General features: G+C 35.3%; 4 protein-coding genes across 12 annotated transcripts in view; 3 read left to right on the plus strand and 1 right to left on the minus strand.

The window, feature by feature from the left end:
* Nucleotides 1-14,637: 14,637 nt before the first annotated feature.
* On the minus strand, nt 14,638-18,717 carry LOC124987115 (sperm-associated acrosin inhibitor-like). 2 transcript variants are annotated; one of them, XR_007109139.1, is made up of 5 exons: nt 18,567-18,717; nt 17,878-17,990; nt 16,960-16,997; nt 15,846-15,974; nt 14,638-14,993 (listed from the first exon to the last, which is right to left on the minus strand). XR_007109139.1 is itself a non-coding variant. In XM_047556091.1 (5 exons), exons 2-5 carry the CDS (start codon nt 17,942-17,944, stop codon nt 14,948-14,950), a joined length of 267 nt encoding a protein of 88 aa, XP_047412047.1. In that variant the 5' UTR covers nt 17,945-17,990; nt 18,567-18,717; the 3' UTR covers nt 14,638-14,947. The 2 variants fall into 2 exon arrangements, 1 of the variants encoding a protein (XP_047412047.1); XM_047556091.1 differs by having other exon boundaries at nt 15,859-15,974.
* A 250-nt stretch (nt 18,718-18,967) lies between these two features.
* Nucleotides 18,968-79,706, plus strand: LOC124987114 (serine protease inhibitor Kazal-type 6-like). Of its 4 annotated transcripts, none has more exons than XM_047556089.1 (6): nt 18,968-19,293; nt 70,053-70,153; nt 70,655-70,738; nt 71,617-71,654; nt 78,625-78,740; nt 79,299-79,698. In XM_047556089.1, the coding sequence occupies exons 1-6, from the start codon at nt 19,256-19,258 to the stop codon at nt 79,342-79,344; spliced, it is 423 nt and encodes a 140-aa protein (XP_047412045.1). In that variant the 5' UTR covers nt 18,968-19,255; the 3' UTR covers nt 79,345-79,698. The 4 variants fall into 4 exon arrangements, 3 of the variants coding, with proteins under 3 accessions (XP_047412045.1, XP_047412044.1, XP_047412046.1); XM_047556088.1 differs by lacking the exon at nt 18,968-19,293 and adding an exon at nt 60,286-60,379 and having other exon boundaries at nt 79,299-79,706; XM_047556090.1 differs by lacking the exons at nt 18,968-19,293; nt 78,625-78,740; nt 79,299-79,698 and adding exons at nt 60,286-60,379; nt 71,784-73,590.
* A 13,261-nt stretch (nt 79,707-92,967) lies between these two features.
* Nucleotides 92,968-113,260, plus strand: Spink13 (serine peptidase inhibitor Kazal type 13). 5 transcript variants are annotated; one of them, XM_047556943.1, is made up of 5 exons: nt 92,968-93,083; nt 93,632-93,733; nt 102,824-102,861; nt 103,684-103,811; nt 106,701-108,853. In XM_047556943.1, the coding sequence occupies exons 2-5, from the start codon at nt 93,655-93,657 to the stop codon at nt 106,747-106,749; spliced, it is 294 nt and encodes a 97-aa protein (XP_047412899.1). In that variant the 5' UTR covers nt 92,968-93,083; nt 93,632-93,654; the 3' UTR covers nt 106,750-108,853. The 5 variants fall into 5 exon arrangements, with proteins under 5 accessions (XP_047412899.1, XP_047412897.1, XP_047412900.1 ...); XM_047556941.1 differs by having other exon boundaries at nt 93,011-93,092; XM_047556944.1 differs by lacking the exon at nt 106,701-108,853 and adding an exon at nt 112,785-113,260 and having other exon boundaries at nt 93,072-93,163.
* A 27,406-nt stretch (nt 113,261-140,666) lies between these two features.
* Nucleotides 140,667-144,179, plus strand: part of Spink7 (serine peptidase inhibitor Kazal type 7) — a 4,163-nt gene continuing 650 nt past the window's right edge. Inside the window, exons 1-3 of the mRNA XM_047556972.1 lie at nt 140,667-140,798; nt 141,622-141,647; nt 142,485-142,609. Coding sequence (XP_047412928.1) covers nt 140,738-140,798; nt 141,622-141,647; nt 142,485-142,609 — 212 coding nt within the window. The 5' untranslated portion in view covers nt 140,667-140,737. The remainder of the gene's footprint in view (nt 140,799-141,621; nt 141,648-142,484; nt 142,610-144,179) is intronic.

Below are 144,179 nucleotides of genomic sequence, written 5' to 3' on the forward strand. Positions count from 1 at the left end.
GAAGAAATCACTTTTCTCATGCTTTATGTGGAAAAAAGTTTGAGGTTTTTTTCAGAGAACCCAAGTCGACAGCCCATTCTAACCCACCACTCTGTCTGTATTGGGGACATGAGAACAGCAGTTGACAGTTCATCGATGCAGTTTTGCATACATTTGTAACACACCCTGTTTTAGTTTGCCAGTGAGATATACAAACCCAACATAATCAGTCCCTCTGTTCCTAAGTGGCAGTCATTTCCTGCCCTTCCTAGGATATATGAAGTGTTTCACCCAAGATTGGAAAATTTACTCACCAGAATAAGGAAGAAAAGTTAAAAATATGATGAAAATAGCTTTAATTCATGATGAGAAGAAAAAAATATTACATGTGTGAATAAAAACATCCTAATGGTTTATATAACTCAAGAAACAGACAAAATCCAGGACCATGGAGGGAAGAAGTTTTTTACTGGTCTGAGAACTTTTCTACCCCATAACTGGATGAGTTCCCTTTTCCTTTGCCCATCCCTCAGATTCAACAAGAACTCTAACGTACAAACAAGTCTCCTCCGAAATATGAGAAAAAGTTTAGGTGAAATTCTTTTTCACACATAAGAAATTGCTGGCTTTGGCAACCTTTGGGGTTAGGAACTGGATTACATTATATTTTTTAAGAAACCACACGAACATTTGAATCAAAACTTTTCCTTGGAGAGTAGGAATAGTTGTTCTGGAAGGCCTGACCTAGAGCAGACCTCCCAGCAAGGGCACACAAGAGCTGTCTCCTCCAGGCATGTACTTGACCTGCTTCACAAGGAAAAGAAGACAATGGCTCTGGCCCAGATAAGACATGACATTTCCTGTGTCCTCCCTGGAGACTGTAAAGTAGGTCACAAGAGGTGCCTCCCAAGTATTTCTCAATAGATTTTCCATCAGTAGGAGGTACGGGGACAATTTGATCTGATGAACACAGAAGTATGGGGAAGGAAAGATGACAAAATTGATTATAGAACCTAAAATAAAAAAAAGAAATATGAAAACTTCTGAGTAATTGAGTTGGCAGGAACAAGAGGATTGAAGCAAGCAAAGAGAACTTTTGTTAACTGTAATTAGACATATGCCATGTCCTCAGTAGTTTTCAGTGCAATGAGTGCCCCATACCCAGTTGCATACCTTTTTAAAAATTTAATTATTTTGTATTTTGTAGGTTTACAGTTGTAATAAAAAATATAGAAAGATTCTGTTTGACTGGTTTTGTCTTGTGAGACTGTGGTTCAATATTAAGACCAGGACTTGACATTAGCTAGTGACCTCCCTATGAGTGCCCAGTCTCACCACCAGGACTATGAAACAATTCTTTGCAGATGAAACGAACATATAAAAATATAAAAAACCCTGGTATATTTTTAAAGCTCCTAGTTGAGTCTCAGGACCAGTCATCCTTGGGGAATTCTGGGCCTGAGCACAATATGTGATTTTTTTGGAATAAAAGACAGAAGGATGAGGAATTAAGTTGAAATCAGGTGAGAACATGGTATGAATTGTTATGTTAAGTATTTAATCTCATCGCATAGATACTGAAGGACTTTTTTAAGTAAAGGAGATATTCAGTCAGATTATGTTTTCATATCATTCTGTTTCACTGACTTAGCAGAAAGAGTGTTAGCATTTAAAGATATGTCTGAATACAACCTCCCATTCCTTACTAAGCTTGCTATAATGTTTAGTCTTAATTATTCTTCTTTCAAATGTGAGAATAATGATTTCTATTATGATTATATTTTACTTTAAATAGCATAGATAAGATATTGAGACTACTCTAATTGTGTATTTGGCAGATATTTGTCATCTTAATTTTACCCTTCCCTCCCCACAACCCTTTGGGAGAAGAAACCCAGGATTTAAAAAGAAACCTTTGGGATTAGTAATTTCCATGCTCAGTGAATTACACTTAAGTCTGTGCAAAAAAAGTTCCTTTATTTAAAAAAGTTCCTTTATTAAAGTGACTATTATGTTTACAGTAACTCAATTATTTATATAAATTGTCAGAGATTTTTGTGGTAGGCCTACCAAACTAAATAAAAGTTGCTGAGAAGCCACTTATGTTCCATGCTCTGAACTTCTCTTATGTTTTCATTAACAGAGATTAAGACAGGAGAGGCAACATATGACCTGATACAAAAGTGAATATAAACCTTTTGAAATTTTTGATAAAAGACTATGAATTTTTGAAATTTGCCATAAAAAGCAATGTTAGGTATATGGATTAGTAAGTACAGTTTAATGAATAAAAAAATTCACGCAGTATTCAAATTTTGTCATGAAAGTAATGTTGACAGAAACTTTAAAAGACAGACAATAGGTATCTGGAGCATGCTCCAGTCCTCCCAGTCACTGCCTCCATTAGTGGTTGGCAAAGAATTCGACCATTCAGAGCAGTAACTGAGATGAGCTACCTGGTTTGAACCTAATCATGCAAAATGCCAACTGAGATGCATAGTGGGCCTGTCCAAGGGTACTGCATAGTACAAGTTGTTGTTCTGTTTTGTCTTTAGAGATCACATAATATTTAAAACTAAATTATAAGTTGAAGTTTAATAAATATGACTGAATTCTTCTAATGTACCTCATGTCTTAGAGAGACCTAAGTGATTTGGTGACATTAAACTGGGATCATGGACAATTCTTAGTAGAACCTGTTTCTAAATATTGGGGTGTGATGCTCAATCTTTTCTTATGGGAAGAAAGGTGGGTGCTGAATAGTTCTGCAGATAGAGGAAGAATACTGAGGTGGATAACCAACTCCTGCTGGGGAATTTCTGTATTGAGAGGCTTGCTGGAATGTTCCACACCAACTGGGCATGGATTGATTGTATTCCACAGGAGAATAAAAAGAAAAGATGATCCCACACTCTATGAAAAGATAAAATGTATTGGGCATAGAAAAAAATGGAAGGGAAAGGGCCTATGGACTGCAAAGGAAAGCTCTTGTTGTAGTCCATAGATTAGGTTTGGAGAAATCAGGTTCCGTATTTGTTAAAAATAAAGCATGAGTAGAAATAATTTCTTCCAATTCTGGCATTCCTTGATAGTCTTAGTTGATGTTTGCCTCCCCTGAGTCCTCAAAAGTCAGGATCTTGTGTAAGGGAGTTGCTCATTGATAGCCCTAGCATCTAGTTATTTTCCTTACATTTATGGTATCTCTTAAATTTCAGAATTAAATCATTTGTAAGGAATTGACTAGAAGTCCAAAATTAGAGCAGATAATTGATTAATTAGGCACTGATTAATTTATCATATTTAAATGATTCATGCAAAGTAGTGTGTTCTTTGACTAAGACCTCAACTATAAAAGTGAAAAAGCAAGATAGTGGGTATTATTCAGAAGCAATCCATGAAATTATTTTTTACAAGTTGATTGTAATTTGGGAAAAAAGTTTTAAACAATAAATGGTATGCTAGAAAGGAGAGAAAATAGAATAACATAAAAGACAATTAAAATCTTAAAAGGTAGTAAAAGAAAGAAAGAAAACACGAGGTAGATAGTAATTCAAGTGTATCACATACAATGCTCTAAACATGTCAATTAAAAAGAAGAGGTTAATAGAGTCAATCAAAAAACAAGACAGGCATTATGAAAGCAGAAGGAATATTCTTACAGGAGGAAGGATGTCAGAAGGAAGTAGGAGAGGAGGGTAAGGGTAGGTATTGGGGAGTGAAATTGATCTCATTACATTATACAAATATGCAAATATGTCACAATGAAACCCACTATTCTATACAATTAATATGCACCAATAATTTTTAAAGAAATAAAGGTAATTAGACAATGTACAAAAAGATCCAAGTATTTGTTGTTTACTTTTTTTTTTAATTTAAAAAAATTTTTTTTAGTTGTAGGTGGACACAATACCTTTATTTTATTTATTTATTTTTTTATGCAGTGCTGAGGATTGAACCCAGTGCCTCACATTTGCTAGGCAAGAGCTCTACCAATGAGCCACAACCCCAGGCCTGTTGTCTACTTTAAAAACATAGGTAGTTTAAAAGTAAATGGATCAAAACACATACTTCGCTAGCACTAATCAAAAGAAAGTAAAAGTAGCTAAGTTGATGTCAGACAGAGCAAACTTCAGAGCAAGGAAAGTTACCAGAGATTCATAGGGGCATTACATAATGATAAATGGGTCAATACTACAAGAAGAAATAACTATCCTTTACATATATTTTCCCAACAATTAACATGTCGAAGTATGTGAGGCACAATTCAATAGAACTGCAAAGAAAAATTAGATAAATCCAGTATTATAATTGGAAACCTCGACACATCTCTATCAGAATGGACAAATTCAGAAGGCAGAAAATCAGTAAGAACATTGTTGGACTTAACAGCACTATTACTCAATAATGTTGACATCTGTTGATTACTTCTCAACAAAAGAAGAGACATTCTTCTCAAGCTCAAGGAGAACATTCACCAAGAGAGACCACATACTTGGTCATAAAACACACCTCAACAAATCTAAAGGAATAGAAACCATACAATATCTATTCTTATACCACAATGAAATTGAATTGGTAATCAGTAACTTAAGATAGCTGGAGAATCTCTGAATACTTAGAGATTGAATGATACACTTCTAAATACCATACAAGGATCAAAGAAAAAATAAAATACTTGATAAATGCTTTGATTCAATCAAAGAAGAAATACCAGGAGAAATTTTGAAATATTTTGGGCAAGATGAACACATAACCTTTCAAAAATTTATGGGTTTAAATAAAAACAGTGCTTAGAGAAATTTATAGCACTGAATGCATATGTTAGAAAAGTAAGAGATTTTTAAATGAATAATCTAGGTTTCTAGCTTAGGAAAACAGAAACAAGAAATTATACAGAAAATCTGTGAAACCAAAAGCTGATTCTTAGCAAAAATCAATAAAAGTAGATAAGCCTCTATGCAGGCTAACTAGGAAAAAAAAGAGAACACAAAAAACATTAATATCAGAAATGAAAGATGAAATATCACTTCAGAACCCATAGACAGTACAAGAATAATCAAGGAATATTATGAATAACAGTATACCCATAATTTTGATAATCTAGATAAGATGGACCAATTCCTTAAAAGACACAATGTACCAATACTCACACAAGAAGATATAGACAATCTAAATGTCTTTTATCTTTAAAGAAATTGAATCAATAATTAATAACCATCCTAAACAAAAATAATCAGGTCTAGATTGTTTTACTGGTGAATTCTCCCGAACTTTCAAAGAAGAGATTTTATCAACTCATTGGTTCATAAACCAATCAGTTCTCTCCAGAAGAAAGAACAGGAAATCCTCCCTAACTTATTTTATTAGACCAGTGTCATTCTACCAGAAAAATACAAGAAAAGACAACTACAGCTAGAATTGGTGGCACATGCCTGCAATCCCAGCTACTCAGAAAGTTGAAGCAGTAGAATCACAAGTTCAAGTCTAGCCTGGGGAACTTTATGAGACCCATTTCTTCAATACTTCTATAAGAAATCAGAGCAACAGTATTTTGATGTGGAACAATACATCAAGTTAAAAGATGACCTTGCTATGGCTAAAGAATCCCTAATTGTGTGCATTGTTCTCTCTACTTGAGAATGCAAGTAAAGGAACTCAACAAAATGAATTATTGTGTGTTAGCATCCTAATAATGGTCGGGAGGGAAGATCAGATGTTCATTGGATTAGACAAAGGGGAAAGAAGGGAAGGGAGAGGGATAGGAATGGGAAAGACAGTGAAATGAATCTGATATAACTTTCCCATGTTTATAGATGACTACATAATCAGTATTACTCCACACCATGTACAACCACCAGAATGGGAAATTATACTCCATATATGTATAATATGTCAAAATATATTTTACTGTCATGTGTAGCTAAAAAGAACAAATAAATTTTTTTAAAAAAGAATTAACCTTACATTTTTAAACATTATTTTATTTTCCATTATGTATTGGGTGTTTTTGAGTCTCATGGTTCATCTCAATTTTATTGACTGACTCTTAGTTAATAAGTTCATATTAAAATCAAATTAATTACATGATCATATCAATATTTTCAGGGAAAGGATTTTGGAAAATCCAATTTATCTATTCATGATAAAAACTCTCATTAAACTAGGAACCAGGGGTAATTTCCACAACTTCATAAAGAATATCTGCCCCAAAATTCCTTGTAGCTAACATCATACTTAGTGGGGAGAAATTAGAAGCTCTGCCACGATAAGGACGCCCCTCTCGCTACTCCTTTTCAGTATGAAACCGGAAGTTTTAACTAATGCTGTAAGACAAGAAAAGTTAATAGATGTATACTGATTGGGAAGGAAAAAAAAATCTGTCCTCAGATGATAGGTATGTCTATATAGAAAATCCAAAATAATTGTCCCCAAAAGTCATGAAATTAATAAGCAATTATAAAAAGGTTACAAGATACAAACAACATACACAATTCAATCCCTTTCCTATGTGCCTTCAAAGAATGAATGGAATTTGAAATTTAAAAATACCACCATCAGTACTCACCAAATTAAATACTTAGGAGTAATTCTCACAAAATATGTACAAAATCTACTTGAGGGAAACTATAAAACTCCAATGAAAAAAGTAAAATAGGAACTAAATAAAATGGAGAGATATTCCAGTTCCTTAGATAAGAAGGCTAAATATTGTCACAATGTCAGTTCTTTTCAAACTGACTTATATGTTCACTGCAATCCCAGTGAAAATGACAGTAAGTCATTTGTGAGAGACCAACAAATTGATGCTAATGTATATTCTGGAAAGGTAAAAGACCCAGAATAGAAACATGGTATTGAAGGAAAAGAGCAATTGAATGCCTAACACTACCCCACTTCAAGACTTACTATAAAACTACAGTAATCAAGGCAATTGTGATATTAGAAATAATAGATAGATCAATGGAGTAGAATATAGATCCGAGAATAGATCCACATAAATATCAGCAACTGGTCTTTGACAAGGAAACAAAGGCAGTACCATGGAGGAAAAAAGTCTCAGTCATATGCAAAAAAAGGAAAAAAAAATAACCTAGATGCAGATCTTACATCCTTCATAAAAAATCATTCAAATTTCATCACAAGGCTAAATATAAAATGCAGAAATGTAAAACTCTTGAGAAAGAACAAGAGAAAATATAGTTGTCTTTGGGTTTGGCAATCACTTTTTATTTACAGTACCAAAGGCATAATCCATGAAAGAAAGAACTAATAAATTGAGATTCATTAAAATCAAAATATTTACTCTACAAAGGATAATGTCCAGAGAATGAGAAGAGAACTCAAAGATGGGTGAAAGTATTTTTAAAATACTTATTTTAATATGTAATAAGAAAGCAATTTGATTAAAAAATAGGCCAAGGAGTTTAATAGACACCTTACAAAGATGTACAGAAGGTAAATAAGCATATGAAATGTATTTTATATCATATGTTTCTGGGGAAATTAAAATTAAAACAATTCCTTACTATTTCATATCTGTTAGAATGACCAAAACACAGAACAATGATAAAACCAAATTTTGGTGAGAATGTGCAGTAACCCAAAAGCTTACTCTTTACTGATCGAAATGTAGAATAACATAGCCATTTTCAGGGCAGTTTGGTGGTTTTTACAAGTCTAAATGAATTTTCCCTATATTACCCAGAAATTACTATCTTTGGTATTAATCCAAGAAAACTGAAAACTTATGTCCAAACTTATACATGGATATTTATAGCAACTTTCTTCTTAATTGCTGAAACTGGAAGTTACCAAGATATTATTCAGTAGACAAATGGATGTTTTAATTAATTTAGGCTGCTATAAAAACAACCGTAGACTAGGTGGCTTATAAACAATAAAAATTTATTTCTCACCATTCTGAAGTCTGAGCAATCCAAGACCAAAGTGTCAGCCTAAATTGTGACTGGGGAGAGTTCATCTTCTGGTTCTTTGATTGCTGTGTTCTTCCTGTAGCCTCAGATGGTAAAAGGCACACAGTAATCTCTGGGGTCTTTTATAAAGTCATAATCCTATTATGAGGGCTCTATCCTAATCATCTAATCAGTTCCCAAAGGCCCACTTTGAAATACCATTACATTGGAGATTAGGTTTTGATTTATTAATTTAGAAGCAATACAAACATTCAGTCTATGGCAAATAGATAAATATCTGTAATATATCCAGACAATGGAATATAATAGAGTGCTAAAAATAAATGAGCTACCAGGTCATGAAAAATGTGGAGAAAACATAGGCATGTGACCAAGTGAAAGAAGCTTTTGGGAAAGCTGCATGCTACATACTTCTAACTGTCTGACATTCTGGAAAAGGTAAAAGTAAAAAGAGTAAAAATGATCTGTGGGTGCCAGGGCTGAGGAGAAATAGGTGGAGCACCAAGAATTCTAAGGGCAGTGAAATTTTTCTGTATTATAATCTAAAGGTGAATACATTTCATTGCATATTTATCCAAATCCCTACAATAGACAACACCAAGAATCAACCCTCAGGTAAACAAACTATGGAATTTGGGTGATAATAATGTGTCCATGAAGATTTATCAACTGCAACAAATGCTTCCCTGGGAGAATGTTGATAATGGGGGAGTGATGTGTTTGTGGAGTACAGAGGTACATAGAGAAACTCTGCACCTTTTGTTTAAAGTTGCTGTGAACCTAAATCTGCTCTAAAAAATTAAGACTGCTTTTTTTTTTTTTTTTTTTTTTTGTAGTGCTGGGGATTGAACCCAGGGCTTTGTGCATGCAAGGTAACCACTCTGCCACTGAGCTATACCCCAAGTCCATGACTGCTTTGTAAATCAGTAGTTAACTTAGGTTACAGAAATTTCAGAACAGGCATTTTACAAATGATCAAAACAAAAAAAAAGTTTCCTATCAAGTGGATGTAAACAAAGGAACACTTTTAAGAATAAAAGGAATCTTATTTGTTGTTTGTATTTTGAGCAGAGTTTCACTGTTGCTGGTCTTGAACTTCCTGGCTCAAGTGATCCTTCAGCCTCAACCTTCTGAGCAATTGAGACTATAGGCACATGCCAGTGCACCTGGTTAAAAGGAAATTTATTTATGTATGTAAATGAGCTGAGATTGTACATTAGAACTATTGCATAACAAGTCCATTATAGGTGATTTTATAATAACATAGATATCAAAAAGTTAAGCAACTATTTAAACTTTCTTTTGGATTCCAGTTTTATTTTCTTGTAAAGATACTGCACCCTGATTTTTTTTTTCAAAGTCCTCAATAAGAAAAAAAAAAAAAAAATGCAAACACCTCTTCCTAGGTCAGTTGATCCACATTTTGGCCACATTCTAATTGAGAACAAGGAAATGAATTACCTCCAATTTGCTTTTATCTCCCAGTAGAGCTATAGACAGAAGAGAGAGCAGAGGAACCAACAGGTGATACTAACGGCAACCAAGACATTATAGAGACTTAATACTGAATTCTTCCGTATAGAACGTGCAAAATCTAGTCATAGCATATGTGGACTATGCTTACCTCTGTCACAGACTTAAATATAAAGGTCAACACTCCTTCCTTCTATTTAATTTTCCTTTCTTTTTCTCTTTCTTTCTTTTTTTTTTTTTTTTTTTTTTTTTTGTCTCAGCTTAACCACTGAACCGTACTCTCAGCCATTTTTATTTTTTACTTTGAGACAAGGTCTTGCTAAGTTGCTTGGGGCATCACTAAATTGCTAAGGCTGACTTTGAACTTGTGATCCTCCTGCCTTGCTGGGATTATAGGCATGTGCCATCATGCCTGGCTTCTATTTCATTTTTTAAACAAACATTTCTTAGACATCATGGGATTGCCACTTAATGCCACAGAAATAAATGAATACTAAAAATATGAAGAAGTTAAAATTAGGAGAGAGAGAAGCTGGTACAGTAAAGGTTCAAATTTTTTCTCATATTAAATTTGAAGTATCCTTTAGACATTCAAAAGGATATATTATAAATAGGTGAATATATTAGTCTAATATCTCTGAGTTAGAGATTTAAATGTGTTTTCTTTGAATATATAATAATTAAAATTACTATAGACATGGATGAAATCACTATCAATATACTACAAAATGAGATTCAAATGATCTAGGAAAGAAATTTACTATGTGAGAAGAGACAATGTGATTTGGAAGTTGAAAACATTTAAAATACTAAAGAGGGTGAAACATTCAAAATAGGAACAAGATCATGAACCAAAATAAAAATAAGTTGATTTTTGGAAAAATAAATAAATAATGAATTGCAAAGATCTTTAAAATTCACTGGAGTTAAGAATGAGACATTTGTGTTTATTTGTCATATTTTGGGGTGGAGTGAAAAGATTGATGAACTGAGGACTAGACACTCACTCTTTTTGGGTGACATATACATTTCTTTTATTCTATGTGTGATGAATCACCAAACCAAACCAAAAGTATAAATGAATGTACGAAATACAGCCTATATTTCACAGAAAATAAAATTAACCCAGGGAAGTATTTTATCAGATTCATAATTACATAGCTAACCCAGTTTTTAAATATGTTTTCATGCATTATTCAAGCAATAGATAAATATCTTCACTTTTGATAAATCAAACAAAAATCCAAAGACAAAATGTTTGGCAGTGATATTGGTGCAAAAGAGAAAACAGAAAATAGATTAGATTTAAAAATATATGCTAGAGGTAGGCTCACACATAATAAAGTAGTGTCATTAATGAAAAACATGCCACATGAAATATTCTTAATTTTTAAACAAATGCATAGTACCAGAAACTATGAGAAAAGAAATTGAAACATAAATCCACATAACAAAGTCATCTAATCTTTGACAAGAGTGTCATATTACATATGATTTATGAAAATGTACAAATTCATTCTGCTGACATGTACAAATAAATAATTAGAACAAATTTTAAAAAATTAAAAAGTGTCAAAAATATACACTGGGAAAAGACTTCAATAAATCATGTTGGGAGACCTGGATATCTATACACAAAAGAATGAAATTGGACCCTTATCTTATACCTTATACAAAAATCAACTTAAAATGGATTGAAGACTGAATCCTTAAGACATGACACCATAAAATTTATAAAAGAAAAAATAAGAAAAATTTCTTAACAATGGTTTTGTAACTGATTTCTTGAATACTAAAACCACAACCAAAGCAGAAATAAATAAGTAGGATGACATCAAACTTAAAAGCTTCCACACGGCAAAGGAAGCAATCAGCAAAATGGTAAGTAAGTCAACCTATGAAATGGGAGAAAATATTTACCAACCATGTACTTGATAAGGAGTTAATATGCAGAATATATAAGGAGTGCACATAACTCAACAGCAAAAAAAATTAATCATTATTCAATACATACATAGCTATCACGTTGTACAACTTGAGTATATTCAATGGTCATTTAAAAAATTTTTAGAGTCATGATTAAGGGAATGCCCCTAGGATCCAGAATGCCTAGGTTGAATCCAAGTCCCAAATTTCTCACCTGTGTGACCACTTCAGTTACTTCATCTATTGATGAAAAAATATCCATAACAGTTATCCATCCCATGTTATTGTTATGAGAATTGAAGCAATTAAAACATAGAAAGAGCTTAAATACCTGACAAACAAAAGAACTTGATATTTGTCAGGTATGGCTAGATCTTACGATAGTTTCACTATATACTTATTGAGCAATTATCAGCATGATTTATAAAAGAGGTTTACCTTTTCTTATGTGTATTCTTGATACTCTTTTCAAAGATAAGTTGATCATATATGTGGGTTTAAATTTCTTTTACATATATAGTTTCCATTACTGTGTACTTTTTCATTTTCTTTTCAGTCCTGACCTCTCCTATGTATTTTGAAAGCTTCTGAGAGCAGAAATGTTTGTTTATACTGATCTTATTATTCAATGAGGACAAAATAAAATAATAGATTGCATGGGATAGATTCAATACAACACTGTCAACACTGTAAAAGCTCCGTGATAGGTAGTTTCCTTTCCCTGTACCAGGGAAAGTAGGAAGTATTTCTAGATATTGCTCTTTGAGCATTTTTGGAAGACAGCAAATGAATATTGATTTCTCCTATATTACAGGCATTATCATTAGATATAAGCATTATAATCCAAAATATTACCTCTATTTTATAGAAATGTGGTTTGATGAAATTATTTCTTTTTCATTTTTTTAACATAACAAGACTGTCTCCAAGTTTTTTGACCTATTTCATTCTGGAACACTAAGTTGTATACTTTTTGAATACTTTTTAAGTCAGAAAACAAATAAAAAGAAATAGAACTGGAATAAGTTGATGTCTGTGTAGAGGAAAATAAGTAGAACCTTTACCATACTAAACCAAAAACAAAAATGAATTTGAGCTAAAAAGCATATGTAAATATGGTACCAAAATGAACAAGTTCTCAAGGAAACAATAATACATTTGTTCCCTTGGGGTTGGTTAGATATGAATTGCAAAGCAAGCTAAGAAATTACATGATACAGTGTCATAAGAAAATTGCATAGCATAGTGTCTGACACATAGCAGACCCTTATGTAGTACGTAAGATAGAAAAGAAAGATCTAGGGCTGGGGTGTGGCTCAGTAGTAGTGTGCTTGCCTAGCACCAGTGAGGCCCTGGGTTCCATCGTCAGTACCACATAAAAATAAAATAAAGGTATTATGTCCAACTACAACTAAAAAAAAAAAATTTAAAAAGAAAGAAAAGGAATATCTAAATAAATGTCAGTATTCACTGATGTAAATTTTAAATTATTTTTTTATTTTTACAGACAGCATTTTGATTCATTGTACACAAATGAGGTACATCTTTTTGTTTCTATGGTTATGCATGATGTAGATTCATACTATTCCTGTAATCAGACATGTACATAGGGTAATGATGAATGTTTCATTCCACCATTTTTCATACCCCACTCCTCCCACTCATTTCCCTCTATGTGATCTAAAGTTCCTCCATTCTTCTCTCACTACCCACCCTCCACCCCCATTATATATCATCATCTATTCATCAGGGAAACATTTAGTCTTTGGTTTTGGGGATTGGTTTATTTCACTTAGTATGATATTCTCTAATTCCATCCATTTATCTGCAAATGCCAGATAAATTATTATGGATGAATAATATTCCATTGTATATATATACCACAGTTTCTTTATCCATACTGATGTAATTTTTATGCAAGTCTTCAGTATAAAAGGCCATATGACTGGCTGAATAATTTTTTTATGATGTAGCTCTATGAATTAGTATTTTAATGGATATATTTTTAAAAATTGTTTTACACCAATATAGAAATAAAAGGGGATGGGGAGGAAATCCATGAAAATAGAAGGGAGACCAGTGGAGCAGAGGAAGAAGATTGAAAGGGAGGGAGGAGGATTGGGAATAGAAAAGAACATGAACCAAATCATGCTGTGTGATATATAAATACGCCATGTGAATTTCACCTTTATGTATATCTATAAAGCATTAATTTTAAAAAGTATAAAGAGAAGAAATACCAGTAGACTAGAGGAAGGAGAACCACGGGTGGAAGAAGGGGAGGGAAAAAGGATGGATTGGAGACTGAAGTGGAGAAAATTATATTCCATGCATGTATGATAATGTCAAAATGAATTTCAATATTATATATAGATATAATGTACTAATAAAACGTTAAAAATGTAAAGAAAATACTGGAATTGTTTCATGACATTGCCATCACACTGTTCACCCTTTAGGTGTGAAAATATTTATTGAGAAGGTGATCCTGTGTGGCATAACATATGTCACAAATTTTAGTCTTCAAATAGTTACTGTATATTTCTGTCATTAAGTTCAAGTTTTGAATGGGCCTTTGAACTCTCCTGTTTCTTGTGCTGAGTAATGGAGAGAAATGGTTTTCATGCTTGAACACCATCATAGAAGCCCTAAGTGAAGGAAGATATTGTTGACTATTATCCAGGTCACACCACTACATCTCACTAACTTGTAAGCACAAGATGGAAACATGATAAATGTCTCCCAAGCCTCATTAACCTTGCATTGCTTTTGTACTGATCATACAATCTGTTCAACCCTAGGCATATTCTAGAACTTACAGTCTTAGTACTGCTTAAATTTGTGATTATAACATTATCTGGATGCTTCTTAGAAATTTAAGTTTCCAGACTCGACAAAGAAAAGATTCTCATTCTTTTTCTTTGAATTTTTTGTTCTAATTGTACATGACAGTAGAATGCATTTTATACATTTTGATAGGTCATATATAAATGGAGTATAATCTCTCATTTTCTGATTATACATATATAGGATCACATCGGTCATGCAGTCATACGTGTACATGAGGTAATAATGTCTGTTTCACTCTGCTCTCATTCCTTCCCCCTTCCCCTCCCTTCACTCCCTTCTACCTAATATAAAGTGACTCTATTCTTTCCTATTCCCTCCCCCTGTTACTGTCACAGAAAAGATATCAGACAGTTCTGTTCTTTACAAATAAGACAACGCTTGAAAATAAACGTTTTGCTTCAAAATTCTTCTATATAGAAGAATGCATTTATGTTAACCCACTATACAAAGGAACAAAGAACATTTTCATAAAGATAATTTAATATTTTATTAAGCAAAATAGGGTGTTAATTACATTAGGTTACAAGTTATCAAACATAATATTAGCTTGAAAATTAATATTTAAATAGTTGAACAGAAAGGATAAAATTCTGAAATCCCAGAATCTTAGAATTGGAAAAAATGTTGAATGTCCAGTATTCCATCAGTTGTTCTACAGGAAGATTCAACTGATCTTCTAGGAGCATAAGATCCTAATTGCAAAAATTCAAATTGCTTGTAGAATTCACTGCAAAATTGGGATCACAATAAAATCCATGGGACTATGTAGCTCTTCTAAAAATTCAACATTTACCATAATGTGCCAAACTAAATTTGCGGCCACTGTTTCTGTAGAGAAAGAAAGAGTCAGAGAGAGAGAGAGAGAGAGAGAGAGACAGAGAGAGAGAGAGGAGAGGGTAAAAAGAAATGATTAAAAGAACACATCCATTTTTGTCAGAAGTACACCAAGAGCTTCTTAATGGGAAAATCTGGGACTTGGGACATGATGGAGAGGCTGCGTTCTGCTTCTACAAGGGGTTGAACACCCGCTGCTCCCAGTCCCTGCATGTCTCCAACTATGGGGACTCCTAACACTTTCTACTTCCTCAGCTCTGCCTCAGCCTTGGAATCTGGCCAGACCTGAGAAAGCAGAGAATAAGGGATAATGTTATTGGTCCCTGAGAAAGACATGGCAATTGAGGGATTATAAATACAAAGACTTTATGATGTAAAACACCTGAAGAAAACACTGTGAATGAGATAGGAAATTTGAGCAAGGCCATCACCCCATTAAGTTCTTTAGGAGAAGGGAAGAGGGTTGAGATTTTGAGTAGAGGTTCCCTAGAATATCCAATGGTCTGAGGAAGGTTTGGAAACTTCAAGTTCGAGGGACAAATTTGACCATTGGGGGAGTCCCATTCTTGCACAAATGGGTTCATTTCACAGATTTCAATGTACAGCAGAGATCTGGTTAGCCTCAGGGCTTTGGAATCATTTATTGGTCACTAGTTTGCCACTATTCTAATTGATTTATATCATTTCAGAATACACAGTGGCTATATTCTTAGGACTCAAATACAAAATCACTTTCAGAAACAACAATTTCAAAGATAGGTACAAGTGTTTCTTTGTCTTTTACAACACATTAGTTTGTTTTTTTCTGTGTGTTCTGCACATTACTTAGAAAGAACCTATAATTACCATATGTTCTTACTTGTAGGCCATGCAGAAAATGCATTTGTTGCAATAAGTGTGGCCATCTGTTCCACAGACTGGAATATATTCTTTGGTGCAAATGTTTAAAAACTGATTATACAAATTACAGATCGTCTGTAAAACATACAGAGACAACATAAGCTTATCAGAAAACGGGTCATTGAAGAAAATGTCGTTCATTCTTAATATGTATCTCATACATCCAAAATGGAGTAAATATATTCTATACATCAGTATAAAGGCAAACACTTGAGTAATATAATAAACAGTAAAATAATAGTTATCCATTTTCTATAGTGCATAAGCCCTTTATAAAGAACGAGCCATAAAACTGGCTAAACATGATCCTAAAATGTTGTCAACCCACACCCATGACCTTCCTCTACAGATTATATCTTCCTTCCCTCCCCTCTGAGAGGAAATCACCTAACTGAATTTTCTGTTTATCAATTCCTGTATAATTTCCTTGCATATCAATGCATGTATTCATTACATACGTATAAGTTCTTACACCTCATCTTTATGAATGTATTTATTAATACAGACTTGTTCAGTTTTAGATATTTTGTTAATTTACACAAAGAAAACAAAGTTATATGTGTTCTCATCTATGATTTCCTTTTTATGCATCCTTGTGACCCATGCACAAACTAATATTTACAGCTGTAGTTCATTTACTTTCATCTTTAGGTAGCGATTCACTATATGAATATATAGAAGCCATTTTTAACAGTAAAATAGTAATTTGATGTACAGTCTTTCATTTGTTTTATTAGAATAAATAATACTACTCTAAATAGCATTTTCTCTCTCAGAGGCATATTAACAACAGCATCTCACTGCCAATGACTGGAACTTGCGGGGGAAGGATATTCATTATATCATCCTGTGTAGATAATAACAAATGGTTTTATACCGTTGGATGTATTCTATTTCTCTAACTTAGTGTAATGAAATTACACATTTTTATTTGCAAAAACTCGTTCTGTGTACATTCTCTTTGGTAAACTTTAGGCTAAAATATTCAATATTTTATTCAATATACAAAATAGTTAAGATTTTACTTTTTCAACTTCCACATCAATTAGTAATAACTTACCGGATACCTGTAAATTGCTGATTTTATGAAGAGAGTTTCTGAAAACAAAGGAGAGATGAGAAATTAAAATATCAACAAAGAATATAGTTTCTGGTGAGAAGTACCCACATCTATTTATAGTAGAAATTGATGCAAATTGAACACTACTATAAATAAGGTGTGAGAATTTTGTGACAGTATTAAAAAATTAACTTAAAATAAAGCAAATCTAGACAATTTTGATCTAAACTGATCCAACTCTACATATAAAAATATTATTTTATGTTTTTTAAATGACCCTTAATGCAATGCCTGAATTTTTCAATGAGTCATTCTGATTTTAAGGTTGAAAATATCTTGTATATGTTCACCTATATAGGAAAAAAAAAAGATCAATATTCTTTTCTACTTTCAAGATTCTATCTAATGTATCACAATTCCTTTATTCAGAAATTCACAGCCAAACTTGAGCCTTCAGGAAGATAAATTGCCCACTAAAATATCAATGAGTTCTCCTCTTATACCATGCTTTGACTTGGAGGACTTTGAGCTGGTAAACAACAAATCAGATTCACAAGGAGTGTCAGACTTACAAGATACTCTTTCTCCTAGCACATTGCATTCAGCTATAATGGAATTTGAGCTCCCAAAAGAAAAACAAATTTAAAGTTCTTGAGTTATAGGTAAGCAAAGACTTAAAATCTACAAGCCCATTCTAATCCACAACTCTTTCAACTTCTCTAATGAGACAAAAGAGAATAGGCAACCCACTAAGGTGATTTGAAAGAGGCCCCTATAAAACGCACTGTTTTGTCTCACCAGTTGGAGGATTCTATCCTTCAATTAAACAAACTCATTCATTTCTGGATTACAGCAGTTGTTTCTAGAATTTTCCAGGATATTTGAGGTGTTTCTCCCAGGATTGGAAAATTTACTCACCAGAATAAAGAGGAAATGTCAAGACAATGATGAAAATGACTTTGATTCTTGATGAGAAGAGAGGCATTTTATCAGGTCTATGAAAGAACTCTTTGGAATGTTAACAATGATACCTGGCATGTCAAGTAAAAAGAAAGAAACAAGGCCCAATTTTATAATGTTCTTATTTCTAGAGAAACTGCTATGATCTCTTAGTAGGGAGAACTATTCCCTTTGAACCTCTCCCCCCAAACTGTGATTAAAGAGGTCATAGAATGTCATCATGGGCCTGGTGTGGTGGTGCACTCCTTGGGATGCTGAGGCAGGAGGACCCCAAGTTCAAGGCCGCCTCAGCAACTTAGTGAGACCCTGTCTCAAAATAAAAAAATAAAAAGGGCTGGGAACATTGCTCAGAGGTTAAGCACCTCTTGAGTTTAATCCCCGGTACAAAACAAATAAACAAACAACAAACTTTCAACGTATCCTTTTTTTTAAAACGTCATCATGGAAAACACCTAAAGATATACAAAAAAGTACAGGAAAATAACTATTGATGAAAGAGAAGGAGCTACTCAGGACTCACTCTCCCAACCTTTCAATCAGCATAGAAAGAGGCTGGTTGCATTTTAAAAAAGGGAGGGAAAAAAAGGTACATTCAAATCCCAGTTATTTTCCTCAGAAAGTAATGAGTTATTTCAGGAAGGCCTGACCTGGAGCAGTCCTCACAGCAATGATGCACAAGCCTGTCTCCCCAGGTGCACACTTGACCTGCTTCACACAAAGAGAAGATGTTAGGACAACAGCTCTCGAGGCTATGGCTATCCTGTCACTTTTCATCCTCAACAAACACCTTCTATCTAAGTCTCTTTTATTGACCCGTGAGTGAGGAGCTCAATGGGGGTAAGACAGATGATCCAGATAAGACAACAAAGGTATTCTGTGTCTTTTCTGGAGGAGGTAAAGTAGGTCAGGAGAAGTGCCTCCCCAATACTTCTCAAAAGATTTTCACTCAGCAGGAGGCATGGGGACAATTAGATCTCCTGAACCCAAAAGTACAAGGAAGAAGAAGTAATGAAAACAGGTTATAGATCCTAAGATAAAGAAGGTATGTGAAAGCTTTCCAAGCTATTGTGGAAAAGGGACAAGAGAATCAATCAGGAAAACAAAGTTTGGGAATGGCATTTAGATCTGGATCTTAGTTCTTTGTGTTTATGAGAACTATATGCATGTGAGAGTCATGTGAAGAACTTGCTGAGACTTTGGAAGCATCAGCCTGTAGTCAAAACAGTGGATCAATGTTTAGAAGAAGACACCTGAGCATTAGCCTGGTGTGAGAGGTCCCAGATGAATCTCATGTGCAGCCAAGTTTGGGGAAGCATCTCCAGGAGACAGGGTACAAATGCTTGGAGCAAGAGAAGTGAAGACGGGTGAGACCAGGTGGGGCATTGCCTTAAAATATGGTAAAAATGTGTTCTTTACTTCAGCAGAACTAAGGGGACAATGAAAGATTTTAAAGGAGACTGCTTTAAAGTTGTTTTCTTTGTGATTAATGTTCCTTACAGTCTGTCTCAGTGAAAAGAACATCAGCAGATGAAAGATCTTGGTACAAATCTCATCCTTTCCTGAGTAACTCAATATTTAAATTCTGTGATTCAATATTTAAACTCTCTAATCCATAGGTCTCTTGTAAATATGACAATTAAAATATCTATCCTATTATTTGTGGTAAATGTAAGAAACAAAATATTTAGATTGCATTTAAGTTGTGTGTTTGGTGGGCACCTTAATCCTACCTGCTGATTTTTGCAACATAGAAGATCAGGATTTATAAAGAAACTTTGATATGAGTGATGTTCCATGCCAATTTATTGGAAAACCCAAATCTAATACGTGTAGAAAATCCTCCATTATTATAGTGAAGCAAATTTTATACCTACCCTAGCAACTTTCAACTGTCTAGCTGGGCATCATCAGAGATACCCATGCCAAATGTTCCTGATACAGAATATTTGCTGGAAAAGGTCTCTTGGAAAGGAGGTGTGTATTAAATAGGGAAACAAAAAATTTGTGGACATGATTACAAGAGTGCATAACTTCTACATAAACTAAACTTCCTCCATTCTTTAAATTATGTAGAAGGAAATGAGAGGGAGGTGGGGTATGAAAAACGGTGGAATGAGACAGACATCATCACCCTATGTACATGTATGATTACGCGAATGGTTTAATTCTACATCGTGCACTACCATAGAAATGAAATGATGTACCCCATTTGTGTACAATGAACCAAAATGCAGTTTGTAAAAAATAAAAATAATAAATAAATAATTTTTAAAAAAGAGTACTTAACTACTTTTTCTGGGACATTCCTGAATAGAAGAGGCTTGTTGTAGCGGCCTGTATTATCATGTGAGGATGTTTGAGAGGAAAGTAAAAAGGCTTATTTACTTCTCTACTGAAAAAGATATACAGTGAAGTGCACAGAGATTAGTTGAAGAGAAAACCTCTGGACTACAGAGGAAAGATCTCATTGATGAACAGGATTTATCTACAAATCAGATAAGACTATGTCAGCAAGATCAAAAGTCCAGAAGAAAGCGTGCCCATTCTCATGTCAAATTCACACAAATAGACTGATTAATTCACAAAGTCATACTCCTTTTCAATCCAGATACTCAAGTACCAGACAAAGAGCTAACATTTGGGCCTCTGAGGAATTTATGATCCGAATAAAAAGGATGAAGGAAGGTCAATCAAAAGTTTAGATCTGCCAGGCATGGAGGTAGTGCTCCTGTTATCCCTGTGTCTTGGAAAGTTATAGCAGGAGGATCTCAGACTCAAAGCCAGCCTCAGCAAGGTAGCAAAACCATGTCTCATGATAAAAAACGCAAAAGGCTGCAGATGAAGATCAGTGCCCCTGTATTCAATCTAAAAAAAAGCCAAACATTCATTCAATTACAAAGTACTGTATTTCCTCACCAAATGACAATTTTTAGATATTTTTAAACTTGTGGTGTTTTACTTTATTTTAGCTAAAAAATGGAGCTAATATGTACCTAATAAGATCTTCATAGAACTAAGTTAAATTAGCATGTGGGATGTGGCAAGCTGACTCACAGCTTGTGTGGGAGCCATAGTGGTAGATTTTTATTCATTAATGAATACTAACTTTCACCAGCACACTGGGCACACCTACAGGTCAGTGATGATATCTGCTTTTACTTACAGAATTTCCCTGAACATTATATGTAGGGTCTGATGCATAGTAGGAGTTTAAGAAGAATCTTGAATAAAAGTAAAAAGAATATATGTGTGAACTGTCTAACATTCATTGAATAATGTTTTGATGTATGTCCTATATAATAAAGAATATGAAACCGAATGAATACACTTTTAAAATGTGCCTTGAAAAGTGGATATTCTAATGGACACTTTGACTACAAATAATTACTGAGATGTAAATGAATATATCATTCTTTTAGAGTCTAAATTTTTTTACTGAAAAGGAAAGCAGGCCTGACATGGTATATATGGCAGATTGTAGTCATCTTCCAGTATTTGATTCATCTCTGACTTTCACCCAATATTTAAATGAATGTTTGACAACTCAGTAAAGCTGCTTCTTTTTGGTTGTGAGACAAGAAGTGGAAACACATCAATCCTGGCTGACAAATGGATGTCCTAGATTGACTAAATGAGTTGCCTGACATTCCAGGGTCACCAATCTCTTTCTTAACAAATTTGTGAGACAGAAAGAAAATATAAATTGTTTATTTCACTCTGAGAAATCTCACAGTATATTTGAATCTATTATGCAATGCATTCAATTATAAAAATGTCCTATGCCTTAGTAGTTAAGTCTGTATTTCCTAACATTTTCTAATCCTAAAATTCTAATATTAACCAGAGATTACTTGCGAATTCCAGTTCCTAGATACCTCTCCTAGAGGTCTGGATTATTTACGATAAAGAATATTCCAGGTACATATTTTTGATAAACACTTGTATAATCATCTTTTAAAATGTTTAGTGACAGTTAACCATAAGTATTCATGTATCTTTACCCACTGCCCAACAAAGAAAGATTTTTAATTAAGATGAATTTATTTAATAGTTGAGTAAAATACCTGTAATTGTAAATTTCACTAGATTTTATATTATCAAACACAAAATTAAAATAATAGTTTTTCAAACTATCACTGAATAACTGAACACAAGGAATAAAAATCCTTCAATCATAGGTTTACAGGTTGGAAAAAATTCTTCAATATCCTGTGTTCCATCTGTGTACCATAGAAGAAATAACTGGTTGTCTTAGAATTGAAGGCCCTGGTTGAGAGGATTCCATTTGATTGTAGGATCCACCACAAAATGGGGTTACCATGGAAGCCACATGAATGTACAGTTCAGGCAAAGTTCAACACACATCACAATGATAAAACTTTAAATGTCCTTTACTTTCTCTGTAAATAAAAACAGAAGAAAAATAAGTTATTGAAAGAACATTTTAAATTCCCTGAATATTGCATAAAATGCTTCTTAATGAGGAGGACATGAACTCAGAGCAGTTTGGAGAATCTCCACTCCTCTTCTGCAGGCAGCTGGGCCCTACCCAATGCCTAGCCTTGCAGGAGTCCCATTCCTGATCTGGGTCACTGGACTCTTTCTACATGCCCAGTCCTGACTCAGTCTTGGGACTGGCACAGGCTCAAAGAAGGAGAAAGTTAGAGATCCAGTAGTTCTCTAGAAGAAGAAGCCAATTTGGGGACTGAATGTATAATTCTATGGAAGGAAACACTTGTGAGAGAAAATGTGGAGGGCAGCAGGTGGGCTGGTTGCATCTTTAAAATGCAAACTCCCTCTGAGTGAAGGAGCAGGAAGGAAGACTGGGTGAGGTGTCCTAGACTGCACTGTACTCAAGGAGGATGTGTAGGCTGTCACCACATTTTAGGAGACAAATGGATCCTCAGAGAAAGACCTGCAGAGTATTAGACCCAATTGTGATGAATTTCAGAGTTCTGTAGTTAGGTTTCTTATTTAATTATGGTCCCTGTGTCTTCGAGCTACTTCATGGAAATTATAATTCAGCATCTGGACTTTGTAATTACATTATATTGGTCACCAGTGTGCCATTAGTAATTCATGATGATTAAATTAAAGTAAATTAATTGATTTTTACATTTGCAGAATATCTAGTAGAGTTATGCAGAGAGGTCATATACAAAGAGGCTTTTATAAATGAGAACTTCAAGGAAAGGTACAACTGTGTTCCTGTGGCTTTTACAGAGATAGTTATTTTCTGTATATGTTATGCCAGTGTCATCAGAAATATGGGTTTTCCTGTCATTTTTTTGATGGTTTCTTCATCACATTGGAAGAGCCAATATTTAACCTATTGTTCTTTTGTTTTTTCATTGCATAAAACACACGTATTTCTGTGAGTCTGGCCATCAGTTCCACAGATTGGCAGTGTTTCTCTGCTGCACATTATGTACACACTTTGCATACACACCACAGTCTGGTCGTTAAATATAAAGAGAACATAGAAGCTATTGGATAATCATCTTTTCAAAAATAGCTCTTATTCTTCATACAAATGTCACATACAAAAATGGAATAAATATATTCAATATTAATATTTAAAAATATACATTGAGGTACATACAACCCAATTAAATATGAATTATTATTGGCATATTTTTACGTACTCAATATTATTTTTAGAAACCATACAAATGAATGAGTATATTTTTATAATTGAGCTATCCTATCCCAACATCTCTTCACATTCAGGTCAATTCACATGCATTATTTTATACTATAAGGAATTATAAATCTAATTTTTAAATTTGTATTCTCCTTTCTCAATAATTTCAATACACAAGTACTTATCTACATATGTATTTCTGCATATATGAGGCATATATAGGTACAACTACAAATACAATTTTTTAGTGTTGATCATGTTGATAATTTACAAAAATAAACAATATTGTATATTCTGCTGAACCCGCTTTTTGAAATTCTTTGTGACCTTTATCTACTTAGTTACTTAACACTATGGTTCATTTTCTTCACCTCTCTATAATATTACATTGCATTAATCTATGGAGATTATTTAATACACTCTTAAATGTATAACTGGTTGGGGTTATTTAGACCTTCTTTCTTTATTAGAATAAAAAAATTTCCACTTTAAATATCCCTTAAGATATATTTGATGATTGTATATAATAAGGCAATACCCATTAATAGAATTTTTGAATAATGAGATATTTGTACCTTTTATATGGTTGGGAAGGCTATATTTCATGGCCTTTGTGTACTAATAATTCAGGGTTTCGTGATGCTTTTGTTTTGTTTTTTTACTTTTGGGAGGGTCATCCTAGCACACATTTTGTTTAATTAAATTTGCCTTTAAAACTTACAATACGAGAAAGACCTTTTTAAACTTCCACATTCATCAATATGAACTTACCTCATTGAAAAGCCTTGGAAGTGCAATAGAGAATTTTTCAACCTGCACACCAAAGAAAATAAAAAATAAGAAGAGGTAAGAAAGCATCACATTGTCTATGGTGGGAAGCACCCACATTTCCTAGTAGCATAAGACTATGCTGAAAATCACTTATTATGCCATATATGAAATGAATAATACCAAGAAGCTAATTAGGATTCAATTAATTACTATTAAGCACTAATATTTTGACTCTACCCAATATCTCATAGTTACTTTATTCTGAAACTGATGAGCTACCTTGAGCTTTAAGTAACATAAGTTGTCAATGGAAGGATCAATGGGTTCTCTCATTGTGCAAGGCCTTGGCTTAGAGGACTTAGAGTTGGAAAATGACAAATGAAATTGTCAAGGAATATCATATCTAGAAGACATCATTACTACCCATTCTTTGCATTTAACAACTATGGAATCTGACCTCCGAAATGGAAAAATAAAAAAAAAGAGCTAATATCTTTATCAAACAATAAAAAAAATATCAAATGTATTCTGCCTATGATTTTACTTATTTATTTCTTTTAAGGAGCAGAATCTTGCTGTGTTGCCCAAGCTGTCCTTGAACTCCTAGGCTCAAGGAATCCTCCCACCTTAGGCTCCTGAATAGTTGAGACTATGGACACACAGCACTGCACTTTTCAAAGATGTGAAATCAGAAAAGGCAACTCACTGATGTGATTTTACAAAAGCATTTGTAACATGCCTGGTTTGTCTCACCAGCTTATGGTTTACAAATGCAATTAAACCAACTTGTCCATCCTGAATTGCAATAGCTGCCTTCTGCATTTCCTGCTTCACCCAAGATTGAAAAATTCACTCACCAGAATAAAAAGGAAATGCCAAGGTAATAACGAAAATATCTTTGATCCATGATGATAAGAAAGACATTTTATCAAGTCTATGGAAAAAACCTTCAGGAATGAATGTTAGTAACACATTTCCAAATGAAAGTAATGGTAAAGGAACTATTCCACATCCCTCCCATAATTAGATTCTTAATTATAGTGGATTCTTTTTTCCTTTTTTCTTCCCCAAACCTCAGGATCAGCATGGCATAACATAAAACAGAAGACCTCCAAGAGCCATGAGGGAAACTCCAAGAAAGTCTTTTTCACACATTTAAGAAGGAGCTGTTTATTCTACCCACTCTTGGCTCAGTCCAGAAGGAGCCTGGCTGCATTTGAGGAATTATCCACATCAGAATCTCAAAACATGAACAGCCGTTTCAGGAAAGAAGGATTTGGACAAGTCCTTATACTGAGACTGACTCCAGGATACTCATCCAGAATCCCTTGTTCACCTACCTGACGCAGAGAACACAAAGGACAGAAGTCAACAGCTCTGAAAACTATGACTCTTCCGTTACCCTCTCTATCTCAGCCACCTCCATCCAGTTGAGAAGTCTCCCTTGTTGATCTGTTGGTGAAGTGCTTGATGGAGATAAGACACATGGCCCAGCATGATAAGACACATGCATTTTGTGTTCCCGTTCTAGGCTGTAGAGTAGCTCATGAGACATACATACTTCTCATTAGTTCCCTCAGCAAGAGATTTAGAACATTTTGATCTTATGTATTCAGAAATACAGGAATGGAGAGAGAAGAAAATGAGTACTTAGAGATCCTAGGATGAAGAGATATGAAAGTTTTCCAAGCTACTGAGATAGAAAGAGTAAATGAACAAAATAAGAAATAGAAAAATGAATTTTGAGAATTATAATTGGACATAGGCCTAGGTCTTTACTATTCTGCAATATCAGAAAGGCATTAGACTTAACTGGAAATTTGTTTATTTTTTTCTTTTTATTGCTTTTTAATATGCATTATAGTTATACATGATATTGGGGTTCATTTTGACATAAACATATCAAAATGCATTCTACTGTAATGTATAACTAATTAGAACAAATTTTTTAAAATCTGCACTTAAATAATGTGCTATAGTTACATTCCTCACCCTAATCTATCCTGCCTTTCATAGAGAGAATAAGGCTATGATTTAGAAACAATCTTCAAGTTGAAAATGTTCCATGAAAATACAGTGGACATGACATTTGAGAGAAAATTTAAATAAATCCTACCTGGAAATCATCATTAATCCTTTTATTCCATACATTGGCCTTTTCTGTTTACATATATTCATAAGCAGAAAGCAAAAGCAAAAAAAGACCATCATAATTTTCAACAGGTCACATGTGTCTTACATTATGCATACTTTTTTTATTTTTAAATTTATTTTTAATAGATACATAAAATATCAAAATTATATACGTATATATAAATGGGGTAGTATGATGTTTTGATACGTGCATATAAAACATTTCCCAGTTTCTTATGGTGCAAAATTAGGAATCATTCTTGCTTTGTGAAATACATAGTATGCGGGTGCTATTTTTATCACCCTATTCAGGAACAGAACAACAGACCTTCTTATTCCTTTCTAATCGTAACTTAGTACCTATTGATCAATCTCTGCATCCCTGCTTTATCCCTATAGATTACTACTATTTTAAGTAAAACATGATAATGAGATATATATATATATATATATATCACTGCATTCTACTATATATATATATATACACTAAGAGTAAAGTGCAACATGTGTATAGACAGAGATAAAATGTGTAATGATTAGATCAGGATAATTAGCATATCTATCACTTCAGAATTTTATCACTTATTTGTGTTGGGACATTCAAAATTCTCTCTACTAGCTCTTTTGAAATATTTGATTAATTACTGTCAGTCATAGCCATCCTGCTGTGCTATATAACATTAGAAGTTTTTCCTACTCTACAACTGCTCCCCTGTACCACTTAGGTATCTTCTCTCCAGTCTCCCCACCCATCTGCCCTCGCCCACACCCGTACACTTCCAAGGCACTAGTAACCACTATTCTGTTCTGTTACTTTGGGATCCACTTTGGCCTGGTTTGTAGGAATGGGTCCAGTAAGATGTGTGGGGAAGTGCTTGTCTGCTTCATGGAAACCTAAGAGGATGTTTTACAGTGGGCTACTCCAGCAGCAAGTGCTTTGGATGTCTATTGTCTGAATGCTGATTCCCAGGGACCTCCTACTTATGCTTTCCTTACAAGGTCCCTCTTGTTTCATAGTTGATCTCGCCTTGCTTTGTGCTTGATTTCCTCTTTATAAGGCCATCGTGTATCTTCTTGCTCTGCGAAATCTCTGCCACTTCCTCACTGCACTCCTGTGTTCTGCCTCAAACACTCCAGTGAAATTGCTGCTGTTCTTTGGTGTGGTCATCTTGTTGTAGAGAGAAGCATTCCAGGCATCTCTAACCAGCTAGCATCACCAGAATAATATCATCCACATATTATTAAAGCTCTTTTTCTATGATTTAAATCCAATCCAGACTTGTGTTAGAGTGATCATCATCTAAAAGGTAGATAATAACCAATGTTGGTGAGAATGTGGAGGGAACTGGAACCCTCGTATGACCCTACTAGGAAGGTAAGGTGGTTCAGCTGCTGTGATGGCTAATTCTGGTGTTCAACTTGACTGAATTGAGGGATTCCTAGCCAGGTGGTAAAGCATACTTCTAGGTGTGTTTGTGAGAGGTTTCAGGGAAGACTGACTTGTCAGTCAGTGAAATGAGTGAGAAATACCCATCCTGAATGTGGACAGCCCACCTGATAGGCTAGGGTCCCTGATGGAATGCAAAACTAGAAAAAGGGGGATGCTAAATCTCAATTGCATTCTTTATTTCTGTGGAGGTACATTTTTTTGCTGCTGTTACCCATAAATATCAGATTAAAAGTTGTTCAGCTTTTGAATGCAAACTCTGGCATGTAATGCAGACTAAATTGGTTAACAAAAATAATAAAATGTTCAGTTTTCTATTCAAATTCCCTTTTATCACCAAAACGTCAGATTTTAAATATCTTTAAATTTCCTGTATCTCTTTTTCAGTAGGTCTAAAAAAAGAGCTAAAGTCTACCTAACAAGATCATTATAAGAACTAACTTAATGTGTTGAATGTTGTTCACAGAGCTTTATTGAGAACACTAATAATATAAAGGGGAAATTTCACTCATTTAAATAAATGAATAATAACTTCAATCTGTACATTGAAGTTCCTAGAGAAGAGTGACTATCTTTATTTTGATTACCATTTTATCCCTAGTATTTGACCTAGAGTCTGGCATATGGTAAGCCTTTATTTAAAGTTTACTGCTAAGAAAAAATGCATACATGAATAACCTAGAGTTCACTAAAGGATTTTTATACAAGTCATCTGCAAAATAATTTAAAAGGTAATGCAATTGGCTGTATGCATTTTTGTAATGTCACTTTACAAATTAACATTCTAATGAATATTTTCCTTAAAAGGGATATTAAAGACTTTAAATCTTTAAATAATTATATAGTGACCCCCCCACTATTACTCTTTACATGTAAAAATATGAATTGAAAACAGCATTCTTGGTGTAGCACATATTACAGAATTCTATCTGTCTTCCAATAGTCAACCCACACTTCTGTAATTACATTAAAGGTTTAAATGAACCTTTGGAAATATAGCTAAATCTTGTTCCTAGTGGCTAAAAGATGGAGACAACTGAAGAAAGATCTTTGGCTGGCATGAGCCCAAGAATGAAATCCTAGGTTAATGAAGCCATTGCTACCTGTCATCCCATGATCCCTCATCTACCTTTCAATGGATTTGGGACAAAAAGTAATTTTTTACTTTACCAAACCTCATACATCTTATTTTATCTTTCTACAGATTCTGCAACTCATTCAATTTTGGATATATCATAAATCATAGAATCTAAATCAGTATTGCCTAAGGTTCACAATCATAATGCTAACCTGAGATACTTCTTAGATTTTCAATGGCCCAGAACCTCTCCTGGAAGTTCTGAATCTTTAGAACAAAGTATCTGTGTTTTATATAAATACTCAAATAATATAATATTTGGTCATGTTTGGGATATAGTTATATGACTATAGATACCAAAAAGTTCATATGCCCTAAGCTATACCCCATTTGTATAAATTTTAATAAATAAAATAACACCATTTAACATTTTATGGAGCAAAACATTTAGGGATTTAAATCACACTTTTGTGTTATGAAGCATAAAATTGGGAAATCGGTTTTTCAAAGTGTCATTTTATTATTGAACATAGAAAATAAAGGCCTTGAAATTTAAATTATACAAGCTTTGAGTTGGAAAGAACATAGACTGTCCTATGTTCCATCTGGTTCATATAGGAGAATTCCCCTGGTCTTCTGTGAATGGAAGTCTTTGAGCATTAAACTCTTACTGTTTGCAGAATCCATTGTGAAATGGTATCCAATAAAACCCATAGGAATATGTAACTCTAGGAAAATGTTACTATCTGCCATATGAGCAAACTCAAATTTGTCATTGCATTTTCTGTTGAATTAGATGAAAAAGAAAAAAAGAGAATCATTAAAATAATACATTAGATTCCCTGGGGTAATTTATTTGCTTCTAAATCAGGAGAATTGAACCTGAGGATGATGGGGAAGCTGTGCTCCACTTCTTCAGGAGAAAGGCCACCTGCTCCTTAACCCCACAGATGTTTTCTTTCCAATGTGGAGATACTCAACCCTGGCTACTCACTCAGTCATTACTTGGGCTTCTGATGATACCTAAGATGGGTGGCATTATGAAGTGGTTTATTCCAGGTCTTACAAGAGGCAGACTTAATTTTGGAAGAAACTTGGCAAAGATTTCATAATAGGAAACACCTATGTAAGAAAATGGGGCATAAGATAGAGAAGATTGGTAAACCTTTAATGACCAACTGGTTCAGGGTGAAGGAGAGAGCACAGAGAGTCCAGGCTGGAGATACCCTGCATTCTCAGTATGGTCTGGAAGGACATCACAGTTTCCAGAGACAAAGTTGACAATAACATGAGTTCCTTTCTAGCATCAAGGACCGATTGCCCATGGTAGACTTTAGGAATGCAGAGTCATTCTCATTCTTGCTCAGTTATGCTGCCTTTGCTGGAAGTCTTCAAGATTGACTCTCATGGAATCACAGAGATCTGTTCAGCATCATGGCTTTAGAAATATAGCACACCAGCTACTGAGTCTGCTGTTAGTATTAAATTAATTGGTTTATACATTTACAGAACATCCAGCATGGCTATGTTGATAATTCAAATACTATGTTCAGGAATAATCATTTCAAGGGAAGGTAGAAGTGTGTACCCTTGGTTTATACAAAACTATTAGAAGTATTTTCATGATATGCTGTGCCAAGATTATCAGAAATATGAATTTTCCTATTATTTTGTGATGATTTCTTTATTACTTTAGAACAGATATTTACTATTATGCTCTTACTTCAATGCAGTGCAGGAAATACATGTATTGCAATAAGTCATTAGTTGCACAGATTGGAAAATATTCTTTTGTACAAATATTTGAAAAATGATCATACCCACTGCAGTCTGACTTTAAAATAGATGAAGAAAAAGTTTATTAGATAGTGAACATTTGGCTACAATCTTCTTAAATCTTAATAGGCTATGCCATACATCCAAACTGAGAAAGACATAATTTATATTTAGGCTTAAAGACCTATATTTATGGGCCCATAGTCCAATAAATAATAAAATATTTTCAATATTTTTATAAATGCCTTTTATTAAGAATGGTCATACAACTGGCTTTATGTGGTTTTATAATGTAGTCAGCACCTCCAATCATCTATGACCTTCCCTTCTCAGCTCACCACTCCTTCACTCCCACCACACCAACAGGAAATCACCAAACTGGATGCTATGTTTATAGTCCCTGCCTCCCTTTTAAATTTCTCTCATAACAATGCATACTTTAACTCTATCTTTCATGGATTTGTATCTTGCTAATTCACACACAAAAAACATATAGCTGTATGTATTCTTGTATGACTTGTTTTTTTATAAATTCTCATGGCAAATCTATCTATCTATCTATCTATCTATCTAAAATATAATATAGATAGATATTTAGAGCCAAAGCACATTTATTTTCACCTACATTTAGTGTTCAACTATGTGAATATACAGAAATAATTAACATTTTCATCCTAAAAATTGATAATATGGGAGGTACTTTCTTTCCTTTTGCTTTGCTGGGATGAACAATTCTACTTTCAGTATACCTTTACATATCTCAGTGTTGTAGACAACAGCAAAAAACCGTCAACAATTGGAATTTTGTATAGAACAAATTCATTGTAACTCCATGCAGACAATGTCAATCTGTTTTCCTAATGCTTGTTATATGGGTTACTTGATCTTGACGTACACATATTTTTAGTTTTTGAAGAATAGATCTTTAATTTTTTGTTTGGCCAATTTTGCTGTGTTTGGAACACTGAAAATGGTTTCAAAGTTTACATTTTTCAAATTTCAAATGAACTAGTAATAACATACCCAATTCTTGTGTGGTTTTAAAATAGCAGTTTTTGCAATCAAAGAACCATTTTAAAAAGAAGAGTTCCATACATACAATGATTGAAGAAATTCATGCAATTCACCTACTCAAGAAACTGCTACCAAAAAGATGATAATTTATGCCAGTAGCAAAAATTAAAATTCTCAAATACATCCAAATCTTAAAGTTAATACCCGAATTAGTATGACTATGAAAAATAGTGCCATGTATTATTTTCAATAATTTCTACCCTTCTATATAAAGGTACTCATTCTTTTTTTTTCTTTTTTTTTTTTATTATTGTAAACAAATGGGATACATGTTGTTTCTCTGTTTGTACATGGCGTAAAGGCATACCATTTGTGTAATCATAAATTTACATAGGGTAATGTTGTTTGATTCATTCTGTTATTTTTCCCCTTCCCCCCACCCCTCCCACCCCTCTTTTCCCTCTATAGAGTCCTTCCTTCCTCCATTCTTGCCCTCCTCCCTAACCCTAACTCTAACCCTAACACTAACCCCTTCCACCCCCCATTAAGTGTCATCATCCACTTATTAGCGATATCATTCGTCCTTTGGTTTTTTGAGATTGGCTTATCTCACTTAGCATGATATTCTCCAGTTTCATCCATTTGCCTGCGAATGCCATAATTTTATCATTCTTTATGGCTGAGTAATATTCCATTGTATATATATACCACATTTTCTTTATCCATTCATCAATTGAAGGACATCTAGGTTGGTTCCACAATCTGGCTATTGTGAACTGAGCAGCTATGAATTGATGTGGCTGTATCTCTGTAATATGCTGATTTTAAGTCCTTTGGGTATTCATTCTTAAGAGATTTAGAGAAGAGACACTTTTCTGGGATGGAAGAAAATGACCTTTATGAAGTTATTTAAATGTGAACCAATTCTGCTCTAATATCAGGATATTGTTCAATATCTAACTTCTGCTATATTCTGAAATTCATGAACTGCCTTGAGCTTTAAGATAAAAGTATGAGGGAGTCAGATGCGGTGGTGTGTGCCTATAATCCCAGCAGCTCAGGAGACTGAGGCAGGGGGATTGTAAGTTCAAAGCCAGCCTCAGCAATTTAGTGACACCCTAAGAAAATAGTGAGACCCTGTCTCAAATTAAAAAAAAAAATTTTAAAGGGGGTTTAGGGATGTGGCTCAAGAGCTTCTCCTGGAGAGAGAGGGCGGGGGAGAGAGAGAGAGAGAAAGAAAGAAAGAAAGAAAGAGGGAAGGGAGGGAGGGAGGGAGGGAAGAAGGAAGGGAAAGAAAGAAAGAGTTCTTTCCTTACATAAGGCCTTGAATTCACAGACTCAGAATTGATAGCTAAGAAATAACTGTAAAATTGGAAACTCCAGCAATACCATATATAGAAGAGATTATCCTGCACTTTGTGTTTAACAAACTTTTAATCCAATCTCAAAAAAACACCAAAAGTAAAAAGTTAGTTGAAGTCCTATAGTACAGCAATGAACAAAGAACTAATTCTACTGCTCACTGTAAACCAGCATTCTGTCTCTACTTCTCTAACATGGAAAATAAGAAGAGATTCATGGATGCAATATTTTAAAAGAATTTATAACATTCTGTTATTTCATAGTTTAAGAACTTCGAACCCAATTGTTTTTATTACTTATTTTTTTTTATTTTATACAGACTGCATTTTGATTCATTGTACAAAAATGGGTACATCATTTCATTTCTTTGGTTGTGCATGATGTAGATTCATACCATTTGTGTAATCATACATGTACATAGGGTAATGATGTCTGTCTCATTCCACCACTTTTCATACTCCTGCTCCCTCTTATTTCCCTCTATATAATCTAAAGCTCCTCCATTCTTCTCTCATCCCTCACCCCCATCCCCCTACCCCCATTATATATCATCATCTAGAACTCAATTTTTTTTAAGAAAGCACTCCATTCCTAAGGGATATATGATATATTCCAACCAGGACTGGAAAATTTACTCACCAGAATAAAGAGCACATGCCAACTTGATGAAAGTAGATTTGATCCATAATGAGAATAAAGACACTTGATTAAGTCTCTGGAAGAAATCCTTCAGAACATTTGGTACAATGGCACAGGGGCACATTGCCCATTTCCGAAGGACAGGCAAATGGAATCCAGGGCCCAAATTTTGGAAGTTTCTTACTTGTAAATAAACTCCAATCCCCCAGATTCCTAGCCAAAGTAACTGATTTCCTCTCTTTCTGCAAAGACCTTACTAGAGATGTGATAGAAAGCCCAAGGCAATCCTCTGTGAAAACATGAGAAAGAGCTTATGACTCCCTCAAATCTTTGGATAGGCCCACAAAGAGCCTGACTGCATTTCCATTTGAAATTGTGTCTTCTTTAGGAAAATAGGAATCATTATTTCTTTTTTTTTTAATAATTTAAATGTTATTTTAATGATATTTTAAATAATATTCTGATTCATTGTAAGCAAATGGGGTACAACTCGTTTCTCTGGTTGTACATGAAGTAGAGTCATACCATTTGTGTAATCATACATTTACAAAGGGAAATGATGTTTGTCTCATTCTGTTATTTTTCCTTCCCCGCATCCCTCCCACTCCTCTTTTTCCTCTATACAATCCATTCTTCCTCAATTCTTGCCTCCCTCCACCACCCATTGTGTATCAACATGCGCTCATCAGAGAGATCATTCGGCCTTTGTTTTTATGATTGGCTTATTTCACTTAGCATGATATTCTCTAATTTCATCCATTTACCTGCAAATGCCATAATTTTATTTTTATGGAGTAATATTCAAATGTGTATATATACCACAGTTTCTTTATCCATTCATCATTTGAAGGGCATCTAGGCTGGTTCCATTATCTAGCTATTGTGAATTGAGCAACTATGAACATTGATGTGGCTGCACCACTGTAGTATGCTGATTTTAAGTCCTTTGGGTATAGGCCAAGGAGTGGGATAGCTGGGTCAAATGGTGGTTCCATTCCAAGTTTTCAAAGGAATCTCACACTGCTTTCCAGAGTGGTTGCACTAATTTGCAACCCTACAAGCAATGTATGAGTGTACCTTTTTCCCCACACATCCTTGCTAACATCCTTGCTATTGTTGCTTGTATTCTTGATATTCGCCATTGTAATTGGAGTGAGATGAAATCTTAGGATAGTTTTGATTTGCATTTCTCTTGTTACTAGAGATGTTGAACATTTTTTCATATATCTGTTGATCGCTTGTAGATCTTCTTCTGTGCATTGTCTGCTCATTTCCTTTGCCCATTTGTTGATTGGGTTATTTGTATTCTTGGTGTAAAATTTTTTTTAGTTCTTTATAGATTCTGGGGATTGGTGCTCTACCTGAAGTATGTGTGACAAAGATTTTCTCCCACTCTGTAGGCTCTCTCTTCACATTGCTGATAGTTTCCTTTGCTGAGAAAAACCTTTTTAGTTTGAATCTATCCCAATTATTGATTCCTGCTTTTATACCTTGTGCTTTGGGAGTCATGTTAAGGAACTCTGGTCTTAAGTTGACATGATGAAGATTTGGATCTACTTTTTATTCTATAAGATGCAGGGTCTCTGGTCTGATTCCAAGGTCCTTGATCCATTTTGAGTTGAGTTTTGTGCAGGGTGAGAGATAGGGGTTTAGTTTCATTTTGCTGCATATGGATTTCCAAAAACACCCAGCACCATTTGTTGAACAGGCTATCTTTTCTCAAAAACAGGTATGTTTTTGGCAACTCTGTCTAGTATGAGGAAACTGTATTTGGGATTGTCTCTGTGTCCTCTATTCTGTACCATTGATCTACCTGTCTATTTTGGTGACAGTATCATGCCATTTTTGTTACTGTTGTCTGTAGTATAGTTGATGTTCTGGTATTTGTGATACCTCCTGCTTCACTCTTCCTGCTAAGGATTTCTTTAACTTTTCTGGGTCTCTTGTTCTTCCAAATGAATTTCATGATTGCTTCCTCTGTTTCTATGAGGTACATCATTCAAATTTTAATTGGAATTGCATTGAATTTGTATAGCACTTTTGGTAATATGTCCATTTTGACAATATTAATTCTGCCTATCCAAGGACATGGGAGATCTTTCCATCTTCTAAGGTTTTCTTTAATTTCTTTCTTCAGTGTTCTGTAGTTCACATTGTAGAGATCTTTCACCTCTTTTGTTAGATTGATTCCCAAGTTTTTTTTTTTTTTTTGAAGCTATTGTCAATGGGGTAGTTTTCCTAAATTTTCTTTCAGAGGATTCATCCCTTATGAATAAAAATGCATTAGATCTATGAGCATTGATTTTATATCCTGCTACTTTACTGAATTCATTTATGAGTCCTAGAAGTTTTCTGGTGGAATTTTTCAGCTCCTGTAAATATAGAATCATGTCATCGGAAAATAGGGATAGTTTAAGTTCTTTTCCTATTCGTATCCCTTTAATTTCTTTAATCTGTCTAATTGCTCTGGCTAGAGTTTCAAGAATAATGTTGAATAAAAGTGGTGAAAGAGGGCATCCTTGTCTTGTTCCAGTTTTTAGGAGGGATGCTTTCAGTTTTTCTCCATTTAGAATGACGTTGGCCAAGGGCTTAGCATAGATAGCATTTACAATGTCAAGGAATGTTCCTACTATCCCTATTTTTTCTAGTGTTTTGAGCATGAAGGGTGCTGTATTTTTTCAAATGCTTTTTCTGCATCTTTTGAAATAATCATGTGATTCTTAAATTTAAGTCTGTTGATATGGTGAATTTATTGATTTCCAGATGTTGAACCAACCTTGCATCCCTGGGATAAAACCCACTTGATCGTGGTGCACTATCTTTTAATATATATTTGTATGCGATTTGCTAAAATTTTGTTGAGAATTTTTGCGTCGATGTTCATTAAGGATATTGGTCTGAAATTTTCTTTCCTCGATGAGTCTCTGTCTGGTTTAGGTATCAGGGTGATATTGGCTTCATAGAACAAGTTTGGGAGGGTTCCCTCCTCGTCTATTTCATGGAATAGGTTGAGGAGTATTGGAATGAGGTCTTCTTTAAAGATTTTGTAGAACTCGGCTGAGAACCCATCTGGTCCTGGACTTTTCTTTGTTGGTAGGCTTTTGATGACCTCTTCTATTTCATTGCTTGAAATTGGTTTATTTAAGTTGTGTATTGTCCTCCTCGTTCAGTTTGGGTAATTCATATGTCTCTAGAAATTTGTTGATGTCTTTGAGATTTTCTATTTTTTTTGGAGTATAGATTTTCAAAATAGCTTCTAATTATGTTTTGTATTTCAATGTCTGTCATGATATTTCCTTTTTCATTCTGAATTTTAGTAATGTGAGTTTTTTCTCTCCTCTTTGTTAGTGTGGCTAAGGGTTTATCAATTTTGTTTACAAGGAATCGTTATTTCTGACAGGAGCAATCTGGAAAAACACTCATAGGAAAGCTACACACTAGGGTTTCCTAGATTCTCCATTTGACCTACCTCACACAAAGGGATAATGGATTTAAGGACAATAGCTCTGGAAGATGTGACTATCTTGTTCACTTTTCCTCAACCATCACCTCCTGGCTATGTCTTTTATTGATCTGTGAGTGAGGAGCTTGATGGGGGTAAGACAGATGGCTCAGGGCAAATAAAATACAGAGATATTTTGTGTTCATCCTGGAGGCTGTAAAGTAGGCCATGAGAGGTGACTCCTAAATGTTTCCCGTAGATCTTCACTCTACAGGAGACATGGGGACAAGTTGATATTATGATCTCATGAGGAGAGAGGGTAATAAGTGTAGCTACAGATCCTAAGACAGATATGTGAACTCTTTCCAAGCAGATGAATTGGAATGGACTGACAAAGTCAAGCAGGAAAAAGAAAAAAGAGTAGAAATTTTAATTCAATAAATATCAATACCTTTAGTAGTTTTAAAAACTAAATACATATGAGAATTATTTGGAGAAAAGTTAGTTTGTTTTATGATATCCATCATCAAAACTGACTCAATTGTTAATAAATGAATTTTGATCGTTGGTATGTTTTTAGAATTTCTGGAAAAGATCTAGGTGCAAGACAGGTGTAGTGGAACATATCTGTAATCTCAGCAGCCTAGGAGCCTGAGGCAGGAGGAAAACAATTCAAAGTCAGCCTCAGCAATTTAGCGAGGCCATAAGCAACTCAGTGAGACACTGTCTCAAAATAAAAAAATAAAAAGGTCTGGGGATGTGGCCCAGTGGTTAAGTTTCCCTGGGTCAATTCCTGGCACAAAAAAATATATAAAAGTAAGTAAAGATTTGGGTGCAGCCAGATGTGGGAAACTCTGGAAAACAGAAAGAATAAGCTGTGAATTCTTGGGATAGGAGATAAAGAAGGATGGGGATTGAAGTGCATACCACATCAAGGGGGAATAGTCTTAAATTTTATGTTAAATAATTTAACACTTATCACACTTCAAGTGAATCTCAGGTCACTGCTAAACCTCCTCCAAGCATTCAGTTCCTAGAATGTGGGTGTCACTAAGAAAGACACTTGCCATTCTTTCTGTATGTGCTGTCACTCAAAAGGTAGGTATCACTTGAGAAAGATGCTTGCCATGGTCATCATGCGTAGGACCAAAGAACTATCTGAGATCCTGCCTTCAAGGAGAAGCAGGTCATTAAACAGCTGTTGAACTTTTCTCTAAGGAATTGAATTCATTCACAACAATTTATTAATAAGTTTAAACCCACAGCCCTCTCAGAAATAGCAGTTGTTGTGAATGGAATTGGGAAAAGATTCATAGATCTAAAGAAGATAAAGTCTAGATTCAGGTCACTAGTTTGAGGAAAAGAACTCAGATAATAGTGCTGGGAGGAGCTCTCTTGTGGAAAAATAAAATACCAAACACTGACCTCAGAAACTATTCCATACAAGGTGATTCAGTTCCAATAAATTAACTTGTAAAGAAATTGATATCCCAAGACATAGTTGTAGACAATTGAACAATTTTCTGATGATTAGTGAAACTTAACAGGCAATTGTATTCAGAGAAAAAGTGGGAGAGCCCAAACTGTACTGCTGTCATTCATTCAAGGTGACTCTACGCATACCCAAAGTTGTGTCTCCTTCAAATGCAACAGCAGAGACTTGACATCACTGGGGGAAATGGGAGTAAACAGTGCTAAAATCACCCAGTTAGTCAGTAAATAAAGCAACAACCAAACAAATGAAAATAAATCTCCTGGAGAGTGGGGCAGTAACTAAATTTGTTCCAAAGTTCCTTCTATTTATTTTCTAGACTATCCAATTACCATTAGAAAAAAAAAAAAAAACAGGAAATTACGATTCATACACTGGGGGAAAAGTAGGCAATAGCAACTCCTATGCAAGACATCAGATGCTGGATTTAAAAGGAAAAAACTTCAAAGCAGTTGTTATTTTGTTCACAGACCAACAGGAAAGTTTGGTTAAAATGGTGACAGAAGACATCCATCTCTATTGGATGATATCACATCCAATAGAGAATGTCAATAAAGAGATAGGATTTTTCTCCTAAAAAGGTAAATAGAAATTCTGCAATTGAAAAGCACAATAATACCTGAAAGTTAAAAAAAAAAAAATTATCAGAGGAGATAATAGTGACATGGCTCCCCTAGAGCAGCACATGTTTCCCTTTTGCTTGGCAGGAGTTCTTTTTCTGTTCTTCAATAAATCTTACCATTACACTAATTCATCCTGGTCTGTGGATTGGTCTGTGAAGTCCATTCTTTTAATGCATGAGACAAGAATCCAGAAAGAAGAAGAAACTGAAGATGCACTGCTGGGTTCTTCTGCAACACTGGAGGGCATGGTCCGCCATGAAGAGCTGCAACACTTCTCCGCTTGCAGAAGCAGTGAATCGAGTGAAACTCTAGTTTCAATAGCAAATTTGAAATGAAGGAAGAATTAGTGACTTTACTAAGAGATTCATAGAAATTATGCAAGTCAAAGAACAGGAGAAGAAAAGAATGAAGGAAAACAAGCCCTCAGAGAAATATAGGACAACTTTTAAAAACATTAGCCTATATGTAATGGTAGTCCCACAGGAGAAATTTCAGTGGGAAAAGAACAAAAGAAAGAGGAAAGAGGGAGAAAAAATGTATTTTAAAATATCATATCTGAAATATTCCCAAGCTTATTTTCCCCATGTTCATAAGTCAAAATATTTTTAGTAAAAAAAGACACTAGTTCATGTGCTACAGAATGGGATGGCTTCTAGATTAAAGAACTAAGCAATGGAGTGTAAGGGTGACCTCAGCTAGCTGTAGGGAAGTGGTGGTTAGGAGACATGGATTTCTGGGCAGTGACCACTGGAGAAGTGCATAGTTATGGCAGTATTGAGATAGAGGTGACAAGAAAGGACAAAGGACGATGTGGGACATTTTTGAGGCAAAAACAAAGACTTTTTCCCACATGCTTTAAGCTGAATGAAAAAAATAACATTTGAAAGTTAAAGCTGCAAACACTGGAGTTTCAAAAGATGAATAGTCAGTGTCATGGAAATGGGATTCCTGATAATGTCTGCAAAACATAGCCCTGTCATTAGAAAATATGGTAAGAACTTTGATATTAAGTACCATATAAGGTGGGTCCAGAAACAAGTCAGAAGAATGAGTTATTAAAATTAAGAGCCACAGTCACATTAGGAGAATCTGAAATTCTGTCTAATATAGAATCAATGAAATAGGACCTAGCACTTTTTCAAGATCTGTAACTAGCAACAAACTGTGGCCTGTAGCCTGAAGTAGAGCTAAACTTCATTGAGGTTCAATTACTTAGCTGTGGGGAGAAAGCAAAGCAAGAATGACCAGCAGAATATGTTCAGATAGGAAAGCCTGGGCATTAGGCATATAGTCTATTTCTGTGGGTGGTCAAAGTAGCCACAAATCTATCGTGGGATACTAGAGGTTACTGGCACCAATGGCAGAAGGGGAGGAGAATGTTTTGGAGATTAGACTGATGAGTTTTATTTGAAAGCTATTGGTTTGAGTTGACAGTGGAAAATCCAAGTAGATGGGACTTGTAATTTTAATGGGATATCAGGACCTTCTGGGAATCAAACCTTAGTGTTTGATTCTTTTCTCAGGGTGATGTTTATGTGTGTTTTGTTTTTGTAAAAATTCTTTGATATATTATGCATTTTGCTATATTTATGCTAAACATTTATGGTATTTAAAAATCCTAGACATATTCCAGGTATGGTTGTGCACACTTGTAATCCCAGCAGCTTGGGAGGCTTAGGCAGGAGGATAGCAGGCTTGAAACCAGCCTCAGCAACTTAGTGAGGCAGGGAGTCTCTAAGCAACCTATTAAGACCCTATCTCAAAAATTTTAAAAAAGAAAAAAAGAACTGGGGTTGTTGGTCAGTGATTGAGGGCCCTTAGGTTCAATCCCTGATACCAGAAAAAGAAAAAAAATCCTAGAACTACAGAAAGACAACAGGGGAAAACTGGCATAATTCACACTACATTGAATAGTGAATAAATAGGCATTATTTGAAATATGAATGAGCGATTACTTATTACAAAGTGTCACTATAATTTATCATATTTAATAGGTAAAGGGAAAGTAACTATATATAAATAATAGGTATTTTAAATTAATTTAATAAAATCTCCATATTTCAATGCCCTCTGCAATAAGAAAATTGTCAAAGACAAAAAGAATAGCTTTGCAAATTTTTCAATTTGCTGGTAAATTCAGAAATTTGCAAGATTATGGAGAGTTCATCATTTTCATCATAAAATTATTTCCATAAATACAAGTCAATTCATAACAGGAATTTCTGTGATACTGCAAAATGAAACTCACACCATCAAGGGTTAGTTGGATTTTGACTTATTTATGAAGGAAAAATTCATGGCCATTACAGACAACATTATAAAATAGTATTTATTGACATGAAAATATTTCACCATGTACTATGTGACAAATGATTTTGCACATTATAGTATAGTATAAATTTTAATATAACATGTAAGAGAAATAATTTAAGACAGAATGTATGGGAAATAATTTTACATATAATTAAATGAAAAAATGCAAAACATTTCAAATTAATGATGCTTGCTAGTTCTTGGGACTATGTTTAATTTTTAAATGTCTTGATTTTCTACTTTTTGTGTTTACTTTTTTTTTTGCTGTCAGCAAAAACTCTCATATAATATCTAGAGTATGCTTGCCATCATCTGTTTTCTACTGTTAGAGAAGTAAGGAGGAAGACAGACATGAAGAAAGCTCTTATGAACAGAAGTAAAGGCCAAGACTTTTGGTGTCTTTACCAAGGAGTCGATGCTCAGCCTCTTGCAGTCAAAAGGAATGGACTGGCCCTGGAGGTGGATGGTAGTTAGTAAATGATAGGGCAGTCCTGTTCCCACCTGGATGAGACTGCTTCAAAAATACCACAGGAGCCTCCTTTGTTAACTTCCTGCAACCACTGATGACACTTTAGATTTATTTCATTAGAAAGGGAAATTGGGAAGGTTAGAGAGAAGATGTAATTTTAAATGGAAGATTAAGGTGGCCAGCAATTATTTAGAGGGAGAGTAGGAGGTGAAGTTCAGGAGAGCAATCGGATTACAGTGCAGTGTTTCAAGGAAGAAATGTATCCAGATGTGAGGCGTGAGGGGGATGTAGGACACTGGCTTCTTGATATATTTTGAGGGAAGTGCTGACATGGTTTACTCTCTGATAAATGTGCCACCTTTCTTCTTAGGGTCCTCAGAAGCCAGACCGCAGCTGACTGAGAAGAGTCAGTAGATGATAAAGGTATAAAGGCAACGGTGGTAGAAAAGAAATGGAGCATCAGATGGAACTGAAAACAATGTTATACATTCATCATTCCACTGTATTTATTAAACAAGTAAAACTAACCTCATTCTTAAGAGCTCAGTCAATATATGCTTAGAAAGTAGTACTTTTAAATTATATCCTACCCAGAAAAATATTAGTTAAAAGACACAGTGAGGTAAAGGAACACTTTTACCTACCACTAGCAGCAATCAGCCTGGGGAGTCCAGGTGGCCCAAATCACAATGCCACCTGGAAGCCCAAGAGAACCAATATCTCATCAATATCCCTGAAAATGAAGGTTAATAATTTATTAAATGATTGCAGTCATATTCTGTTTCTAAACCATGAAAATCAATTGTGACAGCCTAGGGACAACAGCGTCCACAGATTACCTTAGGACAAAAGCTCTACTTCGGCTAGGAGTCAACACAAATAGGTGTGAGTAGGTTGTTTTCCATTGGATATTGCTGTAACTCCTTCAAATTAGAACAAAATCCCCTTTAAAATATTGACTATACTTGCTGTCTAGTATCATTTCCTCCCAAACCAATTCTAATCAAATTTCATGTTTATGCCTCTGCTGAAGTCTACATAGTTAAATATGAAAGTGGATACTGATATACCTTTTTTGCTATCTACCTACAGCATTTGATATGATTTATTTACTCCTTTCTTCTTGAGGCACTTTCAGAAACTTGGCTCCATGTTATCAAATTTCCTTGGTTTTACCCTTATATCACCTCTAGCTCCTTATCAGTATCCTTTACTTTTTCTAAGTTACTTCTCTGCCAATACTCAGCATGCAGTCCTCTTCTCTTTTCCTAAGTGATTGCATATAGTCTCATGAATTTTGTTTCCACTTATATGTCAATGACTTAAAATGTATATCTCCAATCATTGTTTCTGAATTACAAGTTCTTGATATCCTCACTTCAATGTTGTAATGCATCTGTACTCTGCTCGTGTCCTTTGGTCTTGCAGATCAGTTCCTAGGGTACAACATCTCTCTGCTAGCATCTGCATTTCTTTGCCCGTGGGCTTTCTCTGAATATCCTGTCCATATTCAAGAGTATCAAAAGCAGTAGAAATTCTATGCTACCTGTGAGAATTTCTCAGCATGATTGATGAGAGTTGGTATATTAATATGCTAACTTCCTTACCTTAAATCTGACATTTATGTTACACACTGCCTCCTAAAGCCCACTGTAGAAGTAAGATTCATTTTTTCACCATGATAATCCACTTGATAATACACTGATCATTAGCTTCCTTCATTTTCCTGCCTTACTTCCCCAATTTCCTACAGATTCGTACTATATTTACCTCCCAAATAAATTACCTGGTGCTCAAATCTTTGCTGCTGAATCTTTCTTTTTTTGGAGGATTTAAACTAAAACAAATGTTTAACAAATAGGTCAAACCTAACACATGAAGACCAAACTTTTTATTACCCAAGACAGTGGACAACAGGGAAAAAAGAAGACAAAACTGTACACTGCTCTGTTAGTCAAATTGTACATGTAGATGTGGTCGTGTAAGGTTCAGTATGGCAATGGTAGTAACAATACTGTCTGTATACTTGTAATTAGCTAATAAGATAGATTTTAAATTAGATCTTTCTACACACTTTACACATACACACTTGCAATGGTAACTATAGTAAAGTATGTTAATTAGATTATTGTAATAGCTAACCCACAATACATATTAAATCAAATATCAAGTTGTACAACTTAAATACTTAGAATTTTATATGTTGATGATGTTTTGATAAACTGTTAAAGTGATTACATTTTAATATATATTTCATTGTTATTTAAATTAGATATTTCATTTTTATCAGGAAAAACTTGCATCATTACCTCTAGAAATGCTATTGTTCCCACAAATTCTGAAATTAGTTTTTAACTTTTAATGATGATTTTGAGTCCTTCAAACTTCCAGTAAATTCTCATTTTGCTTTTAAAAAAATGCATACTCCTCCAAACAAAGCTTAGCCCTATAAACATTACAAGGGATCTCAGTCCTTCCAGGGAGCTATTCTCTGTAACCCCAATGGATGGATTTCCTGGGGCAGATTTTGACAAACTGATCTTTACTGAAACTAGTCATTATTTTACTGAATTAAATGACATGGGACCAATTGGGGAGGGCAACTATATTTTCTGTGACTGCACCAAGCCCTCACTTAGTTATAAAGATGACTTTAAATAATCCTTAGCCTTATACTCACCATATGATTATAAATTATAGTAGCAATTAAGGAATAATTATCATAATTACTATAATTTTGTATAATAATTATAACTCAGTTAGTAGAATGCCTGCCTTGCATGCACAAGGCCCTGGGTTCAAACGCCAGCACCAAAAAGAAAAAAAAGAAACAACCGTAATTACCGTAATTATTATTGCACTCTATCTATAGATGCTGAAAACTCTAGAGACTTGTAGTAGCATCTTCTATAATCAGAAAAATTACCAGGGCAGAAGAATATAGAACATGGATTCATCTTCCATATGTCTATTGTATAGCTGATTCTATATATCTAATACTAGTAAATCTCTAATTACCTAAAAGAAAATTGACATAATACAAATCTTTCTGGACTAATGATATTTTTAATTAAGCTACCATGCTGTACAATTTCAAAAAGTGAGTTCTTACATAAATCCTAATTTTATCTGATTTCATTATTGTTACTGTGATGGCAGTGGTAAATAAACACCACAACCCAACTATAAAAAATTTAATCTGTACTTACTCCATTTTTTTACTTCAATTATTAATCTCTGCCAAAGAAAACTTAATAGAATTCTTCAGAAAAGAGTTAAGAGGTTCCCCATCCATAGGAGGGGTATGGGCACACTCCATTGAATTGGTATCCACTGTAGTGTGGGCATACCCCACCTATGGATGGAGAACCTCTTAACTGCTGGCACCACCCTTGGAGTCTTACTTTCATTCAAAAGACCTTAGTGGTTGACATTTTACTAGTTTATTTCATGAAGACTCACAAGAGATACCATAAAAAAAAAAAAAATTCTTTTCTGGTGTATATTGAGTCATTAGGACATGGAAAGAAGGCCAGGAAATTGTATCAATTGTCACCTTTCTCCCTTATCTTCCAGATTCAATCTGATTTTATCTCTGGATTCACAAGGTATTTAGCAGACAATTACCTCTGATTTTTAATATTTCCATGACAACAGTGGGCCAACACACTGACATACGTAGTATTTGTCTAACCTGATAGACTAGTTTCAATTACACTCTGATTCTTTCAATACATGAATTTTGTCAGGAAGTCTGAGCTCACCAGTAAAATTTTCTCTTCATCATGTCTTCCAATGAATCACGGATTAAATACCATGCAGAAAGATTAAAGTGGTTTAGAATCCACTTTTTTTGTTTGTTCGTTTTTGTTTTGGGTACAGGGAATTGAACCCAGGGGCCCTCAACCACTGAGCCACATGCCCAACCTTGATAAGTTGCTGAGGCTGGCTTTGAACTTGCCATCTTCCTGCCTCAGCCTCAGCCTCCTGAGCTGCTGGGATTACAGGTGTATGCCACCACACCTGGCGATCCACTGTTTAGCACAACTTGTCATGCAAAACATCTAACTCCCTTGGATCTTCATTTCCAGTACCACTAATCTTTGAAGCATCAAAAGGCATAATATCAATAAAAATGGAACAATCAAAAAAAAAAGGTATAATATCAAGGGGAAGGGATTCTGAAGCACCTCTCACTATGATTGAGATGTCTTGACTCCCCTTCCACTTACAACTGCTGGCCTGAATTACTCACCTGACCCCCTGCAAGCACAATCTGGCCATGTAGTGAAGTACTCCCTATGTCCTTCCATCAGTGTGCTGTACTCCTTGCTCTGATCTTTAGTCAGATACAGTCTGTCACTGCCTTGAAGTTCAAAATTTAGAGACAGTAATCTTGTGTAAACATAACTGTGTGTAACAGACTCTTCTTTTCCATTCCTAGCGGGAGAGACTTACTATTCTTTGGGGGATGGAGGACAAAAGGGAACTGATTTATCTGAGATTTCTGTTCATATTGCATTTTTGTTAATGTTTACTGCTAGGTTAGATGCTCAGGATAAAATTGGCCAACTTAAGATTTCCTAGGCTCTGGCAAGTTCTTGTGAAACCTTGGAGGCTCATGTTTTATATGGAATTAAGTCTGCATAAACAAATTAGATAATGGGAGTTACTAGAGCTGTGATTCTTGATTCGGGATATAAAATGAATATATGTACAGATAACAAATGTGTTTGGTTTCTATTACACAACAGAAAATTTAGAAAAATAGCAGAATTTTACTAGAGTAAGAAAATAAATTATCTCATGAAAAATTGATAACTGACTTTAGAAATTTATAACTACCTTCACAGATGCCAGTAATTGATTGTGGATCTCACAGGACAAAATAATGAAATGTATGGGTGTATATAAACTAAAAATAATCAAAATAAAATTTAATTTTTTGTAATGCCAATAGAGAGAGACTTCAGTGCCCTTAGAGCATTTACTTTAAAAAAACTTGTAATTGTGAATTTTTTCTCTGCTCATTAGACATGTGTATAAATCATTTTAAAGATAATCCTTTAACCAACTTTTACAACGTGAGATCTCTCTGAGTTGTAAACCTCCAGGAAGATAGCACTCAGTGTAAGTCAGCTTTGAATTACTACAACAAACAACTGAGTTAATCAACTTAAAAAGAAAAAAAAGGTTTATTTTGGCTCCTAGTTTTGGAGGTTTCAGCCTGTCACCATTAGTCCCCCTTGCTTAGAGCATGTGGTGACACATCATAGTGGGAATGCCTGGCAGAGCAAAGCCTCTCACTGCATGGCTAGAAAGTGAAAAAGCAGAAGAAGGGGCTGAGGTCCCACTGTCTCATTCAAGAGCACACCCCCTGACTGTAAGACCTCCCATCGGGCTCCCCCTGCTCAAAGGTTCCACCCCTCACACTACTGCCATGCTGGGGACCAAATTACCACACGGACTTTTAGGGGGAAACACACTCAAATAGCACACCTCTTTTTCCGCATCTCCATGGGAATTTAACTTAGATGTTTGGTTCCAAATTCTAACTACTTACATGTTATAAGATATGAGAAATTTTACTGTTATTTGGATAAGGGTAAATAGTAAAAATGGATGACCACTATGGTTACCAGATGAATTTAGGATGAATTACAATGTGTGACAAGTAGAATTTAATTAAGTCCTGGTGCTTGAGAAGTAGCTTTTTATTATCTCAAGAAAAGGAATGGCATAGTTGGAACTGCATGGCTATGTGAAAAGGTAAGGTGTTCTTCTGATCTTTAAATCTCTTCAGCAGCTAGCCTGTGCACATTAAATTCTGATTTAATGCTTATTCAATAATAAACCTGTTTTCTTTCTCTTTTGCTTTTTTTTTTTTTTTTTGGTGGGGGGATACGAGGAATTGAACTCAGGGGCACTCAACACTGATCCACATCCCCAGCCCTATTTTGCATTTTATTTAGAGAAAGGGTCTCACTGAGTTGCTTAGCACCTTGCTGTTGCTGAGGCTGACTTTGAACTTGTGATCCTCCTGCCTCAGCCTCCTGAGCTACTGGGATTACAGTTATGCACCATTGCACCCGGCTCTCTTCTTTTATGGAAATTTCTCTGCGTTGTATAGGGAAGACAGAAGGGAAAAGAGAGACACCAGTCAATGGGCACAATGCTTTAGTTTCATAGAAGGAATAAGCGATGGTGTTCTATGGCATAGCAGAGTGAATATCAGGAAAAATTGCATTATATATCTCAAAATAGTCAGAAGATAGGAATTTTTTTTTAATTGTATACAAATGGAGTATAATTATCGTTTCTCTGGTTGTACATTGATTCATGCCATTTATGTATTCATACATGTACAGAGGGTAATGATGTTTGTCTTATTCTATTATCTTTCCTTTCCCCATCTCCCCTCATTTCTGTCTACACAATTCATCAGAAGACAAGGATTTGAATGTATTCACCATAAATTATAAAAGTCTAAGGTAATAGATATGCTAATTACCCTGAGTTGATTACTACAAAGCATATACATGAATCAAAACATCACATCACACTTCATAAACATGTATAAATACTGTCAGACATATATTAAAAATTTAATATTTTTTTCTTAAAGAAAAAATTCTTTCCCTGTTGAAAATAAGAGAAGAGAACTTTCCCCTCCTTTCTTATAGCATTCACTTTAGGAAACTTGTAAGATACATCAGTGTTTCTTTGAATACATAAATTTAAAAAAAAAAAAAAAAAAAAAAACTAAATAGTCCTCCTGCCAGCTTTGAGTCCAAACAATGTCTTTCTCCAGGACTCTTTGACATGTAATCAAGGAGGATAATACTTCTATCTCCTGGTTTCTGTGGATGGCAGGAGTCTAACTTTGGCTGGTGCCTCACTCTCAATTCACCTTTTGTCATAAAGATATGAGGATTATTTTTCCTACGGATTAAACTAAAAGGCTAACACAGATTGTCACCCCAATTACCAAGTAAGTTTAAGATGAACTATGTGTAACAAATGATAACGTTCTCTTGCTTGAGGACTCATCTTTTCTTTTAAGGACATATATGTAACCTCTGTTTTTACAATCTCTTAGCAGATTGTCTATGATGCATAACACATTCTGCTTTAATGTTCATTCACTAATAAAACTGTTTTCTTTTACTTCTACCATTGTGGAGAATTTTTTCTGGGTTGGTAGGGGATTATATTTTTAATTGTATTTCCCAAACATTTGACTGAATATTTCTGCCTTTTTATGGGGTTCTTTGAGAAATAGGGCAAGTAGGGTACATACAAATGTATTTTAAAACATTTATTATGAGGGATTGACTTATGTGGCGATGGAAGCCCAGAAGATCCACAGTCTCCATTCTGCAAGCTGGAGACCAGGAAAGGTGGTGATGCAAGTCTATCTGCATCTCAGGGCCAGAGAGCCAGGGGCAGTGACGTGAAAGCAGAGGAAAATGGATGTCCTAGCTCAAGTAGAGAATGACTTTACCTTTCCTGTGCCATTTTGCCCTATTTAGACCCTCAGTGGATTGGATTATGCCCAGCCACACTGGTGAGGGCAATCTTCTTTACTGAGTCTACAGACTCAAATGCTAACCTCTTCTAGAAACACCCTCAGAGACCCAAATAGAAGTGTTGCAACTATATGGGCATCCTTAGCTCAGGTAGGTTGACTCTTAAAATTAACTACCACAATTATATCTTCCCAATATTACCTAAAGTCTATCTCAGTTTTCTTACCTGTAAAATAAAGATAAATAAATTTACCTTAGGGGAGTATTAAAAAGACTAAAATTATTTTTTTCTATTTTTTTCTGATTTTCTGTACTTTAGAGCCTCATTTTTAAAGTGATATTTACAATACTTATTAAAAGGGCAGTTACATATTTTAAATTTCCTGAAGTATAATTCTGTGGTAGTACAATATCCCGACACACACACACACACACACACACACACACACACGCACACGCACACACGCTAACACACATCAACCAATAAATAGGAGAAATTACAATGCTTCATGTAAAAATTAATGGTTAAAGACATAAGCAAACCCTTTTTTATGTGGCATGCTATCTAAGTCTCTTGGATAGGGATATGGAGAGGACTAGGAGTAGGGTTAGAACTAGGATTAAGTCCAGGACTAGGAGTACTAGCCAGCCATGCTCCAAGCCTGCAGATGACCCTAATCCAGTCAGAAGTAAATCTTCTACTCTTTAGCAGTAGTAAAGACAATGAAAATGGTTTGAAATACATGTAAAGGAAAAAGGGTCCTTTGTTGTAAACAACTCCTATTTTTTACAGAGAAAAATCTTGTAGGCAGATCTATTTTCATCATTTGTAAAGTCTATTCTTTTCTTGTGGAAGAAGATGGAGAAAGTATAGATGCACAATATGGGGGTTAGAAATATGATCTTTTTTGTTGACATTCTTCTTTAATATGAACCCTGCAAACTAAGTGGTCTTCTAGAAGTGTATTCATGGACTGAAGGATGCTTTTCTTCCACCACAGTTCATTGAAGTTATAAATCTAAAAGGTCTAGTGGTTTTCTTTTATATTTATCACCAAAGTCATATTTCTCTTGACTTTGTATTTTTTCTTCTTCTAATGAGTAATATTGTTTGCACTGTGTGCTAAAACCCTTGACATTATATAAGCTATAAAATTTGGTAGTACTATCTTGATCTGAAAAGTTACTTTCCTCAACATTGTGAGCATTGGCATAATTATTTGCAAACTTCTTTTATTTTCTGGGTGGGTCATTCTAATCAATTTTCTGTAAAAGGGAAGAAGAGAGATCATGTTACATCAGAGAAGCCACTATGAAGAGAAGCTCTGGACTCCTGTCAGTGAACTAACTCACTAGAGTCAATTCCTCCCTTATCCTGGTCCTCCAATTTCACTTTACTAAGATTCCTAAGTAGACATACTGTATCTAATGAGCTTTCGTTTTATTTTCTGATGCTGTGATAACCGAGTATTACCTTTGGTAAAAATCAGACCACCATGTCAGAAGTAAAGACACTTAAGAATTTTTCTAGAAGTCTCTATTAATTACAGATACCACAAACACTGTAGGGCAGTAGAAAAATCTAAGCAACCAGAAATCTGTAATTTAGACCTTAATTGTGTTCTCTTATGCTTGAGTACTTTGGTAAATTACATTCCCTCATCCAGCTTTAGCTTCTTCAGCTGCAAATTGATGAAACTGGAATTTTCTGAAAGAGTGGCCAGGGATATGGAAGAAGAGGACTGTTATGGTAGGAAATCAGATCCCTTTCAGTTATCAATTATTTTATGGTAGATAAGGATTTACAATGCATATTAATATAATAATATGTTGTTCTGGAGAATCAGCTTTATTTATACAATGTAAAATTCATTCATTTCATTATTTGTCTTTATCTTGGTAATCAAGTTGTATATAAATTTTCTTTTCATCTACAGAGAAGAAAATTTTCTTGGATGACTTGATGGTTAATTCTTTCCAGCTGTGTTTGCTTGCAGGTACTGCCTACAGAACTTTTGCAAGTTGAAGTAAGCACCTTGTGGGATAATTTTAATGTTAAGAACTCTAAATTCATGTTCCTAGTCAACATCACCATCTCATTTTTTTCCCCATTTAGCATTCAAATGTGAGCAAATAAAGTTCAACTGTGACTTTCAGCCTTGGGTTTTTCTAGGTTAGTGGGACAGAGAAATAAATGGAGGAGAATGGTGGGTGGAGGAGAAGAGGATTCCCAACTTCAGTGGGAATCAAGTTGTTAGGGAAACATGAAAATTAGTTTGGGTCTAAACACTTGAACAAAGTAGAGGAACCAAAGACATAAGTCTATTTTAAGACTGGTTGTCATGGGTAATTTGTGAGAAAAAAATAAAGTGTGCCATCAGAGAGTGAGATCCCTAATATCACGCTACTCTAGGTAACAACTCTGAGTAGGTGACAGATAAAGAAAGTACCTGAGGTAGTTAGAGATAACAGCAATCTGTCTCCACTCATCCAGTCAGAAACCTATCCTGGCTTATTCTCAGTCTTTCTCTCCCTCAGTTCCCACATAATAGCCATCAACAAGTTAGAACTTTCAACTTCAATATGTGTCTAAAACCTTTTCACTTCTTTATATCCAAACTGAACACCAAGTGTTCTAATTGTTTTCCTATATTCCTCCCTTCCTTATAACCTTCTAAATTAATTCCAAATTCAAATGGTGTGGATTTTAAAGTCCAAACAAGGTTGTGTTCGTCCGGTGCATAAATCCCCTTGCATTTGGTATATAATTCAAACTCCTTCTTTGAGTTCTGGCTCAAGCTGATCCAGACCTAATACATCTTCAACCTATTTTTAGTGGATGGTGAGTACACCATCCACTCTCTCTCAAATCACTCTGCTCTGTTTTGTTTCCAGATATGCACTCAAGCTTGATTTTCTTTGTCTAGATTTTCCATGACTGACTGGTCCCTTCTAGTACCCACTCCCATGCCACATCCTCAGAGATTTCCTTCACTATCACATGAAAAGCAAAGCTCCCTCCAGTCTCAGATACTATGAATTGTGTTTCCTGTTTTTTTAATCAACTTATTATTAAAAAATAAGTTTATTTTTATATTTTAATAGCAATCTCTCTTTAATATATTGGCAGAGGTTTTGCATTGCATACTATCTGAAACAAATATTAATGAAAGAAGAAATGGGGCCAAGAATATCTCTAGCAAGTGACTTCAACATTGAGTCATAAGTAAAGAAAGGATAATAAAATTTCTAACTCAGAAGATTATTGTGAAGATGAAATGAAACAACATTACACAGGGTTTCACCAGTTACCTTTGTTGTCAATGTCTACACAATGGTAGGCATTATTATTACAGTTGATCACATAATTATTATTATTCTTATGTTGAGTTGGAGTGGTGGTCTAGTATGGCAAAGGATATTTAGAAAATTTGAATATTTTAATATTCACACGGGACCCACAATAAAGCTGACTCTAAAGATGACTCCAAACTTTCCAAATTTTGGTCAGGAACTTGGTATCAGTGCACATAATGGGCTAGCTTTCAACTTTGATTTTAATAAAGATCAATAGCCAGGAGAATTCTGATGGGGGGGGGTGGGATAAAAGGGTGAATGTGATAGAATTGGATGGCTTAAGTCTTAATGCAGAATGAGTCTTTTCAGGAAAATGTATAGGATCACTGTGCAAGAATAATGTATGTAATTCACAGTGAAGATGCAGAATGTTTAATTTCCTGATGTATCACAAACTCATATAAAAGAATAAATAGCCAGAAGCCTTGGTATGAACCTGATTATTTTGTGGTTCTTTTAAAATCCTGCATTTATTATTTATTCAAGCACCTAACTGAACTAGAATTAGATGTGATAAATTATGCTTGATGCCACAAATATAAAATGGACCTATGAAAAAACTCAAAAGATGCATAGCAAAGAGTCTGTTCAGCTGTTTAATATCTGACATGTCACACTGTCTTCTGATTTTACAACAGGAGCGTAGTGACATAAAGCACATCCCAGTAAATTTCACTGAGAGCTATGACCCTATCAGTGCAGCAAATAATGTGGCTTTTGCCTTGCAGTTAGGTGAGAAAAGACTACAGTACTTACACCCTTTCTGGGTACTTAACTGAGGGCCTCAAGATTCTATTAAGAAAAACAAAATGATGTGTTAAAAAGAAAACCTTGTATTGATCATATAGGACTTTAATCATTGAACAAACTATTAATAGTGGTTACCTTGATCTAATATCAAGGTTGTAAACTCTTTAGTGTATGAATTCAGCAGTAGAATTTCACCATTATCCCTGGGATAACTTTTTCTGTTGCTCAAACTGTAAAACATCTCATTTAAGTTTGAATCATTCAGAAGCCGTGTTATGCTCTGAGGTCACCTCAACCAAAATATTTACTCCACTTAGCCGTGTTAGTCCTTTTGGTTAGTTTGAATTGTTTTTATGCTAGTTAATTCATTTAAACTCCATAGGCTCTTCCTGCCCCCCCTTTTTTGTTCTTTTTAATTATAAATGAAAATAGAATTCATTTTTATATAATTAGACAAGCATGGAATATCTTATTCTAATTAAGAACCCATTCTTGCAGATATACACAATGGTGGTATATTCATGTATGTACATAGGAAAATTATATTAGATGAATTCCACTTTATTTTCTTTCCCTTCCCCCTTACTTACCTTCATGCCCCTTTAACTAATCTACTGAATTTCTATTCTTCCTCTCCCCTACTTATTGTGGATAAGCTTCCATGTATCAGTGAAAACATTCGAACTTTGTTTTGGGGGATTGGCTTGTTTCACTTAGCATGATATTCTCCAAATTCATCCATTTACTGGCAAATCTCATAAAGTCATTCTTCTTTATGACTTAATAATAACTCATTGTGTATATATACCACAATTGCATTATAAATTCATCTGTTGAAGGGCATCTAGGTTGACTACATAGCTCAGCTATTGTGAATTGCTGCTATAAACATTGATGCGGTAGTGACACTGTAGTATGCTGATTTTAAATCCTTTGAATATATGCTAAGGAGTAGGATAACTGGGTCAATGGTGACATTCCTAGTCTTTTGAAGAAACTCCTTACTACTTTCCACAACGGTTGCTCCAATTTGCAGTCCCACCAACAATTTATGAGTATATCCTTTTCCCTACATCCTTGCCAACATTTGCTGGACTATAGTGAGATAAAATCTCAGGATAGTTTTAATTTGCATTTCTCTAATTTCTAGAAATGTTGAACATTTTTCATACATTTGTTGATCAATTGTATTTCTTCTTTTGAGAAGTGTCTATTCAATTTCTTTGTCCATTTATTGATTGGGTTATTTTGTTTTATGGTTTTAAGTTTTTTGAGTTCTTTGTATATCCTGGAAATGAATGCTCTACCTGAGGTGCAGGTGGCAAAGATAATTTCTCCCATTCTGTAGGCTGTCTCTTTACATTCTTGATTATTCCTTTGCTTTGAAGAAGCTTTTTGGTTTGATGCTATTCCAGTTATTGATTTTTTATTTTACTTCTTGTGCTTCAGAACTCTTGTTACAAAAGTAAGTTTCTGAGTTGATATGTTGAAGTATTGGGCTTACATTTTCTTCTAGTAGGTACAAGGTTTCTACTCTAATACCTAGGTCTTTGATTCACTTTGAGTTTTGTGCCTGGTGAATGATAGGGGTTAAATTTCATTCTACTACATACGGATTTCCAGCTTTCCCAGCATGATTTGTTGAAGATGTTATCTTTCCTCCAATGTATATGTTTGGTGCCTTTATCTGGTATGAGGAAACTGTATGTAGGTTTGTCTCTGTGTCTTCTATTCTGTTCCATTAGTTTTCTTGCCTGTTTGGGGCCAACACCATGCTGTTTTAGTCACTGTAGTACAATTTAAGGTCTGGTATTGTGAAGTCTCCTGCTTTGCTTTTCTTGCTAAGGATTACTTTGGCTATTTTGGATCTCTTATCCAGATGAATTTCTTCACTGTTTTTTCTATTTTTTGAAGAACATCATTGGAATTTTGATGGGAATTGCATTGAATCTGTATAGTGCTTTTAATAGTATGGCATTTTGACAATATTAATTCTAAATATCCAAGGATATGGCAGTCTTTTCCATCTTCTAAGGTCTTCCTTAATTTCTTTCTAGAGTGTTCTATAGTTTTCATTGTAGAGGCCCTTCTCCTCTTTTGTTAGATTGATTCCCAAGTACTTTATTTTTTTGAAGCTATTGTAAATGGGATGGTTTTCCTAATTTCTCTTTCAACCAATTCATTGTTGGATATAAATACATAATTGATTTATGGATATTAATTTTGCATTCTACTACTTTGATGAGTTCATTTATGAGTTCTAGAAGCTTTCTGGTGGAGTTTTTGGTCTTCTAAATTTAGATCAAGTTCTTGGCAGACAGAGATAGTTTGTATCTCTTTTACTATTTGTATTTAATTTTTTTTTTTTTTTGTCTAATTGCTCTGGCTATAGTTTCAAGGACAACATTTAATAGAAGTGGTAAGAGAGGGCATGCCTGTCTTGTTCCTGTTTTTAAAGGAAAATTTTTTTTTCAGTTTTTCTTCATTTAGAATGATGTTGCTCTTGGGTTTGTCATACATGGCTTTTACAATGTTGAGATGTGTTTCTTCTATTTATATTTTTTCTGGTGTTTCAAACACGAATGGAAGCTGTATTTTGTCAAATGCTTTTACTACAGCTCTTGAGATACTCATGTGATTCTTGTCTTTAAGTCTATTGATGTAGTGAATTATATTTATTGATTTCCATATGTTGAACCAATTTTGCTTCACTGAAATGAACCCACTTTATCATTGTGCACTATCTTTTTAATGTGTTTTTGCATGTAATTTGCCAGTATTTTATTAGGAATCATTGGCTATGGCTATGTTCATCAAGGTTATTGGTCTGAATTTTTCTTTCTTTGATGTGTCTTTGTCTGGTTTTTGTATCAGGGTAATAATAGCTTCATAGCCTGTGTTTGAAATAGTTCTCCACTTTTCTGTTTCATGGAGTAACTTGAGGAGGACAGGTATTAGTTCTTCTTTAAAGGTCTCCTAGAACATGACTGAGAATACATCTAGTCCTGGGCTTTTCTTTGGTTGTAGACATTTCGTGTCTTCTCCAATTTTATTACTTGAAATTGACCTGTTTAAATTTTCTTATCCTCCTGGTTCAATATGAGTAGGTCATATGGATCTAAGAATTTGTTGATGTCTTCAAGATTTTCTAACTTCTTGGAGTTTAGATTTTCAAAATAGTTTCTGATTACCCTCTGTATTTCAATAGTGTCTATGATGATATTCTTTTTTTTCATTATGGATTTTAATAATTTGAGTTTTTTGTCTTTCTTTTAGACAGCATGGCTAAGGGTTTACCATTTTTGTTTACTCTTTCAAAGAACCAAGTATTTGTTTTGTTGATGTTTTGAAGTTTTTATTCTCAATTTCATGGAGTTCAGCTCTGATTTTGTTTCACATGTTCTACTAACTTTGGTGTTTATTTGTTCTTTTTCTATGGTCTTGAGATGTAAAGTTAGTTTATTTATTTGGTATCTTTTTTTTTTTTTTTTTTAATGTTACTCAATGCTTTAAACTTTCCTCTAAGAACTGCCTTCATAGTGTCCCAGAGATTTTGATATGTTGTATCACTATTCTCATTTACCTCTAAGTATTTTTTCACCCCTGATTTCTTATGCTATCCTTTCGTTATTCAATGGAGAATTATTTAGTCTCCAGTTATTGGGTATTTTATATCTTTTATATTATTACTGATTTTTAATTTCATTTCTTTATGGTATGATAGAATGTAATGTATTATCTCTTTTCTTATATTCCTTAAGAGTTGCTTTGTGGTCTAAAATATGGTCAATTTTAGCAAACATTCCTTATGCTGCTAAGAAGAAAGTGTATTCAGTCATAAATGGATGAAATATTCTAGGTATATGTCTGTTAATTCTGAATTATTAATTGTATTTTTTGGTTCTGTAACTTCTTTATTTAGTTCTTGTTTGGAAGATTCATCTAGTGATGAGACAGGCAAGTTAAAGTCACCAGTATTAATGTGTTGTAGTCTATTTGATTCTTGATATTGAGAAGAGTTTGTTTGATGTATGTAGATGCTCCATTGTTTGGGGAATAAATATTTATGACAGTTATTTCATGTTATTGTATGATTGCCTTAAGAAGTATGAAAGGACCTTCTTTGTCTCTTCTGATTAACTTTGACTTTAAGTCCACTTTATCTGAAATGGGAATGGAAACCCCTGCTTGTTTACAAGATCCATGCGAATGATACATTTTTTTCCCCATCCTTACACCTTCAGTCTGTGGATGTCTTTGCCTATGAGGTAAGTTTCTCAGAGACAGCATATTGTTGGGTCTTTCTTTTTAATCCAATTGGCCAGCCTATGTCTTTTGATTGATGAATTTAGGCCATTTTCCTACAATGTTATTATTGAGAGATGATTTTTAATTCCTGTCATTTTGATTTATTTTTAGTTTAAATGTTCAAATAGATTGTTCTTTGATTGACTGTTCTTCTAGTGTAGTTTTTCTCTGTGTTGTTTTTCTTTTTTATTTTCCATTTCTTCTTTATGAAATATTTTACTGACTATGTTTTGCAGTGCAGGCTTTTTAGTTGTGATTTTTTAAAAATTTGTTTATCTTGGAAAGTGTTTGCTTCTCTTCAATTCTGAAGCTTAATTTTGCTGGATATATGCTCTTGGTTGGCATCCATTTTCTTTCAGAATTGGTATACATTATTCCAAGAACTCCTAGCTTTTAGGGTCTGGGTTGAAAAATTACCAGCTCTGGATTGGTTTACTTCTAAATGTGATGAGTCATTTTTCTATGGCAGTTTTAAAAATTCTATCCTTATTCTGTGTTAGGCATTTTCATAACAATGTGCCTTGGAGTGCATCTGTTGTAATTTTGTATTTTAGAATCCTGTATGTCTCCTTTATATGATTTTGTATTTCATTCTTAAGGTTTGGGAAATTTTCTGATATTATTTTATTGAAAAGATTGTACATTCTTTTAATTAGTATTTCAGAGCCTTCATCAATCCCAATTAATCTTAGATCTGATCTTTTAGTATTACCCCATATTTCTTTTTTTTTAATTTTTTTTTCTAGTTGTTGATGAACCTTTATTTTACTTATTTTTATGTGGTGCTGAGGATCGAACTCAGTGCTTCATACATGCTAGGCAGGCATTCCACCATGGAGCCACAACCCCAGCCCTACCTCATAATTATTGAGCATTCTGTTCATGGTCTCTAAACATTTTTTTCTCCATGATCAACTTTTTCAGATTATATATTTTGTATTCATTGCTTGAAACTCTGTCTTTCAAGTGGTCTACTCTATTGGTGATGATTTCTATTGAAGTTTTAATTTGGTTTGCTGATTCAGTTCAAGGATTTCCAATTGATTTTTCTTCAGAATCTCTATCTCCTTATTGAAGTGAACTTTAACTTCTAATTTCTCTCTGATTTCACTCTTTACACTATTTTATGAACATTACATCAGTTTATGAACATTCTAAATTCCTTCTCTAACATTTTCTTTGCAGTGGTGTTAATGGAGTCTGCTGTTGAGGCATTCTGGGTTGTTTGGGATCAGTAGTTTCCTTGCTTTTTCATATCATTTTTGTGTTGACTCATCTATCCTAATGGATCTTAAGCAGCAGAGTTTCTATTCTATGAACTTATAGTGTCCTTGTAGATTTCTAGTACTTCACAGACTAGGGGTAACCACTTAATAGCAGCAACCTATTCAAACAATAGCAACAAACTTGGTTCCTATTATGATATGTACAATGTTAATTGGCACAATAAACAGAAATGGTAGTATCAGCCATCTCCATCAGTAAAAACAGAAAGTAATCATGTATTGTCTAGCTTAAAATAAAGTAATAGGTGTTTTATATGACTTCCTCAGTATTAATTATTGCTATAGCATTAGTGGTTGGGGCTGGTGATATATATATATACCGTTTAGTGCTAACAGATATTAAGAATAGAGGTAATTAAGAGGAAAGAAGAAGAGATAGGTAGGTATAAAAGAGGTTGCAATTTCAAAAGGTGAACAGGGCAAATGCAGAAGTGATATAGTATGTGATGATTATGAGAAGGGAGGAGAAAAAAATAGGAATAAAAATTTAAACAGTACAAAAGAGAACAATAGAATTTGGCTGTTGGCAAGAGAAAGGAAAGCGAAACAGAACAGTGAAAAAAATGCAAAACAAAACCAAAATATACTAATCAAAAACCCTACCCCTCAAAAGATGGAGCAAGGGAAAATAATTACCTTCAAAAAATGATGGATATGAGAAAATAGAAACAAATATGTGTATGTATAAATGTCCATGAATCAGTCAGCACAAATCCAAAGAGGGCGGGGGGAGAAGAATCAATGAAAAGTTGAGGAGTCATTTACATTGCTGTGGACAAAATAGTCAATGAGACTATATGTTCTCTGTAATGCCTGTCTTTGTTTCTGTTTCTTCTTGAGGTATGTAGTGAGCATACAAGAAAGGGTCACGGGCTGTCATATTCTTCCTTTTAATTGCATTGTTCTCCAAGATACAAGTTGGAGTTCAAAACTTCTCAGCTTCCCTTCTGCAAAGTACAATGTATGGTGGAATGGGGAGTATTGTCAGCACCGGTCTCAGGGTGAAGTCACTGCTGGATTCTGGGAGGTGAGTTTCAGTAGACAGAGCGTCTGAAGTCAGGACTCAGATCTAGTGAAGACTCAAGTGCTTTATTGTATGGCAAGTCCTCTGATGATATTAAATCAACACATCTCAAGAGCCCAACCAATGCTGATCTATGCTGGGAAACTACCCCCAGTTGTCTTCCCAGGGTTCCACTAGTGGGATAGGGGATCAATTCTTTGCCACTTCTGTTGCTCATGCATACCACCCTTTCTGGTCTCACAGAGTCAGTCTGGGAGTGCCATCACACCAGCTCATTCAAATTCCCAACTGACTGCAACTGGTTCTGTGAATCATCAGACTGAAAAAGGAGGGAACTGGGTTTCACTGAGCTCCCCCAAATCTGTCTAATTTTCTCCTAATTTGTGAGGCATAGTCTAGGTCACACAGTTGGTGTCTAACAGGACTTTGTACAGATGCAGCCTGGAACTCCTGACCCACATTCCTGGTTCTCTTGGTGCTATCACAGTCCCACTGAGCTATCTCAGCTCTCCATGGACAACTGTTAAACACAGGAGTTTACTGTGTACTACTTTTTCGTGCCAAAGAACCTTCAGATGGGCCTAGGGCAGCTGAATCTATGAGTTCAGGATTTTCCATGGTAAGACTATCTGTAGTATTTCTCAACTTTTTCTGTCATCGTATGCTAATTCCATTGCTCCTACAAGCAGCTTACCTCTAATTTTATCCTTTTTCCTTGTTTAATGTACCCAAAATCTAAGCCTTTAACGCACTCTGTCCAATATTGATTTAGTGAAATCCATCTTTCACCTGCCTCACAGAGAAACAATATTCACGTGGCTTGAATCCCAGTTCACCAAGCACAAGAAACACCCACTTCCCTCTAGTTCACCATCTTCCCCTCCCTTGAATTGTTTTTATGTGAGCTAATTCATTTGAACTCCAAAGGGAGTTTAAGTGGGTTTTCCTTTCTATCTCTCTCTCTCTCTTTCTGTTTTTTTGTTGTTTTTTTTTTTTTGTTTTTTTTTTTTTTTGTTTTTTTGTATCTTAACAAGGAATTAAACCTAGATGTACTTAATCACTTACCCACTGAGCCACAACTCCAGTCCATTTGGATTTTTATTTTGAGACAGGGTCTTGCTAAGTTGTTGAGGCTAGCTTTGAACTTATGATCCTCCTGCCTCAAACTCCCAAACCATTGGGATTACAGATGTGTGTCATCATGCCCTGATTTTCCATCTTTTTTCAATACCTTACTTTATCACAGAGGTGTCTACTTTCACTGATTAAAGGCACAAAAATAAGGTAGAAGAAGGGGGTGTGGGTGAAGGAGGAGGGGATGGAAAGGAGAGTTACTGGGAATAGAATTCATCAAAAAATGTTATGTGCAAGTGCCAATATACTATAATAAAATTTACCATTTTTTAAAATTTTTATTTTAACAGACTGCATTTTGATTCATTGTACATAAATGGGGTACAACTTTTCATTTCTATGTTTGTACACAATGTAGATTCACATCATTCATGTAATCATACATATACATAGGGCAATACTGTCTGTCTTAGTCTACTATCTTTCCTTCCCCCACCCCATTTTTTTCTACCCCATCCAAGGTTCCTCCATTCTTCTCTTCCTCCCTCTCTCCCCTCCCCGCATTATGTACCATCATCTACTTATCAGAGAAAACATTTGGCCTTTGGTTTTTTGGGCTTAGCCTATTTCTCTGTTTTGTCAACTTTATTTTCAAGATTAAATATTTTGTCTTCATTGTCTGAGGTTCTGTCAAATGATCTAGTCTGTTGATGCTTTCCATTGAGTTTTTTATTTGGTTTATTGTTTCCTTCATTTCAAGGATTTCTGTTTATTTGTTTTTTTGTTTTTTTTTTTTTTTGCAAAATTTCTTTCTCTTTGTTCAAATGATCTTTTACTTCCTGCAGTTGCTCTTTCAACTGCTTATTGGAGTGATCATTCATTGCCTGCATTTGCTCTCTTATATCATCCTTTGCTTCACAAGCCATTTTAGTTATGTATATTCTGAACTCCTTTTTTGACATTTCTTCTACCATGCCATCATTGGATTTTATTAATATAGAATCTTGATTTGTTTGGAACATTTTCTTCCCTTGTTTTTTCATGTTGTTCATGTACCTTCCCCTTTAGCAGTGCAGATATGAGGTATTCTAGTTTTCCCCCTATAGGCTTATAGTGAACCTGCAGGTTTCCAAAACCTCTTCTTTAAGAGAGAGATCAATTTTAGCAGCACCCAGTACACACAATATGCAACCCTAAGCCAAATAACTCCTATGAAGATGTTAACAATATTTTCATAAAAAATAGAGATGATGAGCTCAATTATTACCTATAATATAACAAATAGATTTGCAATGAGGTCTGAAGTTTCTAATGGAGGACAAAGAGGATTGGGAGGGGTACAGGATGTAACTGTTAATGGGATAAGAAAAGAGTATATAGAAGTTCTAGTCATAGAAAGAGTAAATTTGTAATCAAAAGAAGTTGATTGTTAGCATGAGAAAAGGGAGAAAGATTCTGAGGAAACAGGTAAACAAAAGGAAAATAGAGCAAGAAAAATAAAGAAATTAAAACTTAAAAATTTTCAAAAAGGAGGGGGAAAAAAAAAGTACACTAAAACAGTCATGTTCTATTCAAACCTCCCAGTCTTAGTAGCCTGATGAATTAGAGGTACCTGACAATGAACTTCCAGTCTTTAGCAGGCATCTCAGGATGGAATTTGCCCCACTTAAAGATGGGATCTTCTGCTTCCATGATAGTCCAAGATGGCCACACTGGCTTACAAATGTGTTGACAAATGGGGAGCTGCAACTTGGGGCATGGGCTCTGAGTCCATGTGGGGTATGGATTGTCATGTTGAGGGGTCCTGGAGGTAGGGTACAGTCAGTCAGACTGGGGGTCCTACAGGTCCTGGGTGTTGTCCCAAAATGGAGGCAGCCACATTTAACCAAACCTGCAGGTAGTGTGACAGTGGACTTCCAGGCAACAGCAGGCAGCTGGTGATGCCCTGGTGGTCTGTGGTCAGTCTGCAGGCTACCAGTGGACTATTGGCAGGTGAACCTTCGGTGGTAGTGACGGGTAAGTGAAAGGTAGGGGATGGGCAGACAAGAGGCAGGCAAAGGGGCAAATGGTGGATGATAGGCAACAGTTAGTGAGAAATCTGCCCTCAAAAAGTAGTTGTTGTGCTGGCAGACTGCAGGTGATTAAGGTGGACAAAAGGGCAAGCAACAGAGGATCAATAAGCAACAAAGACTGCCTCACAGAGAAACACATATTCCTCTGTTTTTAACCCAAGTTATGAAGTCACAAGGAACACAGCTTTCCTCTAGTCCAACATCTTGGATCTCACCATTCTTTATAATTAATATGCACAAATAAAAAAGTGAGATTCAGTTAAATCCTTTTAAGTCATTCACTTCAGTCTCTACTTAGGGGCTTTTTTAAGCATTTTTAAATTTTTTTTCTAATTAGTTACACATGACTGTAAAATGCACTTTGACACATCATACATAAATGGAGTATAATTTCTCATTCTTCTGGTTGTACATGATGTACATAGGGTAATAATGTCTGATTCATTCTACTATCCTTCCTAGTCCCATACCCCCTTTCCTCCCTTCACTCCCCTCTACCTAATCTAAACTAACTCTATTCTTCCATAGCCCTCATCCTTATTGTGAATTAGCATACACACATCAGAGAAAACATTCAACCTTTGTTTTTTTCAGGATTGGCTTATTTCACTTAGCATGATATTCCCCAGCTCCATCCATTTACCAGCAAATGTCATAATTTCATTCTTCTTTAAGTCTGAGTAATATTCCATTGTGTACATATACCACAATTTCTTTATCCATTCATCTGGTGAAGGACACCTAGTTTGGTTCTATAGTTTAACTATTGTGAGTTGAGCTGCTATAAATATTGATGTGGCTATGTCACTGTAGTTATGCTGATTTTAAGTCCTTTGGGTATAAACTGAGGAGTGGGATAACTGGGTCAAATGGGGTTTCCTTTCCAAGTTTTCTGAGAATCTCCATACTACTATCCATAAAGGTTGTACCAATTTGCAGTCCCACCAGCAATATATGAAAGAATAAGGCCTTTTTTTCCGAAATGGCAGTGTTATGAGGTAATTTTCCAAGATGGGGTCATAAGGGAGTAGAGCAAGCTTTTGTTTCAGTGTGACTTGTGTCCTTATAAGGAGAGGAGGGTAGGTTGCTGATTCAGTAGTGCTTTTGTCCTTATAAGGAAAGGGTGGACTGTTCATTTATGAGCCTTTTCTCCTTATAAGGAGAGTAGGACAAGCTCCTGATTTACTGTACCTTGTGTTCATTAATGATTATCTTCTCTCCTATTGATTTTTTACGTGAAATATTTGAATTTCCATCCCTTTGATTTTAGGTCCTACAGGTATGTCTGTGCAGTTCCCATGGACATTCCCCTTAACATGGGATGGAAAAACAACTCTGGTGACTCTATAGCAGCATAGCTTCAGTACCAGAAAATGCTGTTCTTGTACATCTGTACCCATCCCCCTCAGTTAGTGGTGTCACTTCGTAACACATATTCATTGTGTGTAGAACAGTGTGGAAAAATTATGAGGAAGCTTTCCCCCCTTGAATCCTCATGGTTGTTGATACTGCACTCTAAGGTGTCTTAGGGAACAGAGCATGTTGTTCTAGCTTCACATGTGAGGGGCTACCATTCATTGAACATTAGTTATTCAAAGTTGGAAGAAAAAGGAATTGATATCCTGAGTGTGTAAATACATTGTGGTCTTTCAAAGTCAAAAGTTATTACAGACTTTTTAGACTGAAAATGAAAAGTACATTGAAGTTTTCTACAAATAGTAATTCCTAAACAAGTAAATATCAGTCATCATAACACACTAAAGAAAAAATGTCTGGAGTCCTTCCTTATTCCCATTCTGAAAATGGAAGAAGCTCTGGAGGTCCCAAAGGGAGATGACCACTGGGAGTTATGGCCAGGCATGTATGGGCGATTGCTTGATCTAATATCACAAGGAATTTTTGAGAGTAAGTTTCAAAGCTCAGGTACATAAGAAAGCTCTTGGTGATGACCTGTTGGACTCCCAGATAGTTAGCACATTTGGTGGTTGGTGGTTGGTCATTGGCAGTTGGTGGTCTTTGGATATTAGTTCTTTGATTTGGGTTTGTTGTTTTGTGTTGTTGTGTTTTTGATTGGGATTTGTTGTTTTGGTCTGTTATTTTTTTTTTTAGCTAGCATCCTTAGTTGGTGTTCCTGCTTAGAATGAATAGCCAGAGTAGTGAGAGTAGCGTAGTGTCCTGGGGGCCCAGCTCCTGCAAGAAGGCAGTTCTGAGGGACCAGTATGAGGTCCTGAGGGACATGGGGCATGGTGGATTTGGCTATATCATACTAGCCTGCCATTGCCTGACTGGGGCAGAGATGGCAGTGAAAGTCCTGTGGAAGACAGGGCAGAACTTCCTGGTCCTCTCATAAGAGGATATCATGAGGAACCTGGATCAATCCAATGCGATCCCATTATTTCAGGTGGTGGAGACCCAGAGAATATCTACATGGTGATGGATCACGCAGGAGGGGGCCAGCTCTTGACCATGTCCTGCAGGGTGGCATGCAGGAGGAAGAGGCTCTCAGTCTGTTCCGCCAGCTGGTGTGTGCTGTGGCCTTCTGCCATGACAGGGGCATCATGCACCAAGACCTCAAGCCAGAGAACATCATGGTGGATGCCACAGGCCACATCAAGCTCATCGACTTTGGCTTCAGCACCAGGGTCACATGTGGTCAGAAACTGAACGAGTTCAGGGGAACCCTCTCACACTTTGCCCCCTAAATTATCCTGAGGCAAGTGTATGAGGGTCCCCCAGTGGACCCCTGGAGCCTGGGCGTCATTCTCTATTTCATGTTAACAGGGAGGCACCCATTTATGGGATGCACCCCTAAGGACATGCTGAGACACATCATGCTGGGAGCCTACCGTGACCCTCCCCAGGATTCTCTGGCAGCAACAATGCTCCTCTACCACATGCTGACCCTGAACCCCAGGAAGGGGCCCACAGCCAAGCAGATCCTCCAGCACCCATGGCTGAGGTAGGGTGAGCAGTATTCACCCCACGATTATCCTGGGGCACACCCCAAACACCAAGACCCACAAATACTGACCACAATGTTTCATATGGGTTATGATCTACGCAAGACCTGGGTGTCCCTAACCAAGAAGAAGTTCAATGCCCCCATGGCTACCTACCTCCTGCTCCAGCACCAGAAAAGTCAGGGGGTGGGCTCCTTCTTCCAGGGGAAGCCTGTGCCTCCCAGGGGAAAGCCTCTCCCACACCCCACGTATCTTCCCCATCCCCCTGTCCTCTCCAAGAGGAGCCCCAGTGAGCCTGTCCTTTGCACCTTCCCCTTGCCCTGTGAGCCTCCGCTGCCTGAGAAGGCCAAACAGACAGGGCAGAAGCACCTCAGGAGGGCCAGTCAGCCTCCCATCCATCTCCACTTTCCATCTGCAAGAACCAGCACACCTGGTTTACCCTCCCAGCCTGACTGTGGGCAACCCCATGCTATCAGAAAGCTCTGGAAGCTGGTGACCAAGAGGATTGCAATCTGTGTGGGACAAATATGCAGTTGCATTCCACGTGTAAGCAATAAGGTGGCTCAAATGTAAGAGAACAGAAACCTGCCAGATGCCTCAAGTGTGGCTCCAATGAAGGGGAGAGGTGACCAGTCAAAACCAGGGGACAGCCAGAGGACCCTGTGCTCTTTGGATCCTGACACCTTGCCTGAGTATCAGTCATGTGGACTCTGAACAGCTGCAGGAGCAAGATGTGCCAACTACCTCAGGTTCTCTGCACGATTCCAGCCAAGAGCACTTCTGCATCCACTGGGACATCAGGTGTCTCCTCTGCTCCCACCTGCAGAAGACATCAGAGACTGTTCCCTGAGACACTTCCCCTGCCCTGCTGGTCTCCCTTCCTCCCATTCTTCTCAGATGTTTCTCAATAAATTTGTTTCAGACAAATTGTGAAAAAAGTTAGTGTTAAAAAAAGATCCTTATAATCTATAAAAGAAAATAGATTTTGATAGATTAGACTTCATTAAAGAAAGTAGAGTTTGATAAGTTAGACTTTATTAACACTTAGTATTTCTACTCTTGGAAAGAGATGATTAAAAGTCAAACCACAGAGCAGTATAAAATATAAGTCCTGGACTTACAGCCAGGATATGTAAAGAACTTTCAAAACTCAAACAAAAAAAATTCAATGAAAATGGGGAAAACTTCTAAGTGAAGATGACATACAGATGGCATACAGATGGCAGATATGTACATCAAAAGATGTTCAACATCAATAATTGTAGGAAAATAAAATCACAAGGGAATATCACTACATACTTAGGAAAAAAACTGACAATTTCAAGTTTCTAGAAATTTATAGATCTCTACATATAGTTAGTGGTCATGTATAATGGAGCAACCAATTTAGAATCAGTTTGGTAGTTTCTTATAAAGTTAGAAAACATAATTCAGTAATCCTATTGCTAGGTGTTCCACATAAAATGGAAAATTTATGTTCACACCAAATCCTCTACATAAATGTTTACAGTTGCTGTATTTGTAATCACCTGAATCTGGAAACAATTCAAGTGTCCCTTAGCCATCAAATGAATAAGCAAACATGCTATATCCATATCGTAAAATGCTTCTCAGCAATAAATGGAACAAACTTCTCATATAAACAAAAACCTGGGTGGAAAAAAAATACTTTATGCTAAAGGAAACAAACCAGATTCAAAAGGCTTCATAAGACATGATTCCATTTATATGGCATTCTGGAAAAGAAGAAGAAAACAGATGACTGGATACCAGGAGCTGGAGGTAGAGAGCCGGGTGGACTACAGAGAATCCCAGGGAAATTGTTTCTTTGCAGTTCTGGTACTTCGTACCCAGGACCTTGTGCATGCTAGGCAAGCTCTCTACCACTGAGCCACAGTCACAGCCAAACAGGGAACTGTTTTACTCAGAAAACTATATCTGGCTTGTGATAACAGGAACTTGATTATGTTTCCAAAAGTAGCAGAACTGATAGCCAGGTGCAGTGGCGCACACCTATAATCCCAGAACTTGGTAGGCTGAGGCAGAAGGATCAGTAAATCTAAGCCAGTCTCATCATCTTTGCAGGGACTTCAGCAGCTTAATGAGACCCTGTCTCAAAAAATAAAAAGACTAGGGATGTGGCTCAATGATAAAGTGCTCTGGGTTAAATCCCCAGTACCAACCCCCCCAAAAAAGATGCTTTTATTACAATAGGTGTCAGTAAATATTGTCACATGATTTTATCTTTGCCCTGTTAATACAATGAATTATATTTTTTTAATCTTTGAATATTGAAACAAGTTTTTTTTCTGGAATAATTTTTACATGATAATGGTCTTTTCTAATACTGCTCTATTTGATTTGCACATATGTTACAGGCATTTTATGAAATAAGTTTTCATTAACTACTTAAAATGTTTCAACCCTTTTCTAGTGCTTCTTTTATACTTGAATAGTGTGTGCAATATGTCAGGCACTGTTTCAAGCATTTTGAATGTAAAAAGTCATTTGATAATTATAAATGACACACTATATTTTTCCCTTTTCATAAATGAGATAACTTACACAACAGAGAATATATACAATTTTTACAAGGTCACTAAACTACTTTTGCCAAAATTCTAAGACTGACAGCACAGTTGTCTAACTCTTGGTTCTTAGTTTTTAACAATAAACTATAACAATAATCTCTTCCTCATGGTTTTAAAAGGGAATTACCAAATATTGATTTCCTATGTGAATATGTTTAAATTAATAAATGCTTTTGTAATACTATATGCATCATATAATGCTTTAAAAAGAATGAATCAATTTGTATATCATGACCAGAAAAGGAAGTCAAATTTAAATGTCATATGAATAAAGCTAACCACAGATAAGTTTACATAATGTGTTTCCATTAAATATGAAATCTCCAGTTTAGAGAAATATAAAGATTGAGGTACTGAGGCTCCAAAATCTATTCTATGGCTTCTGTAGTTGCACAATACAGTCATCTTGGAGGCTTAAAAACAGACCAATGCCTGGAGGTTGAGGAAGAAGGATGGCAAGTTCAAGTCCACCCTCAGCATCTTAGTGAGATCCTGTCTCAAAATAAAAAGTGAAAGGGACTGGGTTTGTGACTCATGGCAAAGCTTCCCCGGGTTCAGTCACCAGTATTAACAATAACCAATGACTAAATGAATAGAACCTAATGCGGAAAATCAAAATCAAATCAGTCTCAGGGGAGGAACTTCAAACTTCATCAAACTCTCCAGGTGGTTATCGTTATCTATCTAGGTTTTGAAAGTACTGACCATATTTGTATAGTGTAGTTCCTGGAACTTTACTTTTCTTTCCTCTCTTGTCTCTGTTCAAGAAAAATTGGAAATATTTCATATTTTATCTAATTCAAAATCTATAAATATACTTATCATTTTCTTCCTCATTAGTTGGTGATTTATTTATCCCCTTACTTTTTGATGTAGGCATGGCTTTGATAATGTCTTCATGAGGCAAGTTCCAGGTCACTTCCAGGACACGTGACTCTTCTGTGTCTAATCTCTTCACTGTTTTGTTTTCCTTATACAGCAATCTTAAAAAGAGACTCTTCGACATAGTTGAAGTTGACAAAGAAGCAAGAGTGAGCAAGACAGCTGCTGTCTCCTTTCGCATATTTCTTTCTGAGGAAGGTAATATGGGGCATAAGATATAGTGGCTTGTACATGGAGAATTGCTGGCAGGATGTCTCCTGGTCTTGTCCTTCTGATGAAACTGCTTCTGCTTCTCTGAAGTACAGACAAAACACTCAAAAGTACATGCACCCTTACATGCAATACAGGCAATCGTTGCTTTCAGCATTTTTCCGTCTGTGTTGGTTAACATGATTATTTCTTGTTCATGTTAGGGACAGAGGAGCAAAGGTTATGTTCTCCTTTAAAGAGGAATAGAGGAATATAGAAACTCAGAGGTTGTAACTGTTCTTTCTTAAGTGGGCGGATGCAGGAAATAAATAGTCCTTTCAATTACTTTTTTTTTTTTTTAACTTCTACTGGTCATTTATTTTTATTTTTATTTTTTGTGTGTGAGTGTAATCTCAAAAAAAAAAAAAAAAAAAAAAACCAATTTCATTCATTGAAACTTGATGGGGCTGTGTAAGTATTCTGAAAGTTTCTCTACAACATTCTTCCAAGGTACCCGAAGAGGTTCAATGGCAAACTTCTCATTGAAGACTGAAGTTGTTTTTTTCATCATGTTGTTATTTCATCTTTTTTCTGGTGAGTACATTTTATAAATCTGTATAGAACATTTTTCATGTCCTAGAAAATGCAGGCAAGGTTTGATATCACCAAGAATTTGTTGTTTATTTAGTTTATTAGATTCCTTGAACTGGTAAACCAAGTAGAACACAGTGCCCATGCCCCTTTAAAATTACATTGATAGAATTTGCCCTATAATATAAAAAAAGAGGAATCATATGGTGAATATGTATGGCCTCTGAATTCTAGAGTATGGAAATTTATCTTTTCCCACCTATGGAGCTAGAGTACTTCAGCTAATTCCCTTCCCCATTTTGGAAATTCATATTCTCCAGTGGGATTTGTTAGAATAATGTCAATTATTCTATGTCTAAGAGTTTTGCTTATCAATTCTAACATCAGAGCATTATATCAAGTCAGTCCTCATTGGCAACTCTGGGGAAAATTAGTCTATACTATAATTCATGATCGTTTTTACTTTCATTGTGAGGCAATTAATGTTGTCCTTGGAAAAGCTTTGAAAATAGAGCAGACGGCTTGACTCTACATTCTGATTCATTCCCTTCATATTTAAGAAATCTTATATGAGTCATTGTCCTTCCTGGGTTCCAGTTTCCTCATACATAGAATGTAGGTGACAAGGAAAACAATATCTTCAATTGAGAGTGTTAACGATTTTAAAGAATATAATATACTGGAGACAAAGTTAGACATATTGTAAGAATCAGCACTGCTTACAGTTTTGCAATCTGATTCCCATATGTATCAGTGCCATAAAAGGCTCAGTTCGTGGCACATAGTATCCTCATTGAAAGACCTGCACCCATTTCTTTTCCCAAAAGGTGGGACTATATCAAAGGAGACACCTGTCATTTAATCTCTTTTTATATTTACAGATCCCGTATTGTCTCAGGACTTTGATGACGAGATAGATGTAAGTTACTTTAAATTTGTAAGGAGGTGGAAAATATTTAACCTTAAAAACATCAACTGCTATATGGTAAAATGCTCATGACAGAAATGATTCATTATACAGTGAATCTAAGTTATTATCTTTGTGTAGGAGAAGATATAGGAACTCCAGCACTCCAGAAGTGGTTTTACTCATACAAGCACTCCTCCCTGTTTATTAGTTGTATGGAACTACATCATGCAGTAGTACAAGAGTTAATTCAATCTTTTGTGTTTCAGCATTTACATTGTTTCCAACATTCGCAACAACCTTGTGAATACATATTTTCAAAGTAAATTTCTAGATGGGGAAATATTAGGACAACATGTAAAAATATATGGGATGTTGTTAGATATTACCATGAATTTTACCACTTGGGAAAAATAAAGATCCTTCACAAGAGTCATCCTAGCTTGTAATCCTACTAACAATAATGAGGGCACCTTGGTCCCCACAGTCTTGCCAACCCGGGGTAGCATCTGTTAAATTTTTGTGGATATTATGTGTGAGAGTGAAGATTTCATTTGTATTTCTCTAATCATGAGTGAAATTGGACATCTTTTCATGTATTCCAGGGTCATTTTTTTCATGATCTTCTCATTTTTTTTTCATGTTCTAAAGGAATATTTTTCTCATATATTCTGTATACATTATCCTTGGAATTTGTTTTTTTTTTAATGTTATTCTGATAAGTTTTAAATGTCAACAATTTATTATGAAAATTACATTGAAAATGTTGTAAGGGTCTTAAAACTTGATTATGGGACTTGTTTGCAATGTGAATATTTTTTATGTGGGTTAAATTTGATTATTGAGTCAGATTTAGAAAACTTTGAATCATCTGATTTTAGAGGGTGATTTTAAAGCAATTCATCCTTGATGGTGTTTTTGTTATTTTATTTTTTACTTAACTCAGATATGTTGGGAGTTTTAAATATACTATGAGATACATCTTCAACTTTATCCCTTTTTTTCCAAATGGAAAGTAAGTTTTACCCAAATCATTTATTGAAATGTCCACCTTTGCTCCAGTGATTTGATGTGCCCCTTCAAACTTAAACTTCCAAATGCCCTTAGTCTACTTAGGGACTTTCTGTTCTCCTCATGTGCCTATTATTTGAGTTGTAGCATATTTTCAAATTCTAGAAGTTTTATACAATGTTTCAACATCCAGTATAGCAAATTCACCCACACTACAGATTTTGTCTTGCAGCATTTTCTTGTTGATAAATGTGTTTTCCCTGTAAACTTAAAGATATCAGTTTACACTATGTTAAAGATGTTTTGTTGTCTTACATGAAACAGATCTTTCCAATTTTCTAAGAATCCTTTTGTGTTATCTAGCACTGTTTATCATTTTTCATGAATTTTACACAGTCTGTTAAGTATATTCCTAGCTATTTTGTCTTTTTTGTAGTCATTTTAAAGAGCTGTATTTGCCATGAATTTTATCTTCCAACTGACTATTTTTGTAAATAAAGAGGCAATGAAGTTCTATATACTAATTTTATATTCTGGTCATGAATTGCATTCTCTTACTGTTTGATTTAATTTTAATGATTTCCTCAGTCTTCCTATCCCACTGTCATCTGCAAACATACAATAAGCAACTTTACTTTTTAAATTTCTATTTATTTTGCTCTTTATTGAATTCTCAAATACAATATTAAATAATATTGGAGATAACGAACTTTTTTTTTACATTTTAATTTTTTTCCGTTTAGCAAAAATGCCTTCAGTAAGGTGCTGACTTAATGATACATATGTGTATGTATGAGGGAATTTTCCATTAAATTCTGAATTCTAAAGTATTTTTATTAGGAATTATGTAGAATTTTGTCAATACTTTTACCATATTTATACAGATGAACATATGATTTTTTTTCATTACGATTATTAATGTGTGTTGTAAGGAATGCCTTTCTAATATTGAGTGAGTTTTGCATTACAGAAATAGATTCCACTTGGTCATTGTTTTCTTTTTTTTAAATTGCATTTGATCCTGTTTACTAATATTTTATTCAATAACATGCAAATAATCTGAAAATGTATTATGTTTTGTTTTTATCAAGCTTAGAAATCTATGTTGTTTTTGCTTCATCAACACATATAAATTTTCCTTAACTTTTTCTATTCCCTCAAACAGTTTGTATGATATAGGGACTATGCACTTTTGAGAGTTGAACTCTCCTTTGAAATACTTTGGGCTTGTTCATTTTCTGTATGTGATTTTGACTTATTAAATGCTTATACTTTTTAAATGGAAGCTAGTCTTTTAAGTTTTCTAAGTCTAATGGGGTTAAACTGGACAAACTATGTTTTGTAAAAACATCCATTTCTTATGGAATTTTGGATTTCTTTGTAATGAAATATACAATATAGTCTTTATATTTTTTCTAATTTACTATATTTCAATAAATTTTTCTTCTTATTTTACATTGCATTGTTATGACTTTCACATTTTCTTCATTAATTTAGCTTGCTTTTTTCAAAGAATCTGTGATTGATTTATTATTTATCCAATCTATTGTATTCACTTGTGATTTTTCATTTTTCTAATTGTTTCTTTATGGCTTTTGTTTTTAGCATTTATTTCTAACTTTTTCATTGGGAATTTAATTTTTTTATTTTTCCATTTTTGTTGATAGTGATATGTACATAAAGCTAAGAGTTGTGAATGCTGCTTTAAATATATCAAATTGATTCTAATAAGATTTTTTTATCATTATAATTGTATTTTAGGAATATTCTAACTTGAGATTTTGTTTTTTCCTCTCATGCAAGTATGTTCTAAAACATTTTGTTTATTTCAGGTGTGAAGGACTTTTTTGTGTGTTTTTTTTTATTTTATTACTAATGTCTTATTTTATTCAATCCTTTATTTTAATTGCATGGAGATTACTGATTACTTTTTATGATCTAATACAGAGCCATTTTTCATGAATGTCCAGTGTGTTCTTGAGAAGAAAGTGTATTCCAGATGATCAGAATATCTCATTGGGATATATGCATAAATCTATTATATGATGATATTCTTTAGTCTGTGCATTCTAACAGCTTTGTTGTTTGTTGACCTCTCTTGAATTGAGAGTGGTATGCAGAAGTCTTCTGTTATCATTGTGTTTCCTTCTTTGAATTTTTGTTTCATAAATGTGCTTTCTAGTTATGTAATATTTAGGCATTCATAATGTTTTATCTTTCTTGTGAATTATAGTATTCAGCATTATAAAGCACCCTTTCTTATCATACTGAATGACTTTCATTTGAACTCTACTTTGCCTGATAGTGAAGTACAATTTGTGGTTTCTTATTTCTGTAGTTCACCACCTAATAGTGGTAGAGTTTATGCTAATTTTTTTGTGCAAAAAAGTGGGGGGTGACCATTATTTATGTCAAGGTTTTCTTTTGAAAACGTGTCCATTTTTCTTAAAAATCATCTATTATTAAGCTGTCATTAGTGCAAGATTAGTATGAAGAGAATACTTCTTTGTACACATTTTTGTGGGGGCGACAATTATGCAGTAAAATACAATTAATCCTTATCCAATATACATTTGCCTCTCTTTATTTTGATCTTTTAATTAACCTCATCTTGGGTTTATAACATATAAATATAGCCAAATTAAAAAGCTGTTTTAATTAATAAGTGGGATCTTTCTACACATATTGATATAACCAATAAATTTTGTAAAAATAATTTTGCCATATAACATTGCTAAAATTATATTTAATTATTCATTTATATAATTATCATTTATTTATCAAATTATTGATTAATTATGGTACTGGGGATAAAATACAGGAGTATTCTATCTCTGAACTATATCCTAGCCCTTTTTTTATTAAATTTTATTTTGAGATAAGTTCTCATTAATTTACCCAGTTGGCTTCAAACTTGCAATTCTCCTTCCTTAACCTCCCAAGTAGAGTAGCTGAAATTACAGGTGTGCATTACAGTGCCTGGCTTAAAAAAAAAAAAAAAAAAGGAAGGAAGGAAGGAAGGAAGGAAGGAAGGAAGGAAGGAAGAAAGAAAGAAAGAAAGAAAGATAACCCAACTTTTATCGAGTGAGTGTCTGGTTTTTCAGTGTGTCATGACATTAATTCTATCTCTCACTATTCTTTATACACAAGCAATAAATTCATTTAACTGCCTTTACTTTTTTCCCTCTTTCATTTGTAGGTTGCTTTTTTTTACTTCTTCAGAATACATGAGTTTTATATATTTTTCACATTTTTTCCCCACTTGGGTTTCAGTATTAAATAAAAAAGTTATATATATTAATTCCTCAAAGTCAGTCCTTTGATTAACTTTCCACAATAATCCCTTATTTGGATAAAACCCATTCATTAGTAAAATGCTAAACAAAGATTCAGTGTTGCTTAAGTAAGTGTAATTTTTCTATTGCCTTAATATTTGCTCAACTTTACTCTGTATTAGGGCAACTTGTAATTTAATATTTATTCCGGAAATATTTTCACTTTAACTTATATCCCTTGCCTAAATTCAATTGAGTGTTGCTCCACATATATTTTAAAGACGCAACATCCTTTCTGGAGTTCAACATCAGGTACAAGGATTTTGCTTCAACATCCCCAAAGGTTTGCTAGTGACTCTGTACCTCATTTTATTATGAACATTTCATGAAGGGTTTCTTCTGCTTTATGGTTGTCTACTTTGGAGGTTAGGTTACAGCTTTAGGTATTTGAGTCTCAATTTTCTGTTGCTTATTTTTTACTTAAAGAAGTTTTACATAGATGGGAACCACATTTTTTCCCTAAATTTTTGTGGACACAAATGGCTGGTAATGTAGAGTCCTTTACAGGTTTCCTAGTGAAGAGTGCCCTCTTCTGACACTATGGGAAATGTGGTCATTGCAGTAGGTGAATTGAGTGTGTGTGTGTGTGTGTGTGTGTGTGTGTGTGTGTGCGCGCGCGCGTGCGTGCGCGTGTGGTTTTATCCTTTGAACTGTTTAGTTCTCTCTTGAACTGCATTATTCTAAACGTCCTCACATGCTTCTTTTACATTTACCATTTACATTTCTTCCTTCCCCTCTTTATTTTTAACTTTCAGAGGAAAGTAATAATGTCTTTCTCAAATTCCCTTGTTTTCAATTTCTTCCCTCCAAGCATGGCCTTGTCAGGCAGGCATTTTTTGATTGTTTTAATGTGAATGGTGGGCAGCTCACTCTTCGGGAGAGCTTAGCTGCATCTGAGTTTCCAAGTCCCCACTTCTCTCTTTGCAGTTTTTTTGCAGGTTTTCCTTTTTCTTCTGTGACTTCTTTTCCCCCACCTTCTGTTCTTTGTAAGAAGCTTGCTTGCACTGGAGTTTAGGTAATAATCTAATCAAAATTTGATGACTTTTGTACATAAAGATACTGTCAAGCTATTTCCTTTTTTGTCTTCTGTCTATGCTGAATACAAATGATTTATGTAATTTTATGAGTTCTTCTTGTTAATTAGTATAATTTTTAAAGGATTCATAGAGATTTGGATAGTCTTCATTACCTTTAGTCTTCTTGGAAAATAAATTTTTTTAAAATGTTACCTAAATTTCTGTTGTGAATGTATATTTTTATTAATAAATTTACTAAAGCATAGTCTACATGCCATATAATTCACTCAATTAAAATGCATAATTCAGTGATTATGAGAAATATTGGAAACTGAACCCAGGAACACTTTACCACTGAGTTACATCTCCAGTAATTTCCATTTTTTATTTTCAGAGTATCAATTAGTTGCTGAGACTGACCTCAAACTTGCAATTCTCCTGCCTCAGCCTACTGAGTCATTGGAATTATAGAAATGTGCTATTTCTCCCAGACATAATCCAATAATTTTTAAAATTAAATTTACCAAGCAGTTAAATTAAACTGTGATACAAATTGTCACATTTGTAATACTATAATTAGATTCCAGATACCCATTGACTGAAAGTCACTATTTCCTGCATCTCCCGCTCCGGGAAATCACTAATGTAATTTCTGCCTATCGGTTTACCTTTTGTAGACATTTTATATAAATTTAATTGTATAAGATGTGGTCTTAGTGATTGTCTTCATTCACTTAGTGTAATGTTTTCAAGATTTATCCTTATTGCTACATGTATCAGTACTTTATGAATGATATATCATTGATGGATGACATATGATAGTTATTTTTCCATTGGATAAATGATGGACACTTAAGTCATTTCCACTATTTGTCTATCATGAATAGATTTAAAGGTCCCACTGCATTCTACCAACCAGGAAAGCATTATTTAAGAATCCACATCTACATACATTGTAACAAAATTATTGACCAATGAAATCAAAGAAATGGTATTACGGGTATTCAGAAGACAATGTCAGTCTTCAAAATAAATCCAAAAATCCTAAATAAAATCTTCACATGCCAAGTACATCAGTGTATAAAAATATTATCAAAATGTAACAAATTTTTCTTTAGTAGCAATCAAATTAGCACACAATGCACTATACTTAAGGTTAAAGATTACATTACTATATTATTTCAATAAACAATTATAAAAGCTTTCAATGAATGTAAGCTATATTTGATAAAATATTTCAGAAAACTTGAATTTGTTATGGTGAATATAAATTTCAAAAATATCTAAAATTAAACAGTATAGAGTTTTAGGATTATCTACACATATGGTGAAAGTACAAAGAAAAGAAGGTGAATGGCAAATACAAAATTGAGGTTAAGTCTGAAATAGGAGAGGAACAGAATTTGAGGTGAGAAGCTGATAAAACTACAAAAGTTATTAAAATATCTTATTCTTCATTTGATTTCTGATTACAGGGAGGTTTATTTTGTGATGGATCTATAATAAAAACATAGTTTTCTCATTGTCTTTGCCATGTATGGCACTTTATAATACTATTAAGAAGATTATTTTCAGATGTGTCATCTCTGATTATATCTTTGTTGTTTCTGAATTGTACAGTCAGGATGTAAAAGTTTCCCAGAGCCACCATTTGTTTGTGACAAGACAAAGAGTCCAGTTTGTGCTTCTGATGGCAAAACCTACAATAATTACTGTACGTTTTGCTTTGCCAATAGGTAAGAGTACATTAGTAAACATTTGCTTCTCTTGTTGAACTAACAGTCCAGCATGCTAGGAACTACTGTGTTTCTCTTCATCTATAACCATGTACACAGTAAAGAGCTATTTTATTCCTGTTAAAGCTTGAAGAGACACACTTCAATTTTACCCTAGAACTTCCACTTCTCTAAATAGGTTAGCTTGAGCCATATATATGGTGCTGACTTGTTTGCAAATACTTAAATCAATTAACCATACTTCACTGAATATCATCTTTTGTAATTACTAGAAGTAGACCCATATGATGTAAACTAGGAGATGCAGTAAACTGTGACTCTCTCTCCTCTCCTTCCTCAGGTCCTCAGTCAGGACTGAGAAAGTAGCCCCACAGCAGGAGAGAAGACATGTGAAGGGTCTGGTGGGCAGTGGGGTATGCTGTATGAAGTAGGATGCAAGAGCTCCACTTTATGTCTTGCTTAAATATTTAGTTGTGGGAAAGCTTTCAGACTCCATAAGAGAAACTGACCTGTTACTTTTTGGTTTTCCCTCTCTCTCTCTTTTTTTTTTTTTTGCAGAGAAAGTCATGGCAAAATTACTTTAAAACATTTTGACAAATGCTGACCCTTGTGTTGTGGTGCTATGCATTCAGAGGACTCCTCTAATAATCCCGATCTGCTGTTGGATTAAACAGAACATCAACCTCTCATGTCTTAAAGTCCTCGATAAGTAGGTGAATCCTGTTTTGGAAGGCAGGGGAACCTATAAGGATTAGGAAATCCTTGTAATTCTCAAATCTTAAAATTCCACACTTTTAATTTTGTCTGTCCAAATAGTAGATGAAAATATGAAAGATCATTTGTTTAATTATGTATTTATAGCCTGAAATAGAAGACATTTCTCAATCATTAAATACTTTTATTGCATATTGCATGATATTTACTTTATTAAAATAACTTTTTACCTTTGTGGTTGTACAGTATGTTCACACACAGGTGAAGCATAGGGAAATCTACTCAGAGCAAAGTTTCCAAATTGCCTTAAATGTATATGAAGAGTATAGATAACTGAGCCCCTCCCTGTTCTAATGGATCAAATCTTCAGGAGCAAGGTCAGGTTTTTCTGGAGAAATTTTAACCAGTGACCAAGTTACACATTTTTGTTCCTAAAATAAGGTTAGCATTTAAAGAAATGCAGATTCTATACAGAAGAGTGAGAAAATGTTTAATGTATTTGTTAGAGTACAGGTTAAGCCAATAGAACAGACACAAAGGAGCATACAATTTAGTCAATCTGTGATTTGACCTGTATTTCCTGTAATGTTTTCTAAAGTGGGCACTATGTCTTGGGTTAGAGGAAGCTCTGCTCTCCACAACTCACGTCTTCCATTTTTAGGTAACACAGGAATAGTAGTAGTCCATTCATCTCTGTCAGCCAATGAGAAATGTGCTTAACTAGAAGTCCAAATGCTTATTTAAAATTTATTTTACCAAATCAATATAGAATTAATATTTGAAGACAACATTGTACCATAACCACTATGTCAGGTTCATGGCACTATCCCATAAATATCTGTGACAATGGAAGAGTGAAAAATATGAAGACTATTTACTTAGCATCTCAAATATCACTCTTTATGTATCCATTAGAATGAAAGTTTATTGGGCAACCATAACTTGTCCTTGATATGTTCACTTTTAACTGAGTATTTTCCTTTCTTTTGTATAGATCTTGTACAAGAGATGCCTTAGCAAACATTGATATAGTTATGTAGGTATTTGTTCCTTGAGAATTGACAGGTTCATTAAACATTCAGTATATATCAGGATCTATGCATATTGTTAGATGGTAAGCAAAGCAAGGTGTGGTTGGTCTCCTCAAGGATCTGACAATATATTGGTCAAATTGATTTTCCAGTAGTAAATGAGCAACTACTCAGTACCAAGAACTCTGCTGTACAGTTTCACAAATACCAGACTTTTAATTCTTGTGAACTGGTTATGTGGACACACTTAAATCCATTATTAGCTTCAGTTTATGTGTTCCCTTATGAGATTAATAAAACTCAAAATTAAAACTCAAAATTAAAGAAATACTGCATTTTGCTTTATAGTCAGATGTAATTCTGCCACCAGGTTGATATGGTACAAAGGAAATTGTGTTTTGTCTGGAGGGCAGTTGACTTTGAGGTAAACACAGCCTTGTGCCTAGGTGAAGAGTAAGACAAAATATCTTCCAGACAATATCATAAGTCATAATTTCCAAATGAGTGTAATTTTTAAAATTTATTAAATTTGGGCAATAATATGTTTACAAAATTGAAATGCTCTGAGATTTTCTGTCTCTGTCTTAATGAAGGATCAATTTCATTACCTGACTAGTCTTCCATCCATGCCTAACTAAAATGTGCAATTATACCTTGTCTGCCTCCCGTTTCAGGTCTGTGGTTAACTGGGGTTTTCATCATTTTATTTTTGAGCTGTCAAACTTCTTTATGTATTCTAGATACAAGTTATTTATCGGATATATGATTTTCACATATTTTCTCTGGATATTCCCTTTCTTCCTTCTTTCCTCCCTCCCTCCCTTTCTTTCTTCTTTCTCTTCTTTTGTTTATTTTCTGTAGTGCTGTGAATTGAATCCAGTGCCCCAGACATACCAGGCAAAGCACTTTACCACTGATCTTCATCCCCAGACCTTTCTTTTACTTTCTTGAGGTGCCCCTTGAAATAAAAAAAATACTTTGATAATGTCTAATTTATCTTTTTTATTCTTTTGTTGCTTATAGTTTGGATGTCATCATGAAGAATCTGTTGCTGAATTCAATATCATAAAGGTTTACCCTTGCATTTTCTTCTCCTGGTATCATAGTTTTGCTTGTTCCCACATTTGTCCTTGTTCTTCTTTTGAGTTAATATTTGGGTGAGATAGGGGTCCAACATTTTTATTTTTAACCTATTAAGTCCAAAATTTTCAATTCCGCAAATATTTAAAGAAAATTATCACATATGCATTAAAATAGGTGGAAATCATAATTTAGTTTATGTATTATTACATTAATATTATATTATAATTATTATGAATTTATTATATTACATAATTATATATGACATTCAAATTTTTATAGTTTTTCCACATTCAGGATGAGGGGACAAGATCAGTTAATGTGGCTTTCCAGTTATCTCAACACCATTTATTGAAAAAACTGTTTTTCCCAATGGAATGTCTTTTACATCTTCATTGAAAATAAATTCGGCATAAGAAAATTATCAAGATAATGAGATAGGAACACTGAATCCTTCTTCCCCACTTACCCACTATAACTCAACAGCAAAAATCTAGAAAATAGTTAAGAGAATCCTGTGTGTAGGGTGAGCATGATTCCACCCACACTAAAAGCAATAGGAGAGCTGAAGACACTCTCTCCTCTAAAGCCCCATCCAGGACAGCTCCATATTACTGTGAGGTAACCTCCACTTCCCAGATTCTCCCTAAGGATGGAAATAAAGAACAAGACCATGCATTCAATACTCTTATTTTCTTGGGAACTTCTGTGATACTGTCTCTGTCTTACCTGTCTTAGAACAATGATGATATTTGGTACAGTATGGACACCTGAGAAGTATGTAAAACAAAGATGGAAGTATGAAATAATGAGCTGGCTTAAGCCTCAACCCCACTACCTAGTTTAGCGCACAGTGAGCAGGCAGAGGAAAAACCCAACCTACAGTTTCTCTTTGGAGAGGGAAGGAAAGGAAGACTGTCCAACATTCTGACAATGATAAAAAACTGACATCTGGTTTGCTTATTCCAGAGTTGACAGACTCTGGCTTACTCTCTACACCTGAGAACAAAGGTGTTTGAACAGAACAAAGGTTGGAAAAACTCCTAGCGTCTCCGGCTGGGCTAATTGATAAGTGTATTTTCAAAATGAGGCCAGTCAAGAAAGATTGGGAAAGGTGGCTGGTTTGTATAATGAGCTGACACAAACTCAAAAGTCAAGGAAGTATGTTTTAAAACAAAGGAATAAGAAAAATAACCAGGAATTGACCCTAATAAACTGAATATATATGATTTACCTGACATGAAATTCAAAGTAACTTTCTTAAAAATGCTCAACAAGGTCAGGAGAATAATGAACAAGCACAATGAGAATTTCAACAAAGAAATAGAAAATATAAAAATGTACTAAACAGAAATCTCAGAGTGAAGAATGCAATAACTTAAATATTCGAGAGGTTTAACCACTCAAAAAGATAAAAGGTTCAGTGCCCTTAGTTTGGTATACTGTAACAAAATGCCATAACCTGGGTGGCAAGTGAACAGCCAAAATTTATCTCTGACCATTCTGGAAGCTAGAAATTCTAAGATGAGGTGCTGGCAGATCCAATGTCTGATGAGAGCTCATTTGTTGATTCAGATAGTATTTTCTTGCTGTGTTGTCATATGGCAAAAGATGTAAACTAGCTCTTTATAATCTCTTGTTTAAGGGTGCTAATGCTTATTATGAGGACTCCATCTTCATGACCTAATCACCTCCCAATACCATCATTTTGGAATATTAGGGAAATTAAACCAATGACATTGGGGGCCACAAATACTCAGATTATAGCAATAAGCAAATACAAAGATAGATGTTAGAAATTATTCAATCAGATGATCATTAAGAAAATGAAAGTGAAAGCAAACAGAAAGTTTAAGGGTTTGATGGACATCATTTGAACTAATATATGCATTATGGAATCCTAAAGTGAATAGAGGAGCTTATTCAAAGAAATCAGGGATGAAAATTCCCCAAATATGGAGAAGGAAATATCTACATCCAGGAATCTTAATGACACCCAAATAAAATGAACTCAAAGAAATACACATGAAGATGCAATATAATCAAATTGTAAAGAATCAAAGGCAAAAAGTGAATATTGAAAGCAGCAGGAGAAAAAAAATTACTTGTCACATGCAATGGAAACCCTCAAAAGACCATCAGCAGATTTTGCTGCAGAAACATTTCATGCCAGAGGTAGTGGGATATTTTTAAAATGCTAAACTAGCAACAAAGAACATTAGGACTAACTAAACGATCCTTTAAAAACTATCCTTAAAAAAAGGAGAACAAAGACATTCCTTAGCTAATAAAAAATAAGAAATGCAAAAAAGAGTTCTTTAAATTGAAATAAGATTCTAAAGAGTAATACAAAAGCATAGGAAAATATGAAAGTCACTGGTAAAGGTAATTGTACAAACAACAATGTAACTTACAGTTATGGGAAAGCACTTTTGATTCTTGAACAAAATTAAAATACAAAATTATTAAAATAACCGTATTTAAAGATGTTAAGGACTATACAATAAGAAATTTCCAGCTAATTTGTCATTGAAGTATAGAAACACAATTGATTTCTGGATGTTAATTTTTTATCCTGCTACTTTGCTGACTTCATCAAGGAAAGAAAACTTCAGTCCAATATCCTTGGTGAACACAGATGCAAAAATTATTGATTAAATATTGGAAAATCACATTCAAAGACACATTAAAATGATACTGCACCATGATCAAGTATGTTTCATCCCAGGGATGCAAGGTTGATTAACATATGGAAATTAACAAACATAATTCAACATAGACTTAAAAACAAGAGTCATATGATTATCTCAATAGATTCAGAAAAAGCATTGGACAAAATGTAGCATCCATTTATGTTTAAAAAACTAGAAAAAAACAGGGATAGAAAGAACATAACTAAACACTGTAAAAGCTATATATGACAAACCCAAAAGCAACATTATTCTAAACATAAAAACCAAAAGTGTTTCCTCTAAAAAGAGGAACAAGACAGGGAAGCCCATTTTCACCACTTCTATTCAACATTGTCCTTAAAACTATAGCCAGACCAGACCAATTAGGCAAAAGAAAGAAATTAAGGGGATATGAATAGGAAAAGAAGAGCTCAAACTATCTCTGTTTGCCAGTGACGTGATTCTATATTTAGAGGACACCAAAAACTCCACCAGAAAACTTCTAGAACTCATAAATGAATTCAGCAAATTAGCAGAATACAAAATTAACATCCATAAATCAATTGTGTTCCTATAATCCAATGATGAATCAGTTGAAAGGAAAATTATGAAAACCATCCCATTCACAATAGCCTCAAAATTGTTAAATACTTGGGAAGCAATCTAACAAAAGAGGTGAAGGACCTTTACAATGAAAACTACAGAACACTAAAGAAAGAAATTGAGGATTTCTGCATGTTTTCTGCTTTAATAGTACCCTATGGTCCATTATGAATTTGTGTGCTGACTTCAACTTTTAATTTCTTTTAGTATCAACCTCTGTACAATAGGAAAGATATTTTCTGTGTTTTCATGCATTTGTTGCAAGCAAAAATTTAAAATTTCAGTTAAATGCCAGAGAAATTTCTTTGTATTATGTTTTAATGGATGAAGTGATAATTTAATCTATTTTTAAGAAATCTAACATGACATTCTTTAATATGAAAAATTTTTAAATTCTATAAAAAGAGAGAGAGCCAGGCATATAGCAGTACAGCATATTAAATTCTTCCCATAGGTTTTCTTTGGCTAATAGAAATGTAAAAGCAAGTGAGATAGAGATGTTAATCAAATCATGGTTCCAAGAACAAGATTTCTTTTGAAAAAGTTTAAATGTCTAAGAATAAAGTATTAGAAAAATGTTATTTTTGGTGCTGGGAGTATAACCATTAAGTAATTGATTTGTATTTATTTAAATAGTTGGTTTCATAAAATCTACACAATTTACCCTATATCAAAATTCCCACCATTTTCAGCCAAGGCTAATGTTCCATACAGCTGACAGAGTCTGGAAAATAGATTGTTAATAGTCCAATAGAATTACACGGAGAATGTGCCATTCCAATACCAGTGCAGACTATGGCAAGAATTCTCCTCCACGTGAGCTAATGGTAATTGAGTTTTATTTTTAACATATACCAGCACTTTGAAAGACCAAAATAACACAAATTTTTACCTCCCAGGCTTCCTTATCTGTACAGGAAACAACAAGTTTAACAGCATTTATCACAAATGGACTTTTCATGGCTGGAGGCATCTCAGTACTCAACCTCAAATTACACTACAGAGCTACAGTAACAAAAATAGCCTGGTACCAGCACAAAAGCATACATGAAGACCAATGGAATAGAATAGAAGATACAGAACAAATCCACACAGATAAAGTCACCTCATCCTTGACAAAGGCACCAAAAACATACACTGCAGAAAAAATAGTCTTTTTTAAGCAAATAATGCTGGGAAAAATGGATAACCATGCATAGAATGAAACTAGATTCCCATCTATCACCTGCAGAAAAGTAAAGTCAAAGTGGAACAAAGATCAAGGAATTAGAAATTTTGCAATTGGGACAATAAAACATAGGGGCAACATTCCAACACATAAAGGTACATGCATCAACTTCCTTAATAAAACTCCTAAAGCTCAAGAAACAAAAACCAAGAATCAGTAAATGGATGGCACTAAATTAAAAAACTTCTGCACAGGAAAGGAAACAAAAATCATGAAAATTAAATATAAGGGATGGGAGTAAACCTTTTCCTGTTACTCTTCTGACAAAGTGTTAATATCCTGAATACATAAAGACCTCAAAAAGAACAATAACCCAATCAATAAATGGGCAAATAAACCAAAAATAAATTTCTCCAACTGCAAATGGCCTACAAATATATGAAAAAAAAAATGTTCAACATCCTTAGCAACCAGGGAAATGCACACCAAAACTACTCTGAGATTTCATTTCACTATAGTTACAATGACAAGCATCATGTATATAAATAACAAGTGCTGACAAAGATGTGAAGGCAAAGATGGACTTACACATTATTGCTGGGACTACAAATTAGTACAAACACACTGGAAAGCAGTATGGAGATTATTCAAAAAATTAGGAATGGAACCACCATATGACCCACCTGTCCAACTCTCTGATCTTTGGGATTTATCCAAAAGAACTGAAATCCACAAATACAGTGATAAATGCACAACAATGTTTATAGCAGTGAAATTCACAATAGCCAAGTTATGAAACTAACTTGGATGACCATCAACAGATGAAAAGATAAGGAAAATGTGGTATATATACACAATGGAGTTCTCCTCACCCGTAAAGGAGAAGGAAATTATGTCATTTTCTGGTAAATGGATGGAACTGAAGAACAACATGCTAAATGAAATAAGCCAAACTCAGAAAGTCAAGGGTTGGATGTTGTGTCTCCTATGCAGAAGCTAGAGAAAGAAGGGATTTATAAAAAGAGGAATCTCACAAAAATTGAAGAAAGATCAATAAAGAAGGGGGAGGGAGGAGAGGGAAAGGGAAGGAACCAGGGAATGAAATAACCAAATTATATTATATGCATGTAGGAGTATATCACAATTAATACTGCTTTTATGTATAATTACAACACACCAATACACACACACACACACATACACTCACACACACACACATACACATGACCAATGGAGTAGGGGATCAGGGGTAAAAAGGCTGATATGGAAAGAGGAAGTGCGAGGGAATGAAATGGAGCAAATTATGTGTATATGTGAATATGTCACAAAGAACCCTGCTATTGTGTATGATTATAATGCACCAACAAAACAAGCATTTTTTTCACTCTGTTAATATAAGGCTACCAGACTACTTACAAAACCTTATACATTGAATGGAGGAGAAGATGTTGACAAGATACTAATGCCTTGTATTGGGTCTAGTTACCCCTGCTTTGCCTACACTTCTCATCATTTATGAAACAGATCCTATAAGAAACCCAACTGAGAAGTAGGCTTGTGGGAGTGGCAGATTCTTATTTAGAGAATTTTGGGACCAAGAGCCTAGACTTTTGCGCTCCTTTCCTGGTCCTTAGGCTAGGGAGCACAGGCTTTTGTTGGGCTTTTACTTATTTATTTTGTCTGTGATTGAGGTTCCTTCTTCAGCTCCTAGTCTGTGATTTATAGGCAAAAAGAAAAATCAGAGAACTCCCCCTTATGTCGTTCTTCAGGCCTCCAGGTCCCTAGCTAGTCTGCCTTTTCCCTACAATTCAGAATCTTCTCATGTCTATTTAACATGCAAATTCCAGGGTTATTAGTTTTACTTATTGCTAAAATTAAGCAGTAGACCTACTCCGTATTCTCAGAAACATCTGTAATATTTCACATATTTCAATTGTGTTGGTTGATTGTGTTAATCAAGTCATTGGTGGGTTTTCTCATTTTTTGTCCTCTTGTTCTACCAGTTACAGAAACTGGAGGCTGAACTCTTTAACTGCAATTGGGTATTCCTCTATTTTTCCTTCTGCTTTTGTCCATTTTTTTCTTTTTTTACTTTGATGCTCTGTAACTTAATACATACACATTTCAGATTGTTAGCTCTTGAAGTCTTATTTTAAAATCTCTCTCTTTAAGAATCTCTGGCAATATTTCTTATTCAGAAGTCTAATTTATATATCATTCCAACTTTCTTATAATTGGTATTGACTTGCTCTATCCTTTATATTCATTTACTTTTTACATTTTTATTATTTTTGTTAGTACATTATAATTATGCTTAATAATGGGGTTCATTGTGACAAATTCATAAATGCACATAACATTACAATGAATCCCACTTTTATGTATAATTATAATTCACCATCCAATTACTTGTAGATGAACCTCATACTGCTCTCTGTATTTTAAGTGGGATTTTTGAACATAGAATATTATTTGGGTCTTGCATTTTTCTGTAGCCTGACAATTTCTTTTAATTAGTGCACTTAACTCATTTGAATTTATTGTAATTATCAATATGATTTGGTCTAAATTTTCTTTCTATTTTTTTTTCTTGTACCCTCAATTCTTTGTTTCTTTTCCTTTTCCCTGCCTTCATTTGGATTATCAACTTTTTATAATTCTACTTTCTTTCTCCTCTTTTTAATAGTTGCCCTAAATTTTTCAGTATATATTCAGTAATAGCAGACTACCTTCAAGTAATACTATAAAACTTTGAGTGAAATATATGAATCTGTAAAGCAACACCACATTTTAATTTCTCTACCCTTTACTTTGTGCTTCTGTTGTCAGACTTTTTATTTCTATACAATGTTTTATCAGTATTCTTACTTTAACTGTCAATTATCTTTTTAAAGAAATATGAAAATGAGAAGTCTCTTTGATGTATACTCACATGTTCACATTTCTGCATTCTGTTTCTTATGTGTAAATTTCATGAGAAATTTCTTTAGCTCTTGTTAGTTTGAAAATTTCCTTATTTCACCTTCATTGATATAAGTCCTTCACTGGATATAAAATTCTAGATTGATGAGTTTTCTTCTATTTACCATGAATTTTTCCCCACAAAGGAGAAAATAAATGGTTCTGTAAAAACTAGATATCTGCATTTAGGAGAATAAATGTACTCTTACCTTACTCTGTATACAAAATCAAACTCATAATGGATTAAAAACCTAAAAATGTAAGAATCAAAACTGTAGAATTACTAGAAGAAAATGCAGATGAAAATCTCCATGACATTGTTTTGATTCATGATTTCCCAGACATGATTCCAAAGTACAGGCTACAAAAACAAAAATAAACAAGTGAAATTACATCAAACTAAAGAGCTTCTGCCCAGCAAAGTAAACATCTGAAGAGTACAAGAGAAAACTCATAGAATGGGGGAAATGATTTGTAAATCATACATCTGATAAGGGGCTAATACCAACATGTGTAAGGAACTTAATAGCAAACAAGAAAACAAACTTATTAAAAACCAAGCAAAGGACCTGAAAAAACATTTCTCAAAAGAAAATATACATATGGCCAAAATAAATACAAGGAAAAAAATGCTTTATATGATTAATCATTGGGAAAATCAAATCAAAACCACAATGAGATACATCTCACCCCTATTAGAAAGGACATTAGCAAAAAGATGAAAGACATGTTGGCAAGGATGTGGAGGAAACAGAACCCTTGTACATTCTTTGTGAGAAGGCAAATTGGTACATTTATTTTCAAAAACAGTATAAAGTGCCCTCAAAATACTAAAACTAGAATTACCATTTGATCCAGCCATCCCAATTTTAGGAACTGAAATCAGTGTGTTCAAGAGGTATCCACACTCACATGTTGCTGCAGCATTGTTCACAATAGCCAAGAATGGAAACAACTGAGTAGTCATCAATGGATAAATGGATAAAGAGAATGTGGTACACATTTGCAATGGAATTTTATCCAGTTTTCAAAGGAAGGAAATCCATTGGCAGTAACATGTATGAATCCAGAGGACAATATGCTAAGTAAAATAGACCAAACACAAAAAGACAAAACTACATAATCTCACTTATGTGTGGAATCTAAAGAAGTCAAACTCATAGAAGGAGAGACAGATTCCTGATTACCAGTTGCCCTGGCACAGGAGCTGGGATTGTTGACAGGGACACAAAGATCGGTTAGAAAGAAGGAACAAATTCTAATGCTCTATTGTACATTATGTTGACTAGAGTTAATAATAATGTATTACATATCTCAAAATTATTAAAAGGAGATTTTAAATGTTCTTTTTACAAAGTAAGGTGATATATATGTTAATTATCCTGATTCAATCATTCCATAATGTGTGCATGCATTATAACATTACATTGTACCCTATAAATATACACAATTATTATTTTCCAATTAAAATTAAAAATTTTAAAGCAATATTAATAAGTGTGCTTTATGATTTGTTTTCCTAAAAATAGTTTAAGAACTGCAATATTCCAGAGATTGGCAAGTAATTGATTCATTAAATACCTAGATCCTTTCTAACTAAACAGCTATTGAACCATTCACTATCAAGCCCAATTTAAGATTCTAAACTTTTGTTTTCATAAATTAATAGAGAAACAATATGTGAACCTGCTTTAATAAACATGATCTTTTTACCATACTGAGAAGTTGTACCATGAAGAGGCATAAACCTATAAAAACATTATATGTCCTCAAAATTTGCTGATATAATAAAAGTTCTTATGTATGATTCCAAATTCTCTACTTCTTGGTTTTTCCTGAAGAAAAGAGGTTACAAATGGTTAAAATTATGATCAATGTATCTTTCATTCTTATTGGAAAAAAAAAAAGTGAAAGGAAAAAATTTAATGAAAAGTATGGAGGAATGTAGGATGTGCTTTTTCTAAAAGGGGAAGGAGGGAACTTTATCCTACAGTAAAATGGACTAGTTGATTTTTGTTAAACAAAGAAAATGTAACTTTTTTTATTTCAAAGTTTTATCATAAGTCATAACCCCAGAATATATGCAATGAAGAACCAGTGGAGGTTTTAAACAAGCTATCAAGAGCAGATTTAGGAGTACCATTCTTGAAAAGCCTATATATAAAGAAAATGGAAAAAAAATCACCTTGCAGGTCAAAAATTGTATTCATGTATAGAAAGACTGTATCCCTAGTTGAAATTTCATGAGGATTGTTTTTTGATAGACAAGATGTAATATCTCTAAAATGTATCTGGAAAGGCAATTGTGAAAAATACCTAAGAATGCAGGAAACAAATAATAAAGACTGAATGAAATCTTTTTTCTCCCCATACATATTTATTGAATAACCTACTTTTTGGCCAAAAAAAAAAAAAAGGAGAGAATTTATTCCCTAAGGCTGAAATTATATATATACAGGACCTTTTCCTTTACAGAACCTACAGTGTAGTTACATGGGAGGCAGTATTTTGAAAGAATTGAAAGCACTGACTTTGAGAAAAGTGAAATCTAATGAAGGCAAAAATTACAAGACAATGACCAAGTAAGACAAAATGCATATAATACCTGAGATATTCTTGGTACTATTCTAAGACATTAAACTGAAGGAAGCATTCATTTTCTATGATAAGAGTAAATGCAGAGAAAGGAAAAAATTTTTAGTTAATCCCATTGTTCTCCATCATTGTTAGTAATTCCAGCAAATGAATCGTCCTAAGATCCTATTTTTTTTTTTTACTCTTATACAAAATTTAGAGTGCTATAGACATTTAAATACTGTTGCAGGAAATACATGTGATGAAGAATGTAAACTATACAGCCAGCAGCCAACAGGGAAAAGATCAGTGCAAGTGCAGATCCTAAGGTATGATGTGGAGTGGAGGATAAAAACAGGGAAAGGCAGATGATAAAATTTCCAGAATTTTAAAGTGAAGAGGGTAAAATAAGACCAATTTATCCTGAAGCTTGTTTACTCAGTAAAGAAGAGGTGAAAATTTCCACTCAAAGTAATGTGGGTTGGAGAGGATCAGATAATAGGGAAAAGTAACTAAAAGAAAAGGAATATTATAAGACAGGTGGTATAAGCAGCAACATCACATTAAATGAGAGGCTGCCTCAGGCATCTAGAGGACTGAAGCAAACAGTGAGGAAAATTGATTATAGAGCCCACTGTATAGAGTCATTTCTTCTATCCTCCTCACAGCCAAGGTCTGGAACAGGAAAATCAGCAGAATTTATCCTGATTTGGATAGAGGGAAGAGGAGAGAGCAGGACATCAAGAGAAGATGGACATGTCAAGGGGCTAACTGTAAATGTCAGAATATAGAATTGAGCCTGGTATGGGAATATGAAGCAATGAAGAGTACTTAAAACTCTAGGAAAGTTAAATATCTTTGAGATAGAATTTTATCAGATAACGGTCAATTTTCTAATTTGCCTCTACTGAGGATAATATATATAGAAATTGGGAGGCTTAGACATTGCAAATATTATTGATTGGGGTGTTTGTTTTCCAAAGTTAACAGGAAAAATAAATGAAGCCTAGAAATATACTGAGAAATGATATTGATCAAATGATATTGTTTGATTGTGTGCATATACAAATATGTAACAACAAATCCTACCATAATGTGCAACTACAATGTGCCAATTAAAATTAAGGGAAAAAAATATGAAACAGGTAAGTCTTCTGTGAAGTAGAAGTAAAGGAGTATGGGAGGACTGGGACCAGTCACAAATCTGGCAAGAAATTTTAACTGAATGATCTGGAATATGGCAAGTCAAAATTAATCTGCTTTGCAAATGTTAGATATTTAGAATGCCATTACTTCTTCTCATGATTCATAACCAGAAAACAGAGTACAGAACCTTCAGATCTGTCCCTGCTTGCTAGAGCATGAAACCTTAGAGGGGGTGGTTCAAAGCAGGGATCAAATTTAGGAACAGTCATTAGAGTCAACTCATGCCAAGCAAGTGGTTACTCAATTAAGCGAGGAGGCCAATGCCTCTGTTACTGCATGTTCCTGGCCATAAACTCACAGGACAAGTCTTCTCAAAGCTAGCTGTGACTTCAAGGTGACTGCAGTAGGTTCATATTCAGTCACCTCATTCAGATGACTTCTCTTCTCCTCCTGTATCCTTTGTCCAAGTTGTTGGTAAAATCTCTTCAGCTCTCCACTCTCTCAGAATCTTACCCCATTTTTCAGTTTTTGTTTTTCCCAAACACCTTCCTTTAGTTGCCTGTGTATGTAAAAGTAGGGGAAACTTCACTCTTAAGAGGGTTCTCCCTCATTGCTTTCTATGTCCATGGGCCATGATTTCGAGAAGAGACAGAATGGAGTATGGTATGAGGAAGTTGAGGAAATGGACTTGGAAAGTCTAGAGCCTCCTTACTCTTCCAGGCCCAGACTATAATTTTAAATTGGTTATTGGTAGAAAAAGAGAATTAGGGTTTTCTGTGCTTCCTTAGAGCAGAAGGCCTGAGTCCCTTGAGCAGAGAACAGTGTGAGACCACCATGGCCCAAGAGATAGGGGTGACACTACATAGAACATTAGGTTCTCTCATGTTAGGAAAGTTAGCCGTGTAATAGAAAAGGAATGAACTAACTTGTGCATTTTCTCAGGCCTCACCCAAGAAAGGTGTAAGATGCAATCAAATGGCTGCTTGCTCTGCAAGATCACAGTTTTTCTTGTGTCCTCTACCTTGACACATCCTGCTTTGTCAGGTGAGTAATCTTGGAGTTTTGAGAAGATAAATACTAGATTTTCTTAAAGTCGTTGGAAAGAAAAAAAGTCATTTGTGAATAGACAGTAAATGTTTGGCTGAAATCTGAAATTTTGGGCTTGAAAAATCCAAATTGGATATCATTAAAATGTGTTTTCCTAGATGGGAAAATCAGCCTTGTTTTCTACATTGTCAATTGTAATCCTCATTTCTATTTTTTTAATCAAAAGAAATTCTCAGGAGCTGAGAAAGCATAATGTTTTCATTGTAAGCAATACATGGTATGAATATGATCTTTTCCCTAAAACAATGCTGCATTTTCTGGGTTTCAAAAGGTCCATTGAAATATAATGAGAAACCAGCCAAAGAAGAACAAAATGTATCTGTGTGGATGATGTTGGGTTGTCACGTGGACCTTACTAGTTAAGCAACAAAAAGCAGAGATTCAACTTAAAGAAGAAACTCATGCTACCTCCTATTTTCTGTAGAATTTTGGACCCCCAAAATAGATAAGTCCTAATTGTCAGAACCTGTGTATATGCTACCTTCCATGGCAAAAAGGACTTTTCTGATGTGATTAAGGTAAGGATCTTCAGATGCAAAGTATACAGGAATATTCAGGAGGAACAAATATCACAGGGATCCACATAAAAGGGAGGCAGAGGGACTAGAGTCAGAACAGAATTGTGACCCTGAGAGCAGATGTTAGTATGATTGACAGAAAGGGCCCCAAGCCAAAGAATTCAGGTGATCTGTGGGAGCTGAAAAAGATGTGAAAGTGAACTGCTTCTTAGATACTTCAGAAGGAATTCAGACCTATTGACACCTAGACTTCTCACTTCTCAAACTGTAAGATACTAAATTTTGGTCATTTTTAAGTCACTAAATTTGCAATAATTCATTACAGCAGCAATAGGGAACTAGTTCACCCACAAAAAGTTAAAATTCCAAGTTCCTCCTTAAGCAAATGATACACTGTATATGTTCACTAAGCAAATGTTAAAAATGGAGCTGCCATCAATTAAATATCTACTGTCTGTAGATTCTCTGGAATGTATTTTATTATTTTAAGACTGAGTTGGATAGAATGAGATTGAAAAATAATTGGCTCAGTATCAATATAGGATCCAAATAGGAAGAGACATGAACACACCATTCCTGCAAAAATCTAGACTACTGATACATGTGCAAACACTAAAATGCAGTCTTCAGAAATCCAAATCCATTTTCTACCTTCCCCCAAGGTAAACACTGTTCTAAATCTTGTGTTCATTCTTCTCTTGTTTTTATTTATTTATTTATGTGTCGTTTGTTTGTTTGTTTATTGGTACCAGGAATTGAATCCAGGAGTGCTCAACCACTGAGCCACAAGCCCAGTGTCTCACTAAGTTGTTTAGGGCCTTGTTAAGTTACTGCAGCTAACTATCTTTCTTTCATTATTTTTTATATTCTTTTTAAAATTTTTTTGTTTTAATTAGTTGTACATGACAATAGAAAGCACTTTGATACATCATATATAATATAATTTCTCATTCTTCTGGTTATACATGATGTAGAATCCCATCAGTCATATAGTTATATATGTACATGAGGTAATAATGTCTGATTCATTCTACTATCTTTCTTAGCCCCATGCCCCCTCACCTCCATTCACCACCCTCTACCTAATCTAAAGTAACTATTCTTCCCTAGTCCTACTCCCATTTCGAACGTTAGCATTCGCATATCACAGGAAATATTCAGCCTTTGGTTTTTGGTGATTGGCTTATTTCACTTAGCATGTTATTCTCCAGCATGTCATTTACCGGAAAATATCATAATTTCATTCTTATTTAAGGCTAATATTCCATCGTAAATATGTCACATTTTTTTTTTTTAAATCTATTCATCTGTTGAAGGGCACCTAAGTTGTTTCCATAGTCTAGCTATTGTGAATTGAGCTGCTATAAACGTTGATATGGCTACATCACTGTAGTATGCTGATTTTAAGCCCTTTGGGTATAAACCAAGGAGTGGGATAGCTGGGTCAAATGATGGTTTCGTTCCAAGTTTTCTAAGGAATCTTCATACTGCTTTCCAGAGTGGTTGCACCAATTTGCAGTCCCACCAGCAATGTATGAGTGTACCTTTTTCCCCCACATCCTTGCCTTGTTGCTTGTATTATTGATAATTGCCATTCTAATTGGAGTGAGATGAAACTTCAGTGTAGTTTTGATTTGCATTTCTCTAAATGCTAAAGATGTTGATCATTTTTTCATATATTTGTTGATCAATTGTATTTCTTCTGTGAAGTGTCTCTTCAGTTCCTTTGCCCATTTATTGCTTGGGTTATGTGTTTTGTTTTGTTTTGTTTTTTGTGTCTAGTTGCTCGAGTTCTTTATATATCCTGGAGACCTGGAGATTAATGCTCTATCTGAGGTGTGTGTGGTGAAGATTTTCTCCCATTCTGTAGGCTCTCTCTTCACATTATTGATTGTTTCCTTTGCTGAGAAGCTGTTTAGTTTCAATCCATTCCATTTATTGATTCTTGATTTGACTTCTTGCACTTTAGGAGTCTTGTTAAGGAAGTCAGATCCTAAGCCAACATGGTGAAGATTTGAGCCTACTTTTTCTTCTATTAGGTGCAGGGTGTAAGAACCCAGAAACCACTCCGGATGCAGGAGCTCACATAAGAGAGTTTATTAAACAAACAAGCAGAGTGTCTCCCTGTAGGTTGAGAGAGAGAAAATGAGAGGAAAAGAGAGAGAGAGAGCACATGCAAGAGAAAGAGTGAAAGCCAGGAGGAGAGAGCATGAAAGCAAGGAGGAGAAAGAGAGAAAATGGCGGGGGGGGGGGGGGGGGGGGGGGGAGCTATTCTTAAATAGTGGAATTTCTCGGGCTAACAAGGGACCAATCACTGAGAAGGATATTTGCAGACTGACTGATGAACCAATAGCTAGCTAGGATGTTCACAGACTAACAAGCTAGGTTGTAAGATGGGAGGTGGAGAAATGGCTGTAGCATAAAGGGCAGGGGAGCAGCTTTATATTACATTATACAGGGTCTCTGTTCTATTGCCAAAAGTCTTTGATCCACTTTGAATTGAGTTTCGTGCAGGGTGAGAGATAGGGGTTTAATTTCATTTTGCTACATATGGATTTCCAATTTTCACAGTACCGTTTATTGAATAGTGCTACCTTTTCTCCAGTGAATGTTTTGGCACCTTTGTCTAGTATGAGATAACTGTATTTATGTGTGTTTGTCTCTGTGTCTTCTATTTTGTACCATTGGTCTACGTGTCTATTTTAGTGCCAATATCATGCTGTTTTTGTTACTATTGCTCTCTAGTGTAGCTTAAGGTCCAGTATTGTGATGCCTCCTGCTTCACTCTTATTTCTAAGGATTGCTTTGGCTATTCTGGGTTTTTATTTTTCCAAATGAATTTCATTCTTATTTTTATTTTTAATATAGTTTTCTCATTTGTGCCTAGCATGCAAAAGTATACTCTATTTAAAGTTCATATCAATTATATAAATTTAGAATTTTTAAACCTACTATAAGGAGAGAATTATCTATTAAAATTTACTTTTTCCTATTATATCACTTAAGTGCATATCTATTCATATGCAGCTACAGCTTATTTTGTTTTATTGGTGAAATAATATCCTAATATATGAACATAGCATAATTTACCTTCTCCTTTGTTGAACATTTGGTTTGTTTGCAAGTTGATTATGTTAAGAATAGAGCTGCTAGAAATATCCTCATGCATGTTTCCTACTGCACATGAGCAAGGGTTTCTCTCAGGTGCATATCCCAGAGTAGATCTGCTGTGCTATGAGTTATATGAATTTTCAATACTATAGGATAATGTCATATGATCTTTCAAAGTTGCTGTATGAGCTAATTTCATTAGAAAAGTATAAGACATCCTACTGATCCACATCTATTGCAACAAAGATATTGTCTCAACTTTGCAAAAATTTAGCCAATTTAATCTCACTTTCACCTTGGTTTGCATTTCCCTAACCACTAGGAATCTTTATATAGTTTATGACCATAGGCATTTCTTGTTTTGTGTTATTCTTCTTCACGTCTTTTGCTGTTTTTAAACTAGATTGTTCTAACTCACAGATACAACTTCTTTGTGAACTTTGTTTTACAACTATCTTTGCTCAGGTTATAAATTGTCTTTTAATTCCTTTAAATAAGTCTTCTTTATTAGTAGAAATTCCTAATATTGAAGGAGTAATTATTAGCAGACCTTTCATTTACACCCTTTTATGGTCTTATTTTACCAAATAAATCCTTCCTTTCTTCCTCTAAAATATATTCAACTATCTTCTCAACTAAAAAAATTTTTATAAATTATTAAATGAGGATAAAATGAATATGTGATAAAATGATATGAAATACTGCATATCTAAAGTGTACAATATAAGTTGTGAAACTATCACTACTATCATGATAATGAGCACAGCCCTCATTCATAAAAGTTACCTTGATTTCTTTTTCTTTTCCTCCTCCTACCCTCACCACTCTGTCCACCCTATATCCAATGATATGCTTTTGTCATCATAGATTAGCTTGCATTTTCTACAAACTTATATAAATTAAAACATTATATACATGCATATACAAATATATGTAATGATATTTTTTTTTACCAGGTACTTTTTGGAATCATCAATACTATATATATCAATGCTTTGTCCTTCTTATTATACAGAATATTCCAGTTTATGAGTTTACCACATTTTGTTCATCTGTTCACCCAACTGATAGACATTTCAGTCGTTTCCAGTATTGAACTACTGCAAATAAACATATTTTGGACATAAATGTATAACTTATGCTTTTATTTCTCTTAGGAAAATACCTACAAGTGAAATGACAAAATTATATGATATGTATTTGTTTAAATTTTTAAGAATCTGACGCTGGCACATAGTTTTCCTGATTGGTGTCACCATACCATTTTGCATTATCAACATATGAGAGTTCTAGTTGTTCAACATCCTCAGGAACACTTGGTAGGGTCAGTCAATTTAATTTCAGATACTCTAATATGTATGTATTGGTATTCCATCCCAGTTTTAATTTGAACAATAATGAACAATAATGTTGAACATCCCATGCACTTACTGGTTGTCCATGTGTCATCTTTTGTGAACTGCCTGTTACGTTATTTGTTTTGTTATTGAGTTTTAAGAGTTCTTTATATAGTCTAGATAAAGGTCCTTTATCAGCTATATGACATGGAAACATGCATCCCAGTCTGTGACAGTCTTCATCTTCCTCAGTGTTCTTCAAGAACAGAAATTGTAAACTTTGGTAAAGTCCAATTTGTCACTTTTTTAAAAAAATAATTTATTTATTTTGATTCATTGTAAACAAATGGGGTACAACTTGTTTCTCTGGTTGTACATGAAGTAGAGTCATACCATTTGTGTAATCATACATGTACATAGGGTAATGATGTCTGTCTGTCTCATTCTATTATTTTTCCTTCTCCCCACCCTTCCCACCCCTTTTTTTCCTCTATACAATCCATTCTTCCTCTGTTCTTGCCTCCCTCCTACCCCCCATTATGTATCCTGTTCTATGGCTTATGCTTTTCACATCAGATCTTAGGAAATTTTTGCTTACCCTGTTGCAGAAAGCTTGAAAACTCACTCTTTGTCCCTAATGCCAATTCAATAATGAGGACATGGTTTTGAGAAAAAGGAAAAAGATGTTTTATTGCTTTGCTAACAAAGAAGAAACACAGAGACCCCTGTCCCAGAGACTGATTCTGCCCATCAGGAGGAGCAGGGGGCTTTTAAAGGAGCTCTTCAAAGGCTACATTCCAGGTGTGCCCTGACCAGGAGTCCCAGGGCCCCTTGATGGTGTGTTAACATTCACTTGTTAATTTGGGAGGTATTCACTTTCTAGATCCTCTGGCAGAAATCTCTTTCCTGTGGAGCACTGATAAATCAAGGTGATCTTGTTCCCTGCCCCCAGGTTAGGGAGGGGGAGAAGAGGAGAAAAAAAAGGAAAACATGTCCCTTTTAAAAATAAGCTTCAGAGCCATATTCAAAAGGTGAAGTGGACTACTGTTACAACCCTAAGATCACAAAGCTGTTCTCTTGTGGTTTCTTCCAGGAATTTTTATATTATAAAATTTTATGCATATGCTTTTGATCAATTTCAAGTTTGTTTTTCTATAGGGTGCAACATATTAAATAGGATTCTTTTTTTTTTTACATGTATATACACAATTGTTTTGGCATCATTTATTGAAAAGATGAGTTCCCCCCACTCCCCAAAAGGTCCTTTTGCCTTTGTTAAAAAAAAAAAAAAAAAATTACTTCTTCATAGATGTATATACCCCTGAACTTTTTATTCCATTTTATTGATACATTTGTCTACCTTTATGCCAATATTATACCATATGGTATGTCTCACATACAAAAAAATTACTTAATAACATCCACAAGAATTGAGGAAACACTATAAAAGTGAATACAAACAGAAACAGATAAACCAAACCATATTTCAGAAGAAAACTGTCCACACTGAAGTAGATAGAATGAAACTAAATCCAAATAATACTTAAATACAACAATCTCATTCTATACGTTTGTTCTAAAGACAAAAAATTTAAATGTATGTTGAATTCTAATTTGTGGGCTTCTTTGTCACAGAATCATGAAATATGAATTCTGGAAACTATATTGTCAGGTTCTGAGATTGAGCAAACAAGTAAATATATTGTGGATAAAAAAGAGATTTCTTGCCATTGGAAAAGTAAATTACTCTGAAAAATTCCCCAATATTTGAAAACTAAATAACATGCCTCTGCATAATGCAGTCAAGAAAACCCATAAGAACAATTTGAATATTTTTGATATAGGGAAATGAAATAAAATGAGCAAGATGTGTTCAAAGATGTCATGACCTGCATGACAATCGCTCAGTTGCCCTGAACTCTGGCTAGTGAGGGGATTAGAAATAAGAAATATAAGAAATAAAGCAAAAAACACAATTATGGGTTAAAGCAGTGCCCAGGAGTGGACAGCCCTGGTGGAGTCTGATCTCTAACAAAGAACAAGGGCTCATGTGTTTTATTTTATAAGCAAGAACATCGAAGGGAGTTACTGTGAGAAAGAACTTCAAGATAAACAAAAGTGAGACTGTGGGGAAAATAGCCTAATTGAGAGCTTATTAACTTGTACAGTATTTCTTCTTCCTCCGAGCACCTGGTGCCTCAAGGCTATTTGGGCACACTGATATCTTTTCTATCCCCAGGAAGTTGCATGGAAGAGAGAATTTTCTCTGAGCAGGGCATCACTAGTGACTGATCTGTCTCCAATCAGTGAAGGGATCTTCCCTATTGATTTAAACAACTGCCTAAAACTTCATTGGGTGGTTGTACCCAACTGTTTACATATTGTTCTGTTGTTTGAGCATTTAGTTTGTTTCTAGTATTTTCCAACTGCAAACAGTGCAGCAATAAATGATTTTATGAATTTTTCTATTGTTGGTGATATATCCTCAGGAGAATTTTCTTGAATTAAAGGAAAATGCAAGTATAGTTTTGCTCAACGTTGACAAATTTTACTCCATACTGGTACCAACTTTGATTCCCACCAGTAATACATGAAAGTACTTCTTTCTCAACAAATCTTCTGATAGGTGAGAAATTGCAGTTCAGAAGTTTTAATTAACATTTTTCTTATCAAATGAAGATGAATATCTTTTACATATTTAAGGATCATTTCTGTGTCTTTGTTGGGCATGTGGATGTGAATTACTTGTGCATATATATTGTCTATACTACAATTGAGTTTTTAATTAGTGTTACACCCACATTTCTATTTTTTTTTTTTTATTGTATTTTTGTTTTGATTTGGCTTTTGTGATGCTGGGGACTGAACCCAAAGCATCACAAATGCTAGGCAAGCAAAAATTGAGGTACCCCTCAGGCCTCAATTTTAGAGTACTTTATATGTCAGGGATATTAGCCCTTTATTTCATATCATTTTAGTTTTCATGTGTTTGTTCTTACTATAAAGTTATTTTTCATATAATAAAATATTAGCCTCTTCTGTGAACACACTTAGAGAAATCATTTTCAGAAAGTTTTTGCTGTATTAATACTAAAGAGGAATTCTGTAATGTTGTATTGCAGATTCTTTTATGGTTTCATTTTTTTAATGTTTAGATCCTCATTCATTTGGAACTGCTTCTATGTATGTTGTGCAATGGAAATGTATAAGTTTTATTTTATGTCTACAAGATGAAGGCCACTACTTTTCTTTTGTAATGCCCATCTCCAGTTGCTTCTATCATTAAAATATTCTGGCTTTATAAAATTAGGTTAAAACATTCTATCTTTTTTATTCTCAAGCCAAGTATGTATGTAATCTGCATGATCTATTCGTGGAAAGATTGGTAAGCTTGTTTCCTTTTTGAAAAGATTTTTAAATACTATTTAGGATCTTTCTTTCAACTTTTTTGAATTCTAATGTTGGGGAATTCAGAATATTTTGGGACATTTTAAATATCATCTAACAAAGGTAAGAACAGAGCGACCATAGGCAGCACTGTACTTATCAGAGAACCATTCCAGAAAATTAGTCTCCTGAAAGTCAGAAATCTCCTTCAGTTTTTTAATAATAACTGTGCCCTTTTTATTTCAGTATCTTGATAGGAGCTGGCCTAATACAATTTTTATGTATCATATTTAATTTTACAAGCATCTTTAAAATGCATATAATTAGTCAACCTATAGTAAGTGGAAGTTATAGGTATAGCAAAAGTCAATCAACTTACCTAAAATTACATGAAATAACATTTTAAGTTATATATACAGTCCTAAACCATTTTTACTCAATGGTATAGCATATTTATAAACAAAGTTGGAACTGTGAAAATAAGATCTAGAATAAATGAATAAAGTAGTTAACAAAAAATGTTACTTATGAATTCTGATGCTATAAATTCTTTTGAGTATGTTTGTGCACTTAAATAAATTGCATCCTTTTTTTAAACTAGTGATGCAAGAGTGGAATCATATCCTGCGGAGAACTATTTCTTTTAACTTATCATGTTTTCACTTAATTCACAGAATTTTTCAAATCGCATGACCCTTCTTCATGGCCTGAGGTAAATTTGGAAAGTGAAGGTACCTGGAAATGAAATTGACCAAATTATGTTATGTGTATGTACAAATACGGCATAATGACACCACCATTTTGCATCATTATAATGTACCAATATAAATCATAATCAAAAATATTTTAGAATAAATAAATAAATAAATTCCTCAGTATGGATTCTCATTCTAATCTGATTACTCTCTTCATGGGAGTGATCTGAAACTTCACAGAGGTAAAGTAGAATGACTGACTTCTCAGTGGCCTTGGATATGTTCCTTAACTTCTAGGCTTAAACTTCCATGTAGCATAAGTATTATAATAACATGTTTTAGTAAAATAAATGTTTATAGCCAAATAAATACATATATATATATATATATATGCATTAAGTGAAATAATACCTATAACTTTCTCAGTCACAAGCCTAAATAGAGGTATCCAGCATTTATTCCCAATCTCAATTCAGAGCACTAATTTTACGAAGTATCCAGATGCACCCTGTCCTCTGGAAGTTCACAAATTAATTAATATTTTTACACACAAATTTCTTACAATGAATTACTAGGATTGGGATACCAAGGTTAAATGAAAACTTTGCATTTGTTTGTAAGTAGGGAGATTACAATACTTTGATTTTAGAGATTATGGGGTGGATGGATACACTAGAGTTTTTAAAAAATTGAACTTATGGAAATCCAGAGGACAGGAAGTCTTTAAAAAGATCAATTGATTAGTAAGATTTGATATCACTTTTATGTATGTAGAAGTGAAAGGGAGGAATAAATGGGACAGAATAATTTGCTATGTCTATAATGTTTTATATTTGCAGCCCCCATGTAAAATGTATTACCCAGTGGATGATTTATATGCAGCAAACTGTCCAAATATAGAAGCACATGTCTGTGGCTCCAATGGTTTGACTTACAAGAATGAGTGCTTCTTTTGTCTTGATCAATGGTAAGTTCGAAATAAAATAATTACTGCATTTTTCTTCTATAATTCACAGAAATTTCAAGTAATGCAAGCAAAGGAATTGGTTTTACTGGTGTATGAATATTTTCTTAAATATCCTCTATTATTCATGAACGATTGAGAAGAGACTACATGTACAATGCCAAGTATCTTTTAAAAATTAAGTTACCTTTCCAAAATTGACTTAGAAGGAAAAACTTACATGAGTTTTTAAGAGAATTGTAGAGTTCATATGTGTAGGAAGTCTGTAGATAATATTCAAGCAATGATAGGAATGTGTTTTTTAAAAATCACTCAAATTTTCTTTCACAGACCTATGGATAATACCCATCTATTTATCTCTCTATCTATAAATATATATTTATCTCTATATCTCTATATCTCTAAATAGAGACATATAAACAAAGAAATATATATATATTAAAACATATACATTATATATACATGTATATGTATATGAAACCTAGACAGAGATACAGATCTAAATATGACACCCAAGTACCAAGTGGTTATACAGTCTTACATGGATAACAATTGATAAATTTTATTTTTTAAATATTTTTTAGATTTTGATAGACCTTTATTTTATTCATTTATTTATATGTGATGCTGAGAATCAAATCCAGTGCCTCACACATGCTAGGCAAGCCCTGTACCACTGAGCCACAACCCTAGACCCAACAGTTAATTTTTAATATTTCTTCCCTTTCAAATAAATTTAGTAGGAAATTTAGATTAAATAGCAATATTAATTGTGATATATTTTAGCTCCATTTGAAAGCATTTTTACAAGCCAGACTTGTTTTGTCAGTAACTCTTCCACGACCTGTCATGTCCTCTATATTTGATGTCCCCAAGCTACTCTCAGATGGTAGGACTTACTAGGACTCATAAAACTCAGAAAAACTCCTATACTCATGATAACTACTTTTTTACACTGAAAAGAAACAAATTAAAATCAGAAAAGCAAAAGGCACATAGAGTAGAATCCAGAAGTTACCAGGTATAAGCTTCCCGCTATGGTTTCCCAATTGAAAACCCTCAGGCAATACTTAAATTTTCCCAGTTATGATGGGTGACAACACTTATAAATTAATCACCAAACTGGGAAACTCGCCATCATACAGGCATATAACACCTGCATGGCTGATGTTTTTCAGCTCTCACTCCCAAAGCTCACTGATACAAGTGACTCAGAACCATAAGCAAGTAAAACAGGTATTCCCCGTAAATTACACTATTAACATAAATATCTGGCAGACCCACACAAAGCACTAGGTATACAAAAACACTCTTATCCATCAGGATGTCTTCCCTTATAATTTTGACAGGTGTACTGTGATGACTTTAGCTGTTATTTCTCAATCTGATACTAAAGTGTCCTTTTTGACTAAAAGAGCATTGTGGTTTAGTAACTTTGTAGCTAATATGAGCACAGTTCATTTCAAATATAATTTAATTCAGGAACACAGGAAATTAGTGCTATCGCAGGAAAAGTGCAGTGACCTGACTAATTTTCCTTGGATATTGCATGTATAAACTTAACCATTTATGCCATTTCTATAAATTGTGGCAAAAAGTCCCAATGCTCTCTTGAGTGGGGAGGAAAATAATTCCTTAATCTCTGTTCTCTGCAATGTTTTGAAGAAAAGTCTGGCAAACTGGACTCATGGTCCAGAGAAATAACCACCACTTGTGAACAATATAAAACTTTGAAAACAACTGAAAAACATTGAAGATAGCAAGTCTTGGTCAGAATTGATACAGAATCATAAACACCATCCTTAAAAGAATTCTAACCTTAAATGACCATAGACCGTATCAGTCTAGAATCCTGATAATACGTACCAAGAAACTAGCTGTATGAAACAGACCCCAGACTCTTGAGAAGTTTGCAATCTTATCTGGCAAAAGGAACAAATGCATAGCAAAATTGATAACAGAAAGTACCCTTGGTTTTGTTGGGTCAAAATAGTGTTCTAATAAGTTCTGAAAGAGTTGACAGGTTATCAAAAATCAGATTATCTAAAATATAAATTACAAACATTACATTGAGAGTAAGCAAGGATTTCACATGCAGTAAATAAGAAACATCTGCCTAGGAGCAGCTTACTTTTCAAATTGAACCTGGACATTTCAGAGAGCTGTATTCTCACCTGCCTTCAATGGCAGAGGTGCCTCACATCACTTTGTGGTCCCAAGCATTTGTGTCTGCAAGGCCTGAACCAGTTAAGTAGATCAGATATATATCAAAGGTGTTCCCAATTATGGGGGTTGAGGTGGGAATCTCTTGAATGAAAAAAAAAAAAAAAGAAGGTTAATGATTATAAAGAAACAAGATACACAAAATGGATTCATTAATCTACACATCAATGTTTGGTAAAACAGAATTGAGAAATTGTGCATTATGGTGAAAGGAATGTTATGAGTTAGAGAATATTAATATGTAAGGATTCAGGCACAGTCTATCTTCTGTGACATAAATAGAACAAAGAGAATAGACTCTTCTTTGGGCAGCATGAACATTGCAAAAGTTTAAGCAGAGAGTGAGTTATGGGTACCATTATTGCTATGGTTGTCTTTTACCTCTTCAGGAAAGATTCTAGAACTGCTATGTTGAATGGAAAAAACTTGAGATGGGACTGGGCAAAGGGATGGAAAACAACATTGGAAAATGTCATAGGATACCTTTTGAACAGTCAAGACATAGAGAAGGAAGGTGCAAACTGGTTGTGACAAATGGAAGCAGAGGGGATAAAGCGAATTATAATGGCAGCTCCCTTTGTAGGATTTCATTTAGAAGATAAGGGCAAGCACATAAAAGACCGAAGCCCAATCTCCTCATGACCCTATTCTTTCTTTTCTTTTCTCTAGGGAATTCGGCTCATATGTTCAATTTGTGAAATATGGAAGTTGTAGATAATGGGTAACAGAGTACCTTCACTTCTTTTTCTCTTCAAGACTTACTTTTGAAAAAGTTTTCTTTTATAATTTAAGGGTACACATTAAGCAATCCATTCCTACATTGTACCCAAATTTGGAACCAAATGGGACACAAAGGAATCAAGATAATAGAGAACCAAAATTACATTTGTTATAAATAATCATAACAACAAGGAGCTGATAATTATTGTAACTGATTGCTTAACTTCCCTGTGTGTATGTGTGCTGGGGGTAGATTTTCTAAGGTCTGTCCATCAAGTGAGTTTTCTAGTATTCCTCTAAATTAAACTTATTATAAACTTCCAGCTTATCTGCAGGGTTATACCACACCCCACTAGTCTTACTTAATGACACAAACCTGAAGAGAAAATATCCTTCCTGTCATAGACTCTAGAGGAGGGAGTCAATGGGTTATGCAGGAACAGTGCTACATTTAAACTCCACAAATAGATAAATTATACCTCCCATGATTGGAGAAGTAAAATGCCAGAAAGAGATGAAAAGTGTTATGCTAACGGATGGTTCCTACTCAAAGAAAGAAAGGACACTAATATGGACACTAGTCTACCCTCAGTTTTACCATTTACTACTTAATTTGGGGTCATATTATCTTTCTGTGTCCCTGATCATAATGACTACAAAATTTTCCTGGGTTGGCTTATTGTATTATTTATGCTGAAGAGCGACTCATCCAATTTAACAGATATCTGACCTTAAGCATAATGAATGTCCTGATGGAAGCTAATGCCGCTCCTCCGTTAGTAAGATTAAGGTTCTTCAATCCACTGTGAGTTTATGCATGATATCAGAAATAGTTCATGGAACAACATGAAGTATTGTCAGTAGTGGATATGGAACCAAGGATTTAAGGATCTAATTGACTGGGCATCTTTTGCTGCTGTCTAAAAATCTAGTCATCTATATTCTAGCAACTGAAATTAATGTGTGTTAATCAACATTTTGTCACTGTGAACAAACTACCCGCCAATAGCAACTTGAAGGAGGAAAAGTTTATTTTAGCTCACAGTTTCAGAAATCTCAGTTCAAAGTTAGCCAATTCCACTACTCTGGGCCCCTCAGGAGGCAGAAAATCATGGAAGAGGAAAGCTGTTCAACTTGTGAAAGCCAGGAAGCATGGACAGAGAGAGAGAGAGAAAGAGAGAAAAAGAGGTCAAATTATAAACCCCAAAGGCATACCCTCAGTGTGCCTCAGGACCTAATTCCTCCAGTCACATCCTACCTGCCCTGAGTAACCACCCAGTACCGTCATCCTTTCTAATTATTAATCCACCAAATGGATTAATCTGCTGTTTAGGTTATAGCCCTCATAATCTGATCATGGGTTTTGGGGGTATATCTCCCGTTCAAGACCTAGCAGGTGCGCTAACCACTGCAGCCAGGGGTTTCATTCCAGTCTGCAAATGAAGACCCTGGACTCAGGCATCAATGCAGGTACCAGCATTTCACCCAAGTAGAGGCACTAGAGCTCTAGTCTATTCTCCCGGACTTGCTGAGATACACTCCTCTTTTCCCTACTCCTCTCTTTTGGAAATGCACCTGGTAAATATTTCCTCAACTCCATGGACAGTCATCTTATGAGAACAAATGGAAACTGCATTAGGTGGGAAGTCAAATGAGAGAAAGCAGAGAAGAGAGAGAAACTGTGTTCTAATGACATCCACTTCCCATCTCCAGGCAAGCTTCAATTAGATCTACACTTTGGTCATTTTTATTTTTTATTTTTTTATTTTGTACAGACTGTATTTTGATTCTTCGTACACAAATGGGGTACATCATTTCATTTCTATGGTTGTGCATGATGTAGATTCACAACATTCGTGTAATCAGACATGTACATAGGGTGATGATATCTGTCTCATTCCAACATTTTTCATACCCCCCTCTCATTTCCCTCTACATAATCTAAAATTCCTTAATTCTTCTCACACTCCCCACCCCACATCCCCATTATATATCATCATCCACTTATCAGGGAAAACATTCGGCCTTTGGTTTTTGGGAATTGACTTATTTCACTTAGCATGATAGTCTGCATTTCCATTCATTTATCTACAAATGCCATAATATTATTCTTCTTTATGACTGAATAATATTCCATTGTGTATATATACCATAGTTTCTTTATCCATTCATCTGTTGAAGGGCATCTAGGTTGGTTCCACAATCTAGCTATTGTGAAATGAGCTGCTATATACATTGATATGGCTGCATTACCGTAGTATGCTAATTTTAAGTCCTTTGGGTATAAATCAAGGAGTGGGATAATGGGTCCACTCCAAATTCTTGGATAGGCAGAATTAATATTGTCAAAATGGTCATTCTACCAAAGGCACTGTACAGATTTAACACAATTCCAATTAAAATCCCAATGACTTTCCTCATAGAAATAGAGAAAGCAATCATGAACGTCGTCTGGAAGAATAAGAGACCTCGAATAGCCAAAACGATCCTGAGCAAGAAAAGTGAGGCAGGAGGTATCACAATACCAGACATTAAGCTATACTACAGAGCAATAGTAACAAAAACAGCATGGTTTTGGCACCAAAATAGACAGGCAAACCAATGGTACAGAATACAAGACACAGAAACGAACCCACCTAAATAGTCACCTCATACTAGACAAAGGAACCAAAAACATACAATGGAGAAAAGATAGCGTGTTCAATAAATGGTGCTGGCAAAACTGGAAATCCATATGCAGTAAAATGAAATTAAACCTCTATCTCTCACCCTGCACAAAACTCAATTCAAAATGGATCAAGGACTTAGGAATTAGACCAGAGACCCTGCACCTAATAGAAAACAAAGTAGGCCCGAATCTTTATCATGTTGGATTAGGATCAGACTTCCTTAACAAGATTCCCAAAGCACAAGAAATCAAAACAAAAATCAATAAATGGGATGAACTCAAACTAAAAAGCTTTTTCTCAGCAAAGGATACAATCAAAAATGTGAAAAGAGAGCCTACAGATTGGGAGAAAATCTTTTCCACACGCACTTCAGATAGAGCACTTATCTCCAAAATTCATAAAGAACTTACAAAACTTTACACCAAAAATAAAAAGAACCCGATCAATAAATTAGTTAAAGAACTGGACAGACACTGTAAATTAGAATAAAATAAGAAATAAGAAGACCTACAGGTGATTAATAAATATATGAAAAATTGGTTTTTCTTTTATACATAATAACAGATCTCCTATTCTCTTACAACTGTTGCTATCATGTTTTTTGTTTCCTGAGACTAGACAGATGATACATTAAGAACAAAAGATCTGGGAGAAAAAAATGGAATCCTTGGATTTTTATTTTGGCAAAGATCCTTGGGGTGGGGGAATAAAGTGGGGATATAAGGAAGATATAAGGATATAAGATATAAGGAAGATATGTGGAGGGGAGAAGGAGGGATGGGAAAAGGGAGGAAATGTGGAATGAATATAACAAAATCCCATTGTATGTATATATGAATGTACCATTGTGTGCCTTTATGAATATAAAGGAAATTCCCCCTTCATGTATATACAGAAAGTATCAATCAAAAATAAATAATTAAATGAGCCAAGGAAAGATCAGTAGAGTAGACAGAGAAGAATGGGGGAGAAAGTGGGAGGGAAAAGGGGGGGAAACAGGGATTGACATAAAATTCAATGTCAAAATGAACCCAACTATAATTCTCTAATTTAAAAAAAAAAATCCATTCCCAAAGCCTATTTGTATTGGAAACTGGGGGCTTTTCTCTGGTCACAAAGGCAGGATGGGCATCCCACTGGGGGCATTTTTTTGTATACAGCATGGTAACTTTAATGAAAAGTTTAACATAGATGGCATGGTTATGGAAAGTCACTTTGCAAAATAATTTTCAAAAGGTTCACAAGCTACACACTCAAATAGCCATTCATAATCAGGGCAGTAGAACATTCCAGAGACCAGAAGATAAGCTCTCCTGCCACCTGGGCCCAGTTTTGGACAGCAGCCTTGCTGCAGTTGCTTCTCACATCCTCTTACTATTTTGTGCCCCTTCTCTCCAGTGCTTCTTTCCATGGCTGCCTTCCCTCATAAACGCATCTACCATGACACCAAGATCCTCAGCTGTATGATAGGTAAACTCACCTACATTGGTACCGGGGATTGAAAACAGGACCACATCCCCAGCCCTTTTTATATTTTGAGACAAGGCCTTGCTAAGTAGCTTAGGGCCTCCCTAAATCGCTGAGCCTGGTTTTGAACTCACAGTCCTCCTGTTTCAACCTCTCAAGTGCTAGAATTACAAGCATACACCACAACACCCTCCCCAGGACACTTTAAGACACTTGTAATAGTGGAGAGGAGGGAAAGCCTATGCTCCCAGAGGATTGGAGAAGGCACTGACATTTTCTTGATTTTCTGAGGCAACTTCCAGGCCACTGTTTCTCTGCCCTGCTAGAAAAGTGATGTCAAGGCACATGATATCTGCATCAATCACTTTCCATACTTTGTCTCTCTTTCTTAGTAACCCAGTGCTTTTGACCCTTAACAGATAACCTTGCTTTGTGGACATTCATGTCAACCTAGGTGGCTTCAATGTCTACCTGGATTATTCCTCCAAATCTTTGACCTCACTGTTCCTCAGTTCAGATATTTGAAGTGTCAGGTGTGATACACTCAGTGTGCTTACATGTCTGTGATACACATTTGTGCTATTCTAACTCACGATTCAGTCCTGTTCTAAGAGTTCATGACTAATTAGGTGGCAGGATACTCAACACTCCTTGGCTCAATATTAGCGGATACATTTTACTTATGCAGGAAATGTTCTGACCCTAACACAAAAGAACACCTGATCCTGAAAATTGCAAAGAATTCAATTGTGGTAGATGTTTGCGGTTAGAGAATTCCTCATGGTCCAGTGTGGCTCAGTGGTGCAGAGAACTAACAAACTGAGAGACGGACCTGCAACTCAGAGACTTGGGCTCACTTCCTGCCTCATCATATGTGACATACATTCCTTGAGCATCTCCTTCCCTACCTTCTAAAATTAAATTTTTTAAAAAAATTTTGTGCTAATTAGTTGTACATGGCAGTAGAATGCATTTATACATTTTGATAGCTCAGACATAAATGGAGTGTAATCCTTCCCTGCCTTTAATGAGTCTTTACACCTAATGTACTGGATGAGTGCTAACATTAAAAGAAAGAGACATTTTAGGGACAGGTGTGTGATTTTGCTCAGTACATTTTCTACAAGTGATTTTTTGCTTTATATATCTGTTCATTCTATTCTTTCAATCAACTCATTTCAAAAGATCTCCAAGCTGAAGTTAAGTCAACATTTAACAAGATCCCAAGATCTAGTAGGGACAGCGTATAGGCCTCCGTATAGCAGAGAAAGAATTCTCTTTTCCCACTCACATAAACAAATGAAAATAAACAGAACTTCAATCACTGATAGAAAGGTAGGACCTGGAATATTCTGAAGAATGTTCTGGTGCTGAGATTACTTCTGAGAATCTATGATAGAGAAGATACAAATTTTAAAATGACATTATACTTATCAACCTTATTCTTTAGTTGTGAAACTATATATGTCATACCAATGTTATTTCATTTACTCCTCAAAACAGAATTTGCTATGAGGATATCCATTTCCATTTTGCACATTCTACATATATTTTTTAATTTGTTTAGCTTATAGATTCTGCTATCTGTGCAGATCCAAAGAGGAAATTTTAGATGGCATTACTGTATGCATGGAAGAGAAAGACAAATAACCAAAAACAAGAACACAAGGAATAACACCTTCAATTTTGATTACTTGTGGTTGACAAGACATCTAGCAAAAGCACCCTCTAAACGTCTGGATCTGGGAATTGGAATTATGATGAGCATGACAAAAAGTTAGGAAGTCATCAGTGTGTGATCACTGGAGAAAAGAAGATCAGCTAAGAACCCCCTCCCACCACCTACTCCCGCACACGTACCCACAGCTGCTCATAGCCTTCTGCTTTAATCTCATAGGCAAAGTCCATGTCATCACAAGAGAAGATTGGCCATATGCTAACAGAAGGAGGGAGAAGAAGAGTCTCAAGTTGAGGGAGCCATTTGTGACTGGGAGAGTGTGGTGATATCATTTGACCAACTAGTTCCAGCGTAGCTAATGTTCACCCCACCTCATCCTTCCCATTGCACCTGTCAATAAATTCCTTTACTTTTGTTCTTACTCTGGTTCTTAATCCATCACTTACAGCTGAAATAACTAATACAGGGAAATGAAGGCTGAGGCGATAAAATGTGCAAAAGCTGCCTTTTGGCTCATGGGCTCTGGGCAATTTCCTGCTGTAACCACTAGATGCCAGCCTCACTCTTCTTCCCAGTTTCATTTGCCTTGTTCTTTATTTCACTAGAAGTCGAAAGAGCAGTACATAACTGGCCTTTCTCCATCACCTCTCCTGATGAGTGCACAGTCCGTCTCTACTGGCAATGGGGACCTCCTTCCTTTTTCATCTTCCTCCCACTTCCCTTATGGCCCCCAGCCCACAGATACCATCAGGGTGTCTGGCTGTGTTTGGACCTGGGGAAATAGAGTTTCAGGTCTTTCAGGTGCAAAGGCATAAAACATCATCCAAAATCTAGATCCTTTCTTGTTCATATCAACCATCTCTTATGGCCTAACACTACATCATTATCCTGACTCTCCATTTCTGCCTTACCAAAAATAACAAAACCAAAATACTCTCCCAAAAGAGAGCACCCCTGTCCTACCCACCCCATAATAAAATGGAGAGATTAAGGAAAATTCTAACCTTTGTTTTTCCCCTCTTTGAAAAGTAGAGGGTCTACAATTACTGTGCTTTAATGGGGGAACAAACAGGACATAGTCTAGAAATGCTTGATTAATGCACATGAGAATCCCTCCTGGTTGGGAGACAGACACGAACACAGGCACGAAAAGTAAGAAGTTCAGAGGGGACAAAGGGAGGGCTTCTGGGTGTGAGTTGAGAATGCACATAAGCATCTGAGATTCCACGGGAGGACGTGGTGCTCCAGCTCAGCAGGGGCAGTGTGACACTGGCAGAGGGGAGCTCCCACCAAAATCAGTCCCCTGCAGTGAGCGGCTGCACCGTGCCAGATGCCATAGTGCATTTTATCTCAATCAGTCCTATCACAGTTCCGATTTTCATTGTCACCCCCTATTAACAGATGAGGAAACTAAACTCAGGAGAGGTACATAAATGATGTCATCTTGTATTGTAAAGGACTGAGACTTGAGCTCAAATTATGCTGCTCCGAACCACAGCCCTGGGTTATCTATGAACACAAATATAACTAGAAAAAAAGATGGCAGGCAGAGAAATTATAACAGATTTGCAAAAAGATACAGACCCATATTCTTCTAAAAAAATCAATCTCTGTTAAAGAAAGTATCATGACTGGGTGGACTAATAGCATATCAAAATAAAATTCGGTTTTCAAAATTATAAAAGCTGTCCTCAGATGGTAGCCTCATTCTTTTGCTTACTTTTCAGACATTTGATATAAAAAAGCCAATATTCCCTTAAAATAATATTTTTAGATTTAATCTGCTATTTTTCTATTCTTTTGGTCTCCAAATTATTTATTCTCTACTTTAAAAGTAGAAAAAAAAAAGATTTAGAAGACAAGAAAATAAAAACTAATATTTATACAGTACCTACTTTGTGCTGAGTGCCCTAAGCACTGGGCAGATGAAGGTCCTATTTCTCTGGAATTCATATTTCAATGGACTTGACCAAGAACATGTGCTGGGGAAAACAATGAACAGAAAGCAAGCAAACACATTGTGATGGCTGGAGAGTGATGCAAGGCCAAAGGAGGTGACCTCAAACAGCTGACTTTTGGCTCAGCCAGAAATAATATGAAGGGAAAGGCCATGTGAAAGCTGGGGAAGAGAGACAGCGAGGGCCAGAGCGAATCTGGCCTACTTTGAGCAGAAATGGCCTGAGCAGCTGGCAGAAGTCAAGACCCAGTGTTGAAACCAGAGAAAATTAGGAAATCAAATCATGTCCTCTAGGTAGGACTTACAAGCCCACCTTCTGTCTGGGTCTTTTTCTAAATGGGATTAAAAGCCGTTAAAGGGCTATTCCTTCAACACTTTGAAAACTTGAACTTGTACTAGATATGATTCCGGGACATCGTTTATCTATAAATACCAAGGCATCTACCCACAGACTTTCCAGGCCCTTGTATACTCTTTGTTGGTTAAAAATACAGAATTACCATCTCATTTTAGACATACTGGGTCAGATTCTGCATTTTATCAAGATCCACAGGGGTTTTTAATGCACATTATAATTTGAGAAGCACTTGTTTAGAGCCCTTAGAGAAGTCTTTAAGAAAGATAAGTAATAAGAGAAATGCAAATCAAAACTACACTAAGATTCCATCTCACCCCAATTAAAATGGCGTTTATCAAGAATACAACCAACAATAGGTGTTGGCGAGGAAGTGGGGAAAAAGGTACACTCATACATTGCTGATAGGGTTGCAAATTAGTGCAGCCACTCTGGAAAGCAGTGTGGAGATTCCTTAGAAAACTTGGAATGGAACCACCATTTGACCCAGCTATCCCATTCCTTGGCCTATACCCAAAGGACTTAAAATCTGCATACTACAGTGATGCAGCTACATCAATGTTCACAGCTGCTCAATTCACAATAGCCAGATTGTGGAACCAACCTAGATGCCCTTCAATTGATGAATGGATAAAGAAACTGTGGTATATTTATACAATGGAATATTACTCAGTCATAAAAAATAATAAAATTATGGCATTTGCAGGCAAATGGATGAAATTGGAGAATATTATGCTAAGTGAGATAAGCCAATCTCAAAAAAACCAAAGGAAGAATGATCTTGCTGATAAGCAGATGATGACACATAATGGGGGGGAGGGGGCAAGAATGGAGGAAGGAGGGACTGTATAGAGGGAAAAGAGGGGTGGGAGGAATGGGGGGAAGGGAAAAAATAACAGAATGAATCAAACAACATTACCCTTTGTAAATGTATGATTACACAAATGGTATGCCTTTACTCCATGTACAACCAGAGAAACAACATGTATCCCATTTGTTTACAATAAAAATAAATTAAAAAAAAAAGAAAGAAGAAGGCAAGCTTACTATATTCAATAAAAAAAAAATGATAAGTGTTGTGGTGTTTTTGTTTTGTTTTTGTTTTGTTTTGCTTTTTGGGTTTTTTAAATATGTTCTTCCCTGAAAGACACAAATGGTCCCAAGACATTTTTTGGCTTGTTGTCTAAGCAAGGTTCACCTCAGCATCTTCAGTGGTCAGTAGTCGATGTCAAATATTATAACCACTAAGAAACAAGTCAAACTCAAAAGGTCAAGAGGAATGTATGTTTTCTCTCATATGTAGAATTAAGACAGGAAAAAGGAAAAGAAAGGTGGGAAGGGGGGTGTCTCATGGAAATCAAAGGGAGATCAGTAGAGGGAAGGAAAGTGAAGGAAGGGGGAAGTCCTAGGGAGTGATATTGAACAAATTCTATTCTTATATTGTGTGCATATACAAATATGTCACAACAAATGCCCTCATCGTGTACGTCTGTAATGCACCAATTTTAAAAACGTGAAAAGAGAAAAAAATTGAGAACCCAACTTACAAAATAACTAAGTAAGTAAAACACCATGTTGTACACCACAAATACATGCAACTATACATCTCTTCCCACGGGCCAGATTCTCTCCCAGCTGTTCCCATTTCAGTCCATGGAGCTTCAGTTTCTCAGTCACAAGGTTCAAAAAATTGATTCTTCCTTTTGGTTTTCCGTGACTCCATGTAGAGGAGCATAGTCACCAAACACTCCAGCAAATGACCACATGTGTTTAATGGCCATTTTTCTCCTGTTCCAAACCTTTGGAGACCAATATTTTGCAAAAGATAATGAAATAAATTATTAAAAAATTAAATGATAAAATATCATTAAAAGTACAAGCTCAACATTTACTATTAAATTCAGACATAAAATTAATTTCATTAAATAAGTACAAAAATAAAATCTTACTGAAAACATGCTTACGGGAGATTAATTCAGTTAATTGCTATTAAATTTATAATTTTCATTTTTCTGCAACTATAAATATTGAGTTAAATAGCAGTTGCCCATAGGAAACACTGTCATGAGTGTTTTGAAAATACACTTTCTTGTAGCTATTAACAGTGTCAATACACTCCTTGCTAATTAACTTATCTAACCTGTTGACAACAATGCTGCCCCAGGGAATAATGTATTTTAAAAATTTTTAATGTATTTAGTAAGGTATTTTAAAAATAATGAATTTTAAAAATTCCTTGTGTTGTTTTATTTAAATAATGCCCAGGTTTTAAAAGACAATATCACAGAGAATATTTACACGAATTTTAGAAAATGGTATTTTAAAGTGATTTCAGCAAGCTCAAGATATTAAGTTTTTACTTTTGTACAGAATGACGAAAGTGACACTGTATTTTCAAAATTAACCTTCAATTCTGCACCATTAGCGAGCTCTAAAATTCTCCATGTGAAATCACATCAGACGCATAGGTATTCTTTTGATAGAAAAGAGAACACATGAAGACAAGTACTTGGGAAGTGACTGCACAAATGGATGAAATTGTATCTTGATTACTGAGTGAAAAAAAATTAAAAAGAGGGACACTGGGAGACAGAACTGGCAGCAATTATTGCCTCAATGTAAAAGGTTAGAGATGGAAAAGATCCTTTCCTATCTTATTTCCAGAAATACTTAATACAGTCAGGCACAGTGTTGCACACCTGTAATCCCAGCAGCTTGGGAGGCTGAGGCAGGAGGATGGAGAGTTCAAAGCCAGTCTCAGCAATTTAGCGAGGCCCTAAGGAACTCAGTGAGACCCTGTCACAAAATAAAAATACAAAAATGATTGGGGATGTGACTCAGTGTTTAAGCACCCCTGGGTTCAATCCCTGGTACAAAAAAAGTAAAAAGAAAAAGAAATATTTATTACATACTTTGTTGAAGTCATCAATGAGCTCTGAATTGGAGTTTGAATGGCAAGTTACATTTGCAAGGAGGGTCCTCCACCCACAAAGCATGGATTCTGAGAGTTGGGAGGCAGTATTTTGAAGAGGCTAATGGTGCTCATTTTTACAGATAAGCACAAGAAAAAAAGATTGAAAGTGCAGGCCAGGAAAGTGACAACTGAGCAACTAGTGACAGAATGAGGACAAGAGAATTGCTGGAGGGTAACATCTGAAAACAAAGGAAGGAATAGTATTCTAGAATGAAGGGTGATGGTCACAGAACTGAAAACAGAGACTTTGGAGTTAATTCCTAGATCCACTCATTTGTAGTAGTGCAATACAGCAACAAATACATTTAATTCTCCAACCCCAGTTACTTTCTCTCTAAGATAGGTTCAGTAAAGTATATATCACATAGTAGTGCTGGGAGGATTATAGGACCAGTTAGGAAGAAGCAGATGCCTGTCAGATAGATTGATAGGCAGAGGTAAGTGTGAATGGTTGAACAATCCCCAGTGTTTTGAGGTAAAAACTTTCATGACAGTTTATCATGGAGGTTCTCTTCCAGGAAGAGTTGACACGTTACACAGAGAATAATAAACATGTGAGATAATTGGATAGTTGATAATCATGAAAAAAGAAAGTCTAAACATAGTACATGGAAATATCATTAGTTGTAGGTAAAGAAAGAGAGAGAGACATATTAAATAAAAGGATTCCTGTCTGCCCTTGATGTTCCATGTCAGGGAAGAAAACAGAAGGATTTATGTAGCAAGGCCAAGGTGTGAGTTCCTCCAGGCCAATTTCAAATACTGGAAATTTAGATGAGGAAAAGAAAACTAAATATATTCCAATTTCAGAAGGTGAGGCATATTATACAGGCCAATTGAAATTAAGAGAGGTCCAGTAGCATATCTAGACATGGCAGAGCATGAGACCCAGGCAGGAAGGAAAGAATAATAAGCAAAGGGAGGATAGAGATCAGGGAGCAGGAAAGTTTGAAAATGAACAATCTTGGGTGATGACAAAATCTAAATTGTAGAAATGCTACAATGAAATGGAAATAAAGGTTGTTGGAAGAAAAGCAGTAGAAAAACTGTAGAGTATAGCTATTATTTGAATTATTTTGCAGGGATGTTCCAATTTTCTAAAATGGTAATAGAAATCATTATCTCTTAATTAAAGAGCAAGGTAACATCTTAGAAGCCAATAGAGCTTACAAGACTTCTCAAAGTAAGAACAAATACCTGAATTTTAAAGGAATTCAGCTGGAAAGTCTGAGATGTCATAGGTTAGGGTCTGATCTGTGAATATCCTCACCTTACCATCAGCATGTATAACAAAACTTTTCAGCCTGACCTTTCCTGATGGAGCAAGAAGAGTTAAGACAAGATGATAGGAAATCTACGGCAGCCCCACACCAAGTTAGCAGTCCATTGATCATTTCATGAGCAAGAAGCCTATGTGTAAATTCTTTCTCTAACCTACCACCTGTTCCAGGCCCGGGATTTACCTACCAGCTCTCAATTTGCAGTCAGTTTATTGCGGTGGCTTCTTTTTGTCCTTTCTATCTTTATTTAAGTTACTTCCACTTAATGAATGGAGTCCCTTCTATTTCCCATCCTGTTGGTATGGGATAATTTCTAAGTTTTATCTTCCACATTATCTTTCTAAATCAATGACTTCTCAAACTTTGGTCAGTACCAAAACTACTTGGGGAACTTGGTAAAAATATAAAAAAGACCCATGTTTATCTTGTTTTAATGAGTGCGGGCTTTCACGTTCTATATTAATTCTCCAGGTGATTCTAATACACACTTAAAAACACTTGAGGACCAATGTTTAGATCAAGTCAAGGGTCCCCATTCCAGCAAATCTTCAGCAAAGGGTGCAGAATGATAAAAACAAGGAATGAGGTTGCTGAGGAAGTAACAGCAGGAAGGGAGCCTCTGGGGCTGTTTCACCTCTAGGACAAGGAATGTTTCCATGGCCTTGACCATGGCTCCCACTTCCTCCTCTCATTTAGGTTAATACTCCCTTCAGGCTTCTATTAGTATCTGGGCTATGACCTCAATTTCCCACTCCTGCGTTCCTCAACACTCACGCCTCCTCTCCCCGCTCCCTCCTCTGTGTTCTCACCCTCTTTCTTTCATCATACATTCCTGCTTTATTTATTACTCCCATCATTCGGTCTCTTTTGTGGCTCTTGTTCAGTTTCTGACTCCTTCATTTCAACAGCTTTTATTTCCTCATTTTCCCCAGTCGTCATCTTATGGAGAAAAGCTTCGCACTTAGGTTGGAATTTCTGGGACTCTCATGGTCTCCCTCTATCCCCAGGTTCCCCTCATCCACAGTTTCCTCTTCTTTGTTCCCCACCTGTTTCTTTGTAGACAGATGTCTGTCCTCTGCTGTCCTTATTACATCAACTTCTGTCCTTCATAAGTGCTGTTCATCTTCCCAGAGCTGATTTTAAGGAGGCTTGTCCCTCTTGGCTCTTCCAGCTTCAGTGGACTGGCTCTCTCCAGTTGCTCTGTGCTTGTCCACTACTATTGGTCAGAGCTGCATGCCTTCTCCAGTACACAGGGTACTTTTACTCTTCACTATTCTTTACTTCCAGGTACAAACTGATCCCAGCTACTCCTAAGCATAAACCACATCCCTCTCCTGAAATGATCACATCTTGTCTGCTATTTAATCCACTTATGTGCATTCCACCTTTTCCATTCTGCTCACTTCTTTAACTTTATTTTTTAATCTCCTTCTAAGATGTTCTGCACCTATTATAGCTTGCCCTTGCCCACATGGAGTTGTTCTGAGACTCCCTACCAATCTGCAGACCCTGTCCTTAAGTACTTCTATCATCATAGGAAAAAAATTTCTTTAATTGCTTATTAGCCAGCTGTCACTTGCTCCTTTAGTTCTATCAAAACTTTTAGTGAATTCTATTCTTCAGCCTTTCTCAGACTCTTAAAATTGTTCCCAGCCTTTCCCAGGGACATCATTTACAACCCAATTTGCTCACCTGCTCTTTTCTAAGTTCACATTCTGGGTGTTTGTCGCCTATTCTTTTTACTTTTAACCGATACTTAAGTTACCCACATGCTCATTTCCTAAGCTGATACCTTATACTACATTACATATCCAGTAATAATCCCTACCTGAAGTTAGCTGAACTACTAGGATCAAAACCACAGTCCTTCATAAGAATGCCCATATTCAGACACAGACTGCATGCAAATTCAGGGGTTCTTACCACCTACTGTCAGTTTCCATGATTTTCTAGAAGAATTCACAGACCTCACTGAAAGCTATTTTACTCATGTTTATAATTTATTACAGGAAAAGATACAGATTGAAATCAGTCAAAAAGAGACACAGGGCAGGTGTAGGTCAAAGCTTACTTTATCCTGTTCCTGTAGAATCAGGACATTTTTTCTGTGTGGCACCAACGTACAACAATACACCTGGAGCATTGCCAACCAGGGATGTCCCATAAACAACTGTGTCCAGAGATTTTATTAGAGCCTCATGACATAAGCATGACTAATTGATTAATTAATTGCCCACATTGTTGAACCCAGACTCCAGGTCAATTGACAACTAGTAACATAAAGCCCCCACCCTAAATCACATGGTTGGTCTTTCTGGTATGGCCAGCCCTTATCCTCAACTGTCAGGTATGACAAGTCCTATTCTAAAATCTGGTGTGTCCATCCCCTGATCTAAACAAAGACACTCCTATCAGGAAAAACATGAACTCTGTCCCAGAAGCCAGGGGCAAAGGCCAGACCCTTTTGTGAGCAAGGCCAAATTCTTTATTATGCAATCCTATGTTCTCTGATGCTACTATGTCCTACTCAGTTTGGGGTTTCGTTTAGTGCTCATGCATGCCATTAGCTCTTCTTCATACTTGTTATCCTACATCTTTGTCCTTTGTTGTCCTCTTTTTTATTTCTTTGAAATTGCCCAAATAACCTCTTTTCTTTTCCATCGTTCCTATTTTATAATACACTTTATTTCACTTCTTACATAAGACTGAAACTGCAGATTATAAGAAGGGCTCACAGTTTAATTTAAAATGCTACCACTGCTTCACCTGCATGTTTCCAGTCCTGTTGACCTACCAGGTATGCATCTCCGTTGCAGATATTTTCCCTCAATTTTATTCCATTATCCATGGAGTCTCCTTTTGCATGTTTTCTCTTTTTTCCTCTTAGATCATCTCCTGTATCCAGACTCAAGCTCAAGATCTATCTCATTTCTGCTTGTAATTTTTTGAAAAATATTCTTTTGATGTGGAAAAAAAATAAACATAAGGGTGATTTTCATAGCGAAGAACTTCACTCCAATTACCATTAAATAACAACTTAATTAATAGCAAAGAACCAGCTGAGATCAGTGTTACTATACAAATCTTAAAGTTGACATTTCATCTTTATTACCTTGACACACTGTGGATTTTCTGGCAAAGTATTTTAACTTATGATATTTTTAACATTCAAAAAAAATACATTACCCTGTTCTTGTTTAATAATTTAAAATACCACATAATTATATCAAGACATATTAAAAAGTGCTAAGTTTAATAACTTTTCTTTAAGGTGATTTTTAAGATGTTCAATATCAAGTAGAAAAAAATTAAAATACGCATATTTATAAAACAGGAAATTTCTGTCTACATATTGATTTTAGTAGGTTAAATACAAAACTAGCTTAGAGAAAAATTATAAAGGAAATTAACCCATTGCCTTTACATATTTATATATACATATATAATGTAACACATCTATCACAAAACTTTCATAGCCATCTCAGTGAAGAGTTCTAATTTTTTCATACTTATTATTGGTTCATTACAGTTGTACATAATGATTTGTTTTTACATATTTATACATGTGCACAATATAACAATGTATTTTGATCAATATCCTTCCCCAGTACCTTCCATTTCCCTCTCCTCCCTCTACTTGTCCCTGTTCTCTAGATTTCCCTTTGATTTTCATGAGAATCCCCCCACACACACACCTTTCTTTTCCTTTTTCCTCTCTAGCTTCTGCATATAAGAGAAAACATACAACCCTTGACCTTCTGAGTTGGTTTATTACACTTAACATAATGGTCTCTAGTTCTAACCATCTCATTTTTTTTTATGGCTAAATAAAGTTTCATAGCGTATATATACCACATTTTCTTTAGTCATTCATCTGTTGATGGATACCTAGGCTGGTTCCATCTGTTGATGAATACCTAGGTTGGTTTGGCTATTGTGAATTATGCTGCTATAAGCATAGGTATGCATACATTACTGTAGTGTGATGACTTTAATTCTTTAGGCTAAATACCTAAAGTGGCATAGCTGGTTATATGGTGGTTCCATGCCTAGTCTTTTTTCTTTTCTTTTCCTTTCCTTTTTTTAGTTGTAGATAGACACAATACCTTTATTTTATTTATTTATTTGTATGTGGTGCTGAGGATCCAACCCAGTGCCTCACACATGCTAGGCAAGCACTCTATCACTGAGCTATAACCCTGGCCCAATACCTAGTCTTTTCATAGTGATTTCCACAGTGGTTGTACTAACTTACAATCCCACCCACAGTATAAAGTGTTCCTTTTTCTCCACAGTCTTTCTAGAATTTATAATTTGTATTCTTGATAATTGCCATTCTGACTGGAGTGAGATGAAATCTTAGTGTATTGATTTGCATTTCCCTAATTGCTAATCATGTTGAACTTTTTTTTCATATATTTGTTGGCCATTTGTATTTCTTCTTTGAGAAGTGTATGTTTAGTTTATTTGCACACTTATTAATTGGGTTATTTGTTTAGGGTTGTTAAGATTTTTGAGTTTTTATATATTCTGGATATCACCCTCTATCAGAGAGTAGCTAGCAGACTTTTTCCCATTCTGTAGGTTCTCCCTCCCACTCTTAATTGTTTCCTTTGCTCTACAGAAGTTTGTAATTTAATGCCCTCCTATTTATTAACTCCTGGCATTATTTCCTGAGCTTTAGTGGTCCTACTGAGAAAGTCTTTGCCTGTACCTATATGTTGGAATGTTGACATGATATGTTTTCTTCTAGGAGTTGCACAGTTTCTGGTCTAATTTCTGTGTCCTTGGTCTTTGACCCATTTTGAGCTAATTTTCCTCAAAACTCTTTTTATGAGTAGCATATTTTCAAACTACAAATCTCCCTTAAATTAAGTATAGTGATGATATTGCTAACATTTTCAAAGTGAACTAGAGAAATATCTGACATGTTAACATATTAATTATAATCTTATGAGTTTAATGATATCTTTTCTATTGGGGAATTAAAACTTTTTCTACAGGAATATAAAAAACATTGGATATGTAAGTATAAAATCTCAGGCAATTTATTTCCTAATTACTCTAACTGAAGTTTTATCGCTCCTAAACATCTCTTCTTAATATGACGACAACTTCTATTATTAAATGTTGTGTTTCTTTGCTATTTAATATTTATTTCAGTGAAAAATATTTTATTTCTGAATTGAGTCATTTTTACAAAATCTGGTTATAAATATAGAACATAAAATTTTTCTGCTATACTGAGAATTATCCATCTTTAAATATTCTGATGAACACAAATGTCGTAAGTTCTCTACCAATTTACCTACCTTCCTAATGAAAGTTTGTTTCTAAGTCAGGTGTTTATCTTATGAAGTTTGTATATTACAGATTAGAAAAGAGGTATGGGCTTTGGTTTCCTATGGCTGATGACCTCAGCTTCTCTGCTCTTTGGGATTTCTATGGGTGCACATTCCATATTTTGTATCATGAACCTGAGTCTGAAAAGACAAGAAACAACAAAAATATGACTCCACAGGTAGATACAGTTCTGTCATTATCCAGCATATAATTCTTTACAGGTCCTAGTTCCAACCTTCCTGTGCTCCCCAGTCCAGTTCAACCATTCTTAAAAATACCTGTAGTTCCCTTCTCACACACTCCCCTAGGGAGACCCATCTTGCAGGCCACACAGAAGATGCAATAGAATCATATCTTGTGGAACTTAGAGCACTGGTAGAGGGTCTTTCTACAAAGAAGGAAATCATGGCTTATTTATAGGCCTGGTTATCCTTTTTTGTATCATTGACTGAGTAAGTGAAGAAAGAACTCAGGTAACTTTTTCAGAAACAGAAGTGGAGGGGGCAGTCCTCACCTAAGGTCAGTTTCCCAGAAAAAACTAGAGGCTGACCGTGTTTGGTATATGACCACATTCAAATCTAGCTAATGTTGCAGAGAACACTATTAATCAGAAAGCCTACTTTGGGACAGACATGTACAGAAGATCTCTCTCACACCTTTATGGCGAAGATCTGACCAGAGCATTGAGTTTGTATTCTGCCACCATTAAACAACACGGTTTACCTCAGTTCTCCACCAACATCTTGTCTCTCTTCCTTCCCCTTGTTGTTGTATACATACCAGCCTCCCTCACGATATTATTAGTATGTTGAGGATGGAATCAGAGTCTGGTTTATTTATTCATTATCTATCTTCCATAAAATGCTTTTAAAAAACTATATTTATGTTGACAGATTAATTAAGCAAACATTTCTTGAGTTACTCCTTTGTGCCTTCTTCCCAACTTCTCAGGGTCCCTGTAAATTTGGATGTATTTATTAGGTGATGTTGATTAAACGAATTAATGAAATCTTATAGCTAAATGCTATACTATCTGAGAGACTTTCCCTAACTCAGACAAATAACTACAAAGACAAAAGTTTTGTACTATTGCTTTATGTCAATTACTTGCATTTAGTAGATGTCTGGTCCAAATCTAGTTGGTTAAAAGAAAAGTGAAAAGTCAAGAAAAAATTCTAATTAAAAATTCTATAGTAAGGTAATTTTCAATAAAAGCTGATATGTAAAAGGTTTGATTGTGATGATCAAAAAAAATATAATGAAAGAGATGGAGTTTGAACTAGCTTCAATGGTAGGTAATCTTATTACATTTACACATATGTAAAACACATCCAGTCAGTATATAGTATATAAAAATGAAGGAAAAAACTGCAGGACATTTTGAAGCAGCAGTGAGTAATTCCTTTGAAAAGCAGGAATGTAATAGCAGGATAATGAACGTTATTGATGGAGATGGTAGGGTTGAATTCAAACTGAGAAATTTGTTCTTTGCTTAAAAAATAAATGAAAGCTGAATAGCCAAAGCAATCCTTAGCAAGAAAAGTAAAGCAGGAATCATCATAATACCAGACCTTAAACTATATTACAGAGCAATAGTAACAAAACCAGCATGGTATTGGCACCAAAACAGACACACAAACCAATGGTACAGAATAGAAGACTCAAAGACAAACCCACATAAACACAATTATCTCATACTAGACAAAGGTGTCAAAAACATTCATTGGAGCAAAGATAGCCTATTTAACAAATGGTGCTGGGAAAACTGGAAATTCATATGTAGCAAAATAAAATTAAACCCCTATTTCTCACCCTGCATGAAACTCAACTCAAAGTGGATCAAAGACTTAGACACTAGAACAGAGACTGTGTGCCTAATATAAGTAGGCCCAAATCTTCACCATGTCTGCTTAGGAATTGACTTCCTTAATAAGACTCCTAAAGTGCAAGAAGTAAAGCCAAGAATCAATATACGAGATGGATTTTAAAAAACATACACACACAAAACAAAACCCTTCTTTTCAGCAAAAGAAATATCAATAATGTAAAGAGAGAACCTACAGAATGGGAAAAAATATTTATCACATGCATCTCAGATAGAGCATTAATCTCCAGGATATATAAAGATCTCAAACAACTTTAACGCCAAAAAAGCAAATAAACCAATCAATAAATGGACAAAGTAACTGAACAGACAGTTCACAGAAGAAGAAATACAGTTGATCAACAAATATATTTAAAAAAATTCAACATGTCTAGCAATTAGAGAAATGCAAATCAAACTACTCTAAGATTTCATCTCACTCCAGTCAGAATGGCAATTATCAAGAAAACAAACAACAATAAATGTTGACCAAGGTGTGGGGACAAAGGTACACTCATACATTGCTGGTGGGACTGCAAATTGGTACAACCACTATGGAAAGCAGTATGGAGATTCCTCAGAAAACTTGGAATGGAACCCCCATTTTACCGAGCTCTTCCACTCCTTGGTTTATACCCAAAGGACTTAAAATCAGATTACTACAGGAATGCAGCCACATCAGTAATTTATAGCAACTCAATTCACAATAGCCAAACTAGGGTACCAACCCAGGTACCCTTCAACAGATGAATGGATAGAGAGAATATGGTATATATACACAAAGGACTATTATTCAGTCTTTGAGAAGAATGAAATGATGGCATTTGCTGGTAAATGGATGGAGCTGGAGAATATCATGCTAAGAAAAATAAGCCAATCCCCAAACACCAAAGACCAAAATTTTTTCTGATACACAAAAGCTAATTCACAATAAGGGTGGGGTGGTAGGAAAAAATACAGGTACTTTAGATTAGGTAGAGAGCAGTGAGGGAAGGGAGTGGGTATGAGGGTAGGAAGCATTGTAGAATGAATCAGACATTATTACTGTGTGTACATATGAGATTACATGACTGGAGGGATTCTACACCATGTACAACCAGAAGAACAAGAAGTTACACTCTATTTATGTATGATGTATCAAAATGCATTCTACTGTCATGCATAACTAATTAGAACAAATTCTTAAAAACTCAAATAAATAAATGGTAGTTAATGGCACTTATAAGAAGGAGTATAATAAGTTCAGATTTGTGTTTTAGACTGAATAGGTTAGATATAATGGGGGGAAATGAGTTGGAAGAGTTTTGAAATTTATTGATGTTATTGGAGGCAGCCCTGAAATGGAGTATATGTCATGAGATTGAGAAAAGGTGAGGATTAGGTTTAGCACTTAAATGGGAATCAGAGTTTACTATAGCTTTCAGACCATTTTCTTGAGTTATTACAGTGTCAATTTTCTCACTCTCAACTTAGACATGTTTTATATCTTGTTTATTTTTAAACTTTTATTTTCATGAAGAAAAAAATAAGGAAACAAAAACTAGCACGTAAACTTAATACCCAAATAAACCCTATTATTTCCACAGAGAGTGCCATGGTTTGGGTATAGTTTGAGTATATTCCCCATAGGTTCCTGTGCTAGGCACTTCATCTTCAGTGAGATAAGGTTGAAATACAGTGGAACTTTAACAGGCAGAAACTGATCTCTCTCCATAGTCTGACTTCCTGTCTTATCATATAACCTCTGCCTTTCTACGTGTACTCCCACCATGATGTGCTAGGAGGGGATGCAGTCAATGGTGTTCTCACCAGAACTAGCATTATGCTGTTTTGGCTTTCAGCTTTCATTTTCCCATTTTCCTTATAATTATCCAGTCTCAGGTATTTTGTCATAGTAATAGAAAACAGATTAATAGAGAGAGTGTGTGCAGTAGCCCCTTATCCAGTTTCCCGTTTTGTGGCTTAAGTTACCCAATTATTCAGGGTACAAAAATATTAAGTGAGCTGGGAGCAGTGGCACATGCCTGTAATTCCAGTGCCTGGGGAGACTGAGGCAGGAAGATTACGAGTTCAAAGTCAGCCTCAGCAAAAGCAAGGCACTAAGCAACTCAGTGAGGCCCTGTCTCTAAATAAATACAAAATAGGGCTGGGGATGTGACTAGTGGTTTAGTGCCTCTGAGTTCAATCCCAGTGCCCCCTCACTAAAAAATATTAAATGAAAAATTAATGAAATAAACAATTTGTATGTCCTAAGTTACATAATATTCTGAGTAGAATGATAAAATCTCACACTGTTCTGTTCCAACTCAACCAGGACATGAATCATCCCTTTATCCAGAATATTGATTCTGTATACACTACCCTCCATTAGTCACTCATTAGGTTATTATTAATCGCTCCAGGTTATCTGATGGGCTATCTCAGTATTACAGTGCTTGTATTCTAGTAACCCTTACACAATAACCGGTGCAACATCACAATATCTACATCATTCACTTCATCTCATCTCATCATATCATCATTGTGCTATATCATCACAAGAGAAAAGAGTGAGTACTGTATCATAAGATACTTAGAGAAGGAGCAAGAAGGAGAGAGAGATTAGAGATTGCCTTGGCATAACTATTATTTCAGTATATTGTTATAACTATGCTATTGTATTATCAGTTACAAATTTCTTACTGTATCTAGTTTACAAAAAAAATCATAGATATGTATGTATAGGAAAAAACAGTTTATCTAGAGTTTGATATACTTCACAGTTTCAGGCATTCACTAGGGTTTTCAGAAATTATCTCCAGTGGATAAGTGGCATAATTATAGTAAAAAGAGATAAAGATAAAATTCCAGAGTCACACTTCCCCCGTTCTTACATTATGAACTTCATTTTTTGTCATTCCTGATGAGATGAGGCAAAATAGTGCAGTAGGAAGAAAAGAATTTGCTAGTATTGCTAGGGGGAAAGGCTGGCCTGACTGAATGAAATAAGCAATCACCATGGGCAGGCGATACTGATGGGAAAAGTGGGGAATAGAAAAATTTGCACACTGGAAGTACAGGAAGATTGGAGTAAGAGGAGGGGAGTCGGGTCACAGCTGAGAGAGGAGAAATTTCTCTTAGGTGACAGGGCTTATTGGGAAGCACTGAGGGTGTCAGAGAATGGATTGTAAGTGAGAGAAGTTGTAAGAGGGGACATTACTATGCTGTGAAGAGTGCAACATCTGGATGTTTGAAGTGTGTACACACAGTGGCTGAGGTCAGAAGGAATTTCACTTATCTCAATCAAATAGTGACTTAAAGGGCTAAGAACGGACATTTCTCAGGAATAAAGATGATGGGGCAAAATCCAGGGCAGGACTGGGGATGAGAGCTCAAAATCCCTTGGGCAAGATTAGGGTAACGGACCCTGGGCAAGATTAGGGAGCAGCTGGTCACACTGGAAGGAAGTTATTGGAACTCAGAGAGGTGTTAACAGTAAGTAGGAGAGTAAAATGAATTGAATTGTGCTCCCCTCCAAATTCATATGTTGAAGTCTAAATCCCTAACATGACTATATTTTGGGATATGGCCATTCAGGAGGTTATTGAGTTTAAGTGAAGTCACAGTGGGGCTCTAATCGAATCAGGCTGCCCTTTAAGAAGAGGAATAGGTGTCTGTGCACACCTAATAAGTGTCTGTGCACAGAGAAGCCATGTGAGGGCACAGTGAGAACTCTGGCTGACTGTAGGACCTGGAAAGCAGTCTCAAGAGAAACCAGCCCTGCCATCACTTTGACTTTGGACTCTAGGACCCTGCTGTTCAAGCTCCCCAGCCTGTCATATTTTATTGTAGCCTCCCTGGCAGACAAATACATTTCCTAATGCTGGCTAACTCTGGGGTTGCAGGTATCCTTTCAACCATGAGCACAGTAGACATGATTTTACCTACTAGAGCTGGAGGGGTGTGTGTGTGTGTGTGTGTGTGTGTGTGCGCGCGCGTGTGTGTTTGCATGTGTATAGATGGTTTACACAAATCTGTATCTAGATTTGTGAGGTCATCTATGGGTGACTTGAAGCAACAGGAAGAAATCACTATTACCATTCATTCTTATCACTTTGTTCCATGATTGGAGTTTTATTATCCTTAGTGGTACAAAGAAAATGGAATGCAATGAGTATGTAAGATCCCTGCTTGTGCTATTCCCACAGGTGGCAAGAAGTACAGTCCTGTCATACACAAAGTCAAAGTGCATATATTCAGGTCTCTAGGTTATGATGCCCCAGTGCACACAAGGGCCTCATCACAGTAGAGGCTGTGTCAGGAAAAGGAAAAGAAAACAACTGAAGCGAAAAGGGACCACACAGGGAAGGGAGAAGAGGAAAGACAAAAATGTAAAGCTAGTCTGGTCAAATAAAGGCTAATGATTTTTAACTGTCTCAAGAAAGGCTTGAGGTTTGGGTTGGCGTGTTTGCTGAGTGTCAAGAAAGAAGGAACCATAGGAGCTGGAAGGGTGCTGATGTAGCAATAAGGAGGGAACAGAACCTGCCTCCAGCTAGACTCACTCCTCACCCTCATTTGTCATCGTACTTAATGTTTTGAAGATGGGTTTTTAACTTGACAACTTGAGGCACCAGTTTAGGTAAATCTCACTAGAAGCAGAAGAATCCAAAAGCTCAAAATGGAGAAGAGAAAGTCACAACATTGATCCTTAGACAGATGGTGTAGAGGCAGGGCAGAATCCTTGTTCCTGGCTCTCAGTCACCCCTCTCCCTACAGGAACCATCCCTCTTTCCAAATGACTGTCACACATGAAAACATCAGGCACTGCCCCAGTGCCCAGCTCCCTCTTCTGCTTATTTAAAACATCATCTGTTCAGCATGTTAGAATGTTGCTCCTATATTTTTTACTAGGAGGTGCAAAGTTTCTGGTATAATTCTTAGTCTTTGATCCACTTTGAGTTGGTTTGTGTGCAGGGTAAGAAATAGAGATTTAGTTTCTTTCTTCTACATATGAATATTCAATTTCCCCAACACAATTTGTTTAAAAGGTTATCTTTTCTCCAACATATATTTTAGGCATCTTTGTAAAGTATCAGAAGGCTATAGGTATGTAGATTTGTCTCTGTGTCCTCTATTCTATTCCATTGGTATTCATGTCCTGATACCAATACCAAGCTGTTTTTGTTCTTAGAGCTCTACAGTATAGTTTGAGATCAGGGATTTTGATGTCTTCAGTCTCATTTTAATCATTCAGATTGCTTTGACTAGTTTGGTTCTTTTATTCTCCCAAATGAATTTTCAGACTAATTTCTCTAGTTTTGTGAAGAATGTCTTTGGCATTTGGATGGGAATTGCATTGAACCTGTATAACTCTTTTGGTAACATGACCATTTTGAAAATATTCATTCTTCCTATCCAAGAATATTTGAGGTATTTGCATCTTCTAAGGTGTTCTTCAATTTTTTTCTTCAACATTCTATAGTTGTCATTGTAGAGATCATTTACCTTCTTGTTTAGATTTATTCCTGGCTTGTTTTTCTATCAAGATCCCTAATGTATACCTATGCCTAACTAATAAATGGGACAACATCAAATTAAAATTCTTCTGCACAGAAAAGGAAACAAGAGTGTGAAAAGAGAGGATACAGAATGAGAGAAAGTCTTTGTTTGCTATATCTCTAACAGGAAATTAATAACCAGAATATACAAAGACCTCAAAAAGCTCGATAGCACAATAACAAATAACCTAATCAATAAATGGGCAAATGAACTAAACAGATATTTCTCAAAAGAAAAATTATGAATGGCCCAAAAATATATGAAAAAAAATGTTCAACATCCCCATTGATGAAGGAAATGCAAATCAAAACTATACTGAGATTTCGTCTTGCTCAAGGCAGAATAGCATTTTTCAAGAATACACATAATAATAAATGCTGGTAAAGGATGTGGGAAAAAGGTACACTCACATGCTGTTATTGGGCTGCAAATTAGTACAATCACTCTGGAGAGCAGTATGGAGAGTCCTTAAAAGATTAGGAATGAAACTACTATATGACCCAGGTATTTCACTCCTTGGCATTTTTCCACGAGAACTAAAATCAGCATACTCTCCTGATGCCAGCATACCAAGGTTTATAGAATAGCAGCACAATTCATAAATAACCAAGTTATGGAACCAGCCTGGGTGCCAATCAATAGATGAAGGGAAAAAAATGTGGTATATATACACAACAAACTTCTACTCAGTCATAAAGAAGAATGAAATTGAGGCATTTGCAGGTAAATAGATGGAACTGGAAAATATCATACTAAGTGAAATGAGTCAGACTCAAAAAGTCAAGGGTCCAAAGTGAAAGCTAAAGAGAAATAGGCTATTAAAAAGTGGGGAGGAAGGAGTTCCAGGAAAATAGAAAGGACAACAGTGTATAGAGGGAAAGAATTGAGAAAGGGGGACAGAAAAGGGAGGAATTACTGAATGAAATTGACCAAACTATGCTATGTACATATATGAATATGCCACAGTGGATTCCACTTTTATGACGGTCTATAAAGCAGCAATTAAAATAAAAACAATAAATAAATAAAAGGAAGATCAGTAAGAGCAGAGAAGGAGTAGGGAAGAGAGAAAAGGTGGAGTATAAGAAGTTGAAATGGAGCAAATCATATTACATAAAAGTGTGAATATATCAAAATGAACCCAATAGGATGCATAGCTATATGCACTAATAAAAATATTGAAAAAACATTAGCTGTCCTTCCTGACTGCTCTGGTCCTTCCAGTTTTACTTCTATTATTTCATAATCAATGTGTCTCCAAATCTACTTCTTAGATTCAGATTTAAAGGCAATACATAAAAAATGCTGGTCCTTCAGCTTTAACCAGCTACTTCTCTAAGTCCCTGTTGCCTTGAAGCAATCTTTTGTTTAATAACAAGAAGAATAACCAAAAGATTGCTTTAAGGGTTAAATGAGATAATGCATATAGCAGGTCCAGCACAGTGCTAGCACATTATAAGTGCTCAATATGGTTGATTTTCTGATGATATTGCATCCCTACAGCTACTCTTTTGTCCCTGGATTACTGCCTAGCTATCGTTCTAGGTTTCCTCTGTCCCTTCAGCTTACTGACCCAGGAAATCTTCATTCAGACTCTGCTCCAATTTAACCCCCTCATGCTTCTCTATCCCTTTAAGAAGTCGACCTGCTTCCCCTGTGACCCCAATCTACTGGGAAAGAAATCCCCAGTACTCTCAAACTCTTGTCTTACTTCACTTTGTGTGTTTCTCCCTTCCCTAGGATGGACCCATCTCCACAATGGATCTTTTCTTCCAAGGCTCAAGTTTCTGCCCTACCCTCTGCAGAAACGTAAGGAGGAAGAAACAAACTACGCTCAGTCTGAAATGGACTACTTTTTAACTTCCCAACTTTCATTTCCCATCTCCCAAAGACTTTCCATAATGTATGGCTTGGTGTCCAGCATGAAAATTTCCTCTCCCTGTAAATAGCTGCCAAAATCCAAAGCAATCTATTTTACACTTAATCTCTTGGCCTCACATTTTCTCACCCTTTTAAATTTAGAGAACCTAATCTCCACCCATCCTTCATCTGCCTTATCTTTGAATACACCTTGAGGATCAATAACTCAGCCCCACGCCTGAGAAATTAAATCTGACACCTTGCCCTCTGGCCACAGCCTATGTAAACAATCCTTCAATCTTTCCACATCTACTAGGTCCACATTTTGCCTAAACATTGACCTCTGAACACATAAAGATTTATACTTTGCATAGTCCATCAAAACCTTCTGGGCTATTTGACTCTTCTAAAGTTTGCCACCTCCTAACACAGTCTTTATGGTCCCTTCAAATCTCTGACACACTCATTTCCTGTCCATAAGATCACTGTTCTTCAGTTTTCATTCAGTGTCATAATGAAATTTGGTAAAAATACGTAGCATGATACTAATAGTGCTACATTTGCCTAGTGGCCATCAATTTTATATCCACTGTTAACTATCTGATGTGTCTCCATCAATGGCTGTGCCATGCCTTCTCCATCCTTCTCAAGCTACCAGGCCATCTCAATTCTTCCACTGCAAAAAGCAACCTCAGCACTCCATGGTCCAAGTCTACCCTCCAATTGTTCCCCCTTGTCTCTCTTTCTCTCCCTGTTAAAAATATCAGTATCCACATTTATCTACACACCTGTCTCCTGTGTCAGTGGGAATATGTTACTTCATCTGTGCTCTTAATATTGTTCCCTACCCCTCAAGAGTCTCTAGATAGCCACCCTCCTTTATGTATTTTACATTTCTTTTTTTCCCTTTGATTTTAGGACATACTCAGTCTACCCAAGACCTTGTTGAAATCTCCACTTCTTCCATTCCTGTTCTGTTTGACAACCAATTTTCTAAAAAACTTATTTACAACCTATTTTACTCCTGATCACCCCTCAATCCCATTTCTACATCTCTTTACTTACAATGCATTTTGAAAGTGCAAAAACACACTCATCTTAAAACATAATGACTTTTTCTCAGTATTCATTATCTTTCATAGCAAACAATAAAACTGACAATTACCTTTCCTTATTAGAATCTTCTCTTCACTTCTTTTCCATGGCTGAACTCTGCATAGTCTCCTCCATTAATTGGTGTCATGATCTTAGAAAGATTACTTAAATCCTATGAGCCTTAACTTACTCACAGGTAAAATTAGGGTAATAAAAATTCCTTCTTCAAGGAGTTCGTGTTCCATACCATCAACTACCCATATGCAGATCTAATTATAAGCTTGGCACCCTGATACATACACGTTCATCACACACTGACATCCCTAAGAGATTTTATATATAAATCCATGAACTGGATAGCAAAGTATTAGTCAACAACACACACATATAGGACTACGGTCCCAAAAGATTACAATGGAGCCGAAAAATTCCCATCACCTAGAGATGTTATGACCATAATAATGTGCTTTAGGCACATTTATGGTGATGCTGATATAAACAGCTCTAACTGCACCACCACTCTTATAAAATATAGGACATACAATTATATGCAGCATAGAGCACTCAGTAATGATAATAAGTGATTCTGTTACTGGTTTATGTATTTGCTATGCTATACACTTTTATTGTTATTTTTCCATGTAATAATACTTATATAAAAAAGTTTACTGTAAAATAATATGCTTTATGATGCCTATTACAGTCTCATAGATCTCATGCTTATTGTGGTTCTTACTGCATCATTTTCTCTTGTACTTGATTAATCTTTTTTTTTTATTTTTGTTTTTTGGTTGTTGATGGACACACTACCTTTATTACATTTATGTTGTGGTGCTGAGGATCAAACCCAGTGCCTCACGCATGTGAGGCAAGCACTCTACTACTGAGTTACAACCCCAGTCCTTGATTAATTTTATATTTTGTTCAGAAGGCCCTAGGAGCAATAAGTGACATTACACACAATATACACTATAAATAGCCTAAGTGTGTGGTAGGTCGTGCCATCTAAGTTTATGTAATTTCACTCTACAATGTTTGCACATCAACAAAATTGCCTAATGACCCATGTTTTTGAACACATCCCCCACTGTTAAGTAACACATGACTTTTTGTGTGTATGACCACACAGGTGTATATGTAAAAAATTACTTAACACCCAGAAGCACCTGGGTGGTAAATATCTGTTTTAAAGATAAGAAGATTAAGCTATCTAGAGGTAACCTACATATTTAAAGTCACACAGTCACATTTTTAGAGGAAGATTGCAAATGAGATCCACTGGACTCAATGCCTATGTTCTTCATCAAAAGATTATATTGCTTCCCAAAAGACAAAAGACTCCAAACTTTAGCAGGTCATGCCGTGTCATTTATTATTTGCATAATCTGTTTTGTTCGTGCAGTGTTTCAGAATGTGCTAAAATAACCTGCTAAGCAGTGGACTGATGGAACAGTCTATTGCCTTCCCCCAGGTTTTCATACATACGTCCCTGAGCTCAATAGACAAAGAGCAGCCGTTTGGGCAATGGTACCTGGCCAATGCAAGCAATCCATAGCATTTACTCTGGGCGCCTCATTGATAAAAACAATAATCATGATACCATGAGAAAAAGCACTGTGCTCTAGGACAGACCTTCATGTAATGGGTTTCAATTACATAACTGTGTAGTGGTTAACAGACCCCACTGGACAGGGGATGAAACTCAGGCTATGGGGTGCTCTCTGTGCTGTTTGCCACCTACTTCCAGGTCTCCCCCTTCTGGCCTTCAGGGGACAAGTTAAGATGAGCTGCATTATCTCAATAACCTCTATGGTTGGGAAAGGCCAGTTACAGTGGAGAAGTAACAGTGGTGTCGCTTCTGAGCTGGGATGCTTATCTCAGTGCTGAGAAGACAAGTCCTCGGAAATGTTTTCACTTCACCTTACAGCAATATTCTAAGCAGTGGCTCCTTGGTTCACTTGGCAGCCAGAGGGAAGGCAACACAGCACATCAGCACACCACCATACACGGAAAAGCATTTGCATTGTTTTAAGTCATGAAATCTCAGGGTTGTGTTACCATGGTACAATGAGCATTCCTGATTGACAGGGGCTCACAGCTTTTAAATGACTTATCCAAGACCACACAACTAGAAGATGGCAAGAGTAATATGGCGATGCCCTCTTCCAGCCTCATAAATGCTAAAGTCCCTGTTTCTTTCACCAGGTCCACAATTGCTTTCTATATTCATTGTTTCAAAAGGGTTTTTAAAAATATATTTCCCACTTTAGATAGTATGGCCATTTTGACAATACTAATTCTGCCTATCTAAGAACATGGGAGATCATTCCATCTTCTAAGATTTTCTTTAATTTCTTTCTTTAATGTTCTGTAGTTCTCATTGTAGAGGTCTTTCACCTCTTTTGTTAGATTGATTCACAAGTATTTTATTTTTTTCGATGCTATTGTGAATGGGGTAGTTTTCCTAACTCCTCTTTCTGAAGATTCATCACTTATGTATAAAAATGCATTGGATTTATGAGCATTGATCTTGTAACCTGCTACTTTACTGAATTCACTTATGAGTTCTAAAAGTTTTCTGGTGGAATTTCTAAATATATAATCATGTCATCAGCGAACAGGGATAGTTTGAGTTCTTCTTTTCCTATTCGTATCCCTTTAATTTCTTTGGTTTGTCTAATTGCTCTGGCTAGAGTTTCAAGGACAATGCTGAATAGAAGTGGTGAAAAGCGCATTCCTGCCATGTTCCAGTTTTTAGGGGGAATGCTTTCAGTTTTTCACCATTTAGAATGATATTGGCCATGGGCTTAGCATAGATGGCCTTTACAATGTTAAGGAATGTCCCCACTATCCCTATTTTTTCTAGTGTTTTGAGCATGAAGGAGTGCTGTATTTTATCAAATGCTTTTTCTGCATCTATCGAAACAATCATGTGATTTTTAACTTTAAGTCTGTTGATATGGTGAATGACATTTATTGATTTCTGGATGTTGAACCAACCTTGCATCCCTGGGATAAAACCCATTTGATCGTGGTGCACTATCTTTTTAATATATTTTTGTATGCGATATGCTAAAATTTTGTTGAGAATTTTTGCGTTGATGTTCAGTAAGGATGTTGGTCTGAAATTTTCTTTCCTTGATGTGTCTTTGTCTGGTTTAGGTATCAGGGTGATATTGGCTTCATAGAATGATTTTGGAAGTGTTCCCTCCTCTTCTATTTCATGGAATACTTTGAGGAGTATTGGAATGAGGTCTTCTTTAAAGATTTTGTAGAACTCGGCTGAGAACCCATCTGGTCCCGGACTTTTTTTTTTGTTAGTAGGCTTTTGATGACTTCTTCTATTTCATTGCTTGAAATTTGATTTATTTAAGTTGTGTATGTCCTCCTGGTTCAGTGTAGGTAATTCACATGTCTCTAGAAACTTGTTGATGTCTTCGAGGTTTTCTGTTTTGCTGGAGTATAGATTTTCAAAATAGCTTCTAATTATGTTTTGTATTTCAGTCGTGTTTGTTGTGATATTTCCTTGTGCATTCCGAATTTTAGTAATTTGAGTTTTCTCCCTCTTTCTCTTTGTTAGTGTGGCTAAGGGTTTATCAATTTTGTTTATTTTTTCAAAGAAGCAACTATTTATTTTGTTAATTTTTTGATTGTTTCTTTTGTTTCAATTTTGTTGATTTTAGCTCTGATTTTAACTATTTCTTGTCTTCTACTACTTTTGGCGTTGGTCTGCTCTTCTTTTTCTAGGGTTTTGAGCTGTAGTGTTAAGTACAGATTAATGCAATTTCAATTAAAATCCCAATGATGTACCTCACAGAAATAGAGCAAGCAATTATAAAATTCATCTGGAAGAATAAGAAACCCAGAATAGCTAAAGCAATCCTTAGCAGAAAGAGTGAAGCAGGGCTTATCGCAATACCAGATCTTCAACTCTACTACAAAGCAATAGTAACAAAAACGACATGGTATTGGTACCAAAATAGACAGGTAGATCAATGGTACAGAATAGGGGACATGGACACAAACTCAAATAAATACAATTTTCTCATACTAGACAAAGGGGCCAAAAATATGCAATGGAGAAAAGATAGCCTCTTCAACAAATGGTGCTGGGAAAACTGGAAATCTATATGCAACAGAATGAAATTAAACTCCTATCTCTCACCCTACACAAAACTCAACTCAAAATGGATCAAGGACTTAAGAATCAGACCAGAGACCCTGCACCTTATAGAAGAAAAAGTAGGTCCAAATCTTCAACCTGTGGGTTTAGGATCAGACTTCCTTAACAGGACTCCCATAGCACAAGAAATAAAAGCAAGAATCAATAACTGGGATAGATTCAAACTAAAAAGTTTTCTCTCAGCAAAGGAAACTATCAGTAATGTGAAGAGAGAGCCTACAGAGTGGGAGAAAATATTTGCCACTCATACTTCAGATAGAGCACTCATTTCCAGAATCTATAAAGAACTCAAAAAACTCTACACGAAGAATACAAATAACAAAATCAACAAATGGGCTAAGGCAATGAACAGACACCTCACATAAGAAAATCCACAAGCAATCAACAGATATATGAAAAAATGTTCAACATCTCTAGTAATAAGAGAAATGCAAATCAAAACTACACTAAGATTCCATCTCACCCCAATTAGAATGGCAATTATCAAGAATAGAAGCAACAATAGGTGTTGGCGAGGATGTGGGGGGAAAGGTACACTCATACATTGCTGGTGGGGTTGCAAATTAGTGCAGCCACTCTGGAAAGCAGTGTGAGATTCCTCAGAAAGCTTGGAATGGAACCACCATTTGACCCAGCTATCCCACTCCTTGGCCTATACCCATAGGACTTAAAATCGGCATACTACAGAGATACAGCCCCATCAATATTCATAGTTGCTCATTTCGCAATAGCCAGATTGTGGAACCAACCTAGATGTCCTTCAATTGATGAATGGATAAAGAAACTGTGGCATATATATATATATATATATATATATATATATATATATATACACACACAATGGAATATTACTCAACCATAAAGAATGATACAATTATGGCATTTGCAGTGAAATGGATGAAATTGGAGAATATCATGCTAAGTGAGATAAGTCAATCTCAAAAAACCAAAGGACAAATGATCTTGCTGATAAGTGGATGATGACACATAATGGGGGGTGGGAGGGGTTAGTGTTAGGGTTAGGGTTAGGGTTAGGGTTAGGGAGGGGGGCAAGAATGGAGGAAGGAGGGACTATATAGAGGGAAAAGAGAAGTGGGAGGGGTGGGGGGGAATGGAAAAAATAACAGAATGAATCAAACAACATTACCCTAGGTAAATTTATGATTACACAAAGGGTATGCTTTTACTGCATGTACAAACAGAGAAACAACATGTATCCCATTTGTTTACAATAAAAAAAAGAAATAAAAAGAGTAAAAGCCCACACAATGACAATAAAACAATATTAGAAGTTGAAAAAAATATATATATATTTCCCTGGAGCCAAAATGTAAACATAGGTACAAGCTGGCTAGTCTGGGTCTAATATCTTCCACTAGTAAAATAAAGGAAGCTCGAAATTTTCACTTATTTCACTTATATGTGAAGTTTAGAATTCTAAGTAACAGTCCCCATCTATGGTACAAGCAGCAAAGCACCTCTCACCTTAAATAACCAGCTTACTGGTCAAATAGGAAGTAGCAATTAAGCGACAAGAACTGTAACACCACCTGGGTGTGACCTGATTTGAGATCCTTTTAGGTCCAACTCTGAGTCTTGATGACCTCACCAGGAAGGTGGAGAAGCCAAGGCTGGTCATATAAACCGGATCCCTTTCCTAGGGCATGGCCCATTCGGTGGTGTGACTGTCTCTGGGAAACCTCAGTGACACAGCACTGGCACCATGAAGATCATTGGGGGGCTGCTTCTGCTCTGCACAGTGACCTATTTCTGCAGCAGTTCAGGTGAGTTAAGGGGGAACAGTGCCCCATGGAGCCATTAGCTGTTTTCTCAAGTAACCCCTCCTTGGATGTGAGTGTCTGAGAGAAATGTCTGGTTGGGTAGATTTAAAGTTGTACTGGTAAGAGACTCTGTAAGAGAAAAATCCCTGGCTTACGGGAGACTCTCGTGTCTCAACTGGAGTTTGAGGGAGTTTGGTCTAATATTTTCCTTTTCAAGGATTCTTATTTGCATCCATGGATTAAAAAAAAAAACAAATTTTTTCCATAAGTTTTCCATTTCATAAGGACAATGGAAGTTGTCTGTGTTATTAGATATGATTCTCAGTTAAAAGATGCAAGAAAACTTAAGTGTCTTCCCAAACCAATACAGGGACATCAAAATAAAACACACATCCCTAGAGATCAGGAATAAACAATTAAATTTTCATAAGGTGAAAAGATACCTGGTTAAAAGAAGGCATTTCAATACATTCCTTTATATCTATTGGGAGGGAGAAGATAGCAAAGATAGAACTTCAGGTTCTTACAAGCAATATTGCAATACTTCTTGTTATTGTTTTTGAACCACTATCAAAAGCACTATAAGCTCCAGAAAACATCCCTTTATCAGTAAAGGAAGGAAATGTTCTTAATTCTCTTTATAACCCTTTGGACATTCAACTTCCTCAGCAAAGAACTGAGATTTTGCATACATATAGTTGAGGACTGTGCTGAGACTCATTGCCAGAGGAATGAGAATAAAACTTTAGAGGACAAAACTTAACACTATTAATGAGATTTCAAGGCTCTGTTCTATTTTTAACATTTCCATCTGTATCTCTTTCAGAAGTTGCCAGTCGGACTCTAACAACAGTGAGTATGTTAAATAACACTTCAATTTCTACTTCTATTGATTGTCAGTCAATGAATACTTATGAAACATACATACATGATTAATTCAACATGTTTAGGGTGAGTAAATGGAGAGGCAAACTCTCCATAAAGATACACTGTGTTCAGAAGGTAGTTGAAGAAATATGACTTAAATACATACAACCATATCCGAATTTTTTTCATTAACTCCAGAATTAAAGAAGGGGGTTCACTTCTAGCTGAGTGACTGGTCACATTGTCATGGAAGGGAAAACATGTGAGAGACAGAACAGAGGAACCTTGACTGACTGCCCAGGCTCTGGATTTAAATCCCAATCCTACCATTTACCAGCGTTGACCTTATAAAAGTTATATCTCTTTGTAAGTTTTCATTTCCTCATCCAGAAATAAAGGAAATAGCAGCATTTGCCCAATTCAGTTGTTCTAAATATCAAACAAAAAAAGGCATGTAAAATATAAGTGTCTGGCACAGAAATGCTCATCAATTGTTAATTGAAATATGGTATTATGAGACAGACATCACTACCCTATGTGCATGTATAATTACACAAATGGGCTGAATCTACAGCATGCACAACCATAGAAATGAAAAGTTGTACCCCATTTGTGTACAATGAATTAAAATGCAATCTGTAAAAATAAAAAAATAGAAATGGTGCCAGAAGTCTAGCATTTCTCAGAATGGTGATATTATTACTTATTAAAGTAGCTCAGCAACACCAAAACATCCAAAGCTGAGACTTCTAGTTCCTACAGCCAGGGACACCCTGCTTGAGGTCTGGGTAAAGAGTAAAGCATTCCATTCTGTCTAACCAGGTGGACTGCAGCATTTACAAGAAGTACCCAGTGGTGGCCATCCCCTGCCCCATCACATACCTGCCAGTTTGTGGTTCTGACTACATCACATATGGAAATGAATGTCACTTGTGTACCGAGACCTTGTAAGTATCACATGGGAAGAAAAAGTTCTGGGATCAGGTTTCTGGATTACAAATCCATCCTTTTTCCAGGAGCCTGCTTAGCTCTCTATAAGCTATACTAGTCCCCACCCAGAGAAGTCGATAGGGACAGAAATCTGATGGTTGCACAGTCAGAACAGGGTTGGGCCTGCTACTCTGCCAACTGGGACTGCTCCCATCCAATTACAGAACCTCCAATTCCTGTTTGTCAATGTGGGGACTCTAACAAGACCATGAGTTCTCAAACTGCTGTCCCTTGAACCCAGAGGGTTTACAAAGGCAAGTTAGGAGTCACCACAAGGGTTAAGGTGGCTGTTTGGAATGATCTTTAGTCCCAAGTTCAGTTTGTTTTTTTCTGTTTTGTTTTATTTTGTTTGCCATGCTTGGGATTGAACCCAGGGACTTGTGCTTGCCCAAATTTAGTTTTAAGTAGTGTTCCACACAACTTCTTGTTTGAAAACAATGTACAGAATTTCACACCAAAAAGTAATAGAAAATCATTTTCCTAAAAAAAAAAAAAAAAAGAAAATCATTTTCCTATATAACTTCCAAGAAAGGTCACAACCTTCATGGAGCTTGATTCTTAGGCTACTGTGGCTTGAGTTCCTTTATCCTCACTCTCCTGGAGGCTCTCAGTATCTGTAGCCTGACAGGGGAGAAGGGAACCAAAATGACTGTTTTTCTTTTATCTAAAATATGGGATGCGGTCTGTTGGTACTTAGACCAGAATCCCAAGGACATGTTTTGTTTAGGTATTTTGTTTGGCAAGCACAGTGTTTTGAAGAAATGTTACTAGGCAGATGTCACTTTTTTGATGCAAGACATGCAAATTAGCACTTCCTGTCTCACACTAAGTCCACTTGGTATTATTTTTAATTCTCCTTTAAGCTACTAGATTTTGGCTACTTGTTTTAGATCTTATATTCTTCATCTTTGTAATTATCTCAGCAACTTAGAATATCAAGTTGGGATTGAGCCCAGAAGAACATATCTACAGATTTATTTCTATTCAGAAAGTTGTATTTCATAATAGGAAACATTCTCTAACATAGACACATGGGACCCTTGGCGAGGAAATGAGTTACATCCATGGGACACTGAAGGGACAGGGCGGAAGTCCTCCCTAATTCAGGTCCAGCTCCATCACAGGACTTGCTCACCAGGGAAAGCTGAAGGACGGGCCCCTCAGCTTCCACTATTAGAGTCCTCCTCTTGGCTGTTTCAAGTCATGGTGATCAGCCAAGCTCTGTGATCTGTGGAGATAGCAGAGTAGAATTATCCTTTGTCTTGGGAAATTTTGCTCCTGTCTCTGGCAGAAATAGCCTGTGGCAAGAACATGACTTTGGTGGAACTCAGTTCTCTCATTTGTAAAATGAGGTTCTATCTCGTACCTATGGTTGCGTTTTATTTAGCTTTTACACTACTGTGACCAAAAGACCTGACAAGAACCTCTTTAGAGGAGGAAGTTTATTTGGAGGCTCATAGTTTCAGAGGTCTCAGTCCATAGTGACCAATTCCATTCCTTGGGGCCTGAGATGAGGCAGAAAATCAT

The sequence above is a fragment of the Sciurus carolinensis genome, chromosome 6 (assembly GCF_902686445.1).
Source record: "Sciurus carolinensis chromosome 6, mSciCar1.2, whole genome shotgun sequence".
NCBI lineage: Eukaryota > Metazoa > Chordata > Mammalia > Rodentia > Sciuridae > Sciurus > Sciurus carolinensis.

Bases quoted from the DNA above. Each gene is read 5' to 3' on its own strand.
- Spink13 (XM_047556943.1), top strand. From the start codon at position 93,655: ATGCAATCAAATGGCTGCTTGCTCTGCAAGATCACAGTTTTTCTTGTG. The intron at 93,734-102,823 runs GTGAGTAATCTT...CTTAATTCACAG, and splicing joins GACACATCCTGCTTTGTCAG to AATTTTTCAAATCGCATGAC. The intron at 103,812-106,700 runs GTAAGTTCGAAA...TCTTTTCTCTAG, and splicing joins TTCTTTTGTCTTGATCAATG to GGAATTCGGCTCATATGTTC.
- LOC124987115 (XM_047556091.1), bottom strand. From the start codon at position 17,944: ATGCCTCTCTTCTCATCAAGAATCAAAGTCATTTTCATCATTGTCTTG. The intron at 16,998-17,877 runs GTGAGTAAATTT...CTTTGTTTTCAG, and splicing joins GACATTTCCTCTTTATTCTG to AAACTCTCTTCATAAAATCA. The intron at 14,994-15,858 runs GTAAGAACATAT...CTTTCTCTACAG, and splicing joins ATTTTCTGCATGGCCTACAA to AAACAGTGGCCGCAAATTTA.
- LOC124987114 (XM_047556088.1), top strand. From the start codon at position 60,312: ATGTATGGTGGAATGGGGAGTATTGTCAGCACCGGTCTCAGGGTGAAG. The intron at 70,739-71,616 runs GTGAGTACATTT...TTATATTTACAG, and splicing joins GTTATTTCATCTTTTTTCTG to ATCCCGTATTGTCTCAGGAC. The intron at 78,741-79,298 runs GTAAGAGTACAT...TTTTTTTTGCAG, and splicing joins ACGTTTTGCTTTGCCAATAG to AGAAAGTCATGGCAAAATTA.